This window comes from Numenius arquata, chromosome 12 (assembly GCF_964106895.1).
Source record: "Numenius arquata chromosome 12, bNumArq3.hap1.1, whole genome shotgun sequence".
In the NCBI taxonomy this organism is placed as follows: domain Eukaryota; kingdom Metazoa; phylum Chordata; class Aves; order Charadriiformes; family Scolopacidae; genus Numenius; species Numenius arquata.
In genome coordinates, this window is record NC_133587.1 from 14780620 (window position 1) to 14893580 (window position 112961).

The window sequence follows — 112961 nt, forward strand, 5'->3', positions numbered from 1 at the left end:
TCAATTATTGCCACTTGAGGAATGATGCATTGGGAATATTTAAGCTCGAGCAGAGGGAAATTTTTACTATAGGTTAGCCTCTTCCATCCACCTCTCTCTCTATCTGTGTGTTTCTGATACACACAGTAGCTTTTAGGAGCATGGGTGTTGGTATGTTTTTCTGGATCCAAATATTTTCTATCTGTTTGTGTGTGTGTGAGGAGTTGAAAAGGGCACCCCAGGGCTCACTGGAGCCACCCGCTGCGAAGGGACCTTGGTCCGAGGAGTTACAGACTCGGGTGGGGAGTGTGCGAATCCTTGAGTTGTGTGTGTTTATGTGTTTTGTGTTTATACATATATATATATAGATTTAGGATACCTTATAATAAGTTAGTGTGAATCTTGTCATTTTCAAATCTGTAATTAAGTCACCATTTAATTATTTTGCTAAATTGCCTTGTAAGTCCTTAAATTGGGTAATGATTAAATGCTGCTAAAATTCAACCTCTTGGTCTACCTCAAACCGTTGGTAAATTCTGAGTTGCTGCTAAATCATAACCATGTCAAATATTTTCATCCGGGACAGTGGTTCAGTGCTCAGTGTGAAACTAATGATGCAGAAAGAAAGGAGAAGTTTGGGACTGCTTTGAAACTTTGGGATGTTCCATTTTAGTTTAAGGCACACACTGGTTCTCATGAACGTGCCTTTCTTACGTGGGTGTTTCCGATGGGCAGAAATTAAAGTGGATCTTTCAGGGGCTTACTCTTGATTTTCATTTGCTGTAAAACCAAAGGCTTAAGGGTGTTCCTCTTCCTTTGCACCAGTGTTCAGGAGAGTGGAATAAACTGATTTTTTAAGGCAGTCGGATTTACCTGGAACTCTTCCAGACTGAAAACCACCTTCCTGAAGGCACTTGTCCAGCCAGTGTCTGCGGCAGAAAACTCGTGTCCTTGTCACCTTCCCATCCCATGTGTGTGCACACCCATGTTTGATGCAGCTAGGAAGGTGTCATCGTTCTGGCTGTATTTGTGCGCCCCAGGTTAATCGACCCTGCCCTTAGAGCTCAGCTAAAACCTTCTTTACTCCACTTCATGAGAGAAGCACTAACTTCTACAGGTAGTAACTTCTCTGGCAATTGGACTTGCAGGTCAAAATTTTTCCTTGAAGATGTGCTTTGCAGTCTTGGTAGAATTTAAAGGAATTTAAAGGATCAGACTGTTCAGGCAAGGATTTTCTCTATTGCAGATTTATGTTGGTATTTAAGACAGCAGTTGATAATAGCCCTCAACCTTGGGTAGCAAGGAGATTTTCAGAAGATAAATTGCATGCTGTTGTCTTGACTTTGGGTCTATAGGTGACACTTTGAAGCTTTTTGAAATATTACAGAATTCTCTCATTATGGGTGTGGTTTTGAATGGAAATTGTAGCATTAGCCATTTTTGTCTGTGGATGTCATAAAATAACCAAACGAACACTTAGGGAATGCTCAAAGAATTACTGCTGCTTTTGTCTGAGTGAACTCAATAGATACACCAGTTTGTGAGCATCAATACCAGCTTCTCCCTGAACTAAATACATTTGTATTTTTTAATCCTCGTGATCTCTTGGCTGTTGGTCTGTCACTTCCTAATAGCGCACCAAGTTGCTGTAGCAGCAAGTTCCTCCAAATATCCTGGGACGCTCCCGCCTGGCTTTTGTATGGGTTTTATCACAACCTTTCTGACAGGAGGAGGAGAAGGAGGTATCAAATCCTAAAGGAAAGCCAACCAGGAGGCTGTAGGTGGTTGGTGTACGTGGGAGTGGGCTGGTCTGGGCAGGGTGAGGGATGATGGGGTCGAGCAGTCACTGGCGCTGGGGGGACTGGGTTGGTGGTGGGCAGCACTGGGGAGCCCACCCGGGGACCCTCCCTGACCTGGCAAAGACTCTTCAGATGCCTCCTCCGGAGCAGTGAGCACGCTAATGACTCATTGCATCCCAGCTCTCTTTTGTATCTGTTGGCCAACAAATATTGTCTTTATACTTCTAAGTTGTCATGTGTCCTGCCTGTGGGTGTCCCTGCATCTGGCTGGAGGTGCCGGAACCATCGGAGATGGAAGAGAGGCTGTGGTGGTGACATCTCTACGGCCACGTGTTGTCCAGGCAGAGCTCTGGTTGTCATCTCCGAGCAGATTCAACTTTCTTTTCTTTCCTGAGTATTGTGGAAGACAACATTTTGTAGGTATATTCTTGGGAGCAAACCAGTTCACTGGGTCTCGGTTAGGCAGAAACTTAATTTATCCCTTTTTTAAAGAGTGGGAATATCTTAGCCTGAGGCACTTCCAGGTGCGGATGAGATGAATTTGCTTATCTGAGGTGATGGCAGGTAGTTGCGTGTGCAGGGGAGGTGCTGTAGTCAGGATGTTAAAACACAAAGAAGTCAAATGGCTCCCATATTCCTCCCCCGCTGGGTGAGCTCTTTTGCATTAACACACCCCCGATTTCGCAGATCTGCAGGCAGGAGCCTGCCTTCCTCCTCCTCCTCCCTGATGAGCTTTGGTGGGAGCCAAGAAGCCACTGATGAATTTTGACTGTAAAGTGCCGAACTTTGAGGGGAGATGAAAAAAAGCCCTTCGAAACATTTGCCGCCCTGGCAGTGGTGTACGTGGGTCGGTAACGGGGTTTATCTTCTGACATCATTAGGATCTCTGACATTTCTAGCTTAGAAACAATAACTTGCCTTATCCGTCGTCATGTTTTTCTAATTAAAGACAAAGCTTGGTAAATATTTTTTAAATGATTGAATTTCCCAAGTATGGAAAACACATGTCAGGAGTCAGGCTGGCTGCGTCCGATGCGCCTTTTCCCAGAGCGTCCCTTGGAGCACGCGAGTGCAAGTACAGATTTAGAGCTGTGGGTGACAGGTTTATCTGGGATGATTGGCAAGGATTTATAAACCGGGAGGGGATTTACTTTGCTCTCCCTCCCTCCTCTTTCCCTCATTCTCTCCCCCCCTCCCCGACCCCTGTCTCAGAAATAGGAAATTGGGATCACATTAAACCCTAATTGGTTTGGCTCCAGCGCTAGTTCGCTGGCTGCCAAATAGTTAATTTATTGCGTGAGACTTTGGCCATGTGTTGAGAGGCAAATTTGCTTGAAGCGAGGGATCTTTGTAAACTGTACATCCCTTCCCGTGCCAGGTCCTGCTTCCAGTGGCACCGGAGCGGGATGCGGGAGGTGCTTTCCATACCCATCCCGGTGGGAGGGTGAGGGGGGACCCACAGCCTCGCTCCCCAGCCCAAACCCTCTCTCAGGAATAGGCGCCTCCAAGACCTTAGAGTGGTTTTAGCTGGACTTGGCGATCGACGCTTGGAAACCGCCAGCGAGATAAGACATGGGAGTCTCTCAAGAGAATAAATGCATCTGTTTGGGAGATAACAGCAGGCCTGGGCTGTCACCGCAGAGTGGGCCCAGGTGGGGAGTCCCCGGGGGTGGCAAGATGGCTTTTCCTGGAGGATGTGAGGAGGGGCAAGCCCTCCTTGCTCCTGCCCTTCTCCGTGGGGCCGCTTGGGCTGGTGGCTGTTGGACATCCCAGATTTCTCTGTTGGATCCCAGGCATATAGTGTTTGGCTCCTGTGAAGGTGTCTGGAGGTTGGGCTCCAGCAGAAGAGCTTCATGGGCTTGGAGGATGAGCAGCCCTTATTTAAGCTATTGCCAACACGGCATTCACCGGCACTTGAAAGGGAGTTATTTGGATTAAAGGGGATGCTGCAGCCTGAGTTAAAGGCTCTCGCTGCTAGCATGGCTCCGGTTTCGGAGTATGATTTGAAAGAAGCTGTGTAAGGAATAAATCCACGACTGTGGCATTTTCTTTCATTTCTCGCTGAGTTAAATAACAAACTTTGTGTCAGGGAGCTGCTTCTAGCTCCGAGGCAACAGAATTATTACCGCCGCGCTCAGCAGCACCCTTTCTGTGTCAGCTGCTATTTCCATTGTGAACTTGATACCTGAAGGCTCAATATTGTGACCCTTTAATTTTCAGCTTCTAAAATGTACCGTGTGAGTTGGCTAAAAGGGAAGAGCTCAGAGGGGAATCTGAAATAGTTATGCTGTGGGAGCAGCATGTTTCTTTGGGTATTTCTTAAGTGCTGAGTGTTTAGGAGAAATTGATAGGTAGTAGCAATGCACTCTTAGCAATACTTTCTCTTCTGTAGCTCTTGCTTCCTGGGATGTAATAAAATCTATTAAGTTCTATTTATGATCTAAGGCCCAATATAGTAATAGTTTTATTGGGATAATTGTGGCTGTTCTACCCATAATCAGAATACTGAACACTTCCAGGCATACTGCAAAACCCAGGCTGTGTATTTATTTAGAGTTGGCACAGCCAAATGTTAGCCGCTTTTTTCCGAGGAGTCAGAGAGACATTGGTCCAGCAAAAAAAAAGCCTGTATCAAACCAAGCATCTCTGTAGGAAGGTAGTTTCTGCCGACGGCTGCTGAGTTGGGGCCGTGCTGCCCTGGGTTTGCCAGCCGTAGGAGACAGAGGTGTTAGCAGGGTTAGGGCAGACCAAAGGGAGACAAATTGGACAGGTATTGGAAGCAAACAGCCGTGGTTTGTTTTGGAGAGCATCTTTTCATCCCCAGGCCTGAAGGCAGGTTAAACGTTCATCAGGGAGCCGCTCCCTGCTTTCGCATCTCCTGCTCTGTTTGAAATGCAGCCATTTCTGGGCTGAGCTCCTGTAATTGCTTGAAAGTACATCGTACTTCTACCGCTTTTGGCAGACAGGAAGGAGGAATACTCTGCTCCATCGCCAGACAAAATAGAAATCAACAATTGGGATTTTTTTCTCAAAGAGCAGATCCGTCTTCTCTGCCATTAAACCCAAGTTGGATGGAAGCCTTGTGCCCATTTTGCCTTCGCGCTGGGAGCGTGGTGTTCCACAGCACACGGCCTGTCTTCACGCGGAGATTTAAAGCAGCGAATTCGAGCCAGGAGTTCTTTCTAGCGCTTTGCTTTCCTTCTGCTGTTTGCTTCCTTCTTCGCACTACAGATGCTGATGGATCACCTTCCCGTGGTGAGTAACGATACAAGCCGTACTTTACGTTGTGCTGAGAAACTCTGGCGTCTTCAGGAACGTTCTTTCAGAGATGCGCTCCCACTCCTAAACTGGAAAACCTTCAAGCCTGGCTTGAGATCATTTGTGTCAGTCTGAACACTCCTGTTTGAGCACATCCTGGAGTGTGTATCAGTGTTTGTGCCACGGTTGGGTACGTGTACAAGCTGATGCATCCAGGTTTCTAGCTTTCTGTGCATTCCCCACTCCCTTCTCTTTCCCCTTCATAGGTGGAAGTTGTATTAAACTCGATATCCTCATCGTGGAGCCATCCACTTCCCGGGACCCGTATTTTTTTTGCCAGGAGATCTGCTTAGAGATGGAGAGAAAAGGCAGCAATCCTGAGGACGGTTTTCAGAAAAAAAAATAAATAGGGCAAATTTGTGGCAACCACGAAGCAAACTAGTTTAGCAGATCTGGGAGAGCATCCCCTGGACCTTTGCAAGGCTAGAATGGTTCAGGGATGAGGGATGGAGAAACACAGAGGTGGGAACAGATTCTTAACTGGTCTCTGCTGTCATCCATGCATCCGTTTCTCCAGCCAAGCCACCACTCACCGATCAAGTCATACACAGAAAGGAGAGGTGAGAATTCAGAGACGCAGGCAGTGGCTTGTTCATAGAGCTTGTAAATTTGATTATGGGGTATCAGGGATGCAAATCAGTGTTACACAAAATAGAATTTTTGGTGGATTGCCTGCATGCATTTACTACTGTTCATTTACTTTGCTGTGAAATCCCCGGCTCCAGATTAGTGCCCTTGGTCCACCTGAGTCTCCACCTCCATACACTGGTTGGTGCCTTTTATACCCCCAAGGGATGTTTTTTTCTGTGAAAGTGTGGTCTGCTTTCTGCATCTGGGTATGCTGAGCACCTAGAAGTTAATTTGATGGGATCTTCTTAGGAAGAGCCTTGGACAGCAGCAGATAACCCTCAGTTGGAAAGCTTGTGGATGAGGACCTTGCAAAGGTCATTCTCTAAGCAATCCTGCTTCAGCAGGGGAGTTGGACTAGATGATCTATATGGTCCCTTCCAACTCTAAAAAAAATTCAGTGAAATTCAGTGAAAGGGAGCGGCGGAGGCGACCTGCACCCACTTTGATGTTATCATTGCCATCCCTCCCGTCCGTATCTAACAGCACCTGCTCAGCCTTGCACTGGATTTGCACAGCGACACTCCAAAAGTGTCCACAGGCCCTTGTCTGTCCTTTTTCTTCTTTAATTTGTTTGTCTCATTGAACAAAGCTTTCCCCCTCCCCCCCATGTACTATGATTTTAGCAGGAGGAAAAATAAAACCTCTTTATGCATGTGAATGGGTAAACAACGATCAGAGCACACAAACTGTCGAGCAGGTAATTTTCAGATGTTTCTTGATTTGCTTGCTACCAGTTTTATTTAAATGTTAAGTCTTAAGTAACTCTAGCTCCTGTGTTCCTCAGGTTTTATTTCCCATTTAATAATTACAGCAGTTTCCCTCGAGCCCTGTACCTCTAATTAAAAAGCTAAGTTTGATACAAAGTTAATGGAATGAAAACTGTTACATTTTTATGATAAAATATGCTTGCAAAAATAAAATAACAATTGTACACTCAGTCACTACTCCTGAACATTGTTTACTACATCTCCTTGATCCTCCATCAGTGATGATGACTTTTCTGATGGTCTACGGACAGTTCAGGGTCAGACAAAGAGGGGAGATTTAGATGAGGTCTCAGGAAGAAGTTCTTTGCTGTGAGGGTGGTGAGACCCTGGCCCAGGTTGCCCAGAGAAGCTGTGGCTGCCCCATCCTTGGAGGGGTTCAAGGCCAGGTTGGATGGGGCTTTGAGCAACCTGGTGTGGTGGGAGGTGTCCCTGCCCAGGGCAGGGGGTGGCACTGGATGGTCTTTAAGGTCCCTTCCAACCCAAACCATTCAATGATTCTGTGATTCTGTGCAGAAATTCTTGCCTTCAGCCTCACAGATACCATACAAGATAGTATGATTGGCATAGGATCTCCACTTTCCCTTTTGCATGTGTCAATAAGGATTGCCTCTGTTCCCACCAGCGCTACACTTCAATGTCCTGATGGTGCTCTTGGTGGTGTAAGGTAGCCCAGGAAGACCTGGAGAACCTGGCAGCACCACATGGATCTGGTCCTGCTTCAGGTGGACTCTGGGCACATGTGACCCAGCCACCATCCAGGCTCCAAGAGCCCCGTTCAGTGAAAGCCTGTTGATATTTCAGGAATATTTCCTATGCCTGGTGACCAGCGAGTGAGTCTTGTTGGGAACAGCCCCTGGAGGGGCATCTCCCTGCACAGTGTCCCTGGCCTGCAGCAGTACTTAGTGCCTCCCCAGCTGCACCAGCCACCCTGCTCTTCCCTGTACGAAGCCTCTCTTGGAACAATTTTGCAGCAAGTTGTTTTTTTCCTCCTTTATGCAGGATTTCTACAGCCATTGCTGGTCCTCCTGGTCTGAAGGCCAGGGAGAGGCCGGTTCTCCAGATGGAATAGGCTGGGTTGGAAGGGGCCTTAAAGACCATCCAGTCCCACCCCCTGCCCTGGGCAGGGACACCTCCCACCAGACCAGGGTGCCCAAAGCCCCCTCCACCCTGGCCTTGAACCCATCCAGGGATGGGGCAGCCACAGCTTCTCTGGGCAACCTGGGCCAGTGCCTCACCACATTCAGAATAAAGAATTTCTTCCTGAGATCTCATCTCGATCTCCCCTCTTTCAGTTTGAAACCCTTCCCCCTCATCCTGTGGCTCCCCTCCCTGATCAAGAGTCCCCCCCAGCTTTCCTGTAGGCCCTCTTTGAAAAGCAAAAATACCCAGATGGAACAAGAAGCGGTGGCCTGTGTGGGCTTGTTCAGGTGACCACGTAGCCTTGTCTCTGCCGACTCTGCTTCTCCAACACGGGGTGAGTCTGTTGATCAGCAGGAACAACCGAGGTGAGGATGAGCCAAGGGACAGATCTGCCTGCAGACATGCCACACGCCAGGAATTTAAATGTGTCACCGACGGTAGTGTCCAAATGGCCCTGCTTCTCCCACCGGCGGCTCCGTGAATGGAGATGCACTTCTTCGCACCTGTTTTATAACACAGAAGCAAAATATTCGGAGCATCCAAATAGTTTATACCCCGACAAACAAATTCTGGCAGCGGGAGCGTGAGTTTCCATCTCATTAAGCTGTTGGCAAAGCTCCGGTAATTCCAGTCACTGATACAGCGCAGGAATTATCCCTAGACACGAGTGGTGGTGTCAGGTCAGAGCATCACTGTTTTTTCTCAGCAGTTGCATTTTTATACTTTGAGGGTAAAAGAAAGTGTTGAAATGTCAATTCATTGGGTTCTTCTCTGTTGCCGGAGAAAGGTCTCGCAAGGTCAGAAGACAAGTGTCTGAGGATTTTTGTACAATGAGCATAAAGTGGATTTCTACACCTGAGTTGTACTGAGGAATTGTTTTCAAATCTAATGTTTTTTTTAAATGCAAAATGTGGCGCTGACTCTCAGTTTTGCAGAGGGCTTAAAGGTTCACCTTGGAGGTCATCAGCTTAACTGCAGCCCAGGTTGGATTTGATAAAGTTCCTGCCATCTCACAGTTGTTTATCATAGAATCATAGAATGGTTAGAGTTGGAAGGGACCTTAAAGACCATCCAGTTCCAACCCCCTGCCCTGGGCAGGGACACCTCCCACCACACCAGGTTGCTCAAAGCCCCGTCCAACCTGGCCTTGAACCCCTCCAGGGATGGGGCAGCCACAGCTTCTCTGGGGAACCTGGGCCAGGGTCTCACCACCCTCACAGCAAAGAATTTCTTCCCCAGATCTCATCTCAATCTCCCCTCTTTCAGTTTAAAACCATTCCCCCTCATGCTATGGCTCCCCTCCCTGTTCAAGAGTCCTTCCCCAGCTTTCCTGGAGCCCCATGAGGGACTGGAAGGGGCTCTGAGGTCTCCCCAGGGCCTTCTCTTCTCCAGGCTGAACCCCCCCAACTCTCTCAGCCTGTCCTCACAGCAGAGGGGCTCCAGCCCTCAGAGCATCTTTGTGGCCTCCTCTGGCCCCGCTCCAACAGGTCCATGTCCATATGTCCAATCTGTATGAAATCAGCTGATGGGTTTGGTCCCCTTTCTTGGGGACAGGTTGGCTGTACCATGGTGGGTCCCATTTTTGGCATGCAGGATGTGTGCTGTGAGTTGGAGAGATGGAGCCGGGTGAGCTGGGGATTGCGGTGTCATCTTGCTCCTTGGGCAGGCAGAGGATGAGGCATTTTGCGGAAGGGCTGGCACGCAGATGTCAATGGGCATGGGAAATTTGCCTCCAGCTCTGGTACAGATTTCACGGTGTCTTGCAAACAAGAAGGAGCCGTCTGCTCCCCCTGCCTCATGTTACCTTACGCAGCTTGAGATGGGCATGGACAAAATTCATTTTAGAGGTCTGTCATCCAGTCCCAGAGAGTAAGGAATGTTTTAGTAGAGCTTTTGTAATATTTATATGCGTTATCAAAGGTCCTATTGTTTCCTCATTAAAGCAGGATTATCCCTCTGGGATTAGCTGTTCTGCATGGGTCAAGAAGACAGCCACACTCCATTTTCCTCGTAAACTTCTCCTGCAGAGATACCCCATGAAGTGGCCGAGACAAGGGGGATGCTCAGCACCCAGGAGACACAGGGATGCAGGTGGTTGGAAACGGGTCCCAAAAGGAGCTTTTACACAAATGCCGGTTTGATTGGACTCGACTCCTGGACACATGGAAGAATTTTAATGGGCCAGCACTTCTTGCCATTCAAACATCCCATCCCCGAGACTCCTTATGGCATTTCACAGCCTCTGTCATTGGTGCAAACCTTAGGGAGTGAATATGCAGCTTTTCCATATGCCGAAACAAGCAGGAAAACCTTTTAATTTGCACAAGGATCTTCTATAGTCAATACAAGTTGACCCCACAGGCGTTCTGGAACTCATTCCTCTCAATTTGGCTTTGCAAGATCTAATTTTTGCCCTCAAATTATCTCCTTTCTTCCAGAAGTTTATTACATCTCATGGATTTTTTTTTTTTTCCCATATGACTGTGATTCTGAATTAGGTTCATGTCATCTAAAAATCACTGCTAAGTAACACATACCATCTCTTCCAACCAAGAAGATTCTGTGATTCTTACTGATGCTGCAGCATCCAGATGTTTGGAGCCTATTGGGAAGTGGTTTTGTTTGGGTGTTTTTTTAAGTGCACTCCCTGTCTCTACAGGTTGTAGTCGTAGAGTTGCATATTCTTGTGTTCTTAATATAAATATTGTCATCACTGAACAAGGACTTGCAGGAAAACAGTGAAAAGAAGTGCTGAAGCAGCACAGCTAATCGGGTGGATGTATTACGCTGCACGTTAGTTGTGAGAAGTCTCCAAGAAGAAGAATGAACTCTTGGACTAGAAGCCTGCTGAGGCGGCTGTATTAATAGGAAGAGAGGTGTTATTTTAAATGGCTGCTGTAAAAAGCCCTCAGAAAATGGTTTTAGTACTTCTCTTGCTCTGCTCATAATGACATTCCCTAGAGGATGTATATTTGTCATCAACTAATGACACAGTTAATGCTGCCCCGGCTGGGCCGAGTCCCACCAGCAGCCCTGGTTGGGTTGATGCAACCCAAAGCTGTTGTGCAAGGGATGCACCTGCTTGGGAGTATATGATTGGTGGAGCATCTGATAGTTTTCTACAGCTACAAGTAAGATTGGTGGTGTATCTGTGACTCAGCTCTTCCCCCCTGCTTCAGGTTTTTCTTGGTGGCTGGTGAGTGGAAAGCTGACCATGGTCATCAACTGCACTTAGAGTCATGCTGAACTCAAAACCCAGCGTGCAGCATTTCATAGAATTATAGAATGGTTTGGGTTGGAAGGGACCTTAAAGATCATCCAGTTCCAACCCCCCTGCCAGGGGCAGGGACACCTCCCACCAGACCACGTTGCTCAAAGCCCCCTCCAACCTGGCCTTGAACCCCTCCAGGGATGGGGCAGCCACAGCTTCCCTGGGCAACCTGGGCCAGGGTCTCACCACCCTCAGAATAAAGGATTTCTTCCCAAGATCTCATCTAAATCTCCCCTCTTTCGGTGTAAAACCCTTCCCCCTCATCCTGTGGCTCCCTTCCCTGATCAAGAGTCCCTCTCCAGCTTTCCTGGAGCCCCTTTAGGGACTGGAAGGGGCTCTAAGGTCTCCCTGGAGCCTTCTCTTCTCCAGGCTGAACCCCCCCAACTCTCTCAGCCTGTCCTCACAGCATCTCCACGGCCTCCTCTGGCCCCACTCCAAGAAGTCCGTGTCCTGGTGCTGGGGACTCCAAAGCTGGACACAGTACTCCAGGTGGAGTCTCCCCAGAGAGGGGCAGAGCAACAGATTCCCTCTTACCCCTCTCCCTGCTGGCCACGCAGCCCAGGATGTGGGGGGCTTTCTAGGCTGTGGATACACATTGCTGGCTAATGTTGAGCTTCTCGCTCACCAACACCCCCAAGTCCTTCTCCTCAGGGCTGTTTTGGGTTACTTAGGCTCAAAGCAGCCAAGTTATGAACCACAAGTGCAGCATTTATAATCCAAACACTGATACAGCCTTAAGTAGGGCAGGAGCTGCTGCAGCTCTAAGCTCCCCCTGAACATGGGCCAGGTGTTTGCCTTTAACTGCAGCTGCTCCATCTGCAGAACCAGGTGGAGACGTTCAGGACCGGCGGCAAAACACAGCTGGGAAAAGTTAAGAGCAGCCCCAGAAGGTGCTGGTTCACCTGGGCAGAGCACAGCCTGAAGCAGAATCGCCAGCGATAAACACGGCTGCACCTCGGCGAGGGCTCTGGGTAGGATTAATGAAACGAAGAGGAGGTAAATGCACGCTCGAGCTGGTTTAGGGTTTTTTTTTTTTTTTCTTTTTCTCAGCAGCAACACAGCCAAATCAAATCAGCTCTTTCCAGAATGCTACCTTTTAACTGCCTGTGCCATCAAATCCAGCCCTGCTTTGGAGAAGGTTTGCTGACGAACATCTCTTTTTCATTTCCTACTCCAGGTTTTTATTATTGTTTTTTAAATTAAGATGTTTCTTTCTTATTCTTTCTCCTGAGATTTTAATTATTTATTTTTTTTATAACTCATGGTGTGGAAAATCAACATTTTGACAGCTGTTGAAGTTTCAAGTTTAGTAAATCTGAGTTTAGGATTGAAGGTGATTTTTGGCCTCTTCCTCTTTCCCCCACGTGTGTGTTCATTAACTTCAACATGCAGACATTTCACTTCTCGCTCTTAGCCATTGTCTGAAATAGCCCAGTTCTGGGCTCCCCAGTTCAAGAGGACAGGGAACTGCTGGAGAGGATACAGCAAAGGGCTAATGAAGATGATGAGGGGACTAGAACATCCCTCTCATGGGGAAAAGCTGAGGGACTTGAGTCTTTTCAGTCTGGAGAAGAGAAGACTGAGGGGTGATCTGATCAACACCTATAAATACTTAAAGGGTGGGTGTCAGGAGGATGGGGCCAGTCTTTTTTCAGTGGTGCCCAGTGACAGGACAAGAGGGAACGGGCACAAACTTGAACATAGGAAGTTCGATCTAAACACGAGGAGGAACTTCTTTGCTGTGAGGGTGTCGGAGCCCTGGAAGAAGCTGCCCAGAGAGGTGGTGGAGTCTCCTTCTCTGGAGACATTCAAACCCTGCCTGGACAGGTTCCTGTGTGACCTGCTGTGGGTGACCCTGTTCTGGCAGGGGGTTGGACTGGATGATCTCCAGAGGTCCCTTCCAACCCCGTATCATTCTGTGATTCTGTGAACACATGCGTGGGGTGGAAGACCTCTGACTTTTTTGATGTGATGCTCTCACCAAATGCTCCTTTCAGCCTATTGAAAAATCTTCTCTTTGAAAGCTCTCGAGTGTTTTTTGGCGTATTCCTTCCCAGGTTTGTGGGAGCAGACAGAGGTGGGGTGCTGGGTGAGCACTGCTCACTCCGAGGTTGCAGAGGGCGCAGGATGCAAGCGGATCTCCCTCTGCCCTCCATAGAAATGATAAGAAATCTGGTGGCTCTTGTCCTTTTGTGTAGGGATGGTGTCACCTGGATGTAAAACTCTTAGATACACGGCAGGCAGCTCCTCGGTGATGGTGCGTTTCCTCCAGAGCACTTAGGATGGAAAAACAGGTTTTGGGAACTTTTCATGACTCTCTCCTCCCCATCTCTCTGACTCTGCTGGGAATTTTGTTATTAGAGCTGCTGGGTTGATGTGGAAAGAGCTCGAATGCCCAGGGAATGGGCATTCCTCAACCTCTGGGTGAGGTGGGTCACCCTAAATCTGTGCTGGGCGCAGCTACGGCCAAAAGTGTCGGGTACAGACATGGTGGCATTGGAGGAGCTGATGCCTCCAGCAGTTATGGGCCTCCTCTTTACCTGGGCTGGTCTCGAGCTTCTCTGTGTTAAATCCTGTCAGTTTTTAAGCGTGGGCAGGTTGTGTGCTTTGTCAACCTGGTTTTTTTCAGCTGTTTCTATTGGAAGAAACTAGCTGTATTTTTTTTTTCTGAGGCTTGATATTCTGCACCTTTTGTGTTCTATTGAATGAGGTTGTTTCAGAAGAATCTTCTCATTGACTCATTCTCCTGTTGGAAAATCTCCATTTGTCAAGACAGAAACTTTCCCTGGGCCCAATGCTCAGGAGATCAGAAACCACCCCAGGAGCTCTGTAACTGTATTTACTAAACTGTACAACATGGCCTAAATAAATATTTACTGCTTTGAATATGGCTCTTTGGCATCCTGGTAGAGCACTGGCTGCTTGACCTTTGGCTGTCCTGATGTCTCCTTGTTTTGTGTAATTTTTGAACGAGGGTTGGGTTTTTTGTTTGGATTTGGGTTGTTGGTTGTTTTTTTTCTTTCAATAACCATATGCAAGAGGAAGACTTTAAGCCCAGGTTTCACAGGATGGGGCTGTTTCTGCCCAGGCCTCCTGCTTGCTGAAGGTGGTTTCACCATCATGCAAACCTCTCTGGTGGCTGTGTAGAGGAGGGGGCTTGATCTGGGGTTGAGTTTGGTGGGGAAGATGGATCCTGGTAGTGAGACACTGGCCCAGGTTGCCCGGAGAAGCTGTGGCTGCCCCATCCCTGGAGGGGTTCAAGGCCAGGTTGGACAGGGCTTTGAGCAACCTGGTCTGGTGGGAGGTGTCCCTGCCCAGGGCAGGGGTTGGAACTGGATGATCTTTAAGGTCCCATCCGACCCAACCCATTCTATGATTCTGTGATCTCAGCAGGTTCTGGTGGATCCAACAGCACCACCAGACATCACTGTGGTCCCACATGTGCTTGTTGGGAGGGAAGGAACCACCCTGGTGTGACCGTGGGATGAGCTTGGCTGCTGACCCTTGGAGGAACAGCATAATGGGAATGACAAGGGATTTGGACCAGAGGAGAAAAATTCATGTTAGTGCCTGAATAGAGTTTTTTCATCCTCTTAAAATTCTTCTATTTCTTTGAAGTGTGAATCCTAGATGCTGAAAAAGTATTTTTCCAGCCATGGCTGTGCTGTCTTGCTGTGGATATTCCACTGAATTGCGAATTATTGTTTTCCTTTAGGTCTTCAGGTTTTTTTTTCATGGCTTTATCTTTTTGTCTGGATGTTTTACATGGCTAAAACTCATTTCTGTCTAGCACACCCATCTGAGAACTCCCACGTGAGACAGCGTCCCCACCGAGCTATCGCACAGGGCAGGAATGCTGCCTTTTTTTTTTTTTTTTTCCTGGAAACTTGTAAACATGAACTTCCTGTTGACACAAGCTGTAAATCTGCAAATAGGCTCTGCCTCCAACAGAAGATTAAGGTAATAAAATTTCAGGTCCTTGTTGACTGCGCCTGGTCCTCCTTGAGCCCTGTCCAAGCACCCTAGGGGTGGTGGAAGTGCAGAGAGATGGAAGCCAACCTGCTGGTTGCTCCGCACCTCTGGAAATGAGTCTTTCCTGTTATTTTTTTTCCCCTCTTTTCTGTACCCAAACATGGATACAATCCTAATAGAAGTCAGGTGGAGAATCTCAAAACCCTAATGACTCTAAGATGATGCTTCATTGCTTGTTTTCTCCTTTGGTTTCTCCCTGCCTCTCCTACCACCAAGCTAATTTTCAGTTTTGGGGAGTTAACTCTATCCTACATCCAAACCAGCTATTTTTGGATAACAGACTGGCCAAATTCTGGCAGCTTTAAGAAGACTTTGCATGTTACCACTCATGTCACTTAATCTTGCTGTTATTTCTGCCTCCAAGAGGAGATCTGGTGGGACACATAACCCACACTGGTTGTTGGGTTTCCCCTTTGTTCCTCTGCGTTTCGTGCAGCGGCAGCTCATGAGCCATGTCCCACATGGGGCTGAGGACACGACCCAGGGGCTGGGGGCTCCCGACAGCAGCCTGTGGCTCTTCTGCTGTGTAATACCAATGCCACGTAAGGCTGTGGCTGGCAAGCTGTGTGCTTTACTTGCCTTTTGGTGCCAAGACAAGGGTGCCAACAGCTCGCTGGCAGCAGCAAATGGAGAAGAACCACCCGGTTCCCCATGGAATCATAGAATCGCCTGGGTTGGAAGGGACCTTTCAGATCATCAAGTCCAACCATTAACCTACCACTTACAAAAACCATCACTAACCCTAACCCGTATCTCTAAGCACTACGTCTACCTATCTTTTAAATACCACCTCTGTTTTTTAGAGGCAGATGCATGCTTTGTTTCTGAGTAGGTGGCAGAGGCAGGTAGCAGACACCTGGGCAAGCGGCTGAGCTTGGCAGATGCTGTGGGCATGGCCCGTGGTTGGACATGACCACACTGATCTTCAGGATCAACTGTTGGGGATGCTGTAGCTTCTCCATGCTACCTAGCTCAGGGAAGAGCTAGAGGCAGGCAAAGGGCTGGAAGGTGATGGAAGCAGAGAGTGGAGAAGGGAGGCAGAAATAAGGTGAAAAAGAGATTAAAAGCATGGTAGTAGAAAAGGGAAAAGGACTGTTTTCAGTGGTGCCCAGTGACAGGACAAGGGGCAATGGACACAAGCTAGAGTACAGGAAGTTCCCTCATCCTATCCATGTTGAGATGGGGAATGGTTTTAAACTGAAAGGGGGGAGATTGAGATGAGATCTGGGGAAGAAATTCTTTGCTGTGAGGGTGGTGAGGCACTGGCCCAGGTTGCCCAGAGAAGCTGTGGCTGCCCCATCCCTGGAGGGGATCAAGGCCAGGTTGGAGGGGCCTTTGATCAACCTGGTCTGGTGGGAGGTGTCCCTGCCCAGGGCAGGGGGTGGCACTGGATGATCTTTAAGGTCCCTTCCAACCCAAACCATTCTGTGAGGAAATCCTGCGAGGGTGGCAGAGCCCTGGAACAGGCTGCCCAGAGAGGTGGTGGAGTCTCCTTCCCTGGAGATACTCAAACCCCACCTGAACGTGTTCCTGTCCAGCCTGCTCTGGGTGACCCTGCTCTGGCAGGGGGTTGGACGAGATGATCTCCAGAGGTCTCTTCCAACCCCTCTGATTCTGTGCTCTAGAAAGGAAGGAGGAGTGGTTACAGGACATGGAAACGAGGAGCAACAGGCAGGGAAAAAGGAATATATGGATGGAGGCTGATCTCTCTTAATAAGCGTCCCATTAATTAATACTTTCTCGTGCGGGGAGTGGATGAAATCCAGCCCTGCTCAGCCTGACCTCTCCCCGCCAGGCTGGTTTCTCCTTGGCTTCTTGCCCTCAGCCAAACCACAACCTTTCCCACTTCTCCGGGCGGAATGAAAGGCACATGGCGGTGGTGTAAGAGGAGCCGCTGGCCGTCGGCGGCGCTTGGGTGGGCGTGATGGTTCTTTCGGAAACTAATAGCTCCCAGCAGTGCTACTAAATCAGACTTGGTGGAGCCGGGAGCGGAGAGTTGGAATGCCGGGCCAGGCGCAAAGGGCTGCCTTGGGTTGTTTCTTTTTTTTCTTTTTTTTTTTTCCTTTTTTTTTTTTTCCTCCCAAACCCACCGTTTGTGAGGTTCAAAGGGCCAACGGACAGCAGGAGAGGGAGCTGGCAAGGATGGGCTTTGCAAAGAAAAAGGAATAAAAAATAAAACGCTAAAAGTAACCCCCACCCCCCCAAAAAAAACCCTGAAACTGTTTAAAATATAATTTTTGTAGCTTGGCAAGATAGAAAGAGAGGGAGCCTCATTCAGTGTAAAACCTGCAAGGCCAACAAACTGGGATGCTACTGGAAAGCCCTGCTTAAAATCCTGAACTGGTGGTTTTACTGGGTAAGATGAACATAACTGAGGATTATTTTTATTTTATTTTTTTTAACGCGTCTTAAAGGGAGGCTGTGGTTTGGGTGGGAAATTTAGATTGTTTTCTTTTTAAATCAAGGTTACCGGGTTAGTGACAGAGAAAATGCATCTCCTTTGATGGCAGTCTGGTGCCAGGACAATGGGATGGGGAGGTGCCATCGACTAGAGCCCCAACAGCCCTGTCCCAGGGACCGGAGGGGAGGGGAGGAAAAAGGCTTTGTTAAAGGAGCCCAAGATAAAGAAAAGCTGTTATCAGGGGAAAAACCACAGCGTGCAGGAGGGAAGTCACCGGTGGAGGGAGGTGCAGGAAGCCAGCTGGGGCATCATGACCCCCCTGTAGGGAAGGGGCTTGGGATCCATCACATGCGTTTTATTGCTCATATATTTTTATAAATGCTGCCCTTTATGGGACGAGAGTAAATACTGCTGAGTCTTGCTTTGATAAGCTTTGACGTGTGATTTCTTAATTGTTAAAGATCTTCCACGGGGGAGGTGGTGGGGAGCATGGGGAGCCTGGAGCGGGGTGTCTGATGCAGGACATGGCTCTCAAAGTGCATCATGTCACCTGGAAAAGGGAGGATTTCTGCCGGCAAAGCTAGAAAGGCTCCTCATCCTGGGGTGCTGGGCGATGAAAGAAGAGGGACACCAAAAATTGCAATTGGAGGGGAGTGGACCTATGTATTTTAACCAATCTCTGTAATCGAATGGCCTCTATTGATCTGGAAAATATTGTCAAGCTGCAGAGCTGCTGGACTAGACTTAATCCTCTGCAGGCTGGGGTTTACTCTCTCCAAATAGGATTACTCATTTTTTCCATATTGCTGTGTTTGGTTTAAATACCCGTGACAGCTACAGAGGCTTGGATTTCTAATCAGAGCAAGGGTGTTAGATTTAGGAATTGGTGTGTTTGTTTAGGGGGGATTTTTTTGGATAGGACATCAGTTCCTGGGTGGTTTTGCTTTACATATAGCAGGGATAAGGTAGCTTTTCCTTAGGTGTTCTTCCCCCTCCCTTCACCAGACTTCTCCCTGCGTCGTGTCGTGTGTCCCCCCCCCCGCCAAATCAGTGGCCGGAAGTAAAGTTTCAGTAACTTCTTTAGGTTGTGCTTAATTCCCTGTTGCACCATTGCTCTCGCTGTTTTTTCTCAGTGTCTCATTATAGTTGTTCTGGGTGTAAATTCTCAGTTAAGGCTGACTTTTAATGTGTGGGGTTTTTTTTTCCCCTCTCTGGGCAGTATTGAAATGGCACAAAAGCCAAACGTGACTCACGTTTGCTCCTGAAGGAGGCAATATGATTAGATTTACTTGACAAATTAAGCTTGTTAACATAATCTGCCATGTGCTAATATAAATAATAGATGTATTGAAAGGAGGATGTTTGTTAAATGTGATAAATTTGCTAGGAATGGAGAGGTCTAAGCTCCATTTGGAGTGTGGGGGGATGTGCCTCTGTGTGCTGAACCTCCCCTGCAACCCCACCAGCATCGCTTCAAAGGGACCAGTCCCTTCTTGGCTCCGCTGACTTGTAAGTAAGGCATAAAGAAGGCAATAAAATGTTTGACTTCCCTGCCAGACCTGAGCCTGGAGGAGGAGGAGGATCCCAATTGGTTTCCATCAGATTCCAGTTAGCATGAATTTACGGTTTCCACTTAGCCTGATAAATGGCTTTGGCTGCCTTGGTGCGTTTGGATTTCTTTTTCTGTGCGGTGGAAAGTGGTCAGCTTGAAAAAGGCAAAGGCTTTCCAGGGTTGCTGTGAATAGGAGTGAAACTTCTTTCCGAGGTAAGAACACAGCAGGCAAAAAAATAAAGCCACAGCGTGTCATGGAATATGCGTGGAATCGAGGAGAAATCAGAAGTATTTCGGGTCCCTTGTGCTTGCTGTGGCAATAGGCTGTGATAGGCATAAAAATTCCACTGGAAACTGGAAAAATTCTTCAGATGTCCTCGCTTTCCTCAGAAACCACACTTAGCAGCAGGTATCAATAGCTCCCAGTGTTCAAACTTTGTTTGCATCGTTCTTTCCATGGACCGTTCCCACGAGAAGACAGCAGAAGCAGATTAACGGGGCGAGCCAGGGGAAGCAGCTTCCCCCATTGCTGCCTGCGATCCTCCTCCTTCCTCCCCAGTGGGGATGTCTGGGCTGCAAAATCTATTTTAATGCATATTTAGGGAGCAGCCTCACCTCTTGGTTCTGCTTGAGGTCAGTAGGTGATGTGTCTTGGTGTCTTCTAGTATGTTGCCTCTGCTTCTCCCTGCTCCGTTTGCAGAGGTGGTGGTTGAGCAGGGCATGGCATGCAGGATGCTTTTTCCTGGCTCGCTTGGAGACCTGCTGTGTGGGTGCTGCTGGAGAGACCTGCTGGTGGTGGCATGCTTGTCTGCACCTCCATGGACCTGGACCTCCATGGACGGTGGTGAGCTTAGGGCTGGATTGTGGCTTGGGCAAGCTTAGGGTTGGATTGTGCTTTGGGCAAGCTTAGGCACATGGGTCATGTTTAATATACAACTCATGAGCTGTTCAAAGGAGGCTTTGCAACAGCTTCTACTCAGGGCACCCAGGTGTCCCCACCTTTAGTTTTTACACCTCGAGAGCCCAAAGCCACACATGCATCTTTGTTCCTCCAAGGCTGAGCCATGAGGTCTGGCATCTTCCTGCCCCGACCCCAGCCAGAAGTGGGGACATCTGTCCTGGGGATGTTTGGGTTTAGTAGAAGTGGACACCATGACAAAGGGTGGGTACATTTTCATAAAGATTTATAAAGTCAAATCACTGTAACTGTACTTGAAGTACTTGGAGTGGCCTGAAATTTTGGTGTTCCAAACTACTTCAGGTTGTAAAAATAGGGGAAAGACTTTAGACTTATTTGTGACTTATGGGGTCACAAATGGTGGTTACAACCCAGTTGTCATCATTGGGGACAGCGTTTGTTCATGTAAAGTGAAACGTTTACAAGCTGTTGAGGTCCTTAAGTTAAAATATGATTAAAAAAGAAGGTGGGAGAACATCTAGTGCTAGTTACCTATTTCCCCAGGCCATTCCATGTACCTTCTAAGAGGGCTTTCTGTGATGACTTTGACCCAGAGACCTTGCAGCTTCCAGGCTGCACCTCTTGAGCATCTTCTATGTGTCCTACAGCATCCCCCTCCTCTCGTGCTTGGTCCGAGGTCAGCTTCTGATTGTGCTGGCCGGTTTCAGGCTGGATGGGTGATGTCAGGACAGGGCTGGGCAGGGAACATTGGGATCTGATGCTTAATGCCTTAAGCACAGGGCTGCATCCATCTGCCCAGTACTATCTCCACTGGGGGCAAAGCTGCAACATGAGCTCGCTCCTTATAAGACATCAGAGAATCCACATGAGAGCCACCGCTGTCAGGATGACCCCGGCTGGGGAGGGCTCCTGTTGGGGACCTCACAGTGCGAGGCGCCGGGGAACAAATCATGAGACACAAGTCCATAGGAAAATAACTTTATTAATTCTGATGCTCATGGAGCTGCTTGTTTTTTGTCTCCCTTCATTGTCTGTATAATTTAGAGATGATTTTTCCATCTCGGCTTATGAAATATTGAGAGCTTCAGTATTTTGCGCAACCTTCATCAAAAAAAAAAAAAAAAAGAGGCATCAGAAGCCCTAGCGAGCTAAACTTTCTGAAACTAAATGTTTTATTGACATGCCTTGCCAGCAGCCCTACCAGCAGGTACTAGGGCACAGAAAGCAGGGGGAGGATGACCAGGAGGTGCTGGTGGATCCCACCCCACTTTGCTGCCCGAGCATCACTCTGCAGGGTGCTCCAGGTATTTGTGAGCTGATACTTGATTGTGATCCCCCTTTTTTGAGCTGAAACATGGGAAATTGCTGCTCTTAATTGGGGTTTGGAGGTGGGGGGAGTGGCTGTGAATCTGTACCCCCTCGGGCTGCCCTCTTGGCCACGATGTCCTCGCCCATCCAAGGCTGCAGCACCTTCGTGTGCTCCTACAACAGCCAAAAGTCCCTGGCCCAAATGCCTCCTCATAATTATCATCCAGAATCCTGCCTGTTCCGGGGACCCGTCCTCCGCAGCAGGACAACATGGCCCATGGCTTCATGACACATGCCATGCCTGCTCGCAGAATGCTTTTTAATACTTCCTTTAAAGCACTTTTGGTTTTTTTTTCTTCTCCCTTTACAGCGTTTTCCCCTCCCAAAGGGAAGTCGAGGTACCTTAAGCTAATTAGGAGGAAGAGGCAGAGCAGCCAGGGGTTTGGTGGGATGCCCGGGGGGGGGGGGGGGGGGGCAGTACTTCTAAAATGTTTATGGGCATGGCTTGGCAGTTAGCAGTAGCCTCCCAAAGTGTTAGAAATTTCATAAAAAGAAGCATTTGCTGTCTGTGGGTGAGTAAATATCCCGTCACGCTTATACCAACTGCGGGGAATTCAGCTCGTGTGATTTCTGGGCGTTTTTAAAAAAACAGCTTCCCCGGGCTTGGGCTTTTAGTTTGCTGTTCTGGCAAGGAACGTAGGTCTCTGGTTCTCCAAAAAAGTAGCTGGAGGGAGGGAGAGGTGGTGTTGCCTGCAGAGATTTACATCGAGACCTGAACCTGCTCAGCTCAGAGAAACATGGGCCTGGAGTGGTGAATCCCTCCGGAGATATTAAAATGTGCCCGTGCCTGGTCTGCAAGCAAAATGTGAGCGTCACTTCCCCTCCTCGGGTGGTTTTATGGGAGCTGGGAGGAGGATGGTTTGGGCAGTCACCGGAGGGGTGGTTGCCCCTTCTTCGGGGCAGTACCGGGGGATGCTTGGGATAAGGAATGGTGGTGTGTAAATCCATGTTTCCCCAGCGCCCGGCTGGCGGTGAATGGTGCTGGGCTGATGGGATTAGTCAGGGGGCTCCAGTTAATGTCCGCTGTTCACCCCGCACCTTGGGCAGCGGCTCTTCAGAATTACCGGGGGTTTGTAGGTGGCAGAGCTGCGTATTAAGGGGAGGGGGGGGAAAATGGTCAAATGTGGTTGTGACCGGTGGGTTTCTCTTAGGACCTGTGAGATCCCTGGTGGAGTTTAGCCCCCCCCCCCGAACATTTCGGATTTACATTTTCCTTTAACACTTCCTCTTGGAGCCGAGTAATATGTTACACATTTAATTGCTCTTCCTTTGAATTTTCCAGCCCTGGTTTGGTACCCTTGCAACATCAGTATCTTGTTATCTTGTTGTTGCTTCTAATTGCTACCACATGCCAGTTTTCCAGCGCTGCACACTCTGGGGCTGGGGCTTGGAGGGGAGTTTACGGGGAGGGGAGTTTACGGGGAGGGGAGGGTGGGGGGGAAACCTTTGGAAAATTAATTCCCTGGTTTACCCAACAGCTTATCCACATTTTAAAACTGAGGGCTGAGCCGGCGGCTGGTTTACACCCGGCGCTGCGTCGGGCAGAGCCCCTTTGGGGAGGGGGGTCTCTCTCTCTCTCTCTCTCTCTCTCTCTCGTGGAAAGGACTGGCCAAAGCCTCCTTTCCTCTGGCCGCCGTCTTGGCTTGGTTATTGCCGGCCATAAACAAATTCCGTGTATTTAAGAAGTTAACGTCGGCGCTGGTAGGTGTGTGCTTGGTGACATCAGCTGGCGAGCAGCCTGGCAGCGGCGCGGCGCAGGCAGGGAGCAGGCAGGGAGCCCAGGGTGTGTGTGTGTGTGTGTGTGTGTGCGCGCGCCTCTAAGCTGGGTATTCTGGCAAGGTGGAGAGCTGGTCTGTTTGGCAGGACCTTCCCATCTGGGATCCATCTGTGTTTCCCTGGAATCGGACAGGCGGCTCCAGGCGGTGAGAAATCGCAGATGTGCGGGACCTGACACATGTCCAGCTAATGAAAGGAGAAGGCAGGCTGGGCTCCGGCTGCGCTCGAAGATCACGAGCGGAGGAGGAGGAGGGAGGAAGAGCGCTTTTATTTATATTTCAAAGAAACTAGGTGTATTCAATAGCAGCTGGATCCTTGCAACCTCCCTGTTTAGGGTAAGCGATGGACGGGGCTATTTTTAACAGGGGGCCGGGGAGGGTGCAGCATCTCAGGGGGTGGCGGGGGGGTGGGATGCTCAGCCACCGAGGAGGGTTGAAGAGCGAAGTGGGTTTCTCCGGCGTGCTGGGGAGAGCCTCAATCCTGAGCACAGGTAGAGGGAGAGGGTGGGAGAGACGCCGGGTTGGGGGGCCTTCTGCATCCCCCCCCCTCCACTGCAGTGGGGGAAACTTCAATAGAGGAGCGGGCTGCGTGCCTGGCTTCTGCAGCTGAAAAAATACTAAACTCTCCGAGGAGAGCTGCGTTAGAGCTCTCTCTATGTTGCTATGGAATGTTTTTTGGGGTTGTTTTTTTTTCTTATTTTTATTCCTGCCCCCCCCCCCCCCTTTGAGCAGAAGGATTCAGCATTTTCTGGGGAAATGGAAAAGCAGGAAGGTTTTTTGTGTGCATTTTAGCAGAATGTGTTTTTTTCCGCCGTGCCCAGCCTTACTCTCACTGCTGCATGCTGATATTGAAGCTGGGGGTGGGGGGTGGGGGGGTAAGCCTGCAGAGGGGGTTTTCTTCTATTTCCTTAATTTTCTGTGTGTTTTCAGTGCTTCTCTGCATTGTGGCAGAGGCTGCTCCCTTTTTGTCTTTGCTCTCCTCGAGCAGCAACTGATGCTCCCAGCATCTAAACCTCTCCGATCAATTTTGTGATACCGGAACAGACCTTCCCTGCCCTATATATTTTTGCCGTCGGGCTGCAGACTGCTGTATTTTCTCTTAGTCCATTGTAATCTCCCTGCATGTGTATTTTAAACCTGCACTTCCCCCCCGCTTCCTCTTCCTCCCTGGTTTTTGGGAGGGTTCAGCAGTTGAAATTGCTCCTCCGACCCTCTGGAGCAGCTTGTTTTAAAGATCCCTCTGTTGCACGTTTGCTGAGCCGCTGCCCTGGGTGTATTCTCTGCAAAATATTACTGGGTGGTTTGGTTTTTTTTTATTTTCAATCTCCCTCACCTTGCAGCACTGGGCTCCTTCGCAATGGTACACACAGTCCATTTTACGTGCCGGAGAAATCCTGCCCGGCCATGGGAGATGCATCAAAATCAGCGCTTAAAGTTTGGGGAGCTAAAATGTGACTGAGGATCGCTTGCTGTTGAGCTGGAAAAAAAGAAGAGAGGGATATTTGTGAGGCTGCCTGGTGCAGGATGATTCCCTTTGGGGCACTGTGCTGTTGCTTTGTCGGGGTGGGTTTTTAAGCGGTGCCAAGTGCCAGGGTTTCCCCGGGCAGGGAGCGGCGCAGCCTGGCTGGGCTCCCTGGCAGGGTGCTGTGCTGCCGCATGGGCTGCTTCGGCCACCGCATGGGTCACCTTAAGGTTTTCCTTCTCCTGCAGTATGCAAGCATTTGGGTATAGGCTTTTAAAATATATATATATAGTAAGTCTGCACCTACAGACACACCAACACCTCCTGTGTGTCCATTGCTGTCCCCAGAGAGGAGGCAGAAGGAGCGTGTGCTGCTCCACGATTTCAACATCTCAAAGTGCACCGAAGCAGGAATGAAACCCAAAAAAACATCTCCAGCGAAGCGGTACGGAGTGTGACGATACCTAAAAGCAAAAGAGCATCTAAAAGCCTATACTGAAATGCTCCTCTGCTGCAGCTCTCCTAAAGACTTCCCAAATTTTGTGAGCACAGCGTGTTGGAGCATCTGCTCCTGCGGTCTCTTTGCAGGTCAGGCTCTGATTAAGCAGACGGAAGTTTTCCTGGTGTCAGGGCGACATGATTTGGCCATTAAACAACTAATTTGCCGGTGTCTCGCACAAGCCCTGCGGGGAAACCTTTTATTTTCTTCTCAGGTTCCTTTATTTTTGGAAAGCCTTTGGGGTGCCTGATGAGCTGAGCGCTTAGGTGAGAGAGGTGGTTGTCATTTGGGGACTAGAGTGGCTTAAAACTTGGCAGCTGGTCGTAAGGTTTTTATAGAAATGGGGTAGCACATCCAAGTGAAGCCTTTTTGGTTTTTCCCCTGAATTGTCTGCTGGATGATGTGATTTTTCACTATTAATATGGAGAAGATGTCTAGTCTGATTTTTTGGGACTGCCTGGGCTTCACCTAAATGACTGTGGGTCCTCCCCAGCACATCCACCCCTGCCCCAGCACGTCCACCCCTTAGAGAAACTGGAAAATAATGCAAAACTCAGAGACCCCGGTGTAAGGAACAAGGTAAAAGGGGTAAAGCAAAGGCAGTTTGAGCAAATATCACCAACGGGAAAGTGCCGTGTGCCGAGTGAAGGATTTGAAGGGTCTGAGGAAGAAGCAGAATTGCTCAAGGCGAGGAGAATAAATCGTTAATCTAAGAAAGTCTATTACACAGGGAATGCCCCAAGGAAAAGAGCAGAAACTCCATTTAATAGTGAAAAGGCCAAAAATGGTGCTGCCAAGTTGGGCTCTGCTCTGCCCGGGGACTGGAGCCACGGCCCCTGATTACTTCCAAGATGCTGCTATTTTTGCCAGTTGCATCTGTGGGTTTTTGCAGAGGCTTGTTTAAACCCGCCAAGGCCAAAAGCCAAGGGAGTTTTTATCCCATGAACCGTGTGGGTCAGGCTCTTGGGGCTTTTTTTCTCCTGTTTTATGCCTCTCAGTCTTACAGGACCAGCGTCCCCAAGAGAGCGGGGTTTCGCTCCTTAATGCTACCTGGTGTGCAACTCCCTAATTATTTTACCGCTGCTTCACAAGGCTTTGTCACACGTGGATTTTGACCTGTAGCAGTTATCCTTGGGGGACAGCAGGCAAGAGGGAAAGAGCCTGGTTTGACTCCAGGAGCTGAGTTTTCAAGGCAACCAGCTCTTCGGTCCTCAAATTGCCCCATAAACGCAATAACCACCGGCAGCGTTTTTTCTCTCCCACGGTTCGGCGCGGGGATGGACGAGCCAGGTGGCCTCTTGGGTTTTTTCCAGCTCTGTTTTTTTTTTTAGGGTTTGGACAAAAAACAAGATTTGTTTGACGTGCCTGCGCGATGTTTACAGTATAGCTGGATAGCTGAAGGAAGTCATTTGAGGACTTGGACATACGTAGCAGATTTAAGGCAACGCTGGCTAGTTCTTAAATCTGAAGGGGAGATGGTTGTACTCTGCTGCCTGTTGGGTTTTTTCCCATAATAAGAGCTGGCTTATCTATACTTGTTCTGGGCTAGATTGTGAGCTTGCCTTTTCCCTGCATCTAGTGACTGTTTCTGTATCGGATTGCTTGTTAGAAGCTAGGTATGAAATGTGTTTTGACAGGCACTCCAGAGCAGTCCCTGGGGGCAGCATCACTGCAGGTCTCTGGGAGCCTCTTCAACTTTTATTTTTATGATGGAGACCCTCTTAATTCATGCAGCGTTCAGGGAACGGCTGGAAAAACCTTTGTTGAGAGCAAGAGTAGAAGCTGGGAAGGACTGGTGGGCAATGATCCCGCAGTTAAAGTGCAGTCTGGAGCGGCTTGGGTTCAGTTCTTGGGTCTGCAAGCAATTTTCTGAGGCAAGACCTTGACCTTAGCGCCGCTTTGTGTGTCGGCAGCTTACGTCTGAAGGGACAATAGCGATTTCAGAGGTTTCAAAGCATTTTAAAGTGTAACTGTCGTGCTTTTTATTGGGCTGGGCAGTGGCATTTTTATAAGCCAAGCTTAAGGTTTTTAGAATAACGTGTATTGAATTTCCTTGGCATTCAGGACTCCAGTTTTCATGTGTCTGGCAGGACTTGTGCTGTTGAAGGAGGACAGTCGCAGGTGGCCAGAGGACCACTTGGAAGAACCAGGACTGTTGCAGATCATACAATCATAGAATGGTTTGGGTTGGAAGGGACCTTAAAGACCATCCAGTTCTAACCCCCTGCCCTGGGCAGAGACACCTCCCACCAGACCAGGTTGCTCAAAGCCCCGTCCAACCTGGCCTTGAACCCCTCCAGGGATGGGACATCCCACATCCCAGCATGGCATCTGCTGCTGGGCTCCTCTCCGGTCCTATAGAAACCACAAAGCCAAGAGTCAGTTTTCCTCCCAGCAACAGGATGCCACAACTTGATGATGGGATGCTGCGTAGCCACCCCTTTAACCAAAAGAAACCCAGAAAGGCCCAAAAGTATTGATAACCGTCATTGAGCTCACCCTGAAGGAGGGGAGGAGGAGGAGTAGCAGCCCCGAAAGAGCTCGAACCTGTTGCTCTGCGGCAGGCTGTGAATGTTTAAAGAGGGGGTATTAGTTGGGATGGTGGCGGGGTGTTGTGGGGAGCGGGTTATTGTGCGGGGAACAGATGTGCCGTGCGCGGTGGCCGCGTGCCGGCTCTGTGCCGCTGCTCCTGGCACCAGGTGCAGCCATTGTTCCGGCTGGTCCCTATTCATCCCCCCTCGGCTGCCGCTCCGCGCCCGCTCCCGCATTGTTCCTCCAGGAAATTAGCATTAAAAACCCATCCGAAAACCCCCATGTCCCTCAACTGCAGGTGACTGTTATTGGCCCCAGCTGCCACCCTTGTGCTTGATTACTTCCATATGGGGTTGTGGCAAGAAGTAGGATCCACTTATTGATTATTTTTTTTATATACTTTTTTTTTCCCCTTTTTTTTTATTCCTCACACGGACACTTCAGCACTTGTGAGGAACAAAACCCTGAAATCTATTAAGCCCCCGATAGGGTCCAGTTGCTCTTACAACCGGGATGAACATTTTTTACAAGCAGAGCTAATTACACTCTCTCCCTGCTTTCTTCCTTCCTTCAGCCCCCACCCCATAAATGTAAAATAACGGGAGGGCAAGTGGTAGTAAATTAAATCTTTGCAGTGTCCTGAGAGGAGGTTTTCTTGCGAGCAGAAAGAAGTCTGCTGCGCTTTAGATGTTTGGTTATGGGGGTTTGGGGTTGGTGGTTGTTTTTTTTTTTTTTTTTTTTTTTTAACTGGAAAATGGGAAATCCTGGTCTCTGGCATCTTGCTGTGGCACACCTACTAAACAGGGTAGAAAAGAAAATAAAACTCGAACAAGTTGATTTGTGAGTGTAGTCAACTGTTGAGAGGAGCCAAAGGAACTACACGCCAACGGACGTTACAAAATTCTAGGAACAATGTGGTTTGTTGTTGTTTTTTTTTTCCTGGTATGATGCATCCACAGGATGGCAGGTTGCATGAAACCCCAAACCCCCAAAATCTCTTCTGGGTTTCCTGCTGGCAGAGACATGGACAGCCTAGGTTTGTCCCGAGGTGGGATGTGCTGCAGGTAGTAACAGGAGAGAGGGAGTGGACCACAAAGATGCTGCAAGGGCTGGAGCCCCTCTGCTGTGAGGACAGGCTGAGAGAGTTGGGGGGGGTTCAGCCTGGAGAAGAGAAGGCCCCGGGGAGACCTTAGAGCCCCTTCCAGTCCCTAAAGGGGCTCCAGGAAAGCTGGGGAGGGACTCTTGATCAGGGAGGGGAGCCATAGGAGGAGGGGGAAGGGTTTTAAACTGAAAGAGGGGAGATTGAGATGACGTCTCGGGAAGAAATTCTTTGCTGTGAGGGTGGTGAGACCCTGGCCCAGGTTGCCCAGAGAAGCTGGTGGGAGGTGTCCCTGGCTGTGGCAGGGGGTTGGAACTAGATGGTCTTTAAGGTCCCTTCCAAGCAAAACCATTCTATGACTTTATGATCTCTTGGTGCCCTGCCCAGGACTTGAATATGAAGGTGCTCTGCAGAGGCAGGGAGCATCTCCAGCAAAGAGTATGGGCACATTGTGTCCCATGATGATGGGACCAGCCCACACAGCCCTGACCTACTTTGTGCTGGGCAGAAATGGAGGTGAGTGACATCTTGTCTCTGCTGTGGAGGCATCAGGCATAGCTTTCCTCTGTGCTTCTGTCCAAGCAACTTGGGTGACAAAGCCCTACACAGGCCTGGAGGTCAGTCGGTTGTAGTATATACCTCCATGGAGAATTGTTGGTTTTCCCTTGTAACACACTGGGCCTCCCAAAAGGACTTTGGTTATACTCCAGCGCCGTTGCTGATGAGGTTTGTGCTGGTGACTCCTGACAGAGCAGCTTGCTGGGGGGTGGTGGTCTTCAAAGCACCACAGCCGAAGTGTTGCATTCTACTGCCTGGGCCTGAGCAGGTTGCTTGGAGACGAAGATCCATCAAAGCCCCATAAACCTCACCCATTACGGTTTGTGAGGCTGTTTCACAGATAATCTGTAGGGTTTGTGTCTTTGCGTTCTTGGTGGTGCCACTTCCATGGGTTCTGCCTTGTTCCCTCCCAGTGATGCACTGGGCAGCCCCGGACCGCTCAGGCTGAGACCTGCCGGGATGCTCCAGTGTGATGGTGGTACCACATTCTTCTGTTGCTGTACAGACATATAGATGCAAACCTCTGTCTAGAAAAGACTTCAGGTGTTCTCCTCTCTCCTCAGAAAAAACAGTTAACAACTGTGAATTGTCAAGATAGAAGCAAAAAAAAAAAAGAGGGAAATCGGTACAGACTTTTTTTACTTCTCCACTTTTTTTTGAGGTTATGAGGCTTTAATAAATAGCTCCTGCCAGTGGAGAAACCGCATTAGGATGCTTGGGATGGTCAAGTCTCTAGCCTGGATTTCTCCCCAAGTTGGAGAAGGAATTTCCGTTTCTCTCCCACATCTTTCACATGGAAGATCTGGTCAAAACAGGCAATGACTTTTTATTCTGATAACGCAGCCCCTTTGGCCAAAGAGTCCCTGTTGCTACTTTGGGAGTAGAAGCTATGGTGAGTCTTTGCTCAGATAGAGAAGTCTTTGAGAACCTCTGGGGCTTGTTTGACCTCAAGATTATGAATGTAAACTTATCTACAGATGGGGAATGGACTTAGAATCATAGAATGGTTAGAGTTGGAAGGGACCTTAAAGATCGAGTTCCAACCCCCCTGCCACGGGCAGGGACACCTCCACTAGAGCAGGTTGCTCAAAGCCCCATCCAGCCTGACCTTAAACAATTCCAGGGATGGGGCATCCACAACTTCCCTGGGCAACCTGTTTCAGTGCTTCGCTACCCTCACAGGAAAGAATTTCCTCCAAATATCTAATCTAAATCTCCCCTCTTCTCCTAAGAGGACTTCTCCTAAGAGGTTGTGTCTCAGTGTTGGTTCTTTGACATTTGTCAGGTTGACCTCCAGCTTGAGGTTCATCCTGCCTCGATGAGTGGGACCCACCAATGTAGTTTGTGAGAAGGATTTAAAATAAAAATTCCAGTTGGCATCTGAGGACACGGGTTCAGCTGAAGAACTCAGGTTATTTACTGCATGTACCTCCTCTCTGATACAGACCCGTCCTCGTTCGGCTGCCTGGTGTGGACCACCCAGATCTTCCTGGGAAGCAGCCCTGCAGGTGCAACAGTGGAGGAAGTTTTGCACATCTGGTAATGCACTTTTTAAAAAAAAAAAAAATAATAATAATAAATCAGCCCCCTAGAGGTGCTGTGCAGCATGGGGAGAGCCACCAGCTGAATCAGGTCAGAAGGATGAATGAAGCCAGCAAGACAACCCAATAGAGTATCTTGAGCCATTTTCCTCATACTTGTTTTAAACCCTTCAAAGTCAAATCTCAAACTTAGGGGGTTTCTTCTCCCTAATTAAATTAACAGGCCATATGGTGTTTACTGTGAGCGCCTGCAATATGGAAGGAGCTACCTCCTGGATCACTTTCTTTTTTTTTTTTTTCTTCAAAAGAAGCTGCTTTACCTGATGTCGCTATTCTGAAATGTTCTTTTCAGCAGCGGGTGCGAGGGGTTATTTCAGCCACCGCGCTGCTGGTGGTGTCACCTTCTGATCCTGGGGACGAGCTGTATCACAACCTTTTGCTGCTTCTGCAGCTACATTTGTCTTCTCCAGGCTTTTGTAATCCCATTTTTCTGCTTAATGGGAGCATGTACAGGTTTTTTGTGCTTTTTCACGTGCAGGTAATGATTCTTGTTCTTGCAGCTGAAGAGCACAGAAAACATCTCGGGTTGGTGAGGTTTTTGGGGGTGATGGGGTTATTTTTAACAGCTACTACTAATTTTTTTGTTGAGGGTAACAGCAGCATCTCAGGAATGTGCGAAACTGAAAGTTTTGTAGAGTTTTGTTCTTTATTAACAGGACGGTTTTTTTTTAAAAAAAAAAAAAGTTGCTTTGCATGTGCTGCTTTTATCTTTACCTGAAATCTGGAGGAGGAAATGAAGACTTTGAGGAAGAAAACCATTGGTTTATTATCAGCCCCGTGCATTTAGATCAACAGGAAAGTAGGGTAAGAATCTCTAAACCTGTAGGAGAAATGAAGGAATGGAAAGTGTTGTATTTTGCTATCCGTTTTCAGCTATTCTAACTCGTTAATAGGATTTTCTGGTAATTCTTGTGTGTGAGTGGACTTTGCCTTGAGCTCATCCTGCATCTCTGCAATCTTAACTTGTTGACGCATCTCTTCTGTAGGGGCTTGGTGTTCAAAGGGGAGCTGGATGACCCTTCATCTTCGGCCAGGCTCGGCTTGTTTGAGGGTATCTGAGCCCCCAGAAACAGATCATAGAATCACAGAATGGTTAGAGTTGGAAGGGACCTTAGAGATCATCGAGTTCCAACCCCCCTGCCATGGGCAGGGACACCTCCCACTAGAGCAGGTTGCTCAAAGCCCCATCCAGCCTGGCCTTGAACCCCTCCAGGGATGGGACACCCACAACCTCCCTGGGCAACCTGTTCTAGTGCTTCACCACCCTCACAGGAAAGAATTTACTCCTAATATCTAATCTAAATCTCCCCTCTTCCAATTTAAAACCAGTACCCCTTGTCCTGTCACTACATTTCCTGACAAAGAGCCCCTCTCCGGCTCTCGTCCGCTGAAAGCGCCCTGCCACATTGGCATCTTCCCTGTAACGTATGCTCAAAGGGTGTTTCTTTGCAGAGAAGCCTCTCTAAAGATAGCATCGTAAAGTTCTGTGTTGTCAACCAGGGACACTTGATCTAAAAAACAACATTTGATACACAGACAAGGTTTGCAAGTGCCATCTGGATTCTGGGAGATGAGCTAGGTTGTCTCTGTTTTGCATACACTAAGGGAGGTTGGGGTGGGGGGGGGAAGTAGGTGTGGGCAGATTAATTCTTCAGGATCACCTGAGCAGGTCCGTTTGGTCCACACGAATGTCCTTGGTGATGTGGGACACCAGTGTAATCCCATACCCAAATCTCATATCCTGTCCCATTTTACCCACTCCACAGCCATTGAGCTTTAAATGGTTTATTTCCAAATCTTTGGAGATTCATCTATTACTGGTTATAGAGGAAAGAAGCTTTAATATTTTAAACCCAACCTTTTAATACCCTAAACAATTGTAGAAAACAAGTAAAGGACAAACAATGGGATCTTTTTAAGAGATATTATTTAATTTTAGCAGGTAGTACACTGTAAATAACTCCTGGGAAATATGGCCGTTAAAGGCAACTCCCTATCACAAAACTTGGACAAACACAGTTCTAGGAATATGTTTTGCTTTTCACTGTGCAATTGGCATTTCTCGGAGCAAGGATTTTGAATGAGTAACCTAAAGTAGAAATGTGCCATACGCCAGTGCACCTTCTTAGGGTGCTGGGAATAATTCTGTAGTTTAGTGGTATATTTATTAAAATCCAGGTGGAATCAATATTAAGTTCTCCAGGGCCAGTAATATTTGAATCTACTCTCAAGCCTACTGCAAGGCAGAACATCCAAATGATGCAAAGCCCTGCAGAAATGGGTATGTTTTCAGGGAGCTGGGGATGCAGGTGTCTTTGCCTGGCCTCGGTTCTGCGCGGTGGAAGGACTGTCCTCAAAAATACACCAGCGCTAAGAGCAGAAACCTGGAGAACAGGAACATCAACCACAGCCCTGGGTTGAACAGCAAACCTACTGTCCACAGCCTCCCAGGGATATGTAGGTTATAAAATGTATTTTACTTCGGGGCCTATTTCTTGACTTTCTAGTTATCCTCTCATATGCAAATCTAATTTGCCTAATGGGCTGGTGAGTGTAATTGAAAGGCAGCCTGCACTTACACGATAGTGAAAAGTCTCACCTGTGCCCAAGCACAGATGGGGTTCTGCTTTGCTGCCGCATCATTAGCGGAAATTTATAGGCACAGTGTCACAGGCTTCGCTGTGACCGTGGGAGGAAAATAGCAGTTTAAAACAAACTTGGTTTTTTTCTGGGTTTCTTTTTGTTTGTGGGGCAAGTTTTCTCTTCCCTGGGTTTGCAATTCTGGCGGTTGCGCTTCTTGGTTAATGTCATCTTTGTCTTGTGCTCCAGTTGATGGTGAGCAGGTTCATATGGGTTACTGGTAACTGGTTTAGGACAACCCTAAGAATGATGAGTTGGAAAGTCTTCTCTGTGCGATGTTGCAGTATGATGCTGTGAAAGCAAGTGCATCAGCAGCTGAGCCAAGACCTTCACTCTATGGTTCCTGCGCGTCACCAAGTCTCTAGAGGTTATCCATGGAAAATCTCCATCTCTGGCTGCCCAGGAGAGAGAAAGAGAGGAAGGAGGCATAGCAGAGCAGCAGAGACAATTACTGCTGTGTGCCCATCTCTGCTGGGGTCATTCCCTGAAGAGACCAAGAAGTAATGAGCTTTAATGGTTCTGCTGTCCACCCTCATCTCTCAGCGCCTGGGCTCTGCAGGAGATGGTGGTTCAGCACAGGCAGGACATGGACCTGTTGGAGTGGGGCCAGAGGAGGCCATGAAGATGCTCCAAGGGCTGGAGCCCCTCTGCTGTAAGGACAGGCTGAGAGAGTTGGGGGGATTCAGCCTGGAGAAGGGAAGGCTCTGGGGAGACCTTTGAGCCCCTTCCAGTCCCTAAAGGGGGCTCCAGGAAAGCTGGGCAGGGACTCTGGATCAGGGAGGGGAGCCATAGGACAAGCAGGAACGGTTTTAGACTGAAAGAGGGGAGATTGAGCTGAGATCTGGGGAAGAACTTCTTTGCTGTGAGGGTGGTGAGACCCTGGCCCAGGTTGCCCAGAGAAGCTGTGGCTGCCCCATCCCTGGAGGGGTTCAAGGCCAGGTTGGAGGGGGCTTTGAGCAAGCTGGTCTGGTGGGAGGTGTCCCTGCCCAGGGCAGGGGGTGGGACTGGATGGTCTTTAAGGTCCCTTCCAACCGAAACCATTCTATGATTCTATGGTGCTGCATTGCACCGGTGGCTCTGCTCCTAAAGGTGTGTAGGTGCCCATCTGCATCATCAGGCTCCAAAACCTCTAAAAACCATCCCTAATGTGTTGTTCCTGTGCTTCCAGCTCTGTGAGACGGTGGAAAGCTTTCCACATGCTGATGGGCTTTGGGGTGAAGGGGAAGAGCTCTTTGTGTAGTGATGTGAGGGGTGTTTTTAAAGAGGCAGAATTGTCATCTTGGCAGGGCTGCTGTGTGTGTCATCGATCGGGAGGAACATTAGCTGGGCAGCAGTTAATGTACTCAGCACCCAAATGAATGAGGAATGCTTTCTACAGAGAGCCAACGGGTGCGATGGCGTGATTAGCAAGCCTTGGAGACCTTAGGACCATTGATGGCGTAGCAAGACGGGTGTCAATGGTGCAAGGGCTGCAGAAGTAAAGCCACAGCAGGCTGCGGGATGAGGAACGCTTGTGGTCCTTGGTTTGGACTTTGGCACTTGTAGGAAGTTGTAAATAATGGGGATGAAGAAGACTTCCCAAGCCTTTTCCAAGTTCCTCCTTGATTTCTTGGACAACTTACCCAGTTTGGTGGAACTTCAGCCCTGGAGCTGGCTGGCGGTGGGTGAGCTCCTGCTCTTCAGCCTCCATCCGGAGAAGGGAGACTCTGTTGGACTCCACTTTATACTTGGAAAAGAGAGGAAAATTCAGGGACCCAAGGGAGATTGTTTTCCCTGTGTCCTGCCTTGATTGCTTCATTCTGGGTTTGTGGCAGAACTTGGATGGTGGTTTGTTTTGGGTTGGATTTCTGTTCTGTTTTTGTTTTGCAGAAATGACCCTTGTTTTCACGTAAACTAACCCTTTTGCCTGTCAGCTTCTGGACTGCTTCATCTCCAGGTGGTCGGGATTTGTACCCATTCTGTGCTTAACAACAAGCTTTGTTTTTTTCCTAGTTTAATTTAGGCTTTCGGTAATAGCTTTGGGTGTCCTTGGTATTATTTGTTCCTCTCTGTGGTCTGGTTGATTGTTATGGGTTAAATGTGGTGTTCTGCCTTGATCTTCTCACATCTTTAAGTAAACAGCCTTAAGAAGTGGCATTATTTACCAGTTATTCGTAGTGGTGCTTGGACTGCTGCCACTGGTGCTTTGGGTCCTTCTTGCATGAATAGACTTTTTTATCTCGGTTCCTGTATTACTCGATTTGACTCTTTTCTACTCGCTGGATACCCTCACCCATTTGACACCAGATCTGCTGGACCAGTTCTCATCAGCTTCAGATCCCCGCATGCCCAGTGGCATTTGTGATGCTATAAGAAAGCCAGTACTGAGCAAATCTGGCTATTTTTGGAGGCCAGGTGTGGTTTGTTATGTTGATTTATAGCAGTGGGAACCAAATCATCAAGCAGCAGGGCTCAGGAGGTGGAGGACTGGGAGAGGGATATAGCCTTAAATTGTTGTTTTAAAAATTCTGACTTAAACCTCCTCCTGTTTTTAGTACGTTTTTAGTAACCAGATTTAAAGATCTTAAATCTTCAAGTACTGGATGATTTTAAGGAGAATTTATGGTGATTTTCAGTCCATCCTCTCATTTTAAATGAGACTCTCTTCCTCCTCTAATGATTTTGAAGCTGTTACGCTTTTACCCTGTGCAGTATGAACCTGCGAGGTGCTCTGGGATGGCTTTGCCTTACACAGGGTATATGTTTCCGCGAGGTGTGTCTGTATTTCCCTGTCTGGTCAGGAGTAGTGCAGGACCCAGAACTTGTCCTTCTTATCTTGTCCAAGTCCTGGAGGATGCTCATCTTTGTTGCACCCAGCGAGGCAGGTGAGGCAGGATCATATATAGATGAGGGCTGTCTCTCCCAAAGGAGGCTTGTATTTTCCTTTTGCTGCTGTGGTTGAACCATTTCTGGGTTCTTTGACGACACAAAACTCGAGTAAACCTTGCTGCCAGCAGCTGCGTGCCAGCCCAGGCCATGCCGTCACTTGTCACCCGTGGGTGCTGCTGGGGCGCCTGGGCAGCACAGCTCGTGCCAGCTCCCACCACAGCAGAAGCTGCTTCTGGTGGTTCTTGATGCCCCTCCTGGTTCACGGGGGCTCTGAAGAGCAGCAGAAAACCTGCATTTTTTTCACCTCCAAAGTTATGAGCTACGTGGGAGTTCCCCATGGGGTGCTGGGGAGCAGAAGGGTGTTGAACTGACAGGCTGTAGCTGGGACCCTTAGGTCTGGAGCACGGGGATATTTTTTACCGGAGACCTATCGGTTCAAAAGATGCTCTTAACAATCTGTAGGAGCTTCTGTTCAAACATCCCAGTAGGAGCTGGTGCTGAGTGTGATCAAACTAGTTCCCAGCAGCTAACAGGGAGCAGAGGACTGGAAGCCCCAGTAGCCACAGTGTTGGGATCCCAGTTTCCCCATATCTGTGTCACGGGGCTTCACACCCTCGCTTTGCTGCTTGGAGTCGGGTTAAAAATGCACCAGGGAGTGAAATAGCCCCTGCTGGATGTGATGCTTCTCTCCAAGGAAACTCCCTACATGATTGCTCCCGAGGAGGCAAGGATTCATCCTGCAGCGAGCGGAGAGGGACCACTGGTGGGAAGGAAGCCTTTCAGCAAAGGCTCTCACTGTGCTGACCCAGAAACAGCATCTTTCTCGGCATCTGCTGAATTTCTTATGGAATTGGCTAGAAAATTACCTCGTCTTCCACAACTTTAATTTTCCTACTGAAACTAAGAGCTGGGATGTGAAACACCAAGTGGTGGAAAAGAAAGGTCGCTAACCTGGTATCTCAGAATAGACCATCACTACTTTTTTTTTTTCCAGCTTCCAGGAATGAACCAAACTCGCAGCCTGGAAGCTGCAGGTCCCAGCAAAAATCCCCTGGGAAGTGGCTTGGATTGGAAACGCAGCTTTCCCTGGGGAAGCCATGGGAATGCTGGACCCGCAGTGCTCTTCTGGGCCTCTTTGCAGCCATGGGGCAGGGAGCAGGGGAGGGACCTATCGCTAACCCATGTCCCTCAGCACCATGTCTACCTGGCTTTAAAATACCTCCAGGGATGGTGACTCTACCACTTCCCTGGGTGTGCGAGAGGCTCTTGTGCAGGACACGCTGCAGAGAAGCTGCATGGCAGCCAGAACCTTCTGGGAATTCTTCCCCTTGATGAGACAACTCTACAGCCCCCCCAAGGCTTCTTGAGACCCCTACCTGGGTCCGCAGGAGCCCAGTCAGGGCTGCAGTGGTGGTGGCCCCACGCTGGCTTCTCCACAAGGAGCTGTGGTGGTGGCCTGGGTTCCCCTGCCTGCAGCAGGGTTGCTCCTCGGAGTCCCCTCCAACATCTCTGCCTCTCTGAAGCCTGTTTAAACCAGTGGATGCATTTCTATTGACCATTATGAGCTGTGGAGAACCCCTTGGAGCTAATTAGTATTAAGAGGATGCCAATTAAACACCGCTTGCTGGGCTCTACCACCGCTTTTTCTGATGCTGCTGGGTTGGAGAGGAAGGTAACAAAATGGAGCTCAGTGCATATGTGTTTCATCTGGAGAGCAGGAGAAGGGTGGAGCTGCTTGTTAAATGGCCAGCAATCCAAGTTTTTAAAGGATTTATGAGTGCGAGATAAAATCATATCCTAAAGGCTGCCTCAAAGCCTCTGTTAAGGTGGAACTTTCAAAATTTAGAACTTGTTTTGCTATGGGTTTTTTTCTCCCTTTTGTGTCGCCCAAAATTTTACAGGTACAAAAGTTGTGGCTTTACTTACTCAATATCAATTAGCCTGAGCAGGAAGAAAAAAAAAGATTTCCACTCCCAAAATTACAGTGCTCAGTTGTTGTTCTGTCTAACCTGTGGGATTTTGGGGAATACATGATTTTTCTTTATCCCTCAGCAGAGTTTGGCACAACTTTGGTTTAGACCCAAGTGCTTGCAAAAGTCTAAAGTTTTAAAGGCAGTTGCATCCGTTCTGAAGTTTTCTTGTCTCAACACTTGGGTCCTCTTTCAGAATTACCTGCATTTACTGTTGTTGTTACCCTGTACAACAGGCTGGGGCTCTTCCAGGAGGGCTTTACACCACTGAAAACTGGTGGGTATTGAATAGGCATCAAAAACTAGGCTGTTAATTAGAAATAAGAAGAGTTTGAGTTGCTATAATGGGTACCTCTGCGATCAAAAAGTGCTGCTGTGGAAGATGGGGAGGAAAGCTGTGGCGCGCTGATGCTGGTGGCTTTGGTGTTGAAGTGCAGAGGACATCTTGCATGTTGGCTGCAGACATTGTGGGGGAAGCGAGCTGTGAGGGAGGTGAGACCCTGGTGGCCCAGGTTGCCCAGAGAAGCTGTGGCTGCCCCATCCCTGGAGGGGTTCAAGGCCAGGTTGGAGGGGTCTTTGAGCAAGCTGGTGTGGTAGGAGGTGTCCCTGCCCAGGGCAGGGGGGTTGGAACTAGAGGATCTTTAAGGTCCCTTCCAACCCAAACCATTCTATGATTAGTGTCCGACACTTTGATTGGGGTAGCATCACGTGTGTGGGTAGCTGGAGGGGATGGAGCCTGGCCCAAATGCCTGCCTACCTTCGTAAATCATAGAATCACAGTATCTTCTTGGTGAGGGCTCTAGAGAGCAAGTCATATGAGGAAAGGCTGAGGGAACTGGGCATGTTTAGTTTGGAGAAGAGGAGGCTGAGGGGGGACCTCATTGCCCTCTACAACTACCTGAAAGGAGGGTGTAGAGAGGTGGGCGTTGGCCTCTTCTCCCAAGGGAATAATGGCAGGACCAGAGGAAATGGTCTGAAGTTGGGGCAGGGGAGGTTTAGATTAGATATTAGGAAGAATTACTTTACTGAGAGGGTGGTCAGGCACTGGAACAGCCTGCCCAGGGAGGTGGTGGAGTCACCAACCCTGGAGGTATTTAAGAAACGTGTAGACATGGCACTTCAGGGCATGCTCTAGTGCCCGAGATTGTTGGCTTGTCTCTGTTTGTGGGTGGTGTGGTTGTGGGTGTTTGTTTTGGTTTGGTTTTGGTGTTGGTTTTTGTGTATGTTGGTTTTTTTTGTTTGTTTTTGTTGGTTGGACTCGACGATCTCATCATAGAATTATCGAAAGGTTTAGGTTGGAAGGGACCTTAAAGATCATCCAGTCCCACCCCCTGCCCTGGGCAGGGACACCTCCCACCAGACCAGGTTGCTCAAAGTCCCCTCCAAGCTGGCCTTGAACCCCTCCAGGGATGGGGCCGCAAGAGATGCTGTCCCTAAACTGCGGCAGAGGTTAAAGAATACCAGTAAGAGGAATGGACTTTCAGTATTAGCTGTGCTGGGGAGGCTGCGTTGAAGTGTCCTTCAGCCATGAGTTTCCCATGTGTTGGGTCACTTTTTACTCTCTGGAGTGAAAATTTGGTGTTCACTCCCTGGACCCCAGAGGGGTGAATTGCCCTGTCCATGGCCTTGCTGCTCTGGGCAGGGAGCGATTTCAGACCTTTTTGGGGGTAACCCCTTAAAGGCAACTTTTTTAATGACTCTTCATATCTGAAAAGTAGCTGAGATGGTAAAAGTGCCATATATCATTCATGTGTTCATAGTTAACTCAATTCTTGCTTTCCCTATACATAGCATTTACTATAAGGGAAACTCAATCTCTTTTTTTCCCTGACATCAAGCTTCTCCGTATGTAGAAGCCCCACAAAATAATGATCAGAAAAAATAATCTTTCAAACCAAGCTGTTGCTCCGAGTCTTTCTAAATGGTATCACTTTTGTACGTGTTGTGTCTGGGCTCCACCGGACTCGGGAGCCGTTAATCTTCCTGGTGTTTTCTTCCCTGTGGCAAATGAGAGACAGATGTTCCCATCTGGAAAGTTTGCTCCCGCCACCGTCATTTCTCTCGGAGCCGGAGGATTTGGAGAGCCCTGCAGCAGGCTGAGACTTTTAAGAACTAATTTTTCCATGATTGTGATAATTGCCTGTTTGATATGTGTAACTGCTTTCGTTTTTCATTCAGAGAGCTTTAGCCTGGTAAGTAAAGAGTGTGGAGGGGTAAATATTTCTTAATATTGTAATAGAAGTGGACGATTTAAAAAAAGTCTCGATTCTGTAACTTTAAATGGAACAATGAACTAATGAAAAATAGCAAAATACTTTAGCAGTAATAATCAAATGAATTAGTGAGCATCCAAGGTGGTTTTGGGGAGGGAGGGACATTATCCCCGATCCCCAAAGGTCTTCCCATCCTCAAACTGAAGCGCTGGCTGCTCTGCAGGCTTTGGTTTCCAGGAATATCTTCTGCTGGGATATATATTCCAGAGGTATATCCGTCCCTGCAGGGTGGATGTCTATGATGGGGGCAGAGCAAGGGGCTGGTGAGGATGAGGAGGGTTGCCCTCCCTGGGGCTTGGTGGTGCTCGCTGCATCCCTTTGAGACAGCTGATGAGCAAAAGCTGTTGGCAGGGATGTCAAGAGATGAACTTGAGTCCCCAAAACTCACTTATTTGGGCACTTGTGGGAAGGGAATTGCTATGGCGTGTTGGTAAGAGCAGGAACAGCTCCCAGGTGGCTCTGTGCTGTGTGTAGATGTCTTCAGGGCACCTTTCGCAGTCTAAGCTTCATGGAAAAGAGAACAGGAGAATGGAGGGAACAATACCAAAGTGGTTTGTGTACTTGGAGAATCATAGAATGGTTAGACTTGGAAGGGACTTAAGGACCATGCAGTCCCACCCCCTGCCCTGGCAGGGACATCTCCCACCAGACCAGGTTTCTCAAAGCCCCCTCCAACCTGGCCTTGAACCCCTCCAGGGATGGGGCAGCCACAGCTTCTCTGAGCAACCTGGGCCAGGCTCTCACCACCTTCACAGCAAAGAATTTCTCCCTGAGATCTCATCTCAATCTCCCCTCTTTCAGTTTAAAACCATTCCCCCTCATCCTATGGCTCCCCTCCCCGATCAAGAATCCCTCCCCAGCTTTCCTGGAGCCCCTTTAGAGACTGGAAGGGGCTCTAAGGTCTCCCCAGAGCCTTCTCTTCTCCAGGCTGAAGGCCCCCCAACTCTCTCAGCCTGTCCTCACAGCAGAGGGGCTCCAGCCCTCCCAACATCTCCGTAGCCTCCTCTGGCCCTGCTCCAACAGGTCCATGTCCTTCTGATGTTGGAAGCTCCAGAGCTCCCAACAGCTCTTCTACAGGCTGTAGAAGCAAGACAACTAGAATTTGAGGGCCCTGATGTATATCCCACAGCGGGGGTTGTTGGAGGTGATACTTGTGGGATGGATGCAGCCATGGGTTTGCACTGCTGGCCCTGGTATGAGTTTGTGGACCAAGAGGAAGCCAGAGGTGAGGAGGGAGAGATGTGGCGGGTGGGTTTGTGCTGGTGGGTCTGATGCGGCTGAGGCAAGGGCAGAGCCAGTGTTGGGTGGGGAAACAGCAGAAGAGAACTGCTGTGAAGTCCAACCTGTGCTACCAATGAGTTTGTAGAATCAGACACATCCATAGGGTTTTGTAAAAATCACTGAAGGGCAGGGCAGATAAAGATCTGCAGTCTGCCTTCAGGAATAAATTATTAATCTTATTTCCCTTATTAACTGCTTTCTGGACTGGTTGCGAGCGATAACATACTTTGCTCTTTCAAGTTCTTCTATCTGAGTTTCACATGGAATTGAGATTTAAAGTGAAACAGCTGTGTGTGGGAGAGGAAGAGATGGCAATGGAGATACACGCATTTATTTTTGATTTATAAAATGCCTGTCCCAGGCTCCGCAGCTCCCTCCTGTCTGATGAGAGGCTCTCCTGCGAGGTGCCGAGTCCTCTCCACTCCCACAGCATCTTACAGCTCGGGAGCCTCGATGTGCTATAAAACCAAGCTAAACGGGGTAAAAATAGGCTGATTGCGTTGAGTGGAGGAAGTATCTGTGCGGTAACATAAGTTACCCGCTACGACAGATGCTGTAGTATCATATCAGCCAACTCTGTGCTTTGGCGTGGAGGGAGGAGGACGGAGAAGGACCTCCGTTGACCAACATTTGCTGCTGACCTGTTTATGTGACACATTCGTGGCTCCCAGTTCTGGTTGTAAATTGTCATTTATTGACTCGAGCAAAGGGAGACCTCTGGAAACCACCCTACGAGCAAATAAATGTCAATATTTGTATAGAAATGTAATCTTGACTGCAAACCTCTTAACGTCTCCCTCTCCTGGGATTAACCCAACCATCCTGTCTTTTCCAAAGGCTACTGTATCAGCTGCCTTGTCTCTGATGCTTATCTTCAGTCTTCCCCCTCCATCACTTTTTTTGATGCAGTGATGCTGCAAAAAGATAAAATACTGGCTCTTTCCTCAACGATGCGATTTCAGTTTGAGCATGGGGGAAGCTGTTTGGAAGCAGGTGATGGAGGGATTGCAGTGGAGTAGCAGTAAATGCTGTCTTCTGGAAGTCTAAATAATGATCCTCTTGCTTTGCATGTAGATAACACCTCATCTGCATGCCTTGGAGAACGGCTAAGGTGCTCCACAGATGGCTTAGAGCCGTCAAGGGGAGGGAAAGGCAACCTTAGAGCGGAGGAAAGATGTTAATAAAATTTAAATGTAATTCTTCCCATTTCTCAGTTCCTAAATGTGAAAAATATTAGCTTGGTGGAGACTGAAAACAGATGGTGAGCAGTTGGAGCAGATAAGCATGTTATTCAAAATAAACATTCGCCAAAGCTGGGGAGGTGGCGAACCATATTTCATTTCACCCTATTTACATTATCAGGTCAGGTTCCGCTGATGCTGCCTCTCGTTTGCATTCAGACTGTCAACAGGGAACCCTGCCACGGAAGCCAACTGCAGCGGGTCCTTTTCATCGCCGCCGCCTTTGGGCTGGGATGGATGGGTTTGGGCCATTTTCCCTGGCTTTTTCTCCAGAAGGATATATCAAGCTGGTTACCTCAGAGCAGCTCTCCTGGGCTGTAGGCAGGGTCCTGCCAGGCACTGGAGAGGGCACCCAGGTGTGTCCTTCCTTTGTTTCCATCTTTGAAATGGCCTTTTATCCATTTAATAATGGATCGTCCCCCATGGGGAGGGATTCTGGATCAGGGAGGGGAGCCATAGGACAAGGGGGAACAGTTTTAAACTGAAAGAGGAGAGATTTAGATGACATCTCGGGAAGGAATTCTTTGCTGTGAGGGTGGTGAGAGCCTGGCTCAGGTTGCCCAGAGAAGCTGTGGATGCCCCATCCCTGGAGGGGTTCAAGGCCAGGTTGGAGGGGGCTTTGTGCAAGCTGGTCTGGTGGGAGGTGTTCCTTCCCATGGCAGGGGGTGGGACTGGATGGTCTTTAAGGTCCCTATCAATCCAAACCATTCTATGGTTTAGACAAGCTTTGCATTGCCTTATCTTAATCCAGAGACTCTTACCCATGTAAACAGCAGGGAAACGAGCCTCTGGTCCTAAGGACTGTTTCTAGGAAGGGCTCGTCTTGCTGATTTGTAGGTGATTTATAATTCATGCCTCTAGTCCGAATGGCCATCCGAGGTGGTAGGGCCAGTGGAAAGAGGTGTGTCTGGAGCAGGGCTTATCTCCCTTGCAGCATTTTGGGGTGGGTGGAATCACCTTTGGCAGTGTCCATCTGTCTGTTGGCTCCAGAATGAGCTGGGACCTGGCTCCTGGGTCACCAAAGAGTTTCTCCTGGCAGACTTCACCTTGGCTGCGGCTGCTGGGACGATTCTCCAGTCCCTCGTTCTCAAGAGGCAGGTATGAATTTTGGGCTCTTATCTTTTTGAGGTGAGGAGTGGCTTTTTAGGTTATGAGCGTATTCTGCCTGTTCTAGATGAAACTTGAAAACATCTGCTCTGATTAAACCTCCTCTTTGTGTGAAACCGTTACTTGCTTTCACTTCTGAGACTGAACCACTGGGCAAACCCTTGTACACAGTCTTTTGTTCAAAAGACATCAACTAAACCCAAAACTTCGTTAATTTACAGACTTCCAATCTAGCCACTTAGTGGTCAAAGCCTTGTTGGCAAGGGCTGACTGAGTCTGCTCTCTCTATGCTGCAAAAGGGACGAGCAAACCCTTACCTGTGTGTACCTGTTTGTTACGCGGTGCTCTCTCATTTTTAATGTGTTTTTCTCTTATTTCTTCCAATATCTTTCATATTTTGACTTCTACAGGAAGCTGGAGTGCTTGAGTCTGGCAAATGGGTTTGTGGGGAGCAGTTCAGACTCTGTGGAGCTTATTTATGAATGGGATCTACAAAATCCCTCCCAGGGCAGGCAGGTTCCTCCTTCCTTCTTAACTCTGGTGACAGTGAGTCAAGGGGAGTCCTACACCTGCATCAAGAATGGCTTGAAGATATCAATGTTCATGCTGTATGTGCCCTCCAAACACCCAGCCACAGACTTTAAATCCATGCAGGAGGAGGAAAGGCTTTACTGTCTTGAGCTGATACAGGCTTTAAGAGCCTGCACATACTCTGTGTGCTCACACAGAGCTCAGTGGATGGTGTTAAATAGTGCCCATGCAAATGCTATGGTGAAAATTCATATAAAGCATCCACGTTTCTGCACTGAAGAGAGCAGAGGCTCTTTCTGTCTTCCCTTGCTCCTGGCAATCTCATGGCTATGACTTCACGGCTGGATGAAGGCTTTTCTCTTGAGCATCCTTCTGCAGAGCGGAGCATTGCCAGCCTCGGGCTCTCCATCGCTGCCCGTCACCACTTTGAAACGCTACCGTGTGTGTGGGAGACGCAACCTGGGAGCGGTGGCCCCAGCAAGGATGCGAGACAGGTTCACCATCCACTTTTTGTTAATAAATATAAATCTCTCATCCTGATAATGCTCTGCCATCTGTCAGAACTATGTGTTGAACTCTGGGAAGCGGACAGGGAGGCAGACCATTCATGTCTGTCTGCCCCCGGAGTTATTAATGGCTGCTTCTCCGGTTCCTTATCTTGTTTTTGGGGGGAAGGTAACATCCGGTTTTCCTCATGCAGTGTTTTTCTTTCTTTTTCATCGCTTAGTTTATTCTCTAATTGCCAAAGGCATTTAAGGATTAATTTAAATTCCAGTCTATTTGAGGTACTCCCTAACTTGTTGCTATTTCTTTTCTTGTGCCTTTTCCCTTCCTCAAACCCACAGGCACGAAGAGACTAATAAAGCGGCTTCTTTATACCGTTTATAACGCGAGTAAACGCTAGCCATTACTTCAGAGGTTACCTATCACAGCAACACTCTCTTTGTGCTAAACACCAGAGGTGGAAGACTTCTTTAAAGAAAATAAATACGATGAAATCTTATTTATTGAGTGGGGGCTGAACCTGCCCCCTCTAGAATGTGCTGCTGTGTTGGAAGACAGGAGTTGGGCTTCTCCAAGGACCACTCGAGACCCCAGCTTTTCTCCTGGTGTGCTCTCCTCGTCTCACTTAGCTCTTTCTCCTCTCCAGGAAAGAAAAATCATCAGCTGCACTTAATCTTAACATATGCTCCTTTTTTAATTTGTTACGCTTGGATGAGAACTGGAGCAGCAAAGGAGACGCGGTGCGTACCGACGTTCAGCGCGGGGAGGCAGATAAACCCGGGGCCTTTCAGGGAGTCGCTGAAGAGCGGAGGGAGGAAGGGTTTCAGGTGTATTCAAAGCTCTGGGGCTTTCTAGTCTCTTGCACACCTGGGCTCCTTAAATGGGGCAGGCCAATATATAGGGCAGGCAGCATAAACTGCTGTGTGCCTACAGCTGTTCCCCCCTGCCAGCAGCTTCGCTGCATCTGAAATCTGTAACTCCCATCACTGGGAAATCTGGTCCTTGGGCTCCATCGACTTTTGGGGAAGATGAAATTCTTGCACCGAGCCAAGACTGAAACAGCATCTCTGTGATTGGGTTTTATTTTCCTCCGAGGGAATAGTCTTCCCATGTGAATCTCCAGTGTGTTCAAGGCCAGGAAGGCAGCTCTCCCACCCGGATGGGGGGCCACCTCACCCCTGCCTCTTTCCCTTCTTAACCTTTGCAGGTCCTGGGTGCAAAGTTGTGATGTTTGGTGGCTTGATGGCAGAAGTGTTACTCCATAAACACGTTCAATCTCTGTCCTGCAGGCACCACTTGAAAAGTAGCATTTGTAAGCGTTTCCCAGTCCAGGTAGGGTTTGGAAGGAGGTGTTTTTGATGGGAAAACAACCCAATTATTTCCAGTTTAGGCAGATGTCCTGCTCTGACACTTGGAGTATTCAGTCATTGACAGGAATTATTCTTCTTAGAGCATCATAGAATCATGGAATGGTTAGAGTTGGAAGGGACCTTAAAGATCATTGAGTTCCAACCCCCCTGCCATGGGCAGGGACACCTCCCACTAGAGCAGGTTGCTCAAAGCCCCATCCAGCCTGGCCTTAAAACACTTCCAGGGATGGGGCATCCACAGCTTCTCTGGGCAACCTGTTCCAGTGCTTCACCACCCTCACAGCAAAGAATTTCCTCCGAATATCTAATCTAAATCTCCCCTCTTCCAATTTAAAACCATTACCCCTTGTCCTGTCACTACATCTCCTGACAAAGAGTCCCTCTCCGGCTCTCCTGGAGGCTCCCTTCAGATACTGGAAGGCTGCTAGGAGGTCTCCCCAGAGCCTTCTCTTCTCCAGGCTGAACAACGCCAGCTCTCTCAGCCTGTCTTCATAGGGGAGGTGCTCCATCCCTCTGATCATCTTCGTGGCCCTCCGCTGGACCCGTTCCAACAGGTCCATGTCCTTCCTGTGTTGAGGTCTCCAAAGCTGGACACAGTATTCCAGGTGGGGTCTCACGAGCGCAGAGTAGAGGGGTAGAATCGCCTCCCGTGACCTGCTGGCCACACTTGCAGGTCACATCTTGATGCAGCCCATCCGATAATCTGTTGCAGCATTAGACTCTCTAGCATGATTTCAGCTGATTGATACGGTGGAGTGAGTTGTAAGCATTTTGAGGAGCATCTCGGCATCCTCTCTCTGCATCTGGAGGCAGCACCGAGATGTTGACATTGGTGAACCAGTAAATATTTCCCAACAGCGAAATGCAGAAGAGCGAGCCCAGGAAGGCGGCGTTTCTCCAGGGACCATCTCACTGGCTCATTTTTACCCTGGGTCGACTCAAGGCTGACTCAAGTCCTCATTCGCAGGCTGGTTTGCTCACATGATTCTCATTAAACCGATGTGTTTAGGCTAAAAATGAAGAGGTTTAGAAAGATGGTTTTTATCTGTGTTTATAGATGCCCCGGGTCATCAGGAAGCTTTTACATTTAACAATCTTCTTTGCTTCTTGTCTGTGGGGGCGAGATGGAAAAGAAGGTGTTGGCTTCTCGCAGGCTTTGGTTTGGGTGTCTCATGCAGTAGCTGGTTTTATTTGGGGGTTATAAATTCAATGTGACTTTTTTTGTTCCCCTCCCCCTGTAAGTTAAACAAATTAGTTCTGCTTTCTCAATGTGCCCTAGGAGGAAAGAAGAAGAACCTTAAGGATTGGTTTCATGCTCTTGTTTCTGTCCAGGGCACGACAGTACCAGGTTGGCCATTTATACCTGGGGAGGAGGGTTTCATAGGGAGGGGGTGACAAAGCTGGAAGGAGGTGGGGGGTGGCAATGTGTTGGTATTGGGGGGGGTGCAGCAGCAGGGAGCGATGCATGACCCACATCCCTATCCGTGGATGATATACGTGAGAACCGCGACCTGTTTGCATGAGCTCAGGGTTTTGCCATGATTCCCGTGTTCGGAGCAAACAGGTTTTCATGCCCTGATGGCCATCGGGCAGCTGGCACCGGGTGGTGGGTGGGCACAATTAGTGCTGTTTGGATTGAAAAATGTGGGTTATTTAGCAACATTTTCCTTCCCTGCCTGGGCTGAGCGAGCTCAAGACTTTTTGTGCTTAGAAACGCCCTTAACTTCATGCACAAACCCTGCTCTTTGACTGTTTTGCTGCATTTATTTCAAGTGGGAGGAACGGCAGGGGTTTGTCTCCTGCCAATAAACTCACCTGCTGGAACAGGTACCCATGTGCATGAGTGATGCCCTGTTCTTACATCAATGTATTGTTATTCATCTGAAAGCCATATTCATGCGTGGACATGACAGGGAGAGTCAGCACATCAGTATTAAATCATAAGGAAGTTGGACCAAATGTATGTGAATAGTAGTTCACAATATTATATTATGGTTATAATAAGTTAAAATTAATAGTGCGTGTCCCTGCTTTGTTCATGAAAGCAAAGCCTAGAATTTTTAAATTTTTTTGAAAGCAGGTTTAAATAAATAAAACCAAAACTTTCTGCCGTGGAAATATCATGGACACAGGTTTTATAGTGAGTCCAGCCTTGGTTGTGCTAGCTGCGCTGAAATGGCAGGAAAACATGGGTTTTCAGCATGTATTCATCTCTACTGCCTCTTCCGCAGATTGTCCTGCAAATAGCAAAAAAAAAAAAAAGTGCTAGGAATTACGAACTTCATGTGTTTTCATGTGTTACCTGGCTGGTGTTAATGATGCCTGGCCATAAGGACAATAAATGAGCCAGCTTGTGCCTGGTGCTGGGAGGCAGAGCTGGTGCCGGGGGCTCGTGGAGCAGACTCCGGGCAAGCAGCTCCAAGATGCCAGTTCCCCTCTTCTCTGCTCTGGAAAGCAGCATCTTTGTTGTCAGGAGTTGTGAAGCAGCAGGTTTTGTGGTTGTATTTCAGTGCAGAGCTTTGCCATCTCTTCGGTGCTGCCCTGCGTTACGGGAACACAGTGTTCAATTGCTTTGCCAGACCTTGAGAGCTGAATTTCTTGCAGCTGATAGATGTTTGTAAAAACTGTGGATTACAAATTAGATTGTAATCTAATTTGTTTAGATTACAGCATGTGCTTTAACACCTTTCTTCTGTGGCCTAAGGATGAGTGATCAGGAGTGATCCCTCAGGACTGATTAGGGGTCCGTACTGGGACCAGTACTGACATGGACAGTGGGATGGAGTGCACTCTTAGCAAGTTTGTGGATGACACCAAGCTGTGTGGAGCAGTCGACATGCTGGAGGGACAGGATGCCATCCAGAGGGACCTGGACAGGCTTGAGGGGTGGCCTGTGCCAACCTCATGAGGTTCAACCAGGCCAAGTGCAAGGCCCTGCACATGGTTTGGGGCAACTTCTGGTATCAGCACAGTCTGGGGGGTGAAGGGATGGAGAAGCGGCCCTGAGGAGAAGGACTTGGGGGTGTTGGTGGATGGACATTACCCAGCAGTGTGCACTGGCAGCCCAGAAAGCCCCCCATATCCTGGGCTGCACCCCCAGCAGCGTGGCCAGCAGGGTGAGGGGGGGGATTCTGCCCCTCTGCTCTGCTCGGGGGAGACCCCCCTGCAGTGCTGCCTCCAGCTCTGAGGCCACCAACATCAGAAGGACATGGACCTGTTGGAGCAGGGCCAGAGGAGGCCACGGAGATGCTCTGAGGGCTGGAGCCCCTCTGCTGTGAGGACAGGCTGAGAGAGTTGGGGAGGGTTCAGCCTGGAGAAGAGAAGGCTCTGGGGAGACCTTAGAGCCCCTTCCAGTCCCTCAAGGGGCTCCAGGAAAGCTGAGGAGAGACTCTTGATCAGGGAGGGGAGCCATAGGACGAGGGGGAAGGGTTTTAAACTGAAAGAGGGGAGATTGAGATGACGTCTCGGGAAGAAATTCTTTGCTGTGAGGGTGGTGAGACCCTGGCCCAGGTTGCCCAGAGAAGCTGTGGCTGCCCCATGCCTGGAGGGGTTCAAGGCCAGGTTGGATGGGGCTTTGTGCAACCTGGTGTGGTGGGAGGTGTTCCTTCCCATGGCAGGGGGTGGGACTGGATGGTCTTTAAGGTCCCTATCAATCCAAACCATTCTATGGTTTAGACAAGCTTTGCATTGCCTTATCTTAATCCAGAGACTCTTACCCATGTAAACAGCAGGGAAACGAGCCTCTGGTCCTAAGGACTGTTTCTAGGAAGGGCTCGTCTTGCTGATTTGTAGGTGATTTATAATTCATGCCTCTAGTCCGAATGGCCATCCGAGGTGGTAGGGCCAGTGGAAAGAGGTGTGTCTGGAGCAGGGCTTATCTCCCTTGCAGCATTTTGGGGTGGGTGGAATCACCTTTGGCAGTGTCCATCTGTCTGTTGGCTCCAGAATGAGCTGGGACCTGGCTCCTGGGTCACCAAAGAGTTTCTCCTGGCAGACTTCACCTTGGCTGCGGCTGCTGGGACGATTCTCCAGTCCCTCGTTCTCAAGAGGCAGGTATGAATTTTGGGCTCTTATCTTTTTGAGGTGAGGAGTGGCTTTTTAGGTTATGAGCGTATTCTGCCTGTTCTAGATGAAACTTGAAAACATCTGCTCTGATTAAACCTCCTCTTTGTGTGAAACCGTTACTTGCTTTCACTTCTGAGACTGAACCACTGGGCAAACCCTTGTACACAGTCTTTTGTTCAAAAGACATCAACTAAACCCAAAACTTCGTTAATTTACAGACTTCCAATCTAGCCACTTAGTGGTCAAAGCCTTGTTGGCAAGGGCTGACTGAGTCTGCTCTCTCTATGCTGCAAAAGGGACGAGCAAACCCTTACCTGTGTGTACCTGTTTGTTACGCGGTGCTCTCTCATTTTTAATGTGTTTTTCTCTTATTTCTTCCAATATCTTTCATATTTTGACTTCTACAGGAAGCTGGAGTGCTTGAGTCTGGCAAATGGGTTTGTGGGGAGCAGTTCAGACTCTGTGGAGCTTATTTATGAATGGGATCTACAAAATCCCTCCCAGGGCAGGCAGGTTCCTCCTTCCTTCTTAACTCTGGTGACAGTGAGTCAAGGGGAGTCCTACACCTGCATCAAGAATGGCTTGAAGATATCAATGTTCATGCTGTATGTGCCCTCCAAACACCCAGCCACAGACTTTAAATCCATGCAGGAGGAGGAAAGGCTTTACTGTCTTGAGCTGATACAGGCTTTAAGAGCCTGCACATACTCTGTGTGCTCACACAGAGCTCAGTGGATGGTGTTAAATAGTGCCCATGCAAATGCTATGGTGAAAATTCATATAAAGCATCCACGTTTCTGCACTGAAGAGAGCAGAGGCTCTTTCTGTCTTCCCTTGCTCCTGGCAATCTCATGGCTATGACTTCACGGCTGGATGAAGGCTTTTCTCTTGAGCATCCTTCTGCAGAGCGGAGCATTGCCAGCCTCGGGCTCTCCATCGCTGCCCGTCACCACTTTGAAACGCTACCGTGTGTGTGGGAGACGCAACCTGGGAGCGGTGGCCCCAGCAAGGATGCGAGACAGGTTCACCATCCACTTTTTGTTAATAAATATAAATCTCTCATCCTGATAATGCTCTGCCATCTGTCAGAACTATGTGTTGAACTCTGGGAAGCGGACAGGGAGGCAGACCATTCATGTCTGTCTGCCCCCGGAGTTATTAATGGCTGCTTCTCCGGTTCCTTATCTTGTTTTTGGGGGGAAGGTAACATCCGGTTTTCCTCATGCAGTGTTTTTCTTTCTTTTTCATCGCTTAGTTTATTCTCTAATTGCCAAAGGCATTTAAGGATTAATTTAAATTCCAGTCTATTTGAGGTACTCCCTAACTTGTTGCTATTTCTTTTCTTGTGCCTTTTCCCTTCCTCAAACCCACAGGCACGAAGAGACTAATAAAGCGGCTTCTTTATACCGTTTATAACGCGAGTAAACGCTAGCCATTACTTCAGAGGTTACCTATCACAGCAACACTCTCTTTGTGCTAAACACCAGAGGTGGAAGACTTCTTTAAAGAAAATAAATACGATGAAATCTTATTTATTGAGTGGGGGCTGAACCTGCCCCCTCTAGAATGTGCTGCTGTGTTGGAAGACAGGAGTTGGGCTTCTCCAAGGACCACTCGAGACCCCAGCTTTTCTCCTGGTGTGCTCTCCTCGTCTCACTTAGCTCTTTCTCCTCTCCAGGAAAGAAAAATCATCAGCTGCACTTAATCTTAACATATGCTCCTTTTTTAATTTGTTACGCTTGGATGAGAACTGGAGCAGCAAAGGAGACGCGGTGCGTACCGACGTTCAGCGCGGGGAGGCAGATAAACCCGGGGCCTTTCAGGGAGTCGCTGAAGAGCGGAGGGAGGAAGGGTTTCAGGTGTATTCAAAGCTCTGGGGCTTTCTAGTCTCTTGCACACCTGGGCTCCTTAAATGGGGCAGGCCAATATATAGGGCAGGCAGCATAAACTGCTGTGTGCCTACAGCTGTTCCCCCCTGCCAGCAGCTTCGCTGCATCTGAAATCTGTAACTCCCATCACTGGGAAATCTGGTCCTTGGGCTCCATCGACTTTTGGGGAAGATGAAATTCTTGCACCGAGCCAAGACTGAAACAGCATCTCTGTGATTGGGTTTTATTTTCCTCCGAGGGAATAGTCTTCCCATGTGAATCTCCAGTGTGTTCAAGGCCAGGAAGGCAGCTCTCCCACCCGGATGGGGGGCCACCTCACCCCTGCCTCTTTCCCTTCTTAACCTTTGCAGGTCCTGGGTGCAAAGTTGTGATGTTTGGTGGCTTGATGGCAGAAGTGTTACTCCATAAACACGTTCAATCTCTGTCCTGCAGGCACCACTTGAAAAGTAGCATTTGTAAGCGTTTCCCAGTCCAGGTAGGGTTTGGAAGGAGGTGTTTTTGATGGGAAAACAACCCAATTATTTCCAGTTTAGGCAGATGTCCTGCTCTGACACTTGGAGTATTCAGTCATTGACAGGAATTATTCTTCTTAGAGCATCATAGAATCATGGAATGGTTAGAGTTGGAAGGGACCTTAAAGATCATTGAGTTCCAACCCCCCTGCCATGGGCAGGGACACCTCCCACTAGAGCAGGTTGCTCAAAGCCCCATCCAGCCTGGCCTTAAAACACTTCCAGGGATGGGGCATCCACAGCTTCTCTGGGCAACCTGTTCCAGTGCTTCACCACCCTCACAGCAAAGAATTTCCTCCGAATATCTAATCTAAATCTCCCCTCTTCCAATTTAAAACCATTACCCCTTGTCCTGTCACTACATCTCCTGACAAAGAGTCCCTCTCCGGCTCTCCTGGAGGCTCCCTTCAGATACTGGAAGGCTGCTAGGAGGTCTCCCCAGAGCCTTCTCTTCTCCAGGCTGAACAACGCCAGCTCTCTCAGCCTGTCTTCATAGGGGAGGTGCTCCATCCCTCTGATCATCTTCGTGGCCCTCCGCTGGACCCGTTCCAACAGGTCCATGTCCTTCCTGTGTTGAGGTCTCCAAAGCTGGACACAGTATTCCAGGTGGGGTCTCACGAGCGCAGAGTAGAGGGGTAGAATCGCCTCCCGTGACCTGCTGGCCACACTTGCAGGTCACATCTTGATGCAGCCCATCCGATAATCTGTTGCAGCATTAGACTCTCTAGCATGATTTCAGCTGATTGATACGGTGGAGTGAGTTGTAAGCATTTTGAGGAGCATCTCGGCATCCTCTCTCTGCATCTGGAGGCAGCACCGAGATGTTGACATTGGTGAACCAGTAAATATTTCCCAACAGCGAAATGCAGAAGAGCGAGCCCAGGAAGGCGGCGTTTCTCCAGGGACCATCTCACTGGCTCATTTTTACCCTGGGTCGACTCAAGGCTGACTCAAGTCCTCATTCGCAGGCTGGTTTGCTCACATGATTCTCATTAAACCGATGTGTTTAGGCTAAAAATGAAGAGGTTTAGAAAGATGGTTTTTATCTGTGTTTATAGATGCCCCGGGTCATCAGGAAGCTTTTACATTTAACAATCTTCTTTGCTTCTTGTCTGTGGGGGCGAGATGGAAAAGAAGGTGTTGGCTTCTCGCAGGCTTTGGTTTGGGTGTCTCATGCAGTAGCTGGTTTTATTTGGGGGTTATAAATTCAATGTGACTTTTTTTGTTCCCCTCCCCCTGTAAGTTAAACAAATTAGTTCTGCTTTCTCAATGTGCCCTAGGAGGAAAGAAGAAGAACCTTAAGGATTGGTTTCATGCTCTTGTTTCTGTCCAGGGCACGACAGTACCAGGTTGGCCATTTATACCTGGGGAGGAGGGTTTCATAGGGAGGGGGTGACAAAGCTGGAAGGAGGTGGGGGGTGGCAATGTGTTGGTATTGGGGGGGGTGCAGCAGCAGGGAGCGATGCATGACCCACATCCCTATCCGTGGATGATATACGTGAGAACCGCGACCTGTTTGCATGAGCTCAGGGTTTTGCCATGATTCCCGTGTTCGGAGCAAACAGGTTTTCATGCCCTGATGGCCATCGGGCAGCTGGCACCGGGTGGTGGGTGGGCACAATTAGTGCTGTTTGGATTGAAAAATGTGGGTTATTTAGCAACATTTTCCTTCCCTGCCTGGGCTGAGCGAGCTCAAGACTTTTTGTGCTTAGAAACGCCCTTAACTTCATGCACAAACCCTGCTCTTTGACTGTTTTGCTGCATTTATTTCAAGTGGGAGGAACGGCAGGGGTTTGTCTCCTGCCAATAAACTCACCTGCTGGAACAGGTACCCATGTGCATGAGTGATGCCCTGTTCTTACATCAATGTATTGTTATTCATCTGAAAGCCATATTCATGCGTGGACATGACAGGGAGAGTCAGCACATCAGTATTAAATCATAAGGAAGTTGGACCAAATGTATGTGAATAGTAGTTCACAATATTATATTATGGTTATAATAAGTTAAAATTAATAGTGCGTGTCCCTGCTTTGTTCATGAAAGCAAAGCCTAGAATTTTTAAATTTTTTTGAAAGCAGGTTTAAATAAATAAAACCAAAACTTTCTGCCGTGGAAATATCATGGACACAGGTTTTATAGTGAGTCCAGCCTTGGTTGTGCTAGCTGCGCTGAAATGGCAGGAAAACATGGGTTTTCAGCATGTATTCATCTCTACTGCCTCTTCCGCAGATTGTCCTGCAAATAGCAAAAAAAAAAAAAAGTGCTAGGAATTACGAACTTCATGTGTTTTCATGTGTTACCTGGCTGGTGTTAATGATGCCTGGCCATAAGGACAATAAATGAGCCAGCTTGTGCCTGGTGCTGGGAGGCAGAGCTGGTGCCGGGGGCTCGTGGAGCAGACTCCGGGCAAGCAGCTCCAAGATGCCAGTTCCCCTCTTCTCTGCTCTGGAAAGCAGCATCTTTGTTGTCAGGAGTTGTGAAGCAGCAGGTTTTGTGGTTGTATTTCAGTGCAGAGCTTTGCCATCTCTTCGGTGCTGCCCTGCGTTACGGGAACACAGTGTTCAATTGCTTTGCCAGACCTTGAGAGCTGAATTTCTTGCAGCTGATAGATGTTTGTAAAAACTGTGGATTACAAATTAGATTGTAATCTAATTTGTTTAGATTACAGCATGTGCTTTAACACCTTTCTTCTGTGGCCTAAGGATGAGTGATCAGGAGTGATCCCTCAGGACTGATTAGGGGTCCGTACTGGGACCAGTACTGACATGGACAGTGGGATGGAGTGCACTCTTAGCAAGTTTGTGGATGACACCAAGCTGTGTGGAGCAGTCGACATGCTGGAGGGACAGGATGCCATCCAGAGGGACCTGGACAGGCTTGAGGGGTGGCCTGTGCCAACCTCATGAGGTTCAACCAGGCCAAGTGCAAGGCCCTGCACATGGTTTGGGGCAACTTCTGGTATCAGCACAGTCTGGGGGGTGAAGGGATGGAGAAGCGGCCCTGAGGAGAAGGACTTGGGGGTGTTGGTGGATGGACATTACCCAGCAGTGTGCACTGGCAGCCCAGAAAGCCCCCCATATCCTGGGCTGCACCCCCAGCAGCGTGGCCAGCAGGGTGAGGGGGGGGATTCTGCCCCTCTGCTCTGCTCGGGGGAGACCCCCCTGCAGTGCTGCCTCCAGCTCTGAGGCCACCAACATCAGAAGGACATGGACCTGTTGGAGCAGGGCCAGAGGAGGCCACGGAGATGCTCTGAGGGCTGGAGCCCCTCTGCTGTGAGGACAGGCTGAGAGAGTTGGGGAGGGTTCAGCCTGGAGAAGAGAAGGCTCTGGGGAGACCTTAGAGCCCCTTCCAGTCCCTCAAGGGGCTCCAGGAAAGCTGAGGAGAGACTCTTGATCAGGGAGGGGAGCCATAGGACGAGGGGGAAGGGTTTTAAACTGAAAGAGGGGAGATTGAGATGACGTCTCGGGAAGAAATTCTTTGCTGTGAGGGTGGTGAGACCCTGGCCCAGGTTGCCCAGAGAAGCTGTGGCTGCCCCATGCCTGGAGGGGTTCAAGGCCAGGTTGGATGGGGCTTTGTGCAACCTGGTGTGGTGGGAGGTGTCTCTGCCCAGAGCAGGTAGGTGGAAATAGATGGTCTTTAAGGTTCCTTCCAATTCAAACCAGTCTATGATTGGTTGTAAAAATGAGCCAACATCAGATATTCCCATTCTCTCTCCTATGTGGAGTCTCTAGTGTCTAATACACTGCCAGCTCACACCACAGCTTCTGTTTCAGCCTCTGAGGGTCCCTCATGAGGACCCAGGCTCTGGTGGGATGTCCCAGCTCAGCCAAACGTTGCAGCTGTGCTCCTGGCTCCAGTTTGGCTGAAATCAGCCTCAAAAGGCATCCTCAGGGGAAAACAAGAGAAAAGGAGGAAATACGTGTTTATGCAAGCCTTGGGGGTCTTGGGGGATTTTTTTCCAGGGTTTGTTTTTGGTTTGTTTCTTGAAACCAGACAGCTCAGCAGACAAAGCCAAAGCATCTCCAGAAACGCAGCCCCCATGGGAACCACCACCACCCCAGGGGTGCTCCATGCTTGAGGCTCTGGAACCCGGCTGGCTGCTAGCCCGAGATGATGCGAAATGAGGTGAATCGCCCGTCTGAGAACATGCTGACCGGTCCCTACTGCTCAAGCCGCTGCTCACCTCATTCTAACTAACTAATTCTAGTTAGAACTAGAACTGGTAGAACATTCTAATTCACTAACGAGTTGTGATCGCGCTCCAGCACATCCCCATGCAGGAACACCAATGGGTTCCCCGTGCGCCCATCTGTACCCCGGCTCGGGGGGAGGGAGGTGCAAGCAAGTCAGGCTTCAAACCAGTGAATTTTCTCAGGTAGTTGTTGGCTTTTGGGGAGCAGAAAAATCTGCTGGAGCTTCAGGGTGGCAGCCAAGCGCACTGCTTTGGGCACGGGACTTGCACACAAGCGAGCATCGCCACTCGGCACGAGCGGGCACGGCTGAAAAACGACACGTTCACAGGAGCTCTGTGTCACCCGGCATCGTAGAAACAGCTGGGGTTGGAAGGGACCTTAAAGACCATCTAGTTCCAATCCGCTGCCCAGTAGCATGAACATGGGGTCTGTGCCAGGCTGTGTGTGTGCACGAGGCTGCGCTGGGCAGCGAGGAGACACACACACACACACACACCCCCCAGTGCAAGAGGAGGTGCAGGAATGTGTAATTTGTGAGGCTTTTTTTCTAAAAAGCAAACCTGCAAAACTGATCAGAGAGCTGTTTGCCGAAGTGGCTGCTTTGGAGCTTGTTTTTGCTGGTGGGGGGCAGGGCTGGGGGTGAAGCCTCAGCATCCTCCCCCTCGGTGCCACCCCACGCACATCAGTGAGGTGCGTGTGGGCGCATCTGGGGAGTGCTGAGGGGATCTTCGCAGGGGGGGGAAGCAAAGCAAAACAGGCAGAAAATACTTTGAGGAAACATCTTCAGGCGTGAGCTCTGGGAAGATGCAGTGGAGAGACTGAGTTGGTGAAGGTAGACATCTTGAACCTGCCTGGGACACCCGCTGCCCCCCTCCCCTCCTGGGTGCCTGCCCCCCAGCTGGGGCCGTACCCTGCCTCTTCCCTAGGGGCATGCGTGGGAGAGCCTTGCATAGCTCCCCCACCACCACCACCTCTCAACTTCACCCTTGAAATTTTGTGTTCCAGGTGGGGCAATGCTTGTCTGTGACTGTCACTAACCTTTACCGCCTTCTCTTCCTGCAGTTGCTGGTGAGAAGAGGGTGCCAGTGATGCCCGGATCGCCCGTGGAAGTGAAGATACAGTCCAGGTCCTCTCCTCCCAACATGCCACCGTTGCCCCCTGTGAACCCCGGTGGCCCCCGCCCAGTGTCCTTCACCCCGACTGCACGTAAGATCCCAGTAACATTGCTTTTCCCTGGGACCAGCTCCTGCCAGGAGGAGCTCGAGTTCTGGGCTGGAGCCCCTCTGCTGTAAGGACAGGCTGAGAGAGTTGGGGGGATTCAGCCTGGAGAAGAGAAGGCTCCAGGGAGACCCTAGAGCCCCTTCCAGTCCCTAAAGGGGCTCCAGGAGAGATGGGGAGGGACTCTTGATCAGGGAGGGGAGCCATAGGACGAGGGGGAATGGTTTTAAACTGAAAGAGGGGAGATTGAGATGACGTCTTGGGAAGAACTTCTTTTCTGTGAGGGTGGTGAGACCCTGGCCCAGGTTGCCCAGAGAAGCTGTGGCTGCCCCATCCCTGGAGGGGTTCAAGGCCAGGTTGGATGGGGCTTTGAGCAAGCTGGTCTGGTGGGAGGTGTCCCTGCCCAGGGCAGGGGGTGGGACTGGATGGTCTTTAAGGTCCCTTCCAACCCAAACCATTCTATGATTCTATGAAAGGCTACACTTGTAGAAGTCACTAGGGGTGTCTCAGCCGTCAGGCGGGGCTGCCTGAGCGTGGCAAGCATTAGCCACACTGCACGGCTGTCAGGGAGGGGGGACTGGGGCTTTCCTGCTGTTCTCCTACCTATGCAGGATGTATAACGGGGTCTGTAATCCCCCCCCAGCCCCGCTTTCTGCTCCTGCCTTGCCCCCAGTGCTGCCTCGAGTCCCTTTCCTCGCAGGTGCAGCCTTGATTTCCCCCATAAACTCCTTAAGAAACTGAAGTCTTTTATCAGTTCGCCTTCAAACAAGCTAAGAGCTTTCCACTGTATCTTTTGGAGGAGTTAATTCCCGCTCTGCAGTATCTCACTTTGCAGACAGAGTTTCTGCAGCTGAGATTAGGAAGTTTTTTTTCCTTTTTTTTTTTTTAATTTCCCAGCCTCAGAAATTCCTTGCTGTCCATCCAGCTTCTCTTTTCTCCATCTTCGCTTTAGAATCTTTGCTCTGAAGCCGCAGTAGATCCTGGCCCTGCCTGGCCGTAGCGCAGCCTCCCAGGGTGTTGCTCAGGGCTGACTCCACAGACGGGATGGACCTACAGCCTTTTCTTATGGCCTACAAAGACTCTTTTTTTTCTTCCTTAGCCAACATTTCAGCCATGTAATGTCTTTTAAAAAGCATTATTCCGGAGCAAAGCTGCTCTACTTTGTTGGGCATGGAGTTCTCTGGCCTCAGCACGTGGCAAGTATGTATTTTCCAGGCTCTCCTGACCCCTTTTCCCCCCCCCCGAGTTGAGCATCTCCCTGGCAGGTTGTGCATTGCGTTACTGTCCGTGAGGGTGTCTGGGATATCTCAGAGTTTGACGCTGGCAGTATGTTTCGGAGATTTCCAATCCAGCCTCTTTCAGGACACGCGCTGATGTATTGCATGATGCTGGCAATAGCACTAATCGCCGGGTTATCCCGCCAGACACGTTGTCCCCATCTTAATGCGCTGAGGGGTTTTTAATGGCTCTCCTTTTGCTCAGGCAGAAAAAGACCATTAGCAAAGTGACAGAAATTAATTTTTCCAATGAGGTTGTTTGGCACGCTGCTGAGGGCCAAGGAGCCTGAATCTCCCAATGGCAAATGGCTCAGTTGTCTCTTTTCAAGAGAGAACGAGAGATGCAACCTGTGGTGAAGTTAATTCTTGCTTTTTTTTTTTTTTTTTTTATTTCTCGCTGTGCCAAAAGCTCTTGGTCAGAGTGGGTGGGTGTGTGCCCTGCCTTTGTCAGGAGATGCAGTGACAGGACAAGGGGTAATGGTTTTAAATTGAAAGAGGGGAGATTTAGATTAGATATTAGGAGGAAATTCCTTACTGTGAGGGTGGTGAAGCACTGGAACAGGTTGCCCAGGGAAGTTGTGGATGCTCCATCCTTGGAAGTGTTTAAGGCCAGGCTGGATGGGGCTTTGAGCAACCTGCTCTAGTGGAAGGTGTCCCTGCCCATGGCAGGGGGGTTGGAACTCAATGATCTTTAAGGTCCCTTCCAACTCTAACCATTCTATGATTCTATAATGTGTAAAAGCCCATGGCGAGGAGGAGCATGCTGGAGGAAGGCCATGCCTGCCTGCAGATCGCTAACAAAAGGGCTGGAGAAACAGCAAAAGCCTTCGATGGTTGAGGAGCTCAGGCAGGGCGTAACAGAGCAGCCCTCGATGGTGACTTTCATCTTCCCAGGAATTTAGTATCCTCCTCTCCCCAAGCCAGTAATCCCACTGGTCTCGCTACACCACCTCACTTGCTCCATCACCGTCTTCTCACCTGGAAATGGAGGTCCCAGCCTGGCTCCGTGGCCTATGGCGCTGCGCAGGATCAGATAACTGCCAGCCGCCCCGCGGTGACACCGTTGGCGGGGGTGGGGGGTCAGGTGGGGTGAGCCCGAAAACACAGCGAGCGGATATGGGGGCTGCATCTAACGGCAGCCCCGTGCCAGCCCCGCTTCCGTGGCATCACCCCAACCCAGCATCGTCCCCCGCTCTCATCTTCGGCAGCCTCTCCCCAGGGTCCCCTCCGGTCCCCAGGTGGGTCATGCAGCCCCTGCCTCTCCCCGGGGTATAAATAGAGCCCGTTGCTCTCTCTGGTCTTTCATTTAAAAGAATAAGAGGAAGCGAAATAGAGAAGGGGGTGAAGCGGCCGCCGGAGAGGGCAGAGAAGAGCTTCTGCTGTCTGAGAGGAGCTTCTCTCCGTGGCTTTCCCCCCTATTTATAACACTTTTATTGTGAAATAAATGCTCTTCATGAGCAAGGCCAGAAGCCTTGCCTTTCGCATAGCTCTGCGTTTGTTGGTGTTCCATGGTAGCTAACCCTGCGAGTACAGGGACTAGTGGGAGGTGTCCCTGCCCAGGGCAGGGGGCTGGAACTGGATGATCTTTAAGGTCCCTTCCAACCCAAACCATTCTACGATTCTATGACATCTCTGTCCTTTTGTTGCCTCGGGGAAGCTGGTGCGGACCAGCTTCCAGGTTCCATTGCTCCCTAACAAAAGGCATGAGCTGGCTTTGCCTTTGCACCTCCATCCTCTCAATCCAAGCCTTTGCTTTCGTCTCATCATCTCTCTGCCTACAAAAGGACACGTCTTTGTCATGCCCCAGAAGAGCCTGTCACCCCTGGTTAGCAGGAACCAACTTTGGTGGTCTCTCTGGCCTTATCTTTCCCTTGCAATCTCAACTGACTCGGGTTGATCTTCTCAGCTTCCCTCCTGTGCTCACCACGGCAGGTCCAGGTGCATGGAGCCTTTCCAGCCTCCGACCCCGGCGTGCCCCAGAGCGGTTTAACTGCTCGGGTACCTCCTGCCTTCTCCGAAAAACCCTCGCTGGGGCCGCGAGGATTTGGTGTGATCCTCGTGAAGCTGCAGGAGAAAATTCGGCGTCTTTTTTCACAAGTTGCTGCTCCATCCCGTCACGCACCATCCCCTGCCCCGTGTGCGAGTGGTGCCTCTGCCGGGTGGCTTCGGTGCTTCTCTTCTGAATGCCATCGTTTGGAATAGGTTTTATGGCTCATGGCCGCCTCTTCAGCTCTTACATCCATGAGGGATTCAGGGCCAGGCTCTTAAGGATAACCCAGTGGATCAGCTCAAGCTGTATTTACGATGATGTACTTTTCACCTCTCAAATTCCGGGTTTGTACCGAGTTGGGGCCCCCGGCTCACAGCTGCTCATCAGACGGGGCTGGAGATTGCACAATGGCGGCGCGGGGATGTCAACAATTTATTCTAATCCCTTGCCGAGTTCCCGAACTTCCAGCCCTTCAGTCTGGTTTGACGCGCTCACCCCTTATGGGAGGCAAAGCTGCAGATGGGACCAGGTTGGAAAAAACAACTGCGTTTGCGAAACTCGCTGTAAATCCCCGGGGAGGTTCGTCAGGCGGGCGCCATGGGGCAGGATTCTGTCGGCTCTCCTCGGGGCAAGGAGGAGGCACCTGAGCCCGCGATGTCTGCTCCCGGGACCCCGGCTGTAACGAGCACTGACAACTTAATGTAAATGACAGGGCTGGGATGGATCCTTGGATCGTCTGGGGTGATTTTCTGCCTGGCACAGACCAGGAAATGCTGCTCGGTAATTCTTGCCGAGGGCTGTGAACTCTGAGCTAAAGCACATTTAATTCCTGGGGCTGAGCGTACGGCACGACTCAATCTGCCGCAGCACCGGCTTCGTGCAGCCTGACCCGGTGTCCTCCTGGGCTGTCCCGAGTGCCAATGGAGGTGTCCCTGCTCCGCTGAGCCCAGGTTCTGCCCGGGTTTGATGGCCCTGGAAATGAAACTTGCTGAGCGGAGGAGAGAAATGCTGAGGAAGTCACCGGCTGTGGTGGAAATCACAGCTGAGCGATGCTGTAAGGAACACCTTGGCTGGCTGGGTGGTTCTCATGTGCTGGGGGCTGCGGAGCATCCTGGTAGCGCAGGGGAAGGTCGAGGAGAAGACACACGTGTGGCCCTGACCAGCTCTATGGCTGGGTGTCCCCGGCACTGCCCATAGCCCCGTTTCTGGCTCTTGCCCTGTTTTCTGTCAATGTCTATACATTCTGATCAATGCCTATAAATAATTCGAGGGTGGGTGTCAGGAGGATGGGGCCAGTCTTTTTTCAGTGGTGCCCAGTGACAGGACAAGAGGAAATGGGCACAAACTCGAACATAGGAAGTTCCATCTAAACATGAGGAGGAACTTCTTTCCTGTGAGGGTGGCAGAGCCCTGGAACAGGCTGCCCAGAGAGGTGGTGGAGTCTCCATCTCTGGAGACCTTCCAAACCCACCTGGACAGATTCCTGTGCATCCTGCTCTGGGTGACCCTGCTCTGGCAGGGGGCTTGGACTGGATGATCTCCAGAGGTCCCTTCCAGTCCCCTAGCATTCATTCTGTGATTCTAGCAGGGAATAACCAGCAGCTGCAGGCTCTTGGGTGGAAGATGGATCCTCTTAACCACCAGACCGCAGGGATGTGCCCATCCAATACTCAGTAATGCTTCTGTCTCCCATTCTGTCTCCCTAACATCTCCCATAGTGCCCAACGGAATAAACCATTCTCCTCCGACACTGAACGGGGCACCATCCCCACCCCAGCGGTTTAGCAACGGGCCTTCCTCCTCCTCCTCCTCCTCGCTGACAAACCAGCAGCTCCCAGCCACGTGCGGCGCTCGGCAGCTCAGCAAGCTCAAGCGCTTCCTCACTACCCTCCAGCAGTTCGGCAACGACATTTCGCCGGAGATCGGGGAGAAGGTCCGGACCCTGGTCCTGGCGTTGGTGGTAAGTCCCGCTCCCTGGCCCTGCTTTGCTTTTGCCGGAGCACTCTGGCGCTGGGAGGCTGGGATGCTGGCAGTCAGTCCGTGCCCGTCTTACACAATATTGGCTGTTTACGTCTTCATAAGCAGAGCCGTTGACTGAGCAAGACTCTGTAATGTTTTGTGTTTTCAGCTAAAGTTGCTGACTCTTATTTTTTTTTCACATATTCAAAAAGCTTTGGCATGAGCTTGGGCGCAGCTGAACTTAAGAAAACCTGGAAGTATTTGGACTAAGCTTTTCTATAAAGGCCACTGCTCTGGTGCCATGGGCTCTGCTGGGCTTCTCCATTTCCCCTCGAAGGAAACTTTTCACACAATTCAGAGGAGCCTGTAGTTTTGTATTAGGGAGATGTTTTCTTGCTTCGTGATATTTTGGGATTTCCTGGCCCTGACCGTGGATCAATTTACAAAGAAATGCTGGTTCCAGCCACCGCTTCGTTAGCGCTGCCCTGACTTCGGTGTGTTAGGACTCAGCGCTGCGTTGCTCGGCGAGGAACGGGTGTAATGGAAAAAGCAGAGGTGCCGGTGGAGAACTGGGTCTGGAAAGCCCTTAGTGCTTCTCTGCTCTTGCATTGCTTCTCAGCAACCTGGTTTAGGGAGGAAGGAGGAGAGGAAGACGTGTAGCTCTGAGTGGCTGGAATCACTGTGTGGCTCCTCACAGCCTGTCCCAGGCCACCTGGCCAGGGTGCAGGAGATGCCGGCTGGGTCCTGCTGCCTCCTGGAGCTGATCCAGACTGGGAGGATGCTGGGCTGGCAGAGCCTGTGCACAGCCTTCATCCCTCACCTGGTGCAGCGTTTCTACTCCATTGGCCTGAGTCTTTTTGGCTGTGTTAAGCAGGATCCCATGCAAACATTCAGTCCTGCAGTGGCAGATGCGGTCTCTGTTCTTTTGGAGCTGTTTCCCACATGTCTAAAAATAAGAACAAATTGTCATTTCATTTCATTTCTTAATTTCTTTCCCCAGAACTCAACCGTGACAATCGAGGAATTTCACTGCAAGCTGCAAGAGGCGACGAACTTTCCCCTCCGGCCGTTCGTGATCCCCTTTCTGAAGGTGAGAGGGAGATGGTGGGGCTCCATGTGCCGGGCTCTGCCGCTTGGCTGCTGGGAAAGCTCTCGCTTCCAGCACCACGGCAGCTTTGTTGAAGTCCAGGACAGACCGTAGCAGTGGCCACGTGGGGCCTGGCTTGCGGAAAGCGAACGTTTTAATGAGTGCCACGTATGTCTGCTTGTACGTTAGGGGTAAAGGAGACAAACCAAGGTCCGTTCAGCAGCTTCGGATCCTCTAATCTTATTTGCAAATGTTCAGGTCTAGAATATTTGAAACGTTGGCATAGGGTCCGTGTCTGGGGTGGCTGGGAAGCGTTCTGCCCTTCCAGCATCTGTGATACTTGGGTTTTAGGTGCACCGATGGCAGGTCATCCTCAGCTCCTGAGAAAATCTGGATAAATCTGGGAGCTGGAAGATCCCGAGTGGGGACCACAGGCTGTAGGTGTTGCTGCTCTGAGGGATTAAAATTAGAGCAAAACCTGCTGGAAATGGCTGGAAAGGCCTGCCTGCAGCCTGCCTAAGAAAGAAATTGCTTCTTTTCCAGGCCAACCTGCCGCTGCTGCAGAGGGAGCTGCTGCACTGCGCCCGGGCGGCCAAGCAGACGCCCTCCCAGTACCTGGCCCAGCACGAGCATATCCTGCTGAACACGAACACCGCCTCCCCCGCCGACTCCTCCGAGCTGCTCATCGAGGTGAACGGGAATGGCAAAAGGCACAGTCCAGACAGGTACAACCAGCTTCCGTCACTCTGCCAAGTTCCCCAAGTCATGACTTTTGTTTCAACTTCTCTGCTGTCAAAGCTTCAAGCAGCATCCAGGGCTTAAACCGTAGGATCTTCTCACTCCCAACAACTATTCTGGCTCTTAATAAGACACTGAAGCATGGCCATCAGGGCGAGGGGGGGGATTCTGCCCTTCTGCCCCACTTTGGGGAGACACCACCACACCACCACACCCCCTCCCCACACCCTCCCCCCAATGCTGCCTCCAGTTCTAGGGCTGCCAACATCAGAAGGACATGGAGCTGTTGGAGTGGGGCCAGAGGAGGCCACAGGGATGCTGGGAGGGCTGGAGCCCCTCTGCTGTGAGGACAGGCTGAGAGAGTTGGGGGTGTTCAGCCTGGAGAAGAGAAGGCTCCGGGGAGACCTTCAAGTCCCTTCCAGTCCCTCAAGGGGCTCCAGGAAAGCTGGGGAGGGACTCTTGATCAGGGAGGGGAGCCATAGGATGAGGGGGAAGGGTTTGACACTGAAAGAGGGGAGATTGAGATGAGATCTGGGGAAGAAATTCTTTGCTGTGAGGGTGGTGAGACCCTGGCTCAGGTTGCCCAGAGAAGCTGTGGATGCCCCATCCTTGGAGGGGTTCAAGGCCAGGTTGGAGGGGGCTTTGAGAAACCTGGTGTGGTTGGAGGTGTCCCTGCCCAGGGCAGGGGGTGAAACTGGATGGTCTTAAAGGTCCCTTCCAACCTAAACCAATCTATGATTCTGTGATTGCTCCTCCTGCACTGGGAGTTCAGGTTGAGATCCTCTTTCAGGCAGGTTCTGTCCCAGAGGGACTTGTTGGGAAGCACTGAAAAGCCTGAGCTGGAGAACCTGGTTCTCCACCTCCCGGGTGGTGAGCGGAGGCACTGTCAGGGCTGGGATGGATGCAGTTCATTTTCACGGTTTTTATTCCCAGTTAAAAGTCGTTATGTAATTATGTGGAACATGCCTCAAATTCATAAAAACTGTGAAATTTTAATTTGATCATGCTCAGGAAGATGAATCACAACACTCGGGCGTCTTGAACTTTTTACTTTGACGGGGTCATTTAATGGATTTGATCCCAAGTTGAGCATGGTTGGTTCAGCTCCCTGATAAAATCATCACTGCCCAAACTCTACTGTTTCGAAACCAGCGTTTTTCCCTTCCTGAGGATGTTTATGCGGTGCTAAGGAATACCTCTGTCTGCTGGTGTGGTTGCAGAAGAGAAGACAACAGCTTTGAGAGGGAGTCGCTGCCGACGGAGCCTCCAGCCAAGAGGGTGTGCACCATCAGCCCCGCGCCCCGGCACAGCCCTGCCCTCACCATCCCCCTGATGAACCCTGGGGGGCAGTTCCACCCCACCCCGCCACCCCTCCAGCACTACACCTTGGAAGACATCGCCACCTCCCACCTCTACAGGGACGCCAGCAAGATGTTGGAGCACAGAGAGATTCGGGACAGGCACGGCAGTCTCGGTGAGAAAGCCTGGAAGGCTTTTAGTGGGAGGAGCTGGGAGGTCCAGCAGCTGAGCTGCGGTGCTGGTCCCTGTTGGCCACTGGCACCCAAAGCTGTGTAATGCTGGGAATTTTTGCAGGGAATTCAGAGAAAAGAAGTGATGGTGGGAGGTTAAAAATGGGAAGACTGAGAGTTTGTATTTCCCTGGATACACGTAAAGGCTGGAGCCACCGAGGATGAGGAGGAAGGACCTTGTGCATGAGTTGAATAAGGCCAACCCAGCCAGCAAGAGTGAGGGCAGGGAAGTGGAAATGAACCTTTCCAAGACCTCTAAAGCACAGAGCAGAGCCTGCCCCGTCCCAATTTTCTCCAGGGGTGTGTGGGAGGTGCACGCTGTGTTTCCAACTGGGCAATCTGAATTACGAGCTCTGAGCTCCCGGGGGTGTATAAGAAGGGCCCCAGCTCCCCAGGCAGGTCAGACCCAAACCCGGGAGTGGATGGTAGCATTTCCGAGGCAGCGACACGGACAGAGATAAAACCACCAGCCTGGAATTGCCCCTGTAGAGCCACGTCCTTGAGATGAGTTTTAAAATCCCAGCTATACATAGCTGGAAATAAAGCTCTTTATTGTTGCTCTGGGGCCACCTTCTCTCTCCAGCACTGAAAGCCATCGCTCCATCTCATCACTCTTCTTCTGGTTGTGGTTTGTTGCAGGTTTGAATGGAGGATACCAGGATGAGCTGGTGGACCACCGCTTAACGGAGAGAGAGTGGGCTGACGAGTGGAAGCATCTGGATCACGTAAGGAACGGCTGGAGGTGGTGGGAAGCTCTGTGGGACGCAGTGACCCAGTGCTCTGCCTGCCCCAGTTTGTTATTTTCTTTCCCGGGGGCTTGTAGAGGAAGAAGCCACAACAAGAAGGTGGATGGTGGGGAGGGCAGGTAGGAGCAGTAGCACTTTCCTGGCAGGTTTTCTCTGCCCATGGTCAGTGGAAGCCAAAATTGCTCTGGATGTAGCGTCTGGAGCTGGGGAACTTCTCCTGCAGAGCATGGCCATGAGCAACCAAACCCAACCTTGGCCCCACACATGGGTTTTCTGCAGCAGCCCAGGCCAGTGCTGGCCCAATAAGCCTGCAGATGTGCTACGTGCAGCCAGGATGTGGAGGTTACAGAATCAGTAAACACATCATGTTTGTGATTCTGCCCCTCTACTCTGCGCTCATGAGACCCCCACCTGGAATACTGTGTCCAGCTTTGGAGTCCTCAACACAGGAAGGACATGGACCTGTTAGAACAGGTCCAGCGGAGGGCCACGAAGATGATCAGAGGGATGGAGCACCTCCCCTATGAAGACAGGCTGAGAGAGCTGGCGTTGTTCAGCCTGGAGAAGAGAAGGCTCCGGGGAGACCTCATAGCAGCCTTCCAGTATCTGAAGGGAGCCTCCAGGAGAGCCGGAGAGGGACTCTTTGTCAGGAGATGTAGTGACAGGACAAGGGGTAATGGTTTTAAATTGAAAGAGGGGAGATTGAGATTAGATATTCGGAGGAAATTCTTTGCTGTGAGGGTGGTGAAGCACTGGAACAGGTTGCCCAGAGAAGCTGTGGATGCCCCATCCCTGGAAGTGTTTTAAGGCCAGGCTGGATGGGGCTTTGAGCAACCTGCTCTAGTGGGAGGTGTCCCTGCCCATGGCAGGGGGGTTGGAACTCGATGATCTTTAAGGTCCCTTCCAACTCTAACCATTCTATGATTCTATGATCATTATTTTGTAAAGACTTTTTTCTCCTGGGATATCAACCTCTTATGGGCCTCAATGAGGTACCACCAGCAAGACGTGGTGCTCCTGGCAGACTGTCTGGTTTTCCCTCTGAGCAAGGCTCTTCATCCAAGCGCTTCACTGGAGTGTTTCCTGCAGAGAGATAGGATGGAAATTCCACTTTGACACAAACACAGCGAGACCCCGTGCTGGCTTATGCTCTAAAGCTGATGGTCAGGGAGCTGGGGAGGAGAGGTGGGATGTGGCTATGGAGAGCTGGCACCAGGACCACAGCCAGCCCTTGTATGAACACCGTATTCCCATAGGAAAGTGGGTTTTTTTCACCTCCACCTTTAGAAGTGTGGCCCTAAACCTCCTACGGTGGCCAAAGCCTCATGGTGCAGGTGTCATCACCTCCTTCCAGGTGGTGCTGCTCAGCATTGCTGCCACACGTGTGGGTACAGTCCCAGTCCTACCCGCCTGTCTGAGTACCACATCACCCACCATACTGTGCCCAGAGCCTGTTCCTGGGAAGTGACCTCGTGTTTTATCTTCCTGGGATGGTCCCTGATGAGAAATTTGGGAGGTGATCTCGTGAGCGGGCAGAGAGAGACTGAGAACGTTTTCCTCTTCCTCCCTGCAGGCGCTGAACTGCATCATGGAGATGGTGGAGAAGACGCGGCGCTCGATGGCTGTGCTGCGGCGCTGTCAGGAGGCCGATCGGGAAGAGCTCAACTACTGGAAGCGTCGGTGCAGCGAGACGGCCGAGCCGCGGAAAGTGGGCAGTGACCTCATCTCCCGGCAGCACAGCCCCGGCAGCTCCGACTCCATCGGCAGTGGTGAGCGAGGGAGGGGGGTATGACCAGCTGGGACAGGACCTTCTTAAGTGGGTGTTTAATTACCACAAAGCTATTTTAGGCATACAGCGATGCGAGGAGCGGCTGAGGGAGCTGGGGGAGTTCAGCCTGGAGAAAAGGAGGCTGTAGAGACCTTCTTGCTCTCTACAACTCCCTGAAAGGAAGGTGTAGCCGGGGGGGTCAGTCTCTTCTCCCAAGGAACAGGTGATGGGAAAAGAGGAAATGGCCTCAAGTTGCACCAGGGGAGGTTTAGGATGGATATTGGGAAAAATTTCTTCACCGAAAGGGTTATGAAGCCTTGGACCAGGCTGCCCAGGGGAGTGGTGGAGTCACCATCTCTGGAGGGATTTAAAAGCCAGGCAGCCGTAGTGCTGAGGGACATGGGTTAGTGATGGTTTGTGTCAGCGTTGGGTTGATGCTTGGACTCGATGATCTGAAAGGTCCCTTCCAACCTCGGCAATCCTATGATAATATATTCAAATTATAAATTACATACTTCAGCAGCATATTGCCGCTCTCAAAGCTTTGGGGAGAGACAGGTCACAGGACAGGAGCTGGCTGAGCTCCTGGAAGCAGCGTTTGTTTGAGGCCACCTTTGGGCAGCAGCAGCACCTTCTGCTGGTGCCAGGAGAGGAGCATCTCCCCTGTCACTGAGCCATACCTGCTGCCCAAACCCCACCAAGCTCATCCAAAGCTGAGAAACTGGGGGGGTGTAAAAGGCAGGAGAAATGGTTGGTTCCCCCCCCCCGCCCCTTCCTGTCCGTCTTGCCTGAAGGAGTCTAAATGTCAAGGTCTACTAATTCTAAAAATAGCGGAGATGGCTCTAAGTGTAAGAGCTGCTACCTGAGTTATTAATTCTATTTTTGTATCATGAGTCAACTTAACTTTATTAAAGCTGATGATTTTTTCCCCTCCAGTACGTAGAGATTTCGACCCTGTACACAAAACAAGTCTGAAACGCTGATTTTATGCATTTGGGTGTCATTCGAATTCCCATCCAGATACATTCGCTGCAAATCAAATGTTGAAAAAAAAAATACCAGAACCCTGATCATTCAGTACTGAAGGTGGACGTTTTCTAACAATAATAATAAATGTCAAACTAAAACTCTCCGTTTTATGTACATTCAGCTCGTTTGTGTGCAAAATAAGGAGTTAACCCTCCTGCGTGTCAAAAAGAACCCAAATTAGAGCCCAGCCTGGATTTAGAATCATAGAATCATAGAATCATTCAGGTTGGAAAAGACCTTTGGGATCATCGAGTCCAACCATCGACCCTACTCTACAAAGTTCTTCCCTGCACCATATCCCCCAACACCACATCTAAGCAACTCGTAAACTCATCCAAGGATGGTGACTCAACCACCTCCCTGGGCAGCCTGTTCCAGTGTCTGATCACTCTTACTGTGAAGAACTTCTTCCTAATGTCCAGTCTAAACCTACCCCGTTGCAGCTTGAAGCCATTCCCTCTTGTTCTGTCGCTATTTGCTTGTGAGAAGAGACCAGCACCAACCTCTCCACAATGTCGTTTCAAGTAGTTACAGAGTGATGAGGTCTCCCCTCAGTCTCTTCTTCCTCAAACTAAACAGTCCCAGCTCCCTCAATCGTTCTTCGTACGACTTATTCTCCAGGCCCTTCACCAGCTTCGTTGCCCTCCTCTGTACCCGCTCCAGCACCTCGATATCTCTCTGGTATCGAGGTGCCCAAATCTGGACACAGTACTCCAGGTGTGGCCTCACCAGTGCTGAGTACAGGGGGACAATCACCTCCCTACTTCTGCTGGTCACACTATTTCTAATACAAGCCAGGATGCCATTGGCTTTCTTGGCCACCTGGGCACACTGCTGGCTCATGTTCAGCCGCTTGTCAATCAGAACCCCAATTTAGCTGCAACTGAACAAGTTTTGATAGTCCTCAGTCAGCGAGAATGAGCATTTCCTGGGAAAACAGTAACAAGTACATGAGCAGAAGGAACTAAAATAGAATATTTTAATCTGAGTCTCTCGGAAGTGGAGCCCCTGTGGCCCCAGAGCGGTGTGGGGCGAGCCTGTGGGGTGGCTGGGTGTGTGACGACCTGAGGGGAACCGCCAGCTTTTAGCTTGTCTATATTTAAGTATATCGTGACTAAAATACTCACCAGCCCCATGGTAAAGGTGATACAATTTAAATCGATAGTTTTTTTTAATAAATTGGGAACGTTGTTGGTGCTTTCTTCCCTCGTGGGACCGAGGGCTAATTATCAAGGGGCATCCCCAGATGTGCCACGGGCTGGGATAACCCTCGCCGCCTTCCTGGGGCGCTTTGGTTCTCCCTCCAGCCTTTGCTGCGAATCGGTTTTTGGGTTGACCTTTCAGAAAGTTACTCGGCAGCCTTAAAAAAAAAAAAAAAAAAAAAGGAGGCAGAGAGAAACACAGGACCAGGCTTCTGAAAAACTTCCCCCAGTCCATGTTTGGGTCCTCATGTGACCATCCCCGTCTGTCACGTAGGCTCTTTTGCAGGCTGGGGGGTGTGTACACCTCTGCCCATAAGAGGTCTTTGCAGGACAGTTTGTCCATCAATTTTTTGAATCATCCCTGGGGATGGAAAGTGCTGCCTTTAATGTAAACTTCTGGACATAGAGATGGATGCTCCGTGTGGCTGGGCAGTGCCGGTGTTTGATGGCACGTGTTTATAAGCATTGCCTGTTGGTATAGGGTACCAGGAGATGGAAATGGGTTATACAGCGTCATAAATTATGCAAGACACTAATTAAACGTTGTAATTTATCATCTGAGCATTTGATGAATGGCTTTAACTGTAGGAATCCTCTGCTTTGAGCTTTAGCTGGTTAGTTCTGCCCTGTCCTGCGATGTACCGAGGCACCGAAGCAGCGGTCAGGTGGGACGAGGCTCTGCCAACCTTTCCCCCTGTCCCTTATTCCAACAGATTCCTTGCGGGAGTTCAGCAGCCGCTCAGGAACGGGCTACGTCACTGAAGAGATCTGGAAAAAAGCTGGTGAGTGTTTGCTGGTGACCTTGGCGATGGATTCTGCCACACAGGTTGGGGTAAACAGATGCTGCAGGAAAGCCCCGGCACATGCACATCTGGCTGCTGATGGCCCCATCCTTGGTTGCCCACAGGCTCTACTCCTTCTCTCTGATGCCCATGGGTCCCACCACTCTCAGCAGCGGGCGTGATGCTGGTGCCGACCCTGTCCCTTCGTCCCCACCTGCCCGTGTGTGTCCCCATGCCCACACCACCACGTCCTGCCATCTCTGCCATCTGTGAGGCTTGTCCCACTCCTCGGGCAGGTGGGTGAAGCTGCTCTTTCCTTTCAGAAGAAGCCGTGAACGAGGTGAAGCGCCAGGCCATGTCGGAGGTGCAGAAGGCGGTGGCGGAGGCCGAGCAGAAGGCGTTTGAGATGATCGCCTCCGAGAGGGCTCGGATGGAACAGACCATCGCAGATGCCAAGCGCCAGGCCACCGAGGATGCTTTCTTAGTGATAAACGAACAGGAGGAGTCCACAGAGGTGAGGTGCCAGGGGACGTCCTAGGAAGGGACTTCCAAAGACTCTAGGTCCTGCCTGGCAGTGACTCAGGACCTGTCCTTGTCCCTTTTCCTTTTTCCAAGTATCTCTCCAATCAATAACTAAAAGGCCGCCTTGATACCCTAAAAAAACCCTGCTTTTGATTTTGATCAGCCTAATTAAGTTCACAAGCCTCCTAACACCTAATGAGACATTTGCAGGTTGGCAAAGAAGGGGTGACTCTTGGTTTGTCACAGCCAGCAGCGTCTACTGAATGGGTGTCTCTTAGAGAGTTTCTTTCTACTCCACAGTCGTTAATTACCTTCAGTGTTCCTTAGCTGGAATCTCATGTCGTTAAGCTTTGTGGGTCTCTTCGGACTGGGCCAGGAGAACTGCATGGGTAGTTCCTGTGCCTCCACGTCCCATCCACGTGCCATTTACTTCTGGTTTGAATTTCTCTGCCAGAGCAGAGGCTTTATTTCTCCCCCCACCCCAAGCAAAAACCTGCTGGGAACGTGGAGTTAATGCCTGCCCGGTCCTTCCCTCCTCCCGCGGGGTTTCGGTTCACCCAGTGACCGGGGCTCGGGAGGGTCTGGTTCCGGGGTCCCCGTGCAGGGCAGGAGCCGTGTCTGTATTGGGTGGTGTGACAGAGAATGTGTCTGTGCTGTTTCCTGAGTAAATCACTGAAGGAAGAACGTACCCGTCAGTAAACACATGATGGGAGTGGGTGGAACTGCTCGGGAAGCCATGGAAGGAATGAGACAAGTGATGATTTCTCCATAGGGGATACCAGAGGAGTGTCCTCCTCCTCCAGACGTTCCGGGGAGCGATGTGGGACCTCGGGAGCTGCCGAGCACCCCCCGCAAGCGCAAGCCCCGTCTCCCCGGTACCCAGAAGTGTCTCTAAAGGACGGGTTGAAAAGCTGTTGCCTATTCTAGCACCGTGTAACCTTTGAAATAGGGTTTAAAAACACCACCTGAAGTACAAACAGCTGTAAAGCAGCGACCCAGTTTTCCAAGAGTTACTGCAGGCTTTGGTGGGGTTTATTTTGGTCGCGAGTCCTTCTCTCAGGAGACCGAGGAGCCTCAGGGACACAGTGGCCCTGGAGCAGCTCACTCCCAACCAGTTCGCTTTGGGGCTTCGCTGCCAGCCCATAAATCATCGCTGGGAGCTGGTGGCTCTGGTGCAGACCCCGGGAGCAGGGAATCTCACTGCCCTTTCCCACGACGGGGCTGTATTCCCTGATATATTTCCCACCACCTCGCTTTCCTGCTTCGGAGGCTTTTTCACTTGTGGTGGCAGAAGTGGTGGCCGTCGAAAGGTCTCCATTGGGCAGGGTGAGAGGTGAGCAGGCTCCAGTGGAGGCTGCCTTCCCCCAGCTGAACTTGCCCTCCCCAGTATGCCACGGTTAATGCACCAGTCCAGCTGCAGGAAGGGTAAATCCCCCTGTTCCCCTCCTTGGAGCAGCTGCAGCCGCAGCTCATGGCGCTGGCCCTTGTCCCCTCTCTCCGGAGGCAGGGGTGACACCCCGTGAGCCACCGGCTGACGCCTCTACCGGCGGCCAGAGGGGTTCTGCTCTGCTTCCAGATGGAAGCCTGGGCTCTGGCAGTGCTTCCACCTGGCTGGGAAGCTTTCAAACCAGCTTCTCCATTTCCAAATTAGCCTGCTCTGACCTCCTGTGCCGCCAGGGAGGGTGCAGAGCAACGGTGCCGGTGCTGCACACCGAAATCCCTGCGGAGAGCCCTTGGCTGGGAGCAATACCAAAACAGAGCTGCTTAAAACAGGAAATAAAAAGGCCAAACAGCAGCATCTGCAGCGTGTTTTTCGGTCCCTGCCTGCTGTTTCCTCTCTGCATCTGGGTGGATTCAGGGGAGAGGATGTGAGCAGCGCAGTCTGGCAGGCAGTTTGGGGCAGAACAGAGGAGTAGGGGTTAGTACCTTGGCAAAGAGCAGGCATTAACAGATTGCTCCTTTTAATATTAGTAAATCTGGGCCAGAGGGGGCTGAACGGTCCGCTCCAGAGCCCTTGAGTCACCACCATTCCCCAGCTCTTGGAAACTAAACCTGTTTTGAAGTGCAGTGTCTTTGGTCTTGCAGAGCTGCTGGAACTGCGGTCGCAAAGCCAGCGAGACCTGCAGCGGCTGCAACATCGCCCGGTACTGCGGCTCCTTCTGCCAGCACAAGGACTGGGAGAGGCACCACCGGATCTGCGGCCAGGGCCTGCACGGCCAGAGCAAGCCCCTGGCTCTGCCCACGGGCCGATCGGCCACCACCAAGAGCCTGGATGGCGTCCCCAGCCCGGCCCTTGAGAAGACCTCGGCGACCACCTCCCGGTCCTCCACCCCGGCATCCGTGACAGCGATAGAAACGAATGGGCTCTAAAGGGGAGATTTCGTTTCATTCCATTTGATTGGTTTCCCGGGGGAGGGGGGTTAAGCCAAAAAAATCCCCACCCTCAGCGACTTGTCTCACTTGACACCTTGGACCCATCCCGCCGCCTCTTCGGAGCGCCCACGCTCGGGCTTTGCCATCTCATTCTGCCTTTTTCCTTTGGTGGCTCCTGAAGAACTGGTGCCGGCCTTGCCCGCAGCCCCTCTCCGTGCCGGGGGCTCCTAGAGCATCACTCGGGACCGGCAGGAGGCCGGGGACTCGCTCGGGGGGGACCTGGACTCTCCGGAGAGTGCTGCCGGGAGATGCTGAGCCCCCTCCTCACGGATCAAACCTGCTCAGGCTCCTTTCCCGAGGCCTCTGAGCCGTCTCCTCCTTCAGCTGCCTTTCTCCCATAATATGCCTCTGGTTTTCCCCGTTCCCAGACAGCGGTGGCTCCCGGGGACATGCTCTTGCTGTGACCAGACCGTGTCCCAGCAGGAGCGTCCCGTCCTCTAGTGCAATGGCCAAAGGGAGCGCCCCCCCCGTCTCTTCTCCCCCTGGCGGGTGGGCGGCTGGTGGTTGCAGAGCGGGAGGAGAGGATTCCCCTTCCCTGTGGCCTGGTTTTAACCCCGATCGGTGAGGGGACAGACAGTTGTGTGTGACCCCCCGGGTGGGACCTTTGCCAGGGGAAAGCGTGCGGAGCAGAGGGAATCTGGAGGGGTTGCGGGCGGTTATTGCCCTTCCCACCTGGGGACCGTTAGTTTGCTGTGCGGAAAGGGGGTGGGCAGGTTGTTGTCACCGCGTGGATGGAGGTGGTTGGGTTGAGAGTTCCTGCCGTTGTTTTTAACCACAGAGATCCCCAGGCGATGGCGATGGGTTATTTATAGCCTGTAGAGATCCTGCTCTCCTCTCCCCGGAGGTGCCCAGGGCAGCGCTGCCACCACCGCCTCCTCCGGCCATCGGAGACCGTCCCAAAAACGCTGCCTGGGCGAGTGAGGTCCCTGGGGGATGCCTGGGGACATCCACGGCTCAGAGAGTCCCTGCCGCAGCGTGGAAGGAGGGGTTCGGGGCAGTGCAGACCCCATCATCGTCACCACCCCACGGCAGGGCTGGCCTTGGGGGGGGGTCCGTGGAGGGGTCGGAGGCACAGCCTGAGGGAGCCGCAGCGATTTCCCACCCTGAGCACAAACAGGCTCTGGAAAACCAGCTCTTTGGGAAAGCCATGTGGCCGTGACTGGTTTTGTGCTGGAGCCCAATGAGGCGAGTAATTCCCAAATTATTTTGGATGGCTTTTTCAATGGGAGGCACATAATAGAGATGTAATGAATCGTCGTTGGGGCTGCAGCACCAGCTGCCCGGGGATAAATGACGCGCTGATCCGGCTCTGTCCCTTGGGGAGAGCGGTTTGGGAGCTGCCGCCGTGGGACAGAGCGGGTGACGGAGCAGGTGATGGAGCGGGCGATCCTGTCTCTGCCAGGTTCTTTTATACAAAAAAAAAAGAAAAAAAAAAAAGCTACAAAGTCACCCGGTTCAGGAGAGCTCTGGAGCGTCCCTCAGGAGCTGGCGCTGGGGACGTGGCCGCGGGGAGCCCAGCATGGTGGTGGGACAAAGGCAGCCCCAAATGGGGGTGACACTGGAACCACCTGCCCTGCAGCAGCAGCCAGGCTGCCCCAGCCCGGGGAGGGTGCCACCAGCCTGGGGGTGCTCACCCTGGGAGAGACGGAGGCGGAGGGGTGACCCTGAACTGCAGCAGCAGCACAAAGGTCCCGAGCCTGTATCACGGAGGAAGGAGGATGCGTGATGTCCCTGGAGTCCTGAGCTGCCACCGGGGACCGACTGCCCCGAGGTGGGACACGGGGACGAGCAGGGTAGGGCCGGGAGAAACCGCTTGTAAATAGATCGTCTTCCATAATTCTCATGCAACTTCGATGGCCGTGTATGAAAATTAACCCCAGTGTAAATGGGTGAAATGCTAACAGTGGTGGGTAGAACGATTGCTTCTTTTTGTTTTTTTTTTTGTTTCTTAAACCTGGAATGATAAATGTGAAACTGGGACACGGGAAGACGTTGGGTTGAGGTTTCTATTTTTTATTTTTTTTTTGACATTGAACTCTGTAATAGAAATTTGTTACTTCATTCCTGTGCATAACTTATTTAATGTACTGTATAAAGGAACCCAAACTGTTACAGATGGATTTAGTTTGTTCTACTCCAGAGTAGTCAATAAAAGGACTATATTCATGGTACAGCTCCTCCCTCCTCCCTCGGCAGCAGCAGAGGGTTGCTGGGGGTGCGGGGGAACAACAGCTGCCCCCCCGGCGGTGGTGATGTCCTCAGGGAGTTCTTTGGGTTCACGTTTAAAGCTGGTCTTCTCTGAGCTTTTTATATTATTATTTATATTATTTTATATTATTATTTTTAGTTTGAGCAGCGAACAGCCCACAAGGTGCTGTCACAGCTGGCTCGCAGCACCGTCCCCGTGTCCCCACAGCCACCAGCAGATGCCCGGGCGGGCACGATTTGCCTAATCGGAGGATTTCAGTCTCCAGCACTAATCTGGTGGTTAAGAAATCCAAAACTGGGGACCAAACCCCGCATTGGGAGGGAGACCACCGGTGTCCCCTGCAGCCAGGCGAGCTGGCAGCTTGAGACTCCCAAAGCTGGTGCCCTTCAGCTCTGCCTGTCTCTATCCCAGCCCCGGCTGTGCCCCCACACAGCTTGTGCCTTGCCCATGGCCCTGGCGCTTCCCCTGTCCCCTCCTGTGGGAGCCCCTGTCACCTGCTGTGTGGCTCCTGGCTGGGGGGGGGGAGGGGGGGTTGGGGGTGACATGGCCCAGCTTGGGCGGGGGGGGGGGGGGGGCCTCACAGCTGCCTGAGCCACCTCCGATCACTTCACATTGCAGCTCTGGCCAGGGAAATTAGCAGTTTAGGTAAGTAATTGGGCACCGAGAGGCTGGGTCCCCACATGGGAACCGGGTCAGGCTCCGTGCTGCTGCTGGGGCAAAGCAAGCACCCCAAAACTAGCGACCACCCCCCCACACCCTGCCCCGTTGTCACCCCATGGTACCGGGGGGGTGGAGGGGGGTGGGGGGTGGGGTGTGTATGGGGATGGGGTGACACGTTGCTGGATAAGTCCAGCACAGCTTGTGTGCAGTGTCCCTGTGCTGGAGCTGTGGCCCCCACCCCTTCTGCCCCAGATTAACTGCATTTAATTACTGCACCCGGGGACTGGGGACAAACCAGTCAAATGAGTGTTTCTGGGAGCAGCACCCATGGGGAGGGGGAAGAGGCTGGAGGGGCTGGGAGAGGGGGGCAGGTACCCAGGTGAGTGAGTGTCTGCGGTATGGGCACCCATGGTGAGCCAGGCCGGGTGTTGGGGACAGGCAAGGGTGCAAGGACAGTGGCACTGTCCCTGCCAGAAGGCTTTTGCCCAGGGGCAGGTGTTGCCCTCAGGGGGGTGGGTGGTCCCTGCCCGCTGTGCCCAGCCCTGCTTGCCCCAGGTGCTCCACGCTGGTCACACCAGCACATTGTCCAGCAGCTCAGGGACAATCTGCTTCTGCCCCAAACCCCAAGTGTGCAACGCCCAGCCCCTGGGGCTTCCCCACTCCTCTCGTGCCCCCCCACCGTCATCCCCCATCCCCATGAATTCAGCTCAACCTCCTGCCAACTCCGGTTTATGTGAATCGAGCCGCGGGAGGAACGGACAGGGCTAGTAGCCACGCTGGCCTTCCCCAGGAGTGTGTGCAGTGGTTTATCGGGGGGGGCACAAGCCATTGCAATGGTTGCAGAGGCTGCCACCGTGGCTGGGGTCACAAATACTGTTAACTTTTTTTTTTTTTCTTCTATAAAACACTATTCACAATCCGTAGGAGGTGGCTCAGCTCCCTGGGCAGAGCCGCTGGTGGCCCAGGGTGGCTGTGGTGGGCCGGGCACGGGGAAGCCACAGCTGGGCAGAGCCATGTTCCCCAGCCCCTCTCACCCTCCTGTGGAGCACCAGCCTGTCCTCTGAGTCGGGAGGAAGAGGAGCCGGGGTGCGGGAGGGGCTGAGGGCTGCTGGGATGTGGCTACCAGACCAGTGCTCCCCCCGGGCCAGGCTGCCACCCCCAAAGCGCTGCTGGGGGGGGGGTGTGCCAGCTCCCCCCTGGGCAACACAGAGCCTGTCGTGGGAAGGGGGGGTGGGGGGATAAATAAATTAACATTAAAAGAGCAAAAGGGTAAAACACGGCCAGGGACCGGGGTGGCAGCCCCCGCCGGGCCGCCCGAGGGGATGAGGGACAGGGAGGTGACCAACGCAAGGGAAGGTGATGGCCGTGCCGAGGGTTCCCTGTCCTTCCCCCGCTGCCGGCATCCTGGAAGCCGCTGCCCAGGGTCAGTTGTTGTTCATGATCCACCAGGAGGCTGTGGGGAGAGAGGGGACGGGGTCAGGGACACGGGGTCACTGTTAAACGAGGGAAGGGGGCTGGGGGGATCAGAGATGGGGGGTCCAGCCCTGCTCAGTGGGGAGCTGAGGCTTTTCTGCAGGACCCTGGCACCCGGAACCCACCACACTGGGATGGGGAGCATGGATATGGCATGGCCTAGAGACAGGTGACCCGCTGGAGCTGTGGTGAGCACTGGGAATGGGGCCAGCGGGACCAGCAGGAGCACTGCCAGCATGGGATTTAGTCCAAATTAATCTGTATTCCACATTATTTTATCCAAGACCCAAGAGTGATAGCAAATTAGGGCTTAATTTGGTCTTACCCGTCACCAAGCTCTCCCAGTTCCAGATTTCTACTGGTACCACTGGGAATATGCATCTTCCCCGAGCCGGTCTCTCCCCAGCCCCAACACAAAACTGGGCCTGACGCAGGAGGGCCAGAGCTTTGGAGGGGTTTCAGGGCTCGGGGTGTGTTCCAGACAGGGCTCAGCACATCTGCACTGGGAAGTGCCCTCAGCCGTGTGGCTGTCCCAGCTGCACAGGGTCCCCCCTGGGCAGGGACAGGCCCCCCCAGCGCTGCCAGCACCCACAACCACCCTGCCAGGGGAAACGGGTCTCTGGTTTCAAAAAACACAATTTAGGTGACTCCCAACTAATTTTCTGCTCTGTAAGGACCCAAGGGACTTGTTCCCTGCACTGCTCCTGCTCTCTGTAGCCGCTGTGGGACTGTGGGGCTCCTGCAGCCCCCCAGGTTGTCCCCATGGTCCCCCTCACCTGGGAAGAGCATGGTGGTCAGCAGCTCTGGGGACTCCAGCAAGCTGATGATGGACCGCTGGAAAGTCTTGCTGCAGCTGGACTGCAAGTGGCTGTAAAACAGGGTGCAGGGTCAGGGGGGTGCAAGAGAGTGATGGGATCTCTGCCCACATGTGGGGGACACGGCTGCTTTTGCACCCACACATCCCTTACTGGGGTGTTGACCCCCGTCTCCACCACCAACACCCCCAGGGACACGCTGGGCTGAGCAGAGGCAGCAGCAGGACAAGGAGAGGGAGCAGTGGGGTCCCTGCGGAGCCCCAAGAGGAAACCCCTTTCAGCCCCCCCGAACCCGGAGCATCTGGACCCAGCCCCGCACAAGGAAAGCCTCCAACCTTCTCCAGGAAGTCACGTCCTGCCAGAACTCGTAAAGGATGAAGCAGGCCTCGTCCGGCAGCTTGCAGGCGGAGACGCTGCGGGGACAGGAGTGACACTGAGAGGGGGCCTGGCAGGCTGGCACGGTGGCGGCCACATTGGTGCCACCAGGCCCAGGAGCCAGGGGCACAGGTCTGCACGTGGGCATAACCACGAGGCTTTCAAAGCCACAGTCTGTGGCTACCAGAGCTGGCACACAGCTCCAGGGGACCCTGAAGAACAGCCCTGAGGAGAAGGACTTGGGGGTGTTGGTGGAAGAGAAGCTCAACATGAGCCAGCAACGTGCGCTGGCAACCTGGACAGGCCCCCACACCCTGGGCTGCATCAAAAACGTGTGGACAGCAGGGCGAGGGGGGGATTCTGCCCTTCTGCTCTGCTTGGGGGAGACCCCTCTGCAGTGCTGCCTCCAGCTCTGGGGCCACCAACATCAGAAGGACATGGACCTGTTGGAGCGGGGCCAGAGGAGGCCACGGAGATGCTGGGAGGGCTAGAGCCCCTGTGCTGTAAGGACAGGCTGAGAGAGTTGGGGGTGTTCAGCCTGGAGAAGAGAAGGCTCCAGGGAGACCTTAGAGCCCCTTCCAGTCCCTCAAGAGGCTCCAGGAAAGCTGGGGAGGGACTCGTGATCAGGGAGGGGAGCCATAGGATGAGGGGGAAGGGTTTGACACTGAAAGAGGGGAGATTTAGGTTAGAAAGAAATTCTTTGGTGTGAGGGTGGTGAGACCCTGGCCCAGGTTGCCCAGAGAAGCTGTGGCTGCCCCATCCCTGGAGGGGTTCAAGGCCAGGTTGGAGGGGGCTTTGAGCAACCTGGTCTGGTGGAGGTGTTCCTGCCCATGGCAGGGGGTGGGACTGGATGGTCTTTGAGGTCCCTTCCAACTCGAACCATTCTATTCTATGATTTGCAGTCCCTGCACCCAGGCAGCAGAGGAGCTTTACAGCTATTAGACTGGTCCTGCCCAGAAACCAGGAGCTCAGTGTATATTTCTTTGCACATCCCTACCACCGCAGCACACAGCCTGACGGAGGAGCTCATCCTTCCAGCCCTTTGGAGTAGGTGTGTGTCACCCCACACCCTTCACACGGAGGGAAACTGAGGCACGAGTGCAAGGAGCTGAGGTCCCAGCATCAAACTACAGCTCGCTGCCCACCCCCCAGTGATGCTGTATCACCAGGCAACGCCTCCCACGCTCCCTCCTGCCAGAGGAACGGGATGGGCTTCCTCCAGCCCATGGGAAGCTGGAGGGGGAAGCAGGAAGGAGGTTAGAGAGCAAAGCTCAGGGTACAACAGGATGGGGCCAGTCTTTTTTCAGTGGTGCCCAGTGACAGGACAAGAGGGAACGAGCACGAACTGGAACATAGGAAGTTCCATCTAAACGTGAGGAGGAACTCCTTTCCTGTGAGGGTGGCAGAGCCCTGGAACAGGCTGCCCAGAGAGGTGGTGGAGTCTCCATCTCTGGAGACATTCCAAACCCACCTGGACAGGTTCCTGTGCATCCTGCTCTGGGTGACCCTGCTCTGGCAGGGGGCTTGGACTGGATGATCTCCAGAGGTCCCTTCCAACTCCATATCATTCTGTAATTCTGTACGGGGCCTAGGGAACCATCTGCACTTGGCTGCAGCATCCTTAATTCCAGCTGAGGACGAATGTCCCCTCCAGCTGCTGCTACGAGACCTCCAGGTGCTGCAGGAAGGGACCAAGCCCTGGGGGAGAGCAAAGCCAGTCACCCGGCAGCTTGGAGGCTGCAAAAACGTTCTGCAATTCCCTGGAGCAAACCAGGAGAGCGGCATCTCCCCAGACTTCACTCTAGCTTTGCACTCACCCGGATAACCTGCCCATGCAGAGCTAGATAGATTATCTACACTATCAGCTCTTGACAGAAAAGCCCATCAATTCCAAAGGAAAAAACTCCACCGTTCTCTCTGCCACACGTGTCAAAACAAGTGTCTTCCTTTTGTTTAGACTGAGAACGCAATTTTGTGCTGTTCGAACTGAAGAGCTGAAAAATGACACTTCAAATGGGAACAGCATGAACATTTCCCACTGAAAGTGGCTTGAGATCTCCCGTGGGAGAAGGGAAGGGCCTCTCTCGGAGCAGCTGGGAGATCTGCATGGACACGCTGGCGGTGGCCTGTCACTGAGCATGGGCCTGTCACTGAGGTCGGACCTGGGCTCTGCTGGGAGCTCCAGAGCGCTGCTGGGGGCAGAGCCTTGGTCTCATGTGGGGGCTTCAGGTGTTCACGGCTGCTTCCCACCAGCACCACACGCTTTACACAAAGCAACGCCCTGCCACGAACCCTCCCCTTGGCTTCTCCTCCATTACTTTCAAGTCCTGCAGTGCTGGAGGAATGCATGCATTCACCTCCACGTCCAAGCCACAGCCATTCCTGATGGCATAAAAACCACCCCCCTCCTCACCAGACACTGAAAAGTGGTTCTTCTGGGAGTACCTGCAGCAGGAGATGGGACAGGACTGCAAGCAGTGACACTGCGGCAGCTGTGACGCCCCGTCCTCTCTGCAAGGTCCTCTGTGCGCTGAGCCCAAAATACTCCACAAAACACCCTTTTTTCGCCCTGTTTCTGGGCAAGCCACACCACAACCAGCCCCCCCGCCTGACACACTTACTGCAGGCAGCTGCTCTGCCCGGCAGTGACCTCCGTGTAGGACCTGAACGCCTGACGAAACTCCTCGATGCTGCTCGTCTCCACCGAGATCTGCCTCTTTGCCACCAGGATGTGCTGTGAAGGGACAAGTGGCATCAGGGACCAACCTGCCCCCCCTGCTGTCCCTGCGCCCACCCTGCTTCGGGACACAGCAATGCAGGGGAAGCCACAAGAGGCTGGCACCACAATGGGGACAAAGCCAACATGAAGTGGCTTCTTCCTACCTGGGCAGGTTGCCTTTACAAAGACGACCACACCAACAGGAGATACTCCATCCCCTGGTGGCAGGGCCCTGCTTTGGGGCTGCTGCAGGGCCCTGTGTCCTTCCCCCAGCGGAAAGGGGCCTCGAGACCCCTCCACTGGGGCTCTGCATGGTCTGCAGGAGATTTGGGCACTCACAAGCGGAGCGTTGCCTTCCTCTGGGCTGGCTGTGGGCGCTGGCTGTGGGCACCGCCCAGGGCTGACATGGACCTGACAGAGCTGCCTTTGCCCCATGGATAGTCCCACACCCAGGTCAAATCTCTGACCCCCATCCCCCCCCACCAAAGCCCACTAGCTCGCCCAGGTAACACCAGTCTCGGGGCACAGGGGCTGCACGAGCACACGTGTGTGTGCCAGAGAGGTAATTTCGGGGTTACCTGCAAACAGGAAGCAGCAGGACAGGGACTTACTGCGTCTTTTCCTTTGCACATTGCTTCCTCCTTCAGCGGCTCCAGGCGTGGGCTCTGCATTTAACACCAAAACCATTGTTACTGGGAGAACTTTGCAAGAAGATGAAACATGGCAGTAACCCACAGTCCAGCCCAATGGGACAGACGGGTACCGCTCTGAGGATGTTCCTTTGGGTACATGGGGGAGAACAGGGATGTGACCTGCACATCTGTGGGGTTCACTGGGTCCAGACTGACTCCTCAGATCAGCAGGGACCATGGAGAAGCCAGGGGAGGGTCAGCAGAGCTGAGGGGAGAAGGGGGGCTTTGGAGACAACAAGGGATGAGCAGCTTTGCAGGTCTGTCTGGTGAGTGGGGGCAGCTCTGTAATGATGTCAGGGCCGAACACCGGGGCCGTGGGCACGGGTAGAGGTCCCAGCACCCTCCTGGCTGGCGCCAAGGTGTGGGGCAGCCCCCAGCCCACCTCCCCTCTGCCACTCACCTTGCACTCCAGCTTCTCGATGAGCTGCTGGAGCCTGTTGATCTGCGCCATCCACTGGCTGTTGTCTTCCACACAAATGCCTGCACGAGGAAGGACAGAGAGATGTCACCGAAAAAGCTTGCTTTGGTCATTGCAAAAGCTTGCTCGAGACCCAGAAAACTGCAAAAGCTTCTAAACCTCTGATTTAAACCAGAAAATTGATTTTTCTCCTAAAACTTTTCTCTCAATGATCAAATTCCCTCAATGCTCAAGAGATACAACATCCCACAGAAGCTCCAGATGGCATCTGGGAGTGATGGTCCCAGCTCCGTTCCGGACAAGCCCCCACCGTCCCGTGCTGCTGCTCCCACACCCGCTCCCAGCTCCAGTGGGGCAGAGACACCAGCCCAAGGGAGGGCCGGGCTGCAGATACCTGTCGTGAGCATCCCGGAATAGGGGTCCGTCGGAGACAGACAGACATTCTTCTGTCCTCTGCGCCCACACCGTCTCCCTGACCTCAGGCCAACCAAGGTCTCAGACTTATTTATGTCCTTTCTGAAAGAATAAAATGCAAAAGGAGGGGTTGGAGTCATTCATTATATGAATCACCTTCACAGCGAGCTTGGAAAAGGCAGAACCTGCTCCCAGATGTTCCTCCCAGGGGGACTCTGATGAGGGAACTAGAACATCGCTCTCACGAGGAAAGGCTGAGGGACTTTGGTGTTTTTAGTCTGGAGAGGAGAAGACGGGGGGGGATCTGATCAATGCCTATAAATAATTCAAGGATGGGTGTCAGGAGGATGGGGCCAGTCTTTTTTCAGTGGTGCCCAGTGACAGGACAAGAGGGAACGGGCACAAACTGGAACATAGGAAGTTCCACCTCAACATGAGGAGGAACTCCTTTCCTGTGAGGGTGGCAGAGACCTGGAACAGGCTGCCCAGAAAGGTGGTGGAGTCTCCGTCTCTGGAGACATTCAAACCTGCCTGGACATGTTCCTGTCCAACCTGCTCTGGGTGACCCTACTCTGGCAGGGGGTTGGACTGGATGATCTCCAGAGGTCCCTTCCAGCCCCATAGCATTCTGTGATTCTGTGACCTGCAAGTCCTGCCCTACACTGCAACCCCCACAAGCACTGGTGGGGAGAGGAGAAGGACCAGCGCATTCCACCCCCGTTACCTCTCCCGTCCCGCCTGCTCCTCCACGGTGTCAACAGCACACTCGAGCGAGGCCTGCAGGGACTGCAGCTGCTGCATAGTTTCCCGCAGCAGGAAACGGGTCAGGAACTGCTCCATCTTCGAGGAGGTCTCGTACCTCTGCAGGGAAGGAGAGAGGATCTGTCAGATGCCTTCGGCTCTGCGCTGGGGGAGCAGAGCCACATCTGGAAGGGGCTGGCCCTTAAATAAACCCAACGGGTGGGTTCCAATCATGGTTTTAGTTAACATAGGAACGATGACACCGTAGGACAAAAGCATCCTCTGATGCACACCTATGAAGCCACAACAGGGAATGCACAGTATGACCCCCCACAGCCCCCAGGAGCCACAGAGGATCACGGATGGACACTCCAGAGCCAAAAGGTAAAGGTCACTTGCTGAAATACCCCTCAGCTCCGAGGAGGGCTCTGGCAGAGCATCCCTTGCTGCCCCCAACGGTTCACACACTGCTCTGCTTGCACCAGGGCTCTTGGGACAAGGCCAGGGGTGCTGAGAGCCCACAGTGTCCCCCCAGACATGGGCAGCCCCTTCCAGGGAGCACCCCACCACTGGCAGGACAGGGAGGCAGGCTGGTTTCACGCCCCCTCTCCCCAGCAAGACAGTGGCAAGCCTCTCTGCTCTGACGGGAAGAGATCCCTGCTGCATTCACGATATGCACTCAGGGCCACCCCAGCCTGTCCCCACGTCACCCACCGAGCGTGAGGGGTGTCTGGCAGGAACACGGGGCTCTGTGCCCTTTCCTTCCCACCGTTCTTCCCAGTCTGACCTGCAACGTGCACACCACGGGTGCTAGTGCTGGGAGCATGGAATGGCGGGTCCAGGGAGGCACATGAGAAGCCCTCGGGAGAATGAAAGGGTGACCCTGCATCCTGGCAAGGTGGCAAGCTGGCCGGAGGGCACCCAAACAGAGGGTCAGGATGCACACCGCGCCCCAGGAGCATGTCTGAGAAGCACAGAGAGGTGGGGAAGTGCCTGGACACACACACAGGCACCCCAAACTCCTTCCTTCCTTCACCAGCTGTGACCACAGATCCTACTGGGCAAAAATTTGGGTACAATGAACAGCCGCAGCCCAGAACACGGCTCCTTCCCACATGCCATGGGTTCTGCTGGCAGCACCATTCCCTGGAGCCTAGTCCAACCACTCTACTTCCCTGTCCAGTTTTCACTTGCTTCCTTAACACCACCTGGAGTTTTGTCCTTGCACCATTAGAAATCCCAAGGGCCTGGGGACAATCTCCAGGCCCCCGGGGATGGAGACAAGGGACCCAAGGAGGGAGGCAGGGAGCAAGGAGACAGGAGGAAAGGCTGAGGCATGGACCTAGAGACACTTCTAGGGCAGGCACGGTTGTCCTCTGCTGGGCCTGAGCCACAGTATCCCTTGCAGAGCAGGTACCTGGGCTTGGTTTGCCCCCATGAGACTCCTCTTGTTCCTCCTCCCCTCCCTCAGGAGGGCCAAAGCCTGCTGTCACCACAGACAGTGGCAGCAGCTTCACCTGGGCAGACTTTGCAGGCCAGAAGCAGCCCAAGTTTGTGCTAAGGACCGAGTTGCTCCATCCCCAACAGTGCAGTCAGGACATGGAAGACCCAGAGGCATCCCACTGCCCCTGAGAGCATGGCAGGCTTCACCGAAGCAGTCAGGACTTGCCCACTCAAGCACAGCATCATTGAGGACTGGGACCGCATGGAAAACCTGTAGAGCCATCTCTTACTCTGTGGCCTGAAAGCTCTCCCAGAGGAGCAGCCGGTGCTCATGGCTGACTCCCCATCTTGCCCCTCCATCAACAGAGAAAAGCTGGTGGAGGTGCTTTTTGAGAGCTTCGGGGTGCCAGCCCTGCCCGTGGCTAACATGGGGCTCCTCTCCCTCTGTGCCTACAGCAGAGTCACTGGTCTGGCCAAGGAGTCTGGGGGCAGGAGTGTCCCATGTCACCTCTGCCTGCCTGGGCCAAACCCGGAAGGAGGCTACCTACCACCTCGGGATGGCTGGTGGCTTCCTCTCCTGTGGCTATCTGCACAGCCTGCTGAAGGACAGCCCCAACAACCCCTCAGTGCTGAAGACCTTAAAGAAAATGACAGTGATCCAGCTGAAGAAACAATGCTGCTCTGTCTCCATGGACTACGAAGGAGACCTCCATGATTTAGGTTACTATCCTCCAGCCAGATTTCAGACCCCCTGATGGGCACTGGATAGCCCTGGACAAGGAACGGTTCTGCTGCCCGGAGCTGCTCTTCCAATCAAAGCTACTCCACCAAAGCTCCCCACTTGGCCTTGCAGAGCCTCCAGGAGGTAACTGATTACACCGGGAGGGACACGGTGGGTAACATCATGCTGTCAGGGGGTCCTCCATGTTTCTGGCTTTCCTGAGAGGATGTGCTTAAGAGTTGAACGCCCTGTTCCACGGCACAGGCTGCCAGATTCAGGTCCTGGTGAGCCCAGAGAGTCACAGTGGTCCTGGGGGTGGTGCTTGATGGCACATTGCTCACGGGATGGCAAAGGGTGAGTACCAGGAGCACATTGCCAAGTACAGGCATAAGATATTCCAGTAGGCAGACGTGACCACGCATCCAAACCATCCCACCAGCAGGGCACGGCTCCTGCTGTGAATCCAGGCCATGCCAACTGTCGGGGTACAGCTGGTCCACAGCTGAGCCCCAACACTCCAGGCTGGAGGCCGTGATGTCCAGAGCACCACAGCAAAGCTGTCCTTTTTGAACACATTGCCTGTAGCTGCCAGCACGGGGAAGGGGCTGCTCCAGCAAAGCTCCTTCCAGCCCAGCAGGACCCCTGAGGTCTGTGGGGGGCCACAGAGGTGGGAGGAAGGACCTGGGGAGGAGAAGGTGCCTGTGCTGCAGCAGCTTTACTACAGGAGGTGATTTCTGATCTTGGCGCTGAAGCAGCTCAGCGCTGGGTACAGATTATGAGCTAGTGAAAACCAGGGAAATGAATTCACTTTTTACAGTTCTGCAATAAAGGCGATTTGGCACTTCAGGGAGCCGATTGGGCTCACTGAACAGGCAGAAAAGCGCTCACCTGCCTTTGCTGCTGCTTTAGTGACCTGTCTCAGCTATAGCAGACGATTAGAAAAGGATGAGAGGTTGCAAGGGGGAAGTCCTGCCCAGCTGTCATAGCAGACTCCTTTCCCCATGGCCAGGCCCCATGCCCAGCTCTTCAAGAGACAAAGAAACCATGGGACATCACCGTGAGCATTAAGAGAGACAGGAGTGGCGGTGGGAGGTCAAGGAAGGTGTCTCCACATGATGCAGGAGGGCTGGTTGCTCCACAGCAGCATCCACCAGGAGAGGTCAACCCTTTTCCTTGATGAGGAGACAGACTGGACCACAGCCACCTCTGCCTTTCCCTTGGTGTCCTCATGCGCACCCAAGGCTGTGACACAGACCAGGAGCCAGGCTGCTTTCACCCACCCAAGCACCATAAACACCCTCTTTCATGTCCAAAATAGAGTCCAGCAATGCTACCACATCACTCAGGTCAAATATTTCCAATTCCTACTGTTTTTCTCTCCAATACACGGCAGAACTGAGGATCTTGAATTCCAGAACCTCTGCACAAGAGCACGTGGATGTAACCTTTCCGATGCTGGTGCCAAAAATTTGTTGAGGAAGAGGGGGCAGTGGGGAAGGTCTTGAGACCCACATGGCTTTCTGGTTCGTCTGCGCCACAGCCAAGCCACCAGCCCAGTCTTGGAGCTGCAGCCGTCTGGGGCTGCTGGCAAGGCTGCAGCTGGCCAGGAGGGGAAGAAAAGTGGAGAGAATGTGGCCATCTACTGAGCGCTGCCCTCGGCTTGTGCGGGAGTGGGAGAAGGATGGTCACAGCCACTCCTCACACCCCCTCACCACCCGGGTGAGCAGAGCCCCCTGCCCAGCCACCATACTGACAATGGGTCTTCATCCATGTTTGAAAATTAATCTCATTTTTCTGCCAGGGAAAAAGAACAGCAGCAAAGCCAATGCGGACATGGGAAGCTGAGCTCCAGCTCTGCATCCCTAGGCTTTCACCAGTTGAGCATCCCACCTTCTCCCACAAGCCTTCCTCCCCCATGGCCCCAGGAGATGTAGAGCAGAGGACTGGGGACCCCAGGCAGGGACTCTGCTGCTCCCCCTGCCCAATTCCTTCCCCTCCTCACTCCCAAGGGCACCCAAATCCCCACGAGAGCCACTCCTCTGTGCTTGCCAGCCCAGACACACATCCCCTGCTTAGACAGGAACAACCAGCACTCAAACCTCCCCAGGACAAGCCTGAGAAAGGTGGTGAATACTAATTCACTGGTTCCCCGCTGGGTGCAGCAGAAAGGAGACATTATTCATCTACAACATGGCCAGGCACAGTCCATTTGATTTTGGGAGTTGGTCCAAATCCAAATGCTGTCAGCCCTCTTTCTGCAGAGAGGACACCCTCCCACGGCGAGCAGGCTCCACAGACATGGGGACCCACTTGATGAGGTCCCATCTCCGCTGCATCCTCCCCAGCCCCACACTGGGGCCAGCTGCAGCCCCCACAGCCTTGGCATATGGACGCTTCCCCCGGCACGGGGGCCAGGTGCTTCTCCCCAGCCACATCGCTCCCCTTCCAAGGGTGGAGTGCTGGGAGAAGCTCCTGGCATCCAGCCAGCCTCCCAGAACTGCCCATCCTCCCCCCTTTCATCCCGAGGGTGGCCGAATCATAGAATTGCCTGGGTTGGAAGGGACCTTTCAGATCATCGAGTCCAAGCATCAACCCAACACTGACAAAACCACCACTAACCCATGTCCCTCAGCACCACAGCTGCCTGGCTTTTAAATACCTCCAGGGATGGTGACTCCACCACTTCCAATGCTTCATAACCTTTTTCACTGTAAAAATTTTTTCTAATATCCATCCTAAACCTCCCCTGGCACAACTTGAGGCTGTTTCTACTTGTCCTACCACTTGTTCCTTGAAAGAGACCGACGACCCCCCCCCCCCAGCTACATCCTCCTTTCAGGTAGTTGTAGGGGCGAGAAGGTCTCCCCTCAGCCTCCTTTTCTCCAGGTTGAACACTCCCAGCTCCCTTAGCCGGTCCTCACAAGACTTGTGCTCCAGATCCCTCAACATCTCTGTTGCCGTTCTGTGGACATACTCCAGCACCTCAATGTCTTTCTTGAGGTGCCCAAAACTGGACTTGGAACTCGAGGTGGGGCTTCACCAGTGCCCAGTACAGGGGGATGGTCACTGCCCTGTTCCTGCTGGCCACACTGTTCCTGACACAGTCCAGCATGCTGTTGGCCTTCTTGGCCACCTGGGCACGCTGCTGGCTCATATTCAGCTGCTATCAAACAATACCCCCAGGTCCTTTTCCACGGGGCAGCTCCAGCCACTCTTCCCCCAGCCTGGAGCGTCCCTGGGGTTGGTTGCAGGACCCAGCACTCAGCCTTGATGAACCTCACACCATTGCCCTCAGCCCATCCATCCATCCTGCCCACATGCCTCTGCAATGCTTTTCTACCCTCAAACAGATTATCCTGATGTCCTCTGTGAATTATGTCAGTGGATGAAGTTCTACTGCAGGAGCAGGCAAGTGCTTCCACAGACATTGTGTCACAGCAGTGGAGGGCACGTTCAGCCCTCCCTGAACCCCACAGCTCACCCGAGCACAGTCCTTACACCCCAGACACGCAGGGACAGGCACCAGCCTGGGGTGCCACCTCCCAAAACTCAACTACAAGCCCAGGGCACGCTGTGCTCAGAGGGGACTCAGCTCTGAAGCTCACCACGCAGAGGGTTCCTCATCCTCCTGGTCCCAGCAGGTCCCAGCCCACCTCGCAAGGGCAAAGCAGGATCCCACATGGGCACATTGGTATTTTGGGCAAACATTGCACACGACGAGCCAGCTGCCTCCCGTCTCTCACCTAGTCAAACACAGCACGCCCAGGGGAATGTGCCAGAGAGAGGATGGAAATAACCATCTCTCAAGAGAGCCCCAAATGCTGTTTCACCCTTCTGCAGTGACTTGGAAAATTTCATGCTGGGGGAAGGAATCAATTGAAAAACACCACTTCCCTACAGTTCAGCTGCTCCCTTTGGTGCACTCTCACTTTGGGGCAAAACCCTTGTGTCAGGTGTTGCACCGCAGAATTCAAATCCCTTTGTAAAGAGAGGCTCAATAAAAACATGCTCTCTCTCACTGAGCACAGCGTTTTCTGCTCATAGCAAAGACTCCTGGAAAGGAATCGCAGAAGAAATAACTCAGCAAGCACGAGACAAGACTTTTTGGTCATGGACTAGTGTTTCAGCTCCGCTGACCCAGATGAAAATCCCAAAGTTGCCAAGAGCTGCTACAAATCTGCTTTTGAGGGGTTTTATTAGTTTCTTATGATGACAGTTAAGATAGGGACAGAACAGAATAGGTGGTCGCATAATTCCTGCCAGTGGAATAATAACAGCACCTAACTTGTAGAGGTATCTATGGGGTAGTCTGCAGTGTCTGCAAACTGGAGAATGAAAGATTTTAGCAAACAGGTCCTCTGTAAGAAATACCAGTCCGTTTCCCAAGGTATTTCCACAGCTCACTTCTTCCTCGAACGCTACTATTGCAAACACGAAGTTTAGCCACAAGAGAAGCTGCAGTTAGTACACTGCAGAGGAGCTATCAAGTTATATTTTACAAATGTAAGTGGGAATGGCAGAATTTGGAGAAAGAGCCTATTTTCTTGAAAAGACATCTTTTCCTTACCATGGTTCTACCAAGCCAGTGAGGAAGGATGGGAGCATAGGAACCCCTAATGATTTGGTTTCCTCCTGCCAACCTGTGGCTTCATAACAAAGACGAGGAGCAGGTTTGCTGCCCACACGTACACCACTTCCTACAGTAACTGCAGCCACTCACACAATAAGATGGATGAACCCGGCTTGGGTTTCCTATGCTTTATCACAGCATTTGTCCTGCAGCCAACACTGTGCAGGGCAGACAGCAGACAGAGGAGCCTGCCAGTGACACGCCATTGATCCACAACAGGTATCCCTGGCCTGCAGCGACCACAACGGCACACACAGACGTGGGAATCATAGAGTGGTTTGGGTTGGAAGGGACCTTAAAGACCATCCAGTTTCACCCCCTGCCCTGGGCAGGGACACCTCCCACCACACCAGCTTGCTCAAAGCCCCCTCCAACCTGGCCTTGAACCCCTCCAGGGATGGGGCAGCCACAGCTTCTCTGGGCAACCTGGGCCAGGCTCTCACCACCCTCACAGCAAAGAATTTCCTCCTGAGATCTCATCTCAATCTCCCCTCTTTCATTTTAAAACTGTTCCCCCTTGTCCTATGGCTCCCCTCCCTGATCAAGAGTCCCTCCCCATCTCTCCTGTAGGCACCCTTTAGGTACTGGAAGGCTGCTGTAAGGTCTCCCCGGAGCCTTCTCTTCTCCAGGCTGAACTCCCCCAACTCTGTCAGCCTGTCCTCACAGCAGAGGGGCTCCAGCCTCTGATCATCTTCATGGCCCTCCACTGGGACCATTCCAATCCTCGATACCAAAAAGGCTTTGGGCAGCACTTCTTTAAACCACAGCTCCCAAACACAGAGCTGTGGCATATTCCCTCCGAGCTCTGGTTTCCTAATTTCGTCTCTCTCCTCCCTGTAGCTCATTGCCCTGGCATGGTGTGAGCAAGCCAAGTACATCTCCCAGGCTCTGCTTTTGTTGTGCTAACAAAGCAGCCTAGATCTCTATTTTCCTGCTTGTAAAGTGAGCTTGTATTTACAGGAGCTGATTTGCAGCTGTGGGGTAAGTACCTGGAGGATGCAGGGCTGAGCAAGCCCATGGCAGCAGAAGATGGACCACGTCCTAACCAAGAGATGCTGCGGTTCAACTGGTGAGACCCAGCTCAAGTCAGAGATCCCCTTCTCCTCCTTCTAGCTGGTCCAGGTATCACTGCCTTCTCAGGAATCACACAAAGCTCTCTTAAGCACAGTCTGGGGAACAACAGGCAGGGACTGAAGATCCTTCAACATCTGTTGACTCCACAGCCCTGGTCTGGAAGCAGAGCTTTATGGTGAGGGCTGTTGGAGCAGGCAGGTCTCTCCCAGTTTGCTCAGCACACAGCACGGCCTCATCTCCAGCAAAAGCAGCTCCCTAGGATGAAGTTTCATTCGGCTCTTCCAGGAGAGTGGTCTCTTTGCCAAACTGGGGCTCTCAGTCCTCAGCCATGGTGGCATCAGAGGCGTTTGAATCAACAGAAATGAGGGACAGACACGCAATATGGGAAATCTCTGTTCTCTGCCCCCTCCCCTGACTCAGAGAGGTGAGAGCTTTGGCTAAAATCCAACCTAATAAACCCACTAATCCCATAATAACCCAAGATCAAGTCCCATTCTGGAAATACAACCGTGGGAATATATTCAGGTCACAGCAGGTAAGAATTCAGCATTTATCATCCCTGCCAGCCTCTAACAGTGGCAGATTTCCCACAGCTCTGCAAAAGCCCTGACCACAGGGTTGGAGCATCGCCCTCTCCTGCCTTCTCAGAGCCCAGTGCGCCAAGGAATTGCAGCGAGATGCTCCCCGTGAGGGTCAGCATCTGCATCGGGGCACCCAGGAACTCAGGGCTGGGATCAGAGCACCCAGATCAGCACAGACCTCATCTGGGTGAGAGCAGCGCTGTGAACATGGGGCTGCCCTGGTCCCCTGGCTCCAGGCAGATCTAAACAGGGATAGAAAAGCAAGTCCACAAAAATCTGTTTCAACAGGGCAAACCTGCTTCTTTTTGCCAAGGAAAACCTGTGGCATCAGAACCTATTAAGTGAATGAACGCATCATGCCAATACTGTGCAGCAGACAGTAATTGTGCTGTCCTTTGGAGAAATGAATTTGTGTATTCATGTATTACCAAAAAAAAACCAAACCAGAGAAGAACTGAAACAAAGCATAGCTCTCTGAAGAGGATTCATTCTCTCCCTCTGGACCTGCATTTAATAACTGTGAAGGCGGCCAGAGAGCTGAACCAAAGAGAAAATGCATTTTCAAGTGATTCCCTCTCCTGGTATGAAATTTCCAATGCACAGGGAGACGCTGCTGAGGCTGGATCTGGCAAGAGGAAAACTCAAAGAGAGGACAGGACTGTGACTGACACTACAGAGGCACAAACACCACATTGATGACTCTGCAGAGCTGACAGCAGGACAGGTCCCTCTTTGCTTTTCTGTCCAATCGATACGTCAGGGGATGGTGTACAGGTGGGTGATGCTCTTCATCTGCTTCTTACCAAACATCGAACCACCACATCAAAGGGAAAGAAAGGGCCGGCCCTTCCCGTGGCTGTAAAACAGCATCAGCTCCAAGCACACGGTGAAACCATTTAACACATTTCAGATGCAAAGGGGGCTGCTGGTCCCCCAGAATAGTCCCTTCCAGTATTGGCCACTGATTCTTCATGGCTGTATTTAGCCCTGACGCTGTGCACTGCAGACCTCAGCTCTTCGACACAGAGGCAGGGGGGCTGACAAAGCAGGAGGCTGCTTGCCCTAATTAGCAGTCTCCAATCTGCCTCCCATCAGTACAAGCTGCAGATAGAGCGTTCACCGCAGGGATGAACTCAGCACAAGGCTGGGAGTCAATGAATTTCACCATTTCCTACCTTCTCCCAAGCGCCTCGCTGTTTCCCAAAGCAGCCCTCCTGCCGCAGTGGCTCCTGTCCCCTCTCCAGCAGCCAATTTTTGTCACTGTGAGCACAGGCTGCACTGAGCTGGGGTCAGCCTGGAGCAGGCTCCACCCCAGAGTCCCTTTTCACATCACACTGCTTTGTGGAAAAGGCCTTGCTTTGGCTCAGAGACACAAGACAGATCATCAGTGATGGTCCCAGACACAGTGTCCCCAGGCAAGACCCTGCAAATGGTCTGCCAGGAGTTGTTGAAACAACCGCTGCCAGAGCCCCACAAGGAAGAAGACGTCTCCAGAGCACAAAAGCACTAGCCCTACCCTTCTCCTCCTCCACGCTCTGCTTCTGCAGCACTCAGTGCGCATGGAGACAACCAAAACACGCGCAGGCAACTCCACTGATCTGGGAGGTACCACATTTCCTGCCTCTGACACCTCAGTTAAAAGCAAGCGGCTAAGATCACCATGGCTTCCGTTACACACCCGCCTGCCCCACCACCCTCCCGTGGTCCCACCCTTACCAGTTTGGTTTTGTCCATGGCTGCCAGGACCGCAGAGTTGAGAGCTTCCAGGGCAGAAAGCACATTCCTGTATTCTCCGAGATATGCTGAGAAATATTCTGAAGCAGGAGAGAAGAGCATGGTGAGCTTCCCGAGCACCTCCATCCCTGTCTCCCTTGTGCCCGCAGCTTCCCGCACACAGCCCAGCGCTGCAGGGGGCCATTTGTGTCCCTCTCCAGAGTTATCCCCTTGGGAAAAGCACAGATGCCCTCTGTGCTGGGATTCAGGCACAGGGACTGTCAATGCCACTTCACTGCCCAACCCTGCCCAGGCAAGATGTACACAAAGCCCCACCGCAGACCCCCGAGAGAGGAAGCCCTGCGAGGCAGGAACCTCACCCTACTTACCGCACAATTTCTCCGTGTCCACGTTACTGCAAGAAACAGAAAAAACAAATTCTTGTTAGATGGTGGGGTGGGTTCAGAAGAAACAGCTGTGGTGAGAAGAGCCTTGAGGGCTTCAACCCTCAGTGGATTTACTGCTTCTCTCATGTATTTTCAAAAGCTGTAACAGAAAAATAAAAAGCTGCACCAAGTTTAGAGCCAGCAGCTCAGGAGCCATGCCCAGCACCTGCAGCACCCAGGCAGCACTGCAGAGCATCACCTCTGCTTAAAGGACTGAAGGAGCAAGCAAAGCTGCTCCGCTAACATCTCCTGGAGCTGGAGTGTGCTGGGAAAGGTCTGTGAGAGCAGGGATGGGGCTGGGAGGAAGTTGGGGGGAGGCAGGCAGCGCCCCGCACCCCTGGGCTGGCCGGCTAGGTTGGCAGCACCATTTCTGAGCCCTGGAGCTGATAAGCCCCAGAAGCTGTTTCTTCAACCCAACCTCTTCTCCCAAAGGTGCAAAGCATTTGGCCAGGGCTCCCTCCTCGTGTGTCCCTTGATCTCAGCCCAGGTCCTCCTCTATGGCTGCCCCAAGGCACTGGGCCCCCTCCTCTCCCATCTGCCCCATGGGTGCCTCCAGTTGCTCCTCCTCTTCCCTGCCTTCAGAGCCCCGGTGACGTAGGGCTGCCTTCAGGCTCCCGGGGCAGGGGACTGGATGGCTTCACAGCCCATGAGAGGGGTTGTTCTGCCCTGAAGGCCATGAAAAGCAGGGATCTGGCTCCAAAAACCTGGAGGCAGGAGCCAGCCCCCTGTCCCTTTTCAGGGACAGAGAGCACTGCAGTGGAGAATCAACGCTGGCAACCCCGCAGGGCTTGGAGAGGACCCTCCTGTTTCTAGTAAAGGTGCTGCTGGGGTGGAGAGGGAGAAGGAAATATCCAGAAACAGCCACGTGTTTTCGGGATGGGATGTCGAGCAGAACTGTGGGTTCACATGAAGCTGTCATATCTGCTCAGGTGGCCAAAGCCACCAAGGCAGAGCTGCCTGTGACGCCCGGCATCACCTGCAGGGAAAAGCCCCAGGATATTGTTTATTTAAATCAGCCTGCACTCAAGAAATTCTGCTGCCTCAAAAATCCCCTAAATGATTACAACCATTTTTAACCCTGAGTGGGAAAGTGGAAGAGAGCACAAAAGAGTTTTTTAAGCATTTAGGTGCTGTCACGTGTGGAGGAACCGGTGAAACCTGGAGTTTGCTGGGCTCCAAGCACAAGGATGGCTGCAGCACCGCTGCCCAGGGGAAGTCACAACACAGCCACATCGCCCTGTCCCCCCGCTGACACTGCTCATGGGGCAGAGGGACAAAAACACCCCCAGGTAAAACTAGAGGAGAGTCTGGGAAGTGTCCAAAATGCCATGCCAAGAACAGGCGTAATCATTTCAGCAAAAATCTTACTATAGCTTTTCCCCCAAACATTAAAGGCTTGGTTTCTGCATCTCTCTGCTGGGCTTCCGCTCAGTGGACTTTAATAATGGGCAGTGCTTCAAATGATGAAAATATTTTGGTGCGAGACGCCACCACAGATCTGTGGCAGTGGGACTGCAGAGCCCCTTGTTTAACTAATTGCATCAGGCGCCTTCTTAGGCAACGGAGACAGGCAGTTTGAGGATGTGATTTGGCTCATCTATTTTAAACACCTACCGCAGGAGCTGATTAAGGCAGGGCTCTGGCGCACTGTCCTGGCACTGCAGACAGGTTTTAAAGTGGATAAAAAAAAAAAATTGTTTCCCTTGAGATGCAATACAGACAATCAGCAAAACCACAGCCCCTTCTTCCACCGACTCCACTCTATCAAACTTTGCTGATGCCATCTCTGAGCAGCTTCCATGCTCTGCTAGACAGAGTGACTGGGGTTTGAAGCACAAATTTAAATTGGAAAAAGTGTCTTGTCTTGCTCCTTCTTAATTTTTCCACAGATTTCTGGAGCCTGCAGAGCTGCTGCTGCTCCACTGCCACAAGAGACCTGGCACCGCAGCATCGCCTGCGAGTCCCATGCCCCAGAGTAATAACTGGAGCCACTGCTTCCCATCCGAGATGGGCAAAATTCACAAAAGAGGGGATGTGGACAGGAGATGATAACAAAATATGCAGTGAAACACCTAATGCATACGTTACCCAGGTGTTTACATCTGTTCCCAGTGAGAATCTGGGGCTGAGACTGGTTTCACCAGGAAGAAGGGGACACCAATTCCCCATCTCAGCTCTAGCAAGCAGGCGTCTGTGTGACAAAGAGCTAGTATCAACACAACCCTATGGCTTCTACAGAGAGGCCAGAGATTATTAATAACTCTTTCTATCTTGTCTGTTTGCTGCTTAGAACCAAATATTAACTAATCAATCACTACACACTGTTAAACACTGAATCACTCACCAAGATCTTGTGGCACAAATCAGCCCCCTGGGACTTGTCCAGTGGCAGATCTGCTCCCTTCTTAGTGCAGGCTGCTCCATCAGCAGCCCTGCATGGCCACTTCTTCCCAGTTCCGCATCCTGCGGCAGCCCCAGGGCACAATTAGGGGCAGGACAGAGCACAGCAAGCAAATTGCATAACCAAAGGTACCATCTTCATGCTACCAGAAGCTACTTCATATCAGAAACCAGGAGGAGCTCACGTAAAGAACCTGCACATCAAATCCCAAACTATTTTTCAGGGCTGCAACAGGGCAGCAGCCTTCCCTCTGCTTCTCTCTCTGCCATCCCCTCTCCCGCTCCAAGAGAAGAGCCATCCTCTGTCTCCAAAGCACTCATCCAGAGACTCTCCACATCTCCACATAGCTGTATTTTGACTGTGCTCAAACCACTGATTAACTGTAATTAAGTTTGAACTGATGATGAAGGATCTTGTCATCATTATGCTGTTGGGATTTTGTCAGAATGCGCCTGGAATTTATGCAAGAAAACAGCAATCAGCTTCAGCAAAGCAGATGGGAATTCTTTTATTTTTATCATTTATCATGTTGGAAACCTCTGCTGCCATCACAGAAAATTGGTTCTGTTTTACCTCAAACCAGGAAAGGTTTCCAAAGCTTGCCAGTGTGACCCAGAGTGTTTCAGGCATTCTCCATCATTCAGAGACTGGAGACACTGAGGCTCCAAGTCTCCGACTAAAGCGAGGGGAAGAAAGTTCATACAAGTCCCTTCTTCCACAGAACCAGAGGCTTGAGGTTACTTCCACTGGGAGTTTTTAAAAACAATCAGGTCAGCACTCCCACCTCTTTCCCTCATGGTTCAAGGTCCCAGACAAAGGCTCTGGGCAGTCCGTACCCAGTTCCTGTCACCACCATCCGACTGCTCTCATGCAAAGGAATATTTACCATACCTTATTTTTCTACATTTTCCCGACAGAAGCAGGACAAAAAGCCACGCGAGGTCCACACGACACCTCCCTGGGCAGGTTTCAGAGTCTCCTGCAAAGAGCAGCAGGCATGCGACCTATGCAACATTCCAATGTTCACTCCAATGCCCCCTGTATCTGATTCTTCCTTAAGTTGCCCCCGTGAGACCCGGGATCTGCTGCCATCCCACCTGGCTGGGCTGTAGACAGACACACGGCAGCTAGAGAGCAAACTGCACCCTGCATCTCCCGAGACGCTTCTGCAGCAACAGAACTTCTTCATCCCTTCAAAAACATTTCTCTCTTCTCACCCAGATGTTTCAGTGGATGAAAATGCCCTTTTCCAGGGAGATGAATCTCTCTGTTCTGCACCAGTGCCAGAGCTGGTGTGGAGCTTTCCGACAAGCGGACGTAGCTGTTGGACCAAAGGCCAATAAAGAGTTGCATTCGGTTTAAACGTAATTTTTTTTAAATGGCAAAGAATTAGAGCAAAGAGAAATTTTAAAGCCAAAATGGAAAAATTTTCAGAAATGCAGAACGAAAAAAGCCTCATGGGGAAATGTAAAATCTAAACTGAACCCAACAGAGGTGCTTGACGCACAGGCCTCAGTACCCCACCAGCATGGGTAGATGGGAGGTGGAGCAAAGATCGGATGGGAAGGAGATGGGGAGAAAAGGAGAACAAGTAACGTATGAGACCTCTGAAATACTCATCTTCCCAGATGTCAGCTCTGGGACCCAGGGAGCAGGTTGGCAGTGATGGACAAGGGTCAGGACATGTCTGGGCAGCGCTCCGTTACCCAGATACGGAGAGTGCCTGGGTATAAAGGTCCCTGTCACTGTTTCTCCTGGGGTCAGGCTGGCACTGACCCAGAAACGTTAAGTTTCAGCCTAGACCTGATGAACACAGCACCCTTGTGGCCAATTCCACCCACTGGATTAAGGGTGAAACTTTCCCATTATCAGAAAAGCTGTGGGAAGTGAAAGAAGCACTTCAGGTACGTTTGCAGAGCTTGTAGTTGCTTTCCAGCTTTCTAATACTTTGAGCATTTTGCCTCTTGAATCTGGCAGCAAATTTCAGCCAGCTCTCGCAAATATTAAGTTCCCCCAAGTACAAGGCAAGCAGGAAGCTTGGAGGAGGTGGGTTGTCCACCCCACGTTGAGGGGACAGCAGGGCACCAACACAGCCCTTACAAGACATCAGAGGTTGTACAAAGGAGTGGGTCCCCCTGCACACCCCAAAAACAAACGCCAGAAAGTCCAGCTCTACACACAGAGATCCCTATGAGGCCCAGAGCGCTGAACACTGCTCAATTTCCGTTACCTGCCACAAGCAGTCCCTGGGGACAGACAGGATCATGCCTCCCTGGGGACAGGCCTGTCTCTCCAAGTCCCTCGTCCCAGCAGGCACACGGCTCTGGGTCAGGATCAGAGCACCCTGACAGACGCAGCACAGCCCCACACTGTTTGCAGGGGGCAGGATGCCTCTTACCAGACAATAAGATGAATGCCAGGCTCCCCCTTTGGGGCATCCCACCTTCTCCTCCTCCATGAGGATGCTGAAGAAATCACGTACAGTTCCCTGCTGCTACCTCCCATGTCCCGTCCCGCTCCCGCCTGCTCACACTGAAGCTGTCCCATGCACCGACCCTGTGCACATACGCATGGACCATGCCAGAGACATGCATGGACCATGCCAGGGACAGAAACAAGAACTACACCTGCAGGGGGCCTCAGGGCTGGACTTTCCCTTCTGCTCTTGCAGAAATGAGGGCACTCTCACAGGGTGGAGGGACAGTGTCTTCTACTTTTGCTTGAAGTCTCTGAACACAGGAATTTGGAAACCAGCTCCATCCGCAGGGTCCCTTCTGCTCTTCATGGGAGAAAGAGATCAAAGACCCAACAGTCATGCCCTGCTAATAGATGTCATCAGCTCAAGGCTGCAACTGCCACGTTGTCATAGCTACTGCATCGTCATTATGGGTAACGAGTTATAGAGAGCGCCGCTGCAGCCGGGGTTGTGCATGACTCCTGGAGACAGCCAGCTCGCACAGGGCCCTTCCGTCAGTCCTGCTTATCTGCTCTGGACAGACAAAAGAAGAGGGTGGACTTGATGACCTTTAAAGGCCCCTTTCAACCCAAACTATTCTATGACTCTGAGAAGCCCGACCTGAAAGTGACACTAAATGAGGAGATCTTCACCTTTCAGTTAAGGGCACAGTTAAAACTCTCTGCTTTGCTGCAACCCATGTTTTCCAGCAGTATCATATGGGGGGTGACTCCAAGATCACCCCAAAATGGAGTGAGAGGACAGGGAACAGCTCACTGCTAACTCCCTGGGATCACAGCCCAAAGAGACCGAGGTTTTTCAGGAGACACCTCCCGCTGCCCACATCCAACAAGCCCAACTGGCAGGGACAGGCAGCAACAGGCAGCCAGGCTTAAAAGAAAGCGGCACCAGGGGCTGCACACACCACCCCCCTTCCCCGCCCCATCACTGAAGTGGGAGCATCAGCGAAACCCACCGCCCCGACACTGGGCAGGAGTCAACCGTCCCCACTGCCCCAGTCCCGGGTGGACAATGTGGGGACTTGCAGCCAGGGTGCGCTGAGTATTCGCTGTGGCTCAGTGGCATTCAGTGGCTGTCGGCACCTTGGCACAGGATGAGCCCTCTGTGCCACTGCCCTGGCTCCCTGCAGGGCCCTGGGACCAGTGTGTGCAGCTGGGAGGCTGCTCCCAGTTTACCTCACCCTGGTTGAAGGCATCAGACTGGTGCAGGAGATGCCTCCCGGGGTGCCAGGGAAGTGGCACAAGCCAGAGCTGAGCCTGCCACCAAGACCAGGAGGAAGCTGCAGCCACCTTCTCACCCAGCAGCACACCTCCATTTCAACAGGCAGCCCCACGACATGCAATTTCTCAACGGCCAGTTTCTCCCAGTGCCAAACCAGGCTCGTTCACAGCAGGGCAGAGGGATCCCAGCAATGCCACCCTAATACCTGAAAGACTGGGATGAGAAACTCAGCCGAGCGCAACAGACTCCTTTAGATAGCACCAGTCAAGAGGAGTGGTGCACCAGGGTGGAGTGCAATTACTTCTCCTGTTCTTTGGGGGTTTCTTTTTTTAAAAGCAGCTGGCCTAAATTCACAGTTACACTCACAAGGCCCATTTCTGGTGGAAAGCGGCTCTTACGCAAGCGAAAAGCGGTTCCCTGTGTCAGCAGTGGCAAAGTCTGCAACTTTGCACAGTCTGTGCATCGTCCTCACGCCACCACACGCTCCTCCTGCAGACACACAGCCTGCTCTATGGAGCTGTATATTTCTGGAATACATTTTTCAAACTAATGTAATTTTAAAGGGAGAGTTGCTCTTACAGAACTACAGTTAATCTGGTAACAACTGTTCTCAAAACGCCTGACTTCTCCCATCACCAAGGCTCACAGCTGATGTTCAAGGGGTTTTAACATCTGCGTGTTACAAGAAGTAGGTTTATCTCACCCTGACTTATTTATTGCACCCGCCTCCAAACGTCCTCCATCTACACTCAAGCAGTTTGATATTCTCCTTCGGCTCCTCTCCTCTGTGCCACCACATTACTTACTCCGAATGACGCCTGTCAATGCCACTGAACAACTCCCACAGCTCCTCCGAGCTCAGGATCCCATCAGCGAAATAGTTCTTGAACTCCTCAAATGACAGCTTCCCATCATCTGCATTTCAATAAAAGGGAAGAATAATTATATATCTGCAGAAAGAAGCATCCAGGCCCCAGCGATCCTCCCAGCAGCCTCACTACGGGGAACGTGGGACGGTTGGGCGTGTTGTGCATAGTAATTAGAGCAGATATATCTCACTGAAAGCATGTCCCACCAGTCCCCATCAAAAACCCAGGAGCATTGGCAAGCAGGGCCGCTGCTGTTGGAATTTCAGGTGGGAATTTCAGCCCCTTCCAAAAGATCCCACTGCAACATTTTCAGAAAGGTGTGCAGACACTCTGTACATAGATGACTGTCCAAGCACAGGGTCTATTATGAACAGTACAGTGAGGATCAGGTTTTTATGGAAAGAAAATCTCTCCAATGACTCAAGAGCTTCTTCCTTCCTCTCTGTGGAGGACTTCAGCTCCTTGTGCTGCATCTTCCTGTGCAACAAAAGTGGTTCCTGGAGCCTGCAAGCTACTGTGAAGAAGAGCCCAAGAGGGGCTGCAAAGGCTCAGAGAAATTACTTGTGATTTTGGACTTCTTGGTTTATATTATTATATTGTTTTTTTAGATTAAAAACTGGGTAGCAGATTTTAACTCTCAAACGCCAGGAGCTCCAGTGGGCACCCAGGAACAGGGCCACCTGTAAAACCCTCGACTGAGCACAAAGACCAAATTCCTTTCAGGATTCAATCCTGCAAGGGATGAAGCAGAAGCCTGATGGCCCTTGGGCTGCCTGCTACCCAGCTTGCTTTGCCTTCCCTTCTCACTGCTAGCAGCGCAGAGGAGAGATGGTGTGTACGCAGGCAGGGGAAGGGCTTGGAAGGGGCTCTGTCCTGCATGGAGCACGGATTGGGGAGCCCACCTCCCCAGCCAGGCCCTTTTCTCCAGTGCCTTTTCCTCCAGGTGAAGCAGAACAGCACTTTTCCTGCAGCTGGAGAGCTGCTTGCCCTTATCCTCCTTCACTCTTTCAGCCAAACCTCCCAGCAGGGACAGGCCGTGCTACTTCACCCAGAGCCAGGCAGGGAGGGGGAGGCAGCGGCAGAACAAAGCACTCACCGTTCTTGTCGGCTCGTCGGAAAATCTGCAAGAGAAAATACAAGAGGGTTTAGTGAGGGAGCAGGGAGAGCAGCGTGGCTGAATAGCGAGCCAGGTGGCACCCGGCACTGCCACCATGAGAAAACCACCTCCCAGAGCCCGGGGAGTAGCAGAGAAGCCCCCGCTGCCAGGGCTGCACAGGCTGCTCTGGGGAAATTCCCCTTTGCAAACCATTAAAACCATTTCTCGCCTCCAATGCACAAAGCTCTCAGCAGAGCCGCCGCAGCCCAAGCAAGCCCAGCACTCACACCAAGCATCTTTTAGAGAACACAGAGGGAAAACAAAGTAGAAAGGGCTTTGCTACACCCTTGTGATGGAAAGTGTTTAATTTTTCAGACCCTTTAAATGAAAGAACATTAAGCATAAAACCAGTCCATAACAGGAGCAATTTGTGCATCACCGCAGACACTTTCAACCCTCTGCACCAAGGACCAGCACTTGGCAATCACCCTTCACAACAGTCCCGCCTGCAACACCTCGACATGCACACACACTGTAATTAATAATTAATGAATTAATTAATCTGTAACTAATTCTGCCACAGAGCACAGCTGGAGAGCTCCTTCAGTTCAGAGTCTCAACCCAGGCTCCCAACTATGAGGCTTCTGCCAGTGACCCAGGAGAAAGCCGGGGCTTCTTATCCCTGCTTGGCTCTTCTTTCACCAATAATTATCGGAAGGTCTGGGAGCGACTCTGGGGAGGAACAGCATCATTTCCAAAGCCTGGGAACATCTTGCCATACCACACAGTACGAGGTTTTGGCCAGCACATTCTAACAGAGGCAACAACAGAAAGTTGTGTCTGTGGCAACTTGTTTTTAATCATGCTGATGAAGAAATCTGAAGGTCTGAAGAAAGATCAGGAAAAGGAGAAAGCGGACTTTATTATATCTTTTTTTTTTTTCCATGCACCTGCAAAGCAGAGACCGCTGATCAAACCGCCCCCGGACCAGCTCTGCTCCCTGCCGCATGAAGACGCGTTGCTGCCAGCTGCCCCCTCCACCCCCAGCTCCCTTTTGAACCGCTCACTGACAGCTTTGCTGTGTGTTTTGAGGGCACAAGCCCACACCCAGCCACTCAAACATCCCCAAAAAAATCACTTTATGGTAAAGAAACAGCTGCCCATAGAAACCTCCGTTGCTCACTCCCGAGGAAACCGCTGGTTTGCAACCAGGCAGAGGCTTTTCTGATGCTGGGCCCAGCAGGGAGCAACCTGGTCCTTCCCCGCGACCAAAACCAGGAACAGGGACACCTCCTTGGAGGATGCTCTTCTGAGCCAGGCAAGCTCCTCCCGACCTGAGCTGCTGCAGAGAACAGAGGCTGCCCTGAGCCGACCAGCATTAGGTAACCATCCCTCCGGGACTCGGGCTTCCAGCGGGGCAGGCTGCTTCCCTCGCAGGAAAGCAGGGCAGGCACTCCCTGAACGCCCCGTAGGACTCACTGGGATGTGCTTTGGAGCTTTACCTCTACCAGCTGAGACAGGAACCCACAGCTCCCACATGCTGGGAGCTTCTCTGGGGTTAAAAGCAAAGGGAATCCAAAAAGAAGGGTTCACGTGAACATCAGGGCACTGGGTTACACATGCCAGGGCTCCCACTCTACCACCTCCCTGCCTCGGACACGCCACTTTCCGTCAAGGCAAAAGCTTAATCCTATGGACACAAGGCTCATGCAATGACATCTCTATGACTATAATGTCACTGAGGCCAGCTAGCTCAGCTCAAAGACAGTCAAGTGTCACCCAGGCACTTAACAAATGCAGATTCAAGTGAGGTGTAACATTTCGCACTCCCAGGCTGGCCTTGCTCAGCAGGGTCTGTCTGTGGGCTAAGAGGGAGAGCACAATTTTGGGGGGAATCCCATGGGGCTGAGAAGGTCTCTAACCAAGGATGAGCCCATCCTGGTTCAGCACAAACCTCAACAAACAAAGCTGATGCTTCTCCCTCGCACACGGGATCCTCTGCTCCAGCGGTGCATTAGAAAAGCACTCCCAGTGCACACATGGCAGCTGCCCGAAGCTCAAAATAAATAAATGTGGCGTAAGTAGCCGAGCTGCGAGAGCCCTGCGAGGCGAGGACACATCTGGTCCACGTCCCCCAGGGATGGCGGGGCTCCTCACCGCCTCTAGAGAGCCCATCCCTGGCCGCTCCTGGCTGCAGAGGGGTGCCTCGGTGAACACTGCACGCTCCGGAAAACATCAATGGATCTTGTGCACGAGGCAGGATCCAAGTCCAGCCAAGCAAAAATTGCACAGAGCTGCTTCCACGCTCCACAGGGTGATGCCCCCCAGCCCCCCCAGGGTGCAGGCACATAAACGGCAATGGCAGGTAAACGCTGCTCCTAGTGCAACGGCCCAGAGCGGATGGCAGCCCTGGGACAAAGCCAAGGGAAAGCAATGCAAAGCCAGGCTGGGAATGGGATCAGGTCTGCGTCTGCTGCTGAAGAAGCCCTACAGGCAATTCCTGGCTTTCAATCAGGGCTGGCAGTATCAGGAACACAGGGACACTGCCTCAAGCACAAGATATTTCCTTTAGCCCCGGGCTCCTGGGCTTGGGTCCAAGCAGCAGCAGCCCCACACGATGCCTGCGGCAGCAGACACACTGGGACTGACAAAACAAGCACCAAATCTGTATACATTTGGGGATGAACCCCCACACACACACCCCGGGAAGGAGAGACATTATAGGGCTTCTCGCTGCCTGCAGGGCTGGAAGCAATCGCGGCTGCTGGACACACAGCCAGGGACACACCGGCTGTTGGTAAGAGGACAGTTGCCCTGGGGACACCATGCTCATCTAGCCACCACAGGCTACTGCGGGCTGCGGCCAAGCACTGGCAATAAACAGCGGGCTGTCCGAGTGGCTTCTCTCAACCTCTCATACACCCAGAGGGGAGTAAGCAAGCCCCAAGCCCGGGGAATGAATCTCCCAGAGGCTTGAGATGTCTGCACAGAGAAACAACTGCGATGGCAGCACTGCAGTTCGTACCACGCCTGCAGCGAAGCATCTCTGGCAAAGCCCTCCTCCTCCTCACCTCTCCTGAAGGCAGGCAATCTGCGGGCAGGGAGACGGCGGCTCTGGTCCCAGGGGAAGCACTGGCTGCCACCTGGGATCTGTGTTGGGCAGCCCTCCCTTCCCGCTGTCCGAGGGGTGGGCACGGATCCCGCCCCACTGCAGTGGGGAGCAGCTCGCCCTGCCAAGCCTGGGGGGGCAGCTGGAGACCAGCCAACTGCCCGGACCCAAAAGCAGAGACATTAAACTCACCCTGCCAAGTTCCGGACCTGAGGCAGGAGCAAAGGGAGCCACAGGGAAGAGGAAGGGAAGCCACTAGAACCCAGAAAGCAGCTGCTAGCACTGTTAACACTTCCCATTATAATTGCTTTAATGACACCCTGAGGGATAGATGTGGGACTCGGCGAGTGTCCCAAGGAGCTGAGCTGAAACACAGCTGTCACCACCAACCCCCCTCCAGCCCATCTTCCATCAGCCAAGTAATTAGTGCGGTTAATGATGCTGGCTGGAGAGCCCTGCAGCCTGAAATCTCCCCACGGCAGGAGAGAGACCCTGACCCCCAGCTGGAAGCACCACGGCAGCCGAGGGAGCCGCGCTTTCCAGCTGCTTCCTGGTGATATCAGAGGGTCTCCCAGACAGAGGACCGGACCAGGCATGTCATTCACCTTCCCAAAGTGCTGCCCGAGATCTCCCGCTCCCCTCCTCTGGGATGAACTGGGACACAGGGGGTGGCACCACCCGGACTGGGACAGGACAGAGATGACAGCTGGCACCATCCTGAGCTGTCCAGATGCTGGGGCACCGCACCAACCCTCGCCCTTAACCCTCTTTCTCCTCCGCAGTCCCTGCAGCAGGACAGGGGCAGCACCTCTGCTCACACGTCTCCTTGGCTCCACAGGGTGACTTTGACCCCAGTGGTGCGGGACACTGGGCAACGCAAGGGCTGGTGGCCCACCAGGGAGATTCGGATGCTGCCCACCCGACCCAGTCACCCTGCAGCTCACAGCCAGGAGCAGGGGAGTAGAGCACCTCTGATGTGCTCCAGCAGCAGAGACGGGCTCTAACCCAAGCTGTGCCACTTGCCCTGAGAGATGGCCAGGGTACCGAGTGCTACAGGGGGAGAGGCACTGCCTCCCCCAGAGCCCTGGTCCCAGGGCACACAGCTTCCTCTTGACAGATGCATCCTCACCACAGGGCTTGAGGGGCCGTGGCACGACAGGAGGTTATCACGCCAGGACCAGCCTTGTGAAAACAAAGACAGCCACTATCCCCATCGTCAGCTCCCACAGCCGCTGAGATGCCCGGCTGACCTCCAACCTGCACAGCCAGCATCTTCCTCCACAACTCCTGGTGCGTTAAGCAGGACGGGGGCTGCAGCGAGCAACGGACACACTCCGCCTGTGGGATCCCACGGCTTTTAACAGCTACACGGTATCTTCTGCAGCTTTCCTGCCAGACGCACACAGCTCCCGCTCCCGGAGTCACGACAACCAGCTCTTGATCAGGAGTAGGCTATTTCTAGCCACTCAAAAGACCCATAATTCAGAAAAGGACACAACACTGAGCGTAATTTAACACATCACAAACCCACGCCTTGATTCTCCGCCTCAGGCCTAGAGCAGCAGCGGGGCCTGCTCGCTTGTCCCTGGGGTTTGTCTCCTCAGCCGGGGCAGGCGGGAAAGGACCTCACCCTGACACCTCCCTGTGAGGCCCCGCCATGGCTCCCTTTGAGGCACCGCCGTCCGCGCTAGCACCGCCGGCGGGACCGGAGGCTCGCCCCGCGGTACTCACGTCGTGGAAGATGGGGAGCGGCTGGCGGCGGGGCGCGGCAGAGCCGCGGTCGGCCGACAGCAGGCAGACGGCAAGGAGCTCGGCGCACGCCATCATGGCCCCGCCGGGCGCGGGCGCTGCGGTGTCGTAGGGAGCGGGGCCCCGCCGTACGCTGCGGTGCCGTAGGGCGCGGTGCGGTGCGATGCGATGCCGTAGGGTACAGTGCCGTAGTGCGCGCGGCGCGGAGCCGGACTCAGCCGAGTGGCTCCGCAGCCGCCAGGCAACTTTGCCTCGGCTGAGGGCCCGCCCCCACCGCGATCCGGTTGGTCGCGGAAGGTGATTGGCAGCTGAGGACAGCGCCTGTCATTGGCGGAGGGGAGCGGGGCGGCGCTGTGAGGGACGCGGGGGCGATGGCGGGGGTGTGGCGGCGGTGGGCCGTTGCCCTGGGATCCGTCGGTTGTGGAGCCCAGTTGGCTCCAATGCAGCCCATGATGGTCCTGGTGTGGCCTGGGTCCTGGTTGCCCCAGTTAGTCCCAGGGTGGCCACCCGTGGTCTCACTGTGGCCACTGTTGGCCCCAGGTTAGCCCTGGTTGCCCCAATTAGTCCCAGTGTGGCCATGGGTGGTCCCAGTGTGGATGCTGTTGGCCCCAGGTTAGTCCTGGTTGCCCCAGTGTAGCCATGGGTGGTCCCAGTGTGGCCATGGGTGGTCCCAGTGTGGATGCTGTTGGCTCAGGGTAGCCCTGGTTGCCCCAGTGTAGCCATGGGTGGTCACAGTGTGGCCATGGGTGGACCCAGTGTGGATGCTGTTGGCCCAGGGTAGCCCTGGTTGCCCCAGTGTAGCCATGGGTGGTCCCAGTGTGAAAGCTGTTGGCCCAGGGTAGCCCTGGTTGCCCCAGTGTAGCCATGGGTGGTCACAGTGTGGCCATGGGTGGACCCAGTGTGGATGCTGTTGGCCCAGGGTAGCCCTGGTTGCCCCGGTGTAGCCATGGGTGGTCCCGGTGTGAAAGCTGTTGGTCCCAGGGTAGCCCTGGTTGCCCCAGTTGACCCCAGTGTAGCCATGGGTGGTCCCATTGTGAATGCTGTTGGCCCCAGGGTAGCCCTGGTTGCCGCAGCTGGTCCAAGTTTGGCCATAGGTGGTCTTAGTGTGGATGCTGTTGGCTCCAGGGTAGCCCTGGTTGTCCCAGTGTAGCCCCAGCTGGTCCCATTTTGGCATAGGTGGTCTCAGTGTGGTCGTTGTTGGCTCCAGGTTAGCCCTGGTTGCCCCAGTTGCTCTCAGTGTGGCCATGGGAGGTCTCAGTGTGGTTGTGGCAGTCCCTGGGGTATCGCTGGTTGCCCCAGTATGGCCCTGGGGTAGCCCTAGTTTGGCCATGGATGGTCCCACTGTGGTTGTGACTGGCCCTGAGGTGATCCCGCTGCCACCCAGCATGGCTTCAAATGACTTTGGCTGGTGCCGGCTCCTCCGTGCCCGCGGTGCTGGGTGGGCTTTGCTCAGTGCTGCTTCCCTTCGGAGCCACACAGGCACGAGGGGTCATGCCGATGGCACCAGGTCCCTTGATGCCTCTCTCTGCACCCCAAGCGGGGGCTGCAGGAGTGGGGACAGGCTGGAGGAGGAGGAGAAAAAGGAGGAGGAGGAGGAGGAGTTGGAGAAGGCAGGAGTTGCCTCCATCCCTGCCCAGCACAGGCACCAGGAGGCCTGGTGCGTGCAGAGAGGAATAGGATGGACATCCATGTCTGTACCCCAGCCTGTCCTCCAAGGTTTTCACAAACAAGAAGCAGATAATTAGATAAATAAACGAGATAAAGCTGTGCCTGGGCAGACCTTGACACTACTCCCGGTGAGGTGACTTCTTGGGGCAGTGGGCTTCTTCCCATCGGTCTCAGGGTATCCCAGGATCTTCCTTAGAGAATGGGGCTTGCACCAGTTTCTCTCGGATGCCAAACCCGAGCCAGGCTTGCCTCCATCTGCAAGACCTCTTCCGTCCCGTGGACCTCTCGAGGCCAACGCGTTTTGCCGAGGTCGGCTTCTCTCCAAACCAAGACACGTCCCCGGCTCAATGTGACTAAGCCATGGCACGTGTAGCTCGCTTGCTCTCCTCCTGCCCCCGGGGAGCCTGGGGATGGTTAAAAGGATGCATCGCAGTTATTTTTACCATCTCCCGGCTGCTCCGGGTGCGTGCGAGGGAAAAGAGGCAGAAAAAGGTGCACCTGGGACCCAGTGGGGGTACCCGAGGGCTCCAGGGACCACGTGCACCCAGTCCATGCGGCACAGGGCTGTCCCCTGGGGGGCAGAAAGGGGTCCAAGAGCCGGAGCTGTCAAGCTGCCACCACCAAATCAAACTAAAATGGAGATACTGGGGAGAGGGGTGGCCCCACGGCAGCAGGGACAGAGGGTCACCCTGCCAGGGAGTGCGGGAAAGGGGCTTGGGCGATGGCGGGGGCTCTGCTGTGGGTGAAAGTGCTACCAAAGACAGGCCTCTGCTTTGTTTATAGCCATATGTTGACTAAAGTATTGTTTGCTTCCAAAGTATGTAATATTATGTCAAGGAGGAAAGAGCTGTGGCTTCTTCAAGGCTGAGGGAGCTGGGCTTGTTTAGTTTGGAGAAGAGGAGGCTGAGGGGGGACCTCATTGCCCTCTACAACTACCCGAAAGGAGGTTATAGTGAAGTGGGTGTTGGCCTCTTCTCCCAAGGGAATAATGACAGGACCAGAAGAAACAGTCTGAAGTTGGGGCAGGGGTGGTTTAGATTAGATATTAGGAAGAATTACTTTACTGAGAGAGTGGTCAGGCACTGGAACAGCCTGCCCAGGGAGGTGGTGGAGTCACCAACCCTGGAGTTACTTAAGAAACGTGTAGACGTGGCACTTCAGGGCATGCTCTAGTGCCCGAGATTGTTGTGTGGTTTTTTTTTGGTGTGTGTGTGTATGGTCGGACTCAATGATCTCAAAGGTCCCTTCCAACCATGATGATTCTGTGATTCAAGGAACACCCTTATCCTTCCTCAAGAAGTTGGCAAACTTACAGTAAACTTTTACTGTCCCCAGATGACTCAAGGATAATGTGAGGAAGAGTCTCCCTTACCCAAACGACCACCGAGGAGCTCACGCCTGCGCAGAGGTGTTTTGCTGACACAGCAAAATTTAATATGCGTGTGCAAAGCGGCTATTGGGTCATGCATGAGTTGTGGATTGGGTAGGTGGAATTGATGATTAGGAAAAGATGAGTTGATTAGGAAAGATGAGAATCTTTCGTGTATAAATAGTGGGTGAATGTCCCTGGTAAGGTGTGCTAGATTTGTGGGTTTCAACCTAGCACCCGGCATCGAACAAAGCAGCATCTCTAAAACAAAAAGCCCTACTTTTGGGTTCAAAAGCCTTTATTTCAGGTAACAAAAGTAGGTCCCCGGGGGGGGGGGTCTGCATTCCTGGGTTGCTAAAATCCCTGCTCGGTCCCCATCGGGGCTCCTAGAGCTCGACACCAGTCTCAGAGTGGGATGGAGAAGTTGGGAAGTCCTGAGGCTAAAGTCCA

The 112961-nt window shown here is 52.0% G+C and overlaps 3 protein-coding genes across 4 annotated transcripts; 2 read left to right on the forward strand and 1 right to left on the reverse strand.

Moving 5' to 3' along the window:
- The first annotated feature begins 23178 nt into the window (after positions 1-23178).
- Positions 23179-77598, forward strand: CBFA2T2 (CBFA2/RUNX1 partner transcriptional co-repressor 2). 2 transcript variants are annotated; one of them, XM_074156839.1, is made up of 11 exons: positions 23179-23287; positions 58212-58355; positions 63353-63594; positions 64594-64683; positions 65224-65405; positions 66639-66892; positions 67587-67672; positions 69267-69462; positions 72406-72474; positions 72798-72988; positions 75082-77598. In XM_074156839.1, exons 2-11 carry the CDS (start codon positions 58238-58240, stop codon positions 75364-75366), a joined length of 1713 nt encoding a protein of 570 aa, XP_074012940.1. In that variant the 5' UTR covers positions 23179-23287; positions 58212-58237; the 3' UTR covers positions 75367-77598. The 2 variants fall into 2 exon arrangements, with proteins under 2 accessions (XP_074012940.1, XP_074012941.1); XM_074156840.1 differs by lacking the exon at positions 23179-23287 and adding an exon at positions 72304-72306 and having other exon boundaries at positions 58220-58355; positions 75082-76843.
- A 2124-nt stretch (positions 77599-79722) lies between these two features.
- Positions 79723-109552, reverse strand: NECAB3 (N-terminal EF-hand calcium binding protein 3). Its single transcript, XM_074157363.1, has 13 exons — positions 109457-109552; positions 104617-104641; positions 103458-103566; positions 96497-96522; positions 96111-96208; positions 85929-86065; positions 85185-85306; positions 84773-84852; positions 84292-84345; positions 83583-83695; positions 80922-80999; positions 80548-80639; positions 79723-79751 (listed from the first exon to the last, which is right to left on the reverse strand). Exons 1-13 carry the CDS (start codon positions 109550-109552, stop codon positions 79723-79725), a joined length of 1059 nt encoding a protein of 352 aa, XP_074013464.1.
- Positions 86308-88435, forward strand: ACTL10 (actin like 10). Its single transcript, XM_074157083.1, is given in 8 exon segments — positions 86308-86329; positions 87417-87523; positions 87525-87872; positions 87874-88137; positions 88139-88224; positions 88226-88318; positions 88320-88344; positions 88346-88435. Coding segments are annotated over 8 exon segments (1035 nt in total).
- Positions 109553-112961: the final 3409 nt, after the last annotated feature.

Coding starts and splice junctions, on each gene's coding strand:
- CBFA2T2 (XM_074156840.1), top strand. CDS start 58,238: ATGCCCGGATCGCCCGTGGAAGTGAAGATACAGTCCAGGTCCTCTCCT. Junction 58,356..63,352: donor GTCCTTCACCCCGACTGCAC/GTAAGATCCCAG, acceptor CATCTCCCATAG/TGCCCAACGGAATAAACCAT. Junction 64,684..65,223: donor TCGTGATCCCCTTTCTGAAG/GTGAGAGGGAGA, acceptor CTTCTTTTCCAG/GCCAACCTGCCGCTGCTGCA.
- NECAB3 (XM_074157363.1), bottom strand. CDS start 109,552: ATGATGGCGTGCGCCGAGCTCCTTGCCGTCTGCCTGCTGTCGGCCGAC. Junction 96,523..103,457: donor ATTGACAGGCGTCATTCGGA/GTAAGTAATGTG, acceptor TGTTTCTTGCAG/TAACGTGGACACGGAGAAAT. Junction 80,640..80,921: donor GACGTGACTTCCTGGAGAAG/GTTGGAGGCTTT, acceptor CCTGTTTTACAG/CCACTTGCAGTCCAGCTGCA.